Source organism: Ixodes scapularis, unplaced genomic scaffold, assembly GCF_016920785.2.
Source record: "Ixodes scapularis isolate PalLabHiFi unplaced genomic scaffold, ASM1692078v2 PGA_scaffold3__209_contigs__length_174095766, whole genome shotgun sequence".
NCBI classification, from domain to species: domain Eukaryota; kingdom Metazoa; phylum Arthropoda; class Arachnida; order Ixodida; family Ixodidae; genus Ixodes; species Ixodes scapularis.
Genome location: NW_024609868.1, coordinates 105,221,305 through 105,365,483, shown reverse-complemented (window position 1 = coordinate 105,365,483; position 144,179 = coordinate 105,221,305). Strand labels below are relative to the sequence as shown.

The 144,179-nt window shown below is 45.6% G+C and overlaps 1 protein-coding gene and 1 pseudogene across 1 annotated transcript; one reads left to right on the top strand and one right to left on the bottom strand.

Moving 5' to 3' along the window:
- Positions 1-42,084: 42,084 nt before the first annotated feature.
- Positions 42,085-126,763, top strand: LOC120846123. The gene is made up of 3 exons (XM_040217795.1): positions 42,085-42,163; positions 42,295-43,170; positions 126,708-126,763. Exons 1-3 carry the CDS (start codon positions 42,085-42,087, stop codon positions 126,761-126,763), a joined length of 1,011 nt encoding a protein of 336 aa, XP_040073729.1.
- A 6,318-nt stretch (positions 126,764-133,081) lies between these two features.
- On the bottom strand, positions 133,082-134,232 carry LOC115325380 (annotated as a pseudogene).
- Positions 134,233-144,179: the final 9,947 nt, after the last annotated feature.

Genomic DNA, 144,179 nt, shown 5'->3' with positions numbered 1-144,179 from the left:
TTTCCGCCACCCTTCTCCTTCCTTTTCTTTCTCCGCTGGCCGCGAGGCGAGGATTCTTGGTAATCTTGCGCGAACGCATCGGTGGGACACACACACACACACACACACACACAAACACACACACACATACACACACACACACACACACACACATGTGTCCGCACGCACAGCACCGAATGAGTCGGGAATACATTCCGTCGCACTCGCCCACATAAAAAAGAAATTTTCTCTTACACAAAATTCACGTGACAAAACTTAAAGGGATGTTCGTGTTCAGGTTCATAAAGACACTTAGATTTCAGACCGAAATGAACTCGCTATGGGATAACTATCGAAACATTGGGTAAAGTGCAAAGAATACACCATCACGTTGTCGCTAAGAACAGTGAACAGAACGGGACAACACACTGAACCCAGAACAATAAGCAACACACTAAGAATGTTCCCGCAGATCAGAGACCACCCGGTGGGCCCTGCAGGTTTCTCACACGTGCGTCCATTAAGGTCGATTAACTGGTCCGTATTTCTTCAAAGCATAGCGGTGTCTCCCCGCGGGTTGGCTTCAGAGCTGGCAGTAATGTAATTACTGTAATGAAATTACAGTAATTTAATTACTTGTTGCAGTAATTAGTAATGTAATTCATTACTTTTTATAGCAGGTAATTTAGTAATGTAATGAATTACTCCAGCGACGGTAATTGTAATTAAATTACCTAATTACTTTTTCGCCCCAGGCATATTTTTTGTGTCCACAATACACAAGAGCGCTTTTCTTTTTATTTTACTTTTTTTTTTTCCTCTACACCTTTCCAAAAAACGCTTTTTGGCCGCTGCTATGTTGCTGATGCTAATGCGGCTGGTGCGACTCTTGCGCCCGCTGTCAGCTAGACATTTTCTGCCACTCTCTTGAACTGTAAAAACCCGCTCAGCGCGATTCTCTACCTATGTTTTGCGGTTTTGCATTCGACGTTTTCTGGCCCCTCTTAAAAGTGTCCGCTTACTTTTCCTGATGCATGCTGCGTACCCTCTCTGTGTTATCGTCCACTGTGAGAAATAGGGCTGGTAAGTTTCTGCCATTCGAGCTTTTCTGCTCGACATTCTCGGGAAACGAAGGAGGTGAAGTAGGTCGAACTAAGGCCCCTGGTGGAACGGTCCTCGACGCGATTTTGCGAACAATGACAATAGTTTTCCCCCCTCCCAGAGATAATCCGCGTAGGGTCCTCAGTCATCTCCAAAAACAGTTGTCCGGGTTGGGGTGGGAAACGGATCAGTCGCGTGCGTTCCTCTGTCTATTGGTAAACATGTTATTTGTGAGCGTGAAAAATGCATGCCTTTCGGCTATCTTCTGTTGTTAATTAATTTCGACAGCTAAACGCTTTGTCGTTTGACACGCGGCTAATCGAACGGCGCCGTAAAAACTTACCGTAGAAAAAAAGACAAAAAAAACAACAACTAACATTCCAGTCGCATTCGTTCTGTCACGTGCGTACCCAACAAAAATAGTTTACTGCTTTTTTTTTCAAATGTAGTACAAGGCTTTCCAATGTCCTCGGGAAAATACATGCACCATGAAACACAAAATGCAGTGGGAAAACACGAGAATTTAGCCGCCAGCAGTGTTTGAAACTGCGCCTACATAGGCTGTGCCTGTGTAGGCGCAGCCTGTAAAAGTATACAAAAGTAATGCGAAAGTAATGTCATTACTCTTAAAAGTAATTTGTAATTGTAATTAATTACTTTCTGGCTGTGGTAATTTGTAATGTAATTTAATTACATTTCAGAAATTTTCAGCAAAGTAATTAGTAATGTAATTTAATTACAAAATATGAGTAATTTGGCCAGCTCTGGTTGGCTTGCTCTAGGAGGAGCAGCAGCCGAGGCGTGAGACAACTCCTCCAGGGGTGCCAGCGTGATGAAATCGTTTGATCTCTCCTTGTGAGAACCCACTATGTTCTCATCCGCTGGACACGGGCCGGGGGGCTTTGGAACGGCGGGCATGGCAGTAGGAGTCCCAACATCATTCGGCATTCCCAGCCCCCGAAGAGGCCCAGTGTCACCCCGGTCGCCGCCTCCGGCACCATATCGCCTAAGGCGAATAGCATGAACTATCTTTTGCTCCCCTGTTCGAGTGTCTTTTACTCGGAATGTGACCTCCGACAGTTTTTCTACGACCCGAAGCGGACAGCGCCATTTAGGCCGCAACTTTCTGGCGAGCCCACGGACGCCGGCCAAGTCGTAGACACACACGACGTCATCCACGGCGAAGCTCGAAATTGCGGCGTCCCTCTCGAATAGGTGCTTTCTTGTTTCGGCAGAGTCAGCCAGCATCAGGCATGCAGGCCCATGGGCTGAAGCAGTTCATCTCTGTAGTTATCTAGAGTGCCGTAACTTCCCGTCGGCGACTGGTAAAGGGCTGATGGCATCTCGGGATGGCGGCCATGAAGAAGGAAGAAGGAGCTTTGCTTAGTACTCTCGTGGGTTGCCGAGTTGTACGCGAAGGTGATGTAAGGCACCCATACGTCCCAATCCCGTTGGTCACGGGCCACATAGTGACCCAGCATTCAGCTGATAGTCTGATTGAGGCGCTCTACCGCTCCATTACACTGGGGGTGATAAGGCGTTGTAAGAATCTTCTGGATTCTCAGGAGATGACATACCTCTCGCAGGAGCTTTGACGTGAGGTTTGCACCACGATCCGTTAAAAGTTGCTGAGGCGTCCCGTGGCGCATTACAACGCGCTCGACGAAGAGGCGAGCCACGGTCTCCGACCGCTGGTCGGGTATGGGAATCACCTCGGCATACCGGGTGAGGTGTCCAACAAAAACAAGCAGATAGCGATATCCCTAAGTTGACAGGCGCAGGGGTTTAATGATGTCCATCGACGTCCGTTGGAAGCTCTTTGAGACCTCCTCAAATATTTGTGGAGGCGCAGGCTTGCGGCCCTTAGGAGTTTTCCGCAGAGAGCAGGAGCCAGCATTTTTTAGATCCACTCCTACAACATTCCCCAGTCCTGTGGTAAGGTGTGTGTTGGCCAAACGGGGAGGTGCATCAATGATAGGGTCAGAGAGCGTGCGTTGGTAATCAGGCAGTCCCCGTCTGGCGGCCTAGCGGTCCACTGTGACTGTTGCGAATGCGGGCCCCACTCTGGAAAGTGCAGCCCCATCAATGGTGAGACCTGTGTCATGGGCCATCACAAAACAAAAACGGCCAGAGAAATTCACGAAGCCTTCCTCATTAAGTCCCACCACGACAATTCTTGTGCAGGCCTTGTCTGATAAATATGTCTACTACTTGAAGAACTAATGACATGGGCATTTAAGGGGGGTGTGCTTTTGACCATATCTTTGTGCTCTGCCACGTGTGCCTGCTTTTATATCTTTAAAATTGTGTCATCGAAATAAACTATTCAGTTGAAAGTTACGCCGCGTCCTGTCACGTCCTCCCTTCGTTTTTGTCCTTTTTTGTGTGTGTGTGTGTGTGTTTATCTTTTTTTGTTTGTTTGTTTGTTTTTTGTTTTGTTTTTTGCGTATTACATCATGTTAATAACTGGGACAGTTCTGAGAATAAAGTGTTGAGGAGAAAAGTACGGTCGCCACTGGACTCCCTTCATGGATGCAGACCATGATTTTGAAACTTCTCTTTTTAGGGTTACACAAAGCTGGGGACTATTTTATGCCAGTCACCCTCCCAATCTGGCAGGACGTTAGGTTGGACGAACTTATGGCATTTCTACGAGTGCTATTTGATAGGACGCGGAAGAAACGACATTGCGTCAAACATTGATTCTGAGGTAAGTGACTGGCCAGGCCGCCATTCTTTTATATATTCACCCAGGCGTCTGGTATAAAAAAAAAATACCGCACTCAGCGGAAAAATCGCCAAAAGTTCAAGGATCGACTGGGAATATTCTTATATATGCATTTTTTTCTGAAATTAATTTATCATTTATATGAAACATTTAATGTTTTTTTTTTTTTAGATCCACTCCGTGATTGTTTTTTAGTCTAAAATAATTCGGACACCAAGGCCAACAAGGGGAAAAGTTACATAACATCATAACGTTTAAAGATATTTCTTCTCTGCGAGAGCTCATATAGAAAAGGCATTTCGCAGAACCACGTTGTCGAGCTTCCTTTGTCTTTTGAAGCGCTACATACATTTCGTGGAGCGAAGCATTAACAGAAGCTTTTGCCCGAACCCGGGCGCGAAAAAAAAAAAAATTCATCTAATAATATTTATTTTTTCATTGCGGTTTCTAACATTGCAATGATCACTTTCGTAATTTGATACAATCAAAATCTAAAACGTCCCAACAGCATACCCAAGAAAAAAAATCAGACTTAAATAGGATCCCATTGCAAATATCAATTTTGGGTAAACATAAAGAAAAACTCGTGCGTCTTTTTTTTTTTTCGCAATGCGCGTAATTTGTTTACAGCTGAGGTCAAATGCTCAACCCATGAAATATTAACTAACGTTTAGAATCCCAAAATTCTGTGTCTGCTAATATCCTAGGCCTGTTATGGATAAGAGCCTAATGTAAGAGTGCAGATCGCAGCTTCGTAAGTCAAAGGTTAATTTGAAGAAGGCATTTCGCAGAAATACTGCCGTTAACAGCAGCAAATGATTCTTCGCGACTCTTCGCTCAATTTTTTGGGCAATACACGCATAGATTACGTAGGGTGTCGGGAAAGTGCGACAATGTCACACATGCTTAGCAAGGGGCAAACTTAGCTATTCCTTGCTTAGCAAGTTACGCTAGTGATTATAGCAATTAGTTAAGATGCGAAGCGTGTTAACCTCTTACTACCTCGAACAAAGGGTTTGTCTATAGGCCATTTATTTACCATGTTCGCTTGTTTGTTTTTTCCCACGTTACCATCGGGAACGTTTTATGCTCGAGGTTGCAGTGAACACCCCGAAAGTCAACTTTGAACACGCGCTCCCGAAGAAGACACAAAGATACTCAAGACACAGTGCCATATCCCCAGTATGGTGCGAGCTTCTGTTCAGTAAGCCGTTAGGCTTGCGGGCTTCCTCTGCAGTGTCCCATATATTACCGCACAAGGGATTCGACTGTCACGTGATGTGAATATACCAAGTCTTCATTGCTCATACATCACACGGAAGACACTATACGTTCGCTGGATGACATCTGCGGACACGTCTCAAGTACCTTCAAAGTTTCATACGTGCATGTTTTGAACACGTCTGCAGACAGTGTTTGTGTGACCAATGTGATCCTTCCATACAAGGACGAACCACGCCTCAGACGGTTTCTGTAGAGTCGTTTGTATGATGCATATCAACAGGGGGTTTTCTCCTAGTTGGAAACATAATGAAGACCACGGGTCCAAGATCAAAGTCCTAAAACGTGGAAATAGGAAGCTTCTGGAGGTCACGTGACGCCACCAGAGGGTAAGTCAGAAGTCCTCAACGATGACCGAAATAGCTGTGATTTTGGTCATCGTTCGGAACATGTCCCTCCACACTTCTGGATTCAGCTCTGGTGGCGTCATGTCGCCTCCAGAAGCTTCTTACTTCCATGTCCTAAAGTGACTTCACCCGGCCGTTATTGGGTAGTGTGAAGGAAACTACTTCCAAAGCAGAACTCTGTATTTCCTCGTGGTTTATATCGGTCGAAAGAGAGGTTAGGCAATGATGTCCCCACTGCGCGAGTGCTAGAGAACCGCTGAAAGGCTCTTAGCGATGGTCGTTTCGTTTCTTCGAGGTCAACCTCGAAACAACGAAAAACCGTACCCACAATTTTCGCTGTTACAATAAGAGCAATTCGAAACACCAGCCTTAAAATTTTGTTGTCCGCGTTCTTACGTCACTTCATTTTTATCTCACCAACGTTGGAACTTTTTTTTTTTCAGATTTGGCTTTTTTTTATTCAAACCAGCAAAAGGGATCTGGTGTGCCCCTGCGAAACACTGAGAATTAATTTCGACCACTCACGTGCAGCCGAAATCACAGATATGCGGGCACCACGGCCGCGATTCGATCCCGCCACTTAAGGATCCGCAGGCCGTCGTTTTACCTCTGAGTCAGCAACATTGTGGATACTTATACGAAGATTACGTTCCGTTGCAGCCTTACGCTATTAACCTTTTCAAACAATTTTAGGAGGGATTAAAAAAAAAATCAAGCTTAACTTCTTTTTATTTTGATTTCAAGTCTTGTATTTCCCCCTCTTCGCCTGCAAGCCCGCCTGCCTCGTGCCGTTCGGCTAAATAATCCATCTCAACGGAGTCCTGCCCATAAAGATCCATCTGCTCTTCCCGGGTCGCGATTGGGCGAGGTCAACCCGAAAACCTTCAATGGAACGTGGCCGTAAAGAGCGCCACGTGACCGATAAGCAGTCAGACAGGCTCCGAATTCCGGGACAAGGAACCCCGTCGAGCGCTCCTCCGACAAGGGCTCGTCGACAGCAGGTGAGGAGGGAGACAGCTGTCTCCCAGCGAGGACTGGAACGGAATCCTTGGTCCGATTCAGGTCGACGAGCAGAACGTCGGTCGCCGCGCCGCGGTCGTGGTCCCGCCGAAACCAGTTGCTTATGTCGCTTCGGTGTGCCGGAGACGGCCTTGATAAAGTACGACGGTCCGCCGTATTAGTCGAACATCAAAGCTCGACAAACGCTCGCCAAAAGTTCGTAGGATCAGCGAATTAGCCAACCTCGGGGTTCGACAAAACGTTTGCCAAAGTTCGAAGTTTCAGCGAACCGGTCCAACTTCAGGGTGCGACGTCGAACCCCGAGTTTCGGCTCATTCGGCGAACCTTCGAACGTCTGGCGGGGGTCCCCTTATCTTCAGATCAAGCTCCTACCTAACGTCTGCAAAGAGCGGCAATCTTGGTGGTGTGGATGCACGTTGCCGAAGCACCGTGGAGCTGAAACTGCAGCCAATGCCACAACCACAAGAGCTCGAGGTCGCTGCTTTGAAGCGTTCTTCCGCACAACGAGAGCTCCCGCTAGAAATGCATGTCCCAAAGTAATACCCCATTCACACGACCGTAAAGGTACCTTTGGCACCTTTGGCTAAGGGACCTGTATTCTCTGCGGCCAATCAATCAACGATCTTCCGCGCTTGGCGTGTGCTCGCGACCCAAGAGCACAGGCTGATTCGCCGATAGCAAAGGGACCTATGTGAAGGCTCGTTCACACAGATTCATTTTCTTACGTTTCGTTACGAAGAGTCACTGGGAAATCTGTGCTTCGTATTAAGCGTGGCTACCAATTCAAGGAGATGATAGCCTGACATGCGACATTCGAGACACGAATGTTTCGGTGAACATAAGAAAATGGTGCTGTGTGAAAATTTGAACCGAGCTCAACTCCTTATATTATGTTACGACAGGCCTTGTGTCCTTGGTTGCCACCGTAACTCACCGTCCTAGCTCGCCGTCACCGAAGGATAAGAATAAAGGATAAAGCTTATTTTCAAGCAAAAACCGGCAAACAATCTAGCCCGCTTTAGCGTAGAACGCTTGTATGCGGGACATGGCAATAATTATATTTGTATTGTAGACCTAAATATAATTCACAATTAAATGACTCACAAGCACATACGGCACTTTACATCCTATATGATTAGGATAAAAAAAAGGAGAGAAAAGTATAAAAATAGTACAGGCAGCTACGAGAGTTCACGTGCTATTAACAAAATTCAACGCGAAATGCAACAACAGATGCAACAATGAAAAGCAATCAGTCAGTGGTAACGAACTAATAACAAGTCAATGCGATAAGTAACATCGAATGCAATAATAAACTCAGTCAGTGGTAACCGAAGAAACATCAAACAAACAATTCCACGAGTCAGTATCTACGTACATCTTTTATCGTTCACTACATCACTAGACAGAAAAGCACCACTCTTATCTTCTTGTTCACCTGCTTCTTCGATGGCACGTTAAGGAGTTATTTCAGTAAGTTTTTAAATATCTCAGGAGCATAATACTGTCTTTGTTTTTTTCCGTATTCGTATATAATTTTAGAATGGCATAGGTTTCTGAGTGTCGGAGTGTTTTTATTGTGTTTGGTATGTCTCTGAACTCACTGGAGAAATAGTGGCTGGTTAAAACAACAAATTTAAATACATTTTCAAAAGATAATATTCCGAGCGCATTCATTCTTTCTTCAATTTCAAGAGGCTCATATTTAGACCCATATACTATATTATTAACACATCTATTTATGATATTATCGATTTTGTGTTGTTTGTATTTAGCGCATGTTCCGTATATTGTAATACCGTAACGGAGTGCAGATTCCCCCAATGCAAGGTACACCTCGCTCCTCAAATTGATGCCACAGCCACTTTTCAGCTTATAAAGATATGCTGAGACAACACGAAGTTTTTGTGTAATATGTTTAATGTGATTACCCCATGTAACATGCTCGTCGAAATGCAGACCAAGATAGGGTGTTGTTTTAACATTTTCTATTCTTTGGCAGTTGCACGGATGACACTGTCGATCATGAAGAAATATAGGAACATCAAATGGAACATGTTTATGAGGGTTTCGAAAGCACACCAGTTTAGTCTTGTCGATATTGACAAAAATATAAATATTTTTAAACCAACTCATTAATTTCACTATATCACATTGAAAAATCGGAGCAGCGAGATTATATTGTTCGTGTGGTAGTATTAAGGCCGTGTCATCTGCGTGTTGGAATAGATTTGATTTAAGGCTAAGATTACCTATCCCATTAATATAAAGGTTAAAGGGTAAAGGACCCAGAGTTGATTCCTATGGAACACCGAATTTCATTTGAATTGGGTCACTTATTTGACCCTTAAGCTTCACCATTTGAAATCTGTTCTTGAAATAATTTTTCAAAAGTGTATAAAATGGCCCCTGAAACCCATTCTGTATAATTTAGGTAACATAATTGAATGGTCTATGGTATCGAATGCCCTAGATAGGTCAAGGAACAGTGCAAGAGCGATTTGATTATTGTCTAACGAGTGATAAATGATGTCTGAAAATTTTTCCATCAACAAAGTCGTGTTTTTTTGTTTGCGAAACCCGTATTGTGAGGAGTGTATTAAAGAGAATTTGTCACAGAATTATGTCATCACTTTCGCTAAATGCTTTTCTATGATATGAGTTAGAGCTAGAAGTATTGATATTGGCCTATAATTTTTCAGTTCTTTTTTTGATCCTTTTTTGTGTACTGGTCTGATGATAGACACTTTCATCCCATTTGGATGAAAGTGTCTATCTGGAAACATTCGTGTTTAGAATGTCGAGTGCCAGGCTATCCCCTTGAATTAGTAGCCACGCTTAACACGAAGCATAGATTCTCCGGTGACTTTTTGTAACTCGACGTAAGAAAACGGGTCTCTGTGAACGAGCCTTTAAAGTTACCTTTATGTTGACCGTGTGAATGGGGTATAGACGCTTTACACACGCCCCAGATTCAGCCGCCATAGCCGCCCTTTTCTTGTCTTACCGAGATTCCGAGCCACTGAAGCGGGCGTTGACTGGTCTTCACAAGGGCCTATGCTGGGCGCAAGAACACAGTAGCATCTAAAATGACAATAACCTGTCCTGCTGTGGTAATAATGAAGTGAAGCGAACGGAATAAGAGGGAACAAAAACTGAAGGTCAGTTATGGCGGCGCCCATGCACAGCTGCTGTAAAGCGTCTTGGTAGCTCGCACTTGTAGCTTTGGCTGCAGTCTCAGCTTATGGGGGAACGGAGTATTCGCGGTGACAAGCTCGCTAAGGGCGCTTCTGTTTTCCATAGTATGGGCATTGCACGCGCTACCCACGCGGTTATGTTTTAATTTCCATAGTGTATAGAAGCTTGGCATTGCACGTGCTTGCACCAGCAGAGGAGGTTCAAGTATCCTCACTTTGGATTGGGAAAAACTTCCACCAGGCCGCGATACCCAAATTTCTCGCCGAGAATAGTAAACGCGTTAGTGTTCTCCACCAAGTCACATTCAGGACTAAGTAAATTCAAGAGCGAGCCATACCGCCGCGAACTCGCGCTGTTTCTTAGGAACTTATGACGTGTCGACATGTCAACGGGGCTTCACAGACTGCCACCAGACGCAAATTTTACATCAGTTAATTCATTTTAAAATCAGTTTTGCTGACCTCTCTGCCTGCAGCCCAGAAACACTAGTCTAGATTAGTGTTTCTTGGATGCCGGAACAACAGAGAGCCTATCTTAGCAAATGAATAAGTGCCGCGCATTTCGTTTCCGTACCCCTATAAGGGTATGCTTCTAGGAACATTTCAACCGGGAATGCCGATAATTGATTAATTTGCTCGAAGTCCGAGAAACCAGAAAATAACAAGTCAAGTGTGTTTGGAGTAAAAAGTGCTAGGCGCGTTGGAGTTCCACGTACGTGCACGCGCTAGCTCAGTGACCCACAATAACCTGGTCTAAACATATGTTTAAACCAAAAAACGCAGCCTGAGTTGTGACATTAAGCAATGCAACCATGACGTTTTGCATTGCTTAATGTCACAACTCAGACTGCGTTTTTTTGGTCTAAACATAGTATGTTTCGGCCTCGTCCTTCTCTGAGCTGCCTCCGTCAGTTGCGGTGATTGGCTCTCCAAGTGTTCTGCGGGAAAGTAAACGCAGGGGCATTTCTTTTTTTTTTTCTTTTAGAGCGTAAGAGTAGACAGGCTGGGCGAAAACTTTATTTGGTATATGTTCACTGTATTATTTTTTTATGTAGTAGTATTGAATGTTTTAAAAATTGAATGTTTTGTATTAAAGGCCTTATTAGACTTCAGATTACGAAACTAAGATTCTTAGCTCCACTTCCCAACCGTGCCCGTTTTCGAGTTAGTCCAAGTCGTGCGACGTTAGCCATGGTCACGCATCAACGAATTCGTCTTATTTGGGTTTCGTTTCAGGGCGCAGAATGAAAACGACCCACTCTGCGGAAATCTGTCATACCGAAGAGTCGTACCATTTCTTAGAAGATCGCTTTGTTTGCCGAACGAGGGACAATTGCTTTGCGTTTATGCATCAACTTCGGAGTTATCCGCGAAGCGTCGGTCCGCCAAAACCGAGGTCGCACTCCTCCATCCTTCGCGACAGACGCCGCAAATGATGGTAAATTGTAGGAAACGAACAAAAGGACGCCTTTCCAGTCCATCCCCTTTTGACCTAACGACATCTTTGCTGCGAGCGAGGACGAGGTCGCAGCCTCCCGACCCCGGCTCAATGGAACCTGAGCCCCTTGGAAACCTATTAGGACCGTAAGGTCGGGCGGTCCTCCACTTTCGGGCTGACTCTTTATGACAAACGTCTTTGAAACGTGATGACATCCGTGACAATTAAAAGCAAGGACGTCACCTCTCTGCAAAACTGATGACTAAAGGTTCGGCATTTTCAAAGCTAAGCGTTGTGTACTTGAGCTCGTGCTGAGTCCCACTTACAAACTAAAGATGTGCTTCTTGTCAAACAATACGTTACTTCCGCGGTTTAACCCTAGCTTCCCATATTTTGTGGATGGTTTACTCGCCTGCACATCTGTCGTTGCAAAGGGTTTCTTCTTTCTTTTATTTAAATAAAACGATGTAATATCGCATTTGACCAACATAATTAATATTATTCACGAACCAAAGTTCCAGCTACATATTACTGTTGCTTGCCGATCACTGTGGTGTGACCATTCTGAAGTGCTATCCGCGAAGCGTTGGTTCGTCAAAACCGAGGTCGCAATCCTACATCCTTCGCCACAGACACCGCAATCGATGGTAAAAACCACTGTTCCAAGGCAAAGTATACGAAAGCTGCAAAATGAAACAAACGTTTTGAGAAGTCATTGTTTGGCAAAGTTTTGTTCAAAATTTTGAGATGAGCGTTTAACTCCTCTTGCTACAAAAGTAGCACGAGGTGCGTGGAATGTCTATTGGTAGGTTCGCAAAGTAAAGAACTCGTTTGTTTGTTTGTTTGTTTTTTGCCGAAGTAAGGATCACTGAACCACTGCCAAATTCAGTCGCATGATCTCAGCTCAGACCATTTGCCAACGAATGGCTGCACAGTGATTTTGTTTTAGATTCCCAAAAAGAAAGAATTCATTTAGAATTTGGTGACTGCTCAGAGTAATAAATATAAAATTACGTGTCACTAATGAGAAGCCACAAATAATCTTATTTGTGCATTAGGTTGCATATAATACTGATCTATACTTCTTACGAACACACGGAAGCCATCCTCAAAATCATATGCTCGAAAGATGGCGGTCGCGCCGTGATCCATTTCAATTCCAAAGAATAATATCATTGGCTAGCAGTTTCTTATACCTTTTCTAAAAAACTTTGCAGTATATTTACGGACTGCATATTTTCTTTAGCAATCTCAGAAGGACAATAGAACGCTGTTTGGAGTTCACATTGTTGTTACCCGCAAAAGGGAGTTTTGAGTGAAAATCAATCCAGAAATATTGAGGTTGGCTAGAAATCTTTATTCGCCTTAAATTTATTTAAACAATTAACATTGCTCCTATAATCAACACAGCTCGCAAAAAAGAAACAAAAAAACTCGCAGTTTTTTTTTCTGTTTTTCTTTTAGCATTAAACCTTCGAGAGAAACCAAATACGACGGAAAGAAAACGATATCGGCACTTCCTATCCAGCGCCCACTATCCCCCCTTAACTGCGCGGCACAAGGGGAGAGCAACGAACCAACAGAACCGACCAGACTCAACAAAACGCGCTCACCACGGGCAGAAGATTCCGCCCGTCGTAATTGGAGGGCGCCCAACAGCGGAGCATCTTCTCCATCCAACGTGCGTGCGACGCCCCTCGCAAGGTCAGTTGGCTGCCTCGGGTCCACTTCCGCCATTCGTCGCTCCGCTTACGATGGACCGCGGAGGATGCTGCGAGCCGGTACAAGCCAATCCAATACGGCGTGAGTGTCACATGACCTGCAGCGACACCTGATCTCCACTACAGGGAGCTGGATGGCGCATTGAGCAAACAGTTAGGAAGCCACCTGAAGTGAGCGGTTTGAAGGCTTTCCAACTCTTCAAAGCGTTGGCCCGAAAAGTGCCAAAAACGCTAAAATTCTGTTAAAAAAAAAAAAAGTAATTTTTTTTTTTTTTTTTTTTTTTTGTAAGGCATGATGATTAAAGCGTACAGTGCCCAAAGACAAGACAGAAGGTAGAGGACAGACAATCACAGGACCAGGATTATCGTGAATTCACCTATTTTTCCTCTCTGTCCTGTCTTCTTGTACGCTGTACGTTTTAATCAGCAGGCGCTCGATTTGTTTTTCTGTTTATTTAAGCGGAGAGCCTTCTTGGGGGGGGGGGGGGGGGGGGGGGGGGGGGGGGGGGTTGCGCAATACCAGCGTGCAGACTAGAGAAGTCTTATGTGAAGCTAGTTAACTTGTGAAAATTTCGAGATTCTGACAGCAGACGCCCGAACTCCGGGACGACAATCGAACTTCCGGTGGCTTGATGCAGCTAAGCTCCGTCCAACCCCTTATCAGCGGCGAGATGTTTGGTGCCTCCTTCATTAGGCCCAGTTTCTGACGTCGCGAACAGGATTATTAATTCTCAACAACAATTTCAATGGCGTCTGTAAAATGCAATGGGAACCCGTAGTCACCGCTTCTTTAAAGGCCGACGACCAGACGCGAGATTCTGCCAGGAAGAGTATCTTCCTCAACATAGGGGAGGATGAAACAGGCAACGGTAGACTGGGTAGAAGTGGGAAAAGGAAGAAGCGGGGGAAAAGTGGAGAGCGCGAACTGGTCGTCGATCTTTAAACCATCACCGTCAAATTAGAGAGGCCGGCATTCTTCTAATTTCATTATTGAAAGCATTAGAACTCATATCATACTCAAGATGTCATATCGAGCGTTTGGCCAGTCGTGGGAGGCCGATCACAGCGACGCTTTTGGCCGCGCACGTCGCCGATAGTAAAGATCAGCAGCTGCGACGTGCTGCTGGGTGCGCGTTCACGCGACACGTTTTGCACAGCGCCACTTTGGGCTGCAATGAGATGGCTCGGGTAGCGTCCGTTGCGGTCCACAGTTAAGGTGAAACGGAGTAACCCAGAGGGAGACCCCGCAGCGGCAGAATGCCGACCTCTCGGCGTGCGTGAACCGGCTGCTGGTGCGGGGCGCGCGGCAGGCACGCCGATCCTCGTGGGTCCGGGCATGCCGACATTCCGGTTTTGCCGGCATCCTTGGCAGACTCCGGGGCGGCGGCTCCCCTTCCTTCCTCGGCCCGATCGCCGCGCTCCGTCTTCGGGGTCTCCCGGCCAACGGGACTGCTGCTGCGTGCCTCTCGCGACTGGTGCCGTTAATCCCTCCGTGGCTTCGCCCCGCGGCCAATGCGGAGGGACCGATTTGCGTCAGCAGTGCGCAGCGCTCGTGTGGCCAAGGAGCGCTTCAGAGTGGGGCACGTGCACCATGCAGCGTAGTCTCGGAAAAACAAAGCAGAAAAACGAAGCAACGGGCCTGTGCTTCTTGGGGGCTTCGCTGTAGACTACACTATCGGCGACTATAAGGATTTCTATCTGTAACGTCACGACCAGGATTATCAATTGCCAGCGACAATGCCAAGGCTACATGTAAAAAGCACGGTGTCATTCAACTTATCTCTATTAAAAAAAAACGTCCACCGCATCATACTCAAGATGTCATAGTAAGCCTTTGGTCAATCGTGGAAAGGTCAGCCACAGTTTGCAAAAAGTCGAATTTGGGGATTTTTACAAGTGCCAAAACAACGAAGGGCGTCTGCACGCCCCGGTGGAGGATTGAGCTTTCGACCACCTGGATCTGTTGACGTGAAACTTTTTACCCGGCGCCTTGTCCGCTATGAGCCCCTGTCGGATGGCGAGATGGCGGACACCTTGGCCGGGATTTGAACCGCCAACTGGGCATCCCGGAGGCACTCATTTTTCCCAGTCGGAGACAGGCCCGAAAATAGTAACTCTCTCCAAATAAGGATTAAAAGATCAACTGTTTATTTTACTAAGTAAGCAGCAATATATAGACGCTGATCAAGTTGGGTTGATCGTTATTTTGGATATAAGTATGCTCACACCTTGTGTAACACCCCTTTTGGGTCTTCAAGGAAAATAAGTGATGATGATGTTGGTGGTGGTGGTGGTGGTGGTGGTGGTGGTGGTGATTATGATGATAATTATTTTAAAATTTTGTGTGTCCTAATCTTCCACTTGTTTCCGTCAAAGTTTTTGTTAGGTAATAAAAAAATCGATTTGTGCCCGTCACCAGTTTTTCAAGACGTCAATAGCTATCATACCTGACGCAGCAGTCGAATATATTTCTAAAGCGATTAATTTATCCCAAAGCCGAACTATTATTTGCCTTCTCTCTCTCTACTCCCTCTCTTTTTCTTTCTGTCTGTCTATGTGCCTGTGTATCTGTCTGCCTGTATCTTTCGTCTACAGTAATTTGAATGGAATGCAGAGATGCGAATGCTAATAAGGGCTTGTGTTACACGAGCGAAGCGTGCAAGTGACTCATGCAACAGCTAGAAACCTAAACCTAGTTTGAACATAAAAATATTACAAACGCGGCCGAGCCAAAAAGAAATATAGAGTGGGGGATAGAGAGACAACCGGTTTAAAAAATTTGTAACGCGGCAGAAGTGCCAGAGAAGATTGCATTCCCATAAAAGGCTTCGAAGAAAACCTCAGAATAGCCTCATTAAAACAGTATGTTTGGTGCTGTTTTTTCATTAATTAAAACATAAATAAAATATGTTAAAATAAAAACTTCTGAACGCCCTTCGGCCTCGACATTCGCCGAGCTTCAATCGTATATCACATTCAAATTCACTCTCCTGGTGTTGTATTTTTTTTTTCTAGAAAATTAGGCGCACGTGCATACTATAAAATTCAAGCATAAACTCCCAATAACATTTTAAAGAGTAGCATTTCACTGGTTTGACTATATTTCGGTGGCTTACGTCCAATTCAGGCACGTAGCCAGGAAAGGGGGGGGGGGGGGGGGGCGAGAATTACGCGACTGTTCTAAGTGGGGACTAAAACCGTAACCCGGACCCGAACCGAAAACTCTTTAGGTCAAAATGTTTTCGGTAACCGTGACCGGAACAAAACCGATAATTTAATTCGATGTTAACCATAACCGTAACCGTAATGTCTTAACGCTTAACCGGTATATAATATCAGTTCACTTGTTAACAATAACGAGTGCCGCGTCTCTCTCTCCTTCATAAAATTTTTATCACAATAGCCACCCCAGAGAATCGTTACTATCCCCTCCCCCACCGTATTTTTCCTCGTTTAGCTCGCCCATGTAAATTACGTCCCATTCAATCATCAAATGTTTCTCGCCTGACTTCCACACTCCCTTTGGCCTGCAGTAATGTTTGGAGGTGGGCTAGTCGGTGATGCATTGTAAACATAGAAATGTTTTATTTTTCATTTCTTGTTTTCTTATGTTGATATGTTTTAAAAAGATGAGAAAGAAAGTCGTGAGTCAGCGCTGTGTCTGTGTCCCTTCTTCTACTTGTCCTTGTGTTCGTTTGCGCTGTTTTATTTCTATGTTTACAATTCCTTTGGCCATTGAGGAGTGGAACTCACAATGTCTCAACCAGGCACGTAGCTCGTGGGAGGCATAGGACCCGCCCCCCCCCCCTCCCCCCCCCCCCAAAAAAAAAGAAAAAAAATCTTCCATTTTGTTGGGGCCTTCTCTTCCCCCCCCCCCCCCCCCCCCCTCCGAAACAAAATTCTGACTACGTACCTGGTCCAATTCATAAATAGATTAATCGAGTTATTGAAAGCGTTATATAGAAAGGTATATTCATATTGCGTAGAGTCTAGATTCTTAAAATTAGCGCCGTCTTCAGGCCAGGGTAGGACTGCGAGCTATTAAAAAAATTGGGTTGTGTGTATGTTTATACAACCTAGAACTTGGTCTGCATCAAGGGGCGACGAGTCTCCCAGCTGTAGATGAGCAATTTAGCCAGTGCAGTACAACCACTAGCCTGGGGTCTTTAGCGTGCACCACGCAGTAGTGATACACGAACGCATCCAGATCGAAACGGGCAGGGGCGGGTATTGAACCCAGCCTCCCTGGGTTCTGCAGCTCGAGCTTTCGCTTCACGTGATCCGAGCTGGTGTGCTCTAGCCCACTAGGCCCACCGAACTTTTTTTAATTATTATTACATGGAAGACCCCCTGCGAGTTATTACGTAAACGAATGTTGCGTCAAATTCCCTGTAACTCGCACTTCTGCCTCTATGTAAATCCTTACGGCAGCGCAAACAGGCGTAGTTTGTTATTCTGTGAAAGGACCTTAAATAATTAAAGCTTGTAAAAAATTTATTTCCACAATTATTAGCGCTATGAGTTGTGGAAATCTTCTTCTTGACCCACTAAAAAGGCATTGTTTATCAACGAAGATTATGCCTAGGTTCGCATCATTTTCCATTTAAACACAAGTTAAACGGAATTCGATTCGGCACTCAACTGACCAGTCGGTTGAGTTTTATCGCTCCTTCTTTAAGCTTTCTAGTCGATCTTTGCTTAGCCCGACTCGTATTACCCCATACCCGCAGCTGTCGCATTCGCGCTGGAGCACAAGGCTACGAGCCACTGCGCTGAGGGGCGGCTTCTCTTCTTCGGGTCCTTGGGGGCGCCGTTTCCTGCGCCAAGTCGTTGAGTCGATGATCGCGCACCGCCCTCGGCGACGTTGTCGTTCGACGGCCGAGATGAGTGTCGGCGACCGGGCACGGGGAGGATACGCAGCCTCCGGGAATATCTCCTGCGCGCCAAGAAGGAAGGGAGGAAGCGATCCTCGAGACAACCGGAAACAGAGGAGACGACGCAAAGAGGCCGGTGCCTTTGGTCTTGGGCGTCGTTTGGAGTCGGCTTGCCGAGTCATCCGGGCCAGGAGGCGGGTGCAGGGCACACACTCGGGTGAAACCGCGTAGCTCGCATACTTGTCTCGTACGAAACATTTTGTGTTTGAGTGGGACTCACTGTGTGGTACGACTCTTTGCGATCCACTACGACGCGTTGCACTGACCTCCGTCGCCGTAGCAAACTTCTTTTCATAAGCAGTTACAGGGGGTTCCTATCTAGGGGTGTCGCGAACTTTTGTCGAACCAGATTTTTTGGTCGAACTTTCGGGGTTCGACTGGGTCGAACCGGTTCGACGAACCTACGAACTTTTCACCAGATTCGACCGGTTCGACTTTGTGGACAGTGTGGCTAGACCTTGATACAAGCATCTCTAGGTTTGGAGAATTTCTTTTCTTATGCAAAGGGTTATTTTATTTTGTGAACTGCTGCAATTGAAAGAAACTAATTCTATTCACTGAAGAAGTTAATAACTTAAATTTTAGTACTGTATTGACTGAAATAGCCGATCAGCGCTGCACTTAATTCATCTCTTAGCCATAACCATCCAATCCGAAGCCAACTGGCCAGCCTGTCGCGCATGCGCACACGAGTCGAACCTCAATACAAGGTTCGACGAACTTTCCACTAAAAGTTCGAAAAAGTCGAACCTGGTCGAACTCGAACCGCGGCCGGTTCGCGACACCCCTAGTCCTATCGCGGTCTGTCGAGGCTAAACGCAAATGTCTGAGCCGGAATTTTAGCTTCATAAAAGCCAGTTCACATCTCCACCATGGTGTTGAGATAACACAAATGTCAGCGCTACATCAGTGCTAGCGTCAGTGGTAAGTGTGTGTGTGTGTAAACGGGAAAAGGTCGTACCACGTGCAGCAGCGGAGTATTAATACTGCGCTGAAGTAGCGCATATCAGCGTTGTGGCTAGGGCAATGAATTATACCACCGCGCGGTATATTGAACGACAAAAACCTGGGACTGGGAAACACGTGGGAAAACTCTTCATGTTTTTTTATGCGTGTTCCCCAGTCTTGGGCGAAACTATGAATTGAAAAACACCCAAGAAAGTCATTAGCCTTGATTTTTTTAAAGTATTATTAGAATTTCCATTCTGTGAAGCTTGCTACCTTTGTTGAAGTAATAACTGCGCTCATTTTCTTTGAAACATCAGCAAATAACGTAGTTTCTTTACTTTTTGATCGAGTAAAGAATCCTTTATTTAGTTAGCTATTGTTTTCAAGCTCACGGGTACCCCACCAACCTTGAAAGTAATTCGATTTGTCATCCGATTCAATCGCGAATGACGTTTTAGCATAACCAAACTTATTCCTTGACACGTCAGTCTGACAATAATAATAGTAATAATAATAATAATAAATATTAAATAATAATAATAATAAATGTTTATTTCGTCTTCAAGAACAGCCAATGGCCTTTTTGCTGAAACACGAGGAAAACACTCAAGATAGGGAAATCAAGGTGTAAAAAGGCATAAAATGCGACAGGAAGACAATGGCACAAAATAGTAAAAGACAAACATTAATGCATATGAATAAACATCCAAGCAATCCACAGAAGTACATTCACCAATTAGCCCCCAAAACAACCGTGGCAAACAAAACAAAAAAGAAAAAACGAGAACACCATCAACTGCGTCACAATAATGGCCTTAATGACGCGCGAAGACCTGAAATGCTGTCGTTCAATGTGTCTGGTTTTTCGCCAAAGTCATTGTATTTCAGCTGCATGCGGGTGACTGTGGTGAACATATTTGCCGCAGGGGGATAAAATGCGCCACTAGACACAGTGCTGTAGTGTGGCACATGCAACGAATTGGATGATAAAATTATAAAATACGAATAGTAATGTTGCGTGTATGCTTATATAGCCTGAGGTTACACTCAATGGGCGTCTGGTGTCTCAGCTGTAGATAAGAAATTTAACCAGTGCAGTTCAACCGCTAGCCAGGGGTCTTTTAAGTGCATCACGCAATGGCGATACACGACCACATTCCGGTATACGACGCTTATTCAGACCGAAATTGGCAGGGGTGGTGATTAAACCCAGGATCCCTCGGTTCTGCAGTTCGAGCTTTCAAGGGATCGGTGGCCGTGTCTGCTAGCGCACAACAGCTCAGAGCACTACAGTTCGGCACGCGGAACTTCTGCCCAGCAAGTTCAGAAAGCGTTCATCGTGGCAAAAGGTGCGTTCAAACAAAACTAGAAATAGATATTGCCTATGGCAATTTCGGGGCGCAATCATTTCTTGAAGGTAGCTACTTTTAACGCAAATATCGAAAGAGCGCAGCAGCTACGTAGTCACTGTTACAAGGTCAGTAACACGTTACTTTTGAGGTTAACCTACACATATATTTACTGCAACAAAGAACAAAGATTATGTGCCAACAAAGTGAGGAAGAGGAGGAAACGACAGCGCTCGGGGACGTCAATGCGCGGAGCTCCTATGGGAATGATTAGTGCGTAGACATAAAGCTAATGCGGAGCGCAAGTTCGTCTGCTTCTTTTTGCGGGGTGTTGTCGAGACGTCAGACCGCTGAGCTCTGACTGGCTCTGATTGAGGGATAGTGGGTACACCTCAAAGCAAGCTGTCTTGAGGTCTACCCATTATCCTTCCAATCGGAGCCAATCAGAGCTCGACGTTCTGACTTCACCGCAACCCCTGCAAAAGAAGCAGACGAACTTGCACTCCGCGTAGCCTTCGTCTCCAAGAGCCAAACGCCAGACGTAGGCGTTCCTCGTTCTAACGCGTTCGATGAGTGCAGCCATAGCCTCATCTATACTCACAAGGCCTGACAGTTGGACGACGGAGCCATGGAATGCCCTGTCGCAGATTTGGAGCGCGAGGATCTGGTAGAACAGAGCATCAAAGAGCCATTTCTCGGGGAACCTGGACGTCAGCGCAAAGTTTTTGCAGCGGCGAGGACCCAAAGCACACTTGTTCGCTCGGGAGAAGCGTGTTTCGGCGTCTCGCCGCAGCGGGGCGCCAGTCACGTGCTTCTCCTCCCATCCATTGTCTGCCTCTCTACCTTTTCCATTTCAGCGGCCGCTTCTCGTGGCGATCTGCCAGGCTTTGTGAGTATAGAGGAGGCTATGGTCTCGAGAACGCAAGGCCTCCAGCACGCGCTCCGTGCCTTCCGCCGTGCTTTGGCAACACGCACGCGTTCGAGGCGCAGGAGACGTCGAAAGGGTGGGGGAGGTATTGTAGCTCGCTCTGGCGGAGGGACAACCGAAGCTTCTCCTAGCCATTTTCACCTTGTCAGCGACGCTATATCTATTGCTAAGGTTTTGTGGTAAAGGTTGCCTGTTTGGTAACAAGAGATTCTGGCAGTGTGAACTAGCTGTCGGAGCAAACTTTTACTACTTTTGTGGTCGCTCGCGGGTCGTAACGTACTTTTCCTCTTTTCTACCTATTTTTTTTTCGACGTCACTTTAAATGATTTTTCAACCTATATTTTCGTACTGCGTCCATTCGGTTTTTTATTTGTAACCTTCCAAAAAAGATTAATTACAGTCACCAAGAGAGGCCCCATTTATTTCCAGTCTCTCGGCCTTTCCTGAAATTAATGGGGCCTGCTCGTAAACGAAAATGTCGGCCACAATAAAACACACGACGGCGTCTGGAAGAAACGTGCTGTCTACGCGGTTCTTCATCGTCGTCGTCGTCTCTATCTCTCTCCCTCTCTCTCTCTCTCTCTCTCTCTCGGTCGTTCTTTCTGTCTGAAGCATTGCCTATATCCATCAAATGTTTTATTGTAACAACTTTTTATTTTATTTTGTATCAATCATGCGATGCACGGCTTGACAGAGTGGCGAGGTTAAAATAACTTTTCAATCTCGGTTTCTTCCACGAAGTAACTTGAAGTGATTTATAATCACACTAAAAAAATATCGACCAACACAAATTAAGTTTTTTCTTGTTCAGTTATTTGGTTAAAGGTTTTCCTTCGAGTATACGACTTTCGTAAACGTCATACATTTTTGAAAACTAAAAGAAAAGGAAGCGCAGCTCAATATATGAGTTCTAAAAAACAGCGAGGAACATAAACAAGCAATCAGCCAGATGAACGACTAAGCTTTAACCTTGTCAGTATTTTTTATGGTCATGTGGGAAATCGACACCGGAAGTACAAAGTTGCCAGTTACCCTGCCAAGAATATAATGCAAAACTTTTGAAGAAAATATTTTTAAATTTCTATCGTTTCTAAAATAACTTACCAACAAAAACTTCTAATCGTGTTTTTTTTTTCTTTTACGAATGATTTTATTGATTTATGGTTAGTGTGCACAGACTTCTGAGTGATTCCAACTGCTCGATCAGGGACACGTGTTTTGCAGACAGCGTTAGCAACAAGAGCTGCGAGGAAGTGCCCAAAGCGTCGATGGCGTGCAAGCGACTCCAACCTTTTGCGCAGCCTCTACGCCCGCCCTCCTCTTCCCTGCGCGCCAACTCAAACACACGCACTCGCGACCAATCTGCGGACGAGGCGTCCGTAATTAAATTGCAGAAGCTCTCCACGATTTGAGTTGCTCCCTCTCTTAAATCTAGGCTCTCTTATTATGAAGGATTTGCGGTATCGCCATCTAACGGGCGTTAGATGGACTCGGTGATGCATTCGCCCCTCCTCGTTGAACAATGCGCTCTATTAAATCGCCAATAATTTTTTTCATGCCCGAAGTCAGCACGCATCGATTCATCATCGTAACACCAAAACATTTATAACTTTCTATAAGTTTTCCATTACTTGTCGCGAGAATAATCGGGAAATTATGACTTCACGGAGGGAGAGGATTTAAAATCATAATCCCGAATCTTCTTAAATTCACGGGAAGTCGCTCAAGAACAAACTTGGTGGACTCGAGGTGAGACGCAGACAACGTGCCCACCTAGTCTCACCGGCCGTCGCTGACAGCCCAAATGGGCGCGCCTCGTGTTTCGCTCCGTTCTGTTTTATCTCGTTCTTTGAAAAGTGACGACTAGACAGCGGCCTCGTTCCCTTGGTCGCCCTCGCGTGCGAAGAGACCAACCTGCTTCCGAGCGCTCGTTTGATAATTCGCACCCACTGACCTTGCGTTCCTGTCCGTAGACGCTGCCTGTAACCGGATTTTATTAATTTTTGTTTACATTTTTATTCTTGACGCTCTGAGACCATCTAGATGTGTACCGCTAATATTAGTCCACGGTCTGCATGGCTTTTTGAAGTGCAGCAAGTAATGAGGACAGTAGCGTAAATAGGGGCAAGATAAGTTCAAAACTGAAGAATGATCATATAAAGAAGTAGGCAACGATCGCACCAAATATTAAAATATGTTGTATAGATAAATGCTCGTACGAATAAGGTCTGTTTTCCGTATTAAGGTGGTCACCGTTTACATTTATTTGATTTCATCGAATATCGAAGAAAACAATGATACGAAACTGAACAAAATGATTCCACAGTAAAGATAAGAACCACAGAGGTAATAATGCATGCCAGAGGTTCCAACTGGCGCTAGTGTGCGGTTTCGGATTGAAGCAGACGGCCACCAGTCTTAAATTGTTTTCCGGTAATTAATTCTTACGAGAAAAGGTAGATGCATCTTCTGTGCATGTGGACGATCAAAAGTAAAGTGAAACCCAAGTCTTGAGTGCGATTTGCAATTAATAGCATTCGTTTTATTCAATCTATTCCTGTATGAGAGTAAAGATAAGATTGTTCTAGCGTTAAAAATACCCTCGTTCAAAAGGTTTGAAAACGGGGGAAAGCCTGAAACCTGTTATTGACCGATGAGAGCTGCACAATAGTAAAAAAGAATCAGCTTTCATATTCCGCGTATTATTACTCGACATCTTGTAATCCCTGAGATGAAGAATGATAAAAAAAAAAACGGACGAACACAACAAAATCTCAAGTTAGGTTATTGAGATTTTCTTGTATTCGTCCGTTTTTTTATCGTTCCCCATCTCAGGGTTTACAAGATGTCGATTAATCACCAGCTCGCCTGCACTCTATCACTACTTACTATTACTGTTTTACGCATTTTGACCGCTCGTAAGTCGGGGTCTCTTTAGATGCATATAAATTTGTTAGATTATCAATATTACAAAGGACAAGAGCGCAAAAGACAGGGACAAGTAGAAGAACAGGACAGGACAGGACAAAGCGCTACTATCAACTGGCGTTTTTAATGTGGAAAAGGAAAACGAACCTGGAGACTTTTTAGTGAAAGAAAGGGAAGAAGAAGGTTGCTGTCAAAGCAAAAAAACTAAGAAACGCACACACACACACACACACACATACACACACACACACACACATATATATATATATGTATATGTGTGTGTGTGTGCATTTATATATATATATATATATATATATATATATATATATATTATGAGAAGCTAGAAAGAAACACAGGACGGGAAATGAGACTAGAGAAAGAAAATAAGGAAAAACAATTAGGATAAAATTAGAGAAAAATAAAGAAGTTTAAAGAAAAATCTAGAAGAGAAAGAAAAACTGAAAAATTGTAGCGTTTAAGAAAACAAATTGAGGTATTGGAGTTCTCTGTCAGATAAAGCTACTGACGGTGCGCTAATGCAAGCGCCCCCTCTGGCTTTGATGATTTGAGCCTCATAGATCTCCCTGGCTCTCGGGTTGTGGTGTTGCTTGAGGATTCTGGTTTTAGCAAACCCATTGGTGCATTTGCAGTCTCGGATATGTAGGGCGAGGTGTCCTGCCGGAGATCATTTTAGTGAAAGAACGTGTTCACGTAGTCTTGTGTTGACACGCCGGTCAGTTTGTCGTCTATATTGCTTTACCAACTAGCCCAGCAGTTAATTCTGATATCAATATTAGCGTCATCGGGATGTTGGCGCATACAGAACGAGCACTACATTCTTTTCGACAGTTATTCTTGCTTGCATTCGTCGACACACCTGCTGTGGAGCATCAGCATAGGATTCGGCCTGGAATGCTTAAAGCTTAGCATCGTTCACTGATAGGAAAAATACCATTTCTAAAGCAGTTACGCCTGTAAAATGTTAATAAGGTTACCTACTATTCGTTTCGACCTGAGTAACGAACGTAATTCCTGTTATTCTACGGCGAAGCGCCAAAATTCACGCGCGTTGTCCCATATAACTGTACGAGAACACCGCATTAGTAGATGCTCTCTGCTTCAGTTTGAAAGCGGAAGTCCCTTAGACACTAGTGCCAACTGAACCTCTAGCGTACATTATAAAAACTATAAGTAAATAAAAAATGAAAGAATCAACACGGTGCATTTCGTCGTACCTCTGACGTCGGACCCGCAGAAAGATATTATTTCTTATTTATTTATATATAATAAATAAATAATACAATAAAACGAAGCAGAAGAGAAAATTGCCCAAATAAAATACTACTTTAGATTTTAAAAAAAAGTATGAATAAAAGAGCGTTACCCGTCTTTGGTAAAACAACACATTTCCGCACGAATAACAATAAATTAACAAAAATTTAAAAAAAAATTGTGTCAGAAGGTGGTCCCGGTAGAAGTTGCCTTTATGCGCGAGAAGACTGCGCGGAGCTCAACGTGAAGACTCGTTTTCCGCATCACGTGTCAATCATCCAACCCAAACAAGGAACACCACTCGTGCACGCGCTCACATACGCACAAAAGCGCAGACAGGAAAAAAATTCACCCACCCTTCCAGTTACTTATTCTACGCTTTTCGGTCGTGACAATTTAGAGTACCACCGCTACTTAAAATTCGCCCGAGCACTTTGCCAGTGTTCACGCGAGCCTCGGAAACCGTCAGACGTTGGGATCTAACTGTCAGCTAAGTATAAAATTTACGAAAAATTGCTAGGCAATGGCGTTGCGTACCTGAAACGTTCAGGCATCACAAACGTTTAGCGATATTCTGAGTTCCCAAACGCCAGACGCTTACTTTCACGGCGCTTTTCATCCCATAGTTTGACGCGTACCTCGCATGCATTTGTTAGTTGTTCCTAGAATGAAGCGTTACTACCGCTAACCCGGCTGATAAACCTGGCGATCTCTTAGAGACCTTCCATACTCGCGAGCTCGTCCCCCTCAGTGCGCACAAGTGGTCGAGCTCTTCCTCGCCTACCTTACTCTTCACCGCTTAGCCCTCTGGTCACATGACCTCCCCGTTAGCCAATCAGCGACGAGCACCTCAATTGCTCTCCCACCCGTCAACCAATCTGCGTCGAGCTTTGCGGTCACGCTTTTATCTCGGCTTCACGAAATTCCGAACGCCTTGTGAAAGAACGTTTCCCGCTAGAAAAATGAAATACTCCCCCCGGTTATTTCATCGTCCTCCCCAACGGCTGTGAAAACCCCGTGTGCGTAAGTCAACAAAAGAACAAAAACTTTATACACCCGGATAGAGGCTGCTTGATGGCACATTTCCCAGGATAGTGACCCTCAAAGAAAGAAAAAAACACTTTAGCTTCGAAGAACGTTATGGGGCTCACTGCCCCTACAAAATATACACAAAAAATAATGCAGAGAAGAATTGGCGTTGTAGGAGCCAAGTTGCAGTTTGTGATGCCGGTAGCAAATTGGCCCCTGTGAAAGCCTGTTTTAAGAAGCCGTCATTAACACAAGCGTGGGCTCTATTTCACGCGCTCCGGGTGCTAATTTATCGCACTTTAAGATCTCTTCATCGCCTGGCTCGGGGACAGGCGTTCTATAATAAGCGTTTGTACCGTTTGTTAAAGAAAACGATTAAAGCGAACAGAATCTTTTGAGGCCGATCGAATAAACGGGGCGGTATTTTTTCTCCCCTTGAAGTCCCAAGGCTAATCATGCCAGCAGTCACTCCCCGCGACTTCCAAGATGGACTTTCAATGGTCCTAGAAAAAGGCACCTCGAGTTATCGACCTACTTCGATAGAAAAGGTAGCATTCAGGTACGCTCTTTTTCTGTGTGAGTTATTATTATTTTTTTTTTACTATGTCAATTTGTACGGACGCCTCGAGAGGTTCGAGCATACGCATTAACGTAGCGAGCATCTTCTTCCATTGTTTCGTCTAGACTATCGCCAGCCGGAGGTACAGATGTTATCGGAACTGGTCGTCTTTCCGAAAGGGGCAGGACTCTTCCAGCGATTACTCATTCGAGCACCTATTAAAACCTCACAGTTGTCCTATTTCGGCATGGCACCCGGACGAAACAACTTCTTTTACTCACTTTTTTTTTTTTTTTTTCTAGAGTGGATGTAATTGTTTTGTACACGGGCACTTAGAAGGCCCTCAACTTCTTAATATAATCGACAATCGTTTACGCCAATGGGCACGCTCAGAGTCAAGACTGCGTGCTTATTCGCAATTTTTTTTTAAAGTAGTTCGTTCTAAAGGCGCTTTAATACCGCTGTCTTACGGACACGTTAAAGGCCTTCAGAGTGTACCTGTTCCATAAATCGGCAAATCAACTCGTGAATTTAAAGAAGTTTGCTCTGAAGGAATTTGACGCTCCTGTAAGGAAGGAGTTAGTGCCCGTAAAACAGAGGTATTCTATTAGTCTTTTCATAGTACTGGCCATGTCAATGCGAAGCGCAAGTTCGTCCGCTTCTTTGGCAGGGGTTCCGGTGATGTCAGAAAGCCGAGCCCTAATTGGCTCTGACTGAAGGATAGTGGGTAGACCTCAAAGCAAGCTGACTCGAGGTCGACCCACTCTCCTTCTATCAGAGCCAATCGGAGCTCGGTGTTCTTGTGTCCCCACAACCCCTCCAAAAGAAGCAGACGAACTTGCGCTCCGTGTAGCGACTTTTCGCGGATTGTACACCGCGGATTGCGGGACCCGCCGGCGCGTACACAATTTGCACTCAAATTGACGGCACGAGCTCAAACTAGCAACGTAAATCTCCTGCGCAAAAACCTACGAAAAGTCCCCAATATGTACACCGTACTGGGCGCATCGCTTACGTAGTGATATCTTACTCTCGCTTAGAATTTATGGCCTGAAAAAGCTAGGAAGAAGACGTCACGTGATCAGACGTCACGCGTCGTCGTCCCGCGGTGTGACATCACGATATCAAGTGGTTGCGTCATGTCATGCCCTAACATTAGGTGACGGCACATCCGCCGCTAAATTTAGAGGGGGGGGGGGGGGGGGGGGAATGCGCGGACGGGCGGACGGACGGACAGGTTTCTGGAATTAGGCGGTTCGAAGCGATCCACGCTTTTAAAAAGCCAGCGATTGGAAATCAAGCCTGACCTGGTTAGGTATATAAGCCCTGTCTACTAGATAATGACTTAAGGCTCGTGGGCAGTATTATACATTCAAGACTGAAGACTGAGACACAAAAAGAACCTCTCAATCGCGCCTATGCACTGCACACGGAGGTAACGTATATCGACCGACAGGGCTCCAACGCCGAATGAGGATTGACGTCAAGGTAGCTCGTAGGAGGCGAGTATACCTACTCAAGAATCGGCTGTTTAGCATTCGATAGCGTGTGGAAAACAAGAATGCTGAGTCACTTTTTGCGGAATGTTCGACTGTGGAAACGCCCTCTACACTTTATTTCACTTAACCTCCAACTGCAGCCGACGCTGGTCCGACGGGGCATTGTGACGGCGCTCGTTATCTTTGTGGGTTTGCTGTCACCACGGCTAAGCCAATCAAACACACACACACACAAAAAAAGAAAAAGAAATAAAGATGCAGGATCGCGACTCATTTACGGCGCGTGATTGTTTTAGACGGCGATAGCAAAACGGACAAAGGCGACGAGCGTCATGACGACGCATTTTTGGCGCCGATCGATTAGTTCCATCGGACATCATAGAGAGTTTTAGTAGATCGTTCCGATACTTCAGATACCCCCGGTAACGATATCTCCGATCACGATATACGGTGCATGCGCAAAGGCGGCGGCGGAGCACCGATCGGGTATCGTTATTGGAGTCGTCGGAACGATCTACTAAAACTCTCCCGTGTGAAATGGAGTATATAGGCAAACGGCGACTCGGCTGACGTCACGCCACTACGGTGGCGCTGCAGTCGCTACTGCGCATGCGCGAACGCTTCACTCCTTCCAAGTTTGGCTTGTGCGCACGCGCAGTGCCCACACCTGGTGTGGCTAAAGCGGGCTTTTTTGGAAACACTGGGCTGGTGTATAAAGCTCTGTGGATGCCACGTCATGCGCTGCGCCTTTATAAGACCCGTCGGAGTGTCGTCAAACGTAATTTAAGTCTCGCTAACGCAAAACAAATGTGTCGAATACTTAGCCGATGAAACCTTATTGAAAACTGGATGGAATCCGAATTGTGCAAAGGTTGAAATTATCAGTTCCAAGATGCGTAAGTTATGCGTTCCCGAACATGTACCTTAATATGTTTTAGGAAATGGGTAAATTAAGTAACCGAGTAAACAAATGTAATAGAATTGGAGGCACGCGTAATACGTAGTTCAGTATTATTATTTGCATTCCTCGTAAAACAGTTCCCTCACAAACAAAAAACGGATGTCTTCCGAGAACGTCCATATCAAGATATAAATTTGGCACGTTTAGAGACTTGATTATGGTCACCATCATTATCTCGCATTCGTGCTCGTATACGCTGGCCTGCGTATGTAATATCATACACATCATGTGGATTGCGCAAAGGAGTCAACGATCTTCGACTAAGAAATATTATATTATTTTTGTTATATTTCTAAACTCATTGATATGTCTGAACGAAGAGATCACATTCATAAAATGCGAGAGCTCCGTAGTTACAAAACAGGTTAAGAATTCTTTTTTGTTGTTTTATCTCAGACCATCAATAAATGGAGTGCATTGTTTTTTACGTTGGTCCGCCCCCCTCCGATAAAGCCTGACGGCGCTGCAGTTTCAAATTAATAAAACAAATAATACAGAAAAGGAGGTATAGAGGAATCAAGTTTAAAAAAGCCAATGGAGTCATTTCTGCTGTTGCAACTGCCCACCGTGTCCTCTCATTATCCGTATTATTAATTCATAGAAGTAGCACCTACTATTACTTACCTAACACAAAAGGGTACGTCACTGACGTGCCCTCCAATCTGCCTAATCCGTCTCTTTTATTCAGACACGGCTTCTTGATCGGCGGAAAGTAAAGAGAACCCGAATCTATTTCAGGACGGGATCCACACGGGCGCTCTCCTTCATTCGACGGCCAGCCCTAAAACGTGCTTCGCATCGGCAATGCAGTGCGCGCAGAATCAGCTATAGGTCACTCGGAAATGTCAATGTTACGGGATCCTCTTACTGCACCATTCCTTCGCTTAACGAAAAAGATAGAAACATAAAGAAAAAAAAGCAAAGACCCGTTATGTAGATCGTAGGTAGAGATGTCTGCCGGCCAGCCCCAAGCAGCTATACTCCGTCTCACCTCACACCATGGGCCGCAGCGGATGATACCAGCCATCGGAGCCAGTCACGTGGCCTTTTGGAAAGTCGCAGCGACTCGAGAGGCACTTAGTCACGTGATGCATTCGCAGCTCCTGATTGGTTGGAACTGCTCGTAGCGTACGTTGCAGTCCAACGCTAGGTGATCAAACGGAGTTCAGCCGGAGAGTGCCGCGCGCCGCACAAGTTCCTTGGCTGTCTCGGTCTCGTCCGTCTGTGGCACTGTTGCAGGACCATCGATGAAGTGATATTCGAGTCACGATGTTCTGCCCCGTACCGGGGCGCAGTTATCGTCGGGAAAGACTGCGCCAGATAGGAGCCAGTGCGAGGCACACTGGCAGTGCGTGCCGACGACGGGGAATGGTCTTGCTCGACTGTGGCGCGCCTTGGAAGAATCGACGCGGTATAGGGCAGTGAAGTCGGGGAGATTTTGTTTTTACTGTTGTTCCATCCTTATCGCGATGTCCGCGTGCCATTGTCTCTGCGGCCGGCGCCTTGCTTTCGTATTACATGCAACGCCTATTGCGCGCTGTTGTTTTTTTTCGTTTTTTTTTTTTTTTTGTGCCCGTTGTATCAATCGTGAAAATTGAAGTTACGTTCTCCTGGAAGAAAATATTTTACTCGATCGCTTGCAACACAGTCGAGGCAGGCGTGCAAGCTGATTCGATTGTTGAGATAATCGTATTTCCCACATTTCTTGGGTTCTTTGTTCATGAGCTTAATTTTTTTTATTATATCTTTGTTTGTCTGTTTGTTCTAAAGAAGACGGGCCATCTTGTCCCCTGTTTATGTATACTTCTGAGCGGAAAAAAATGCTTGCAGGTTTTTATTGCCTTCTTGATTTGAGTATTGTGAAAGCTAGATCACTGACAGTGTTTAAATAGAAAAACTGCCCCTAGAGTGAAATGGTGCCTTCGCAAAGTTTAGACGCCATAAAATTCTGGCGTCTTAAAAGGTCGAGTCAGTTTTGTTATCAAATATATTTGGCAAAAATATATTCCACATGTTCGTGAAATATCTACGAGCGAGCAACAATTAAATGGGACAGTCTGAGAAAAATGTATATATCATTATGCATGTGTGCTTTCCTGCAGATGAGGTAAATATATGATTTTATTACTTATTCGTACAGTTTGTTTCGTTTCGAAGCGCAATAATTTCAGCATCTAATCCTCTAATTCGACGATTTTATTAGGGACGTCACTATCGTTTAAAGAAAGACAGGGCGACCGGCTCCAGCGAAACAGCTTGATTAAACCTCACGTGTTTGCCCAAGCTCGCGCAACCTATCCATCTGGCCTCTTCTAGGTGGCAAACCACGGTCCCCTGCTGCCTCTATTCGGCAGGAAGGGCTGAACAGTGTTCGTCCTTTTGGGGCTTTTACAGGAGTGTAAAGATATACATTAAGAAGAAACAAAAAACCAATACACTTTCCAACACGCCGCACGACGGGGTATAGCGCACGTTTCATATTGAGGGGCAAATTAACCTAATAAATGTTTACCTTCTTTCTCCGCCTGGCATCAACTGCACTTCACTTATTCGTAGTGAAAATAAGCTAAAACGGAGGTTCGGGCGAGTTGGTTGTTCATGACTCACAAGGAAACAGCGCACCCTCAAAACAAGCACTCTAAGCTTTCATGCACACAAAAGAAAGAACCACTTACACAGCGCTGACTGACAACTCTATGTTATATTTACAATTTTCGTTCTCGTCTTTCTTTGGGATTAGGGTTTCTATGGCAAAAAATTGCCCTTTTCTTCTTCCTTCTTTTTCCTGTGTTTTTGTAATAGGAAGCTAAACCATAAAATTATCGTATGGCTAATTACTCTAGTTCTTTGTTGGACAACATTATGGACAACATTTAGCAATTTGCCTGGCAACAACAAGAAAATAAGTTAATGTTCAGCGAGCCATGACCAAAAGATGATCCCGATGATTCCCTGAATCAGACTTCATACTTCCGCAGTCACAGGCAGCATCGAGACACCTAGCAGCTTAAACACCCTGCAGGACGTTACGCGGTTTGATCGTCTGCGTTTAACCTGCGCTCGCCAGGCATTGCAGCCTCCTCCGCCTTCCGGTATTTGCACAGACAGTCCTGCGCTATCTTTAGACAGGGTCGTTGCCGAACAGACCTGCTTTTCGAACTCTAGAATCGGGTCAACGTGGTATGACGCAGCCACCACGCAAGAACATATCCCAACGCTCATTTCAATCTTCGTTCTTTTGTTCTGGAGAAACAAAGGGCAGAGAACGCCTCACCTCCATCGTGCCCTCCGTCCTAAATAACTCGAGCCTCGTACATTATTTATGTTTGTTAGATCAGCATAAATATCGTAACATGTAGAATGCGTGGACAATTTGCGGTAAAAAATAGCCAACGTACACACACAGGGCACCGTTCTTCAAGTAGTATACTGGGCACCCCCCAATTTGTCTTTTCCTTTTTCTGATAGCACTCAGTTCGTTATGTTGCAGACGGACTACAAATAACAAAGTTCTCACATTGACTGTACCGTTAGTGGTCTTTTCGGAGTGCCTTTGAGGTGATAAAACTGAACTGAAATGAATTTACGCCGGGAGATTGGCGTAAATTTCCCGCACATTATGTATCATCGCGCGTGTTGATTGGCATTACTCGTAAAACACAAAGCCACATCTACACTATCAATAAACTCAAAAGAGAAAGAAATGAGCTTGTTCACTGACTCAATACTGTTGCCCTCCTTAGGAAATGTTGTTTGGGTACTGTGACTGCATTTATTATTATTAATATTATCAGTGTCATTATCCTTGATAATAGCAGGTTCTCTATAAAATGTTTCAATTGGCCCTGGTGTGTGAAGCTGTAAAAATGCATCCATGGACTGTTAAATATATTTTTTTTATACATGTATATATACCCATACACTGGGAGGTATAACCTCTCAACGAGCTACGCCATTAAGCAGGGGGCATTCCCCAACTAGAAAGTTTAAAACAGACGTGCGCTTTATTGCGTGGTCAAAGACAAACACATATATCAAACTTCTAGATTAGGAAGGAAATTTAGTGAACGAAATAATAGCCACTGACTGAAGAACAGTTGTCATACGAACTGTCCTACGCTTTCTCTGGTAGCCTCTGACCCCTGACAGTTATTTTCCTTGTGCCGGCCCTGCTCCTGCGACCGTGCTGTGAGCTAGCAGTTCAAAAATGTTATGATAGATGGGCAATTAAAAAATACTGAACATAATCTTCTCCCGCAAAAAAGGGTTCCGCACACTCAGATCAGAGCTATTAGCCCTCAGTTAACGCTATTTTAACAAATCAAGGCAGTTTGAAGAAAATTCCTAGAGTAGCGCGAACGACATTATAACATGCGAACGACGAACGACACAAAAAAATCGATGCAGAATGTTTATGCTCTACTTTCTCATCTAAATTGCGCATTTTGTTTTTATGTCGCCGCGCTCTACTTTTCGTTTTTATTCTTGCTCCATGAAAGTCCCTTCTCTTACTTTGTTTTAAAATTCTCGACAACATTTTTGTTTTCACAATTTTCAAGTTACCACTACAGCGCAAAAAGTGCTTCTAATTATACAACTTCCCATTTATCATCAATCCAATCAGGCCAGGAATGCCATGTCTTGGGCCACTCCTGTTCGGAAGCCAACGCTTCTTTATTTCAAAAGCGTTGCCAATTACAGATTACTGGATGCCAATTCATATTTTTGCTATTTTTTTATTGAGCTGAAGCATTCCGAGTTTCTCTATACCACGAAATAAAATAAAAGAATCACCTCCCGCCTACATTAGCCAAAGCTGACTTGCTCTGCTGGGCACTCTATTTATAGACTCTAACGGTACTCGGCCTTCTCACAGAATAAATTATCGTGCTCTTTCCTCTTCAAGTTCACGTCCACCTTTCGGGAACCAACTCCGAGGTGCAAGAAAAGATGTCAAGTTTGGACAGAATCCAGATCATAGCGGATGTTGGAAGGATATTTCGGTGCATGTATTTATTAAATATTTTCTTTCGATTTTTTTTTAATAAAAATTATTTAGAACCGCTGGTAACGAACTTATATTGGAACGCTTTATTACACACGTTTTTTATACATTTTATTGTTAGTGTTAATGTTGTGAGCGAATATATGAATACGCGTCGTATTTAGAAATTCGCTCGCAGCATTCGAACTCGCAAAAAAAAAATGTATAAAAAGCGCAGCACCTTCATCTGGATGACGGGAAAATTTTTAAACGAAGTTATTTTTGGAGTTAGAAAACCTTGCAGGACGTATTGCAGAAACTTTTATCACATGAATTTATCCGCTAAATTTAGCAGCGAAGTTTTTAACGTCGTGTGACATGACGTCAGGTGACGACACTATGACGCCACAATCTAACGGCATGGTGATACACCTCTTCAATTTGCGCGAAACGTCTTTTGATAATTTACCGAGCTACATGAGGCACACAAAATCCGCTGGGAGACTACGTCACTAATAATTATCGTCGTAAAAAAAAAAAAAAAAAACATCGTGAAGGCTTTTTTTTTTGTGTGTGAAAGATTGTATAATTTTTTGGTATCAGCCTCATCTCGACCTCAGCAATTTTTGCACTAGTCACTGCATTCGCTACAATCCTATAACTCAAAAATAATCCTTCGTGTTAATAATTTAAAAAGCGAGACTTGGCTTTTTTTCTTTACGCACTAGGAGCCGTAGAGAACAAAATTGGAGACTAAGCGGCGTTCACCACCTCAACTCGTATCAACAAAACAACGGCCACGTGATACGGTCAATATCATATATGTCGCCATGCTCACCATATTCACACGCTGGAGTTAGCAATGCACAAACGACGTGTTATGCTGTGGTCGTTGCTAGACTTGGGCTATCCCTGAAAGACGGCGATTACAGACAGGCGACCAAGCGAATGACCGCCAAGGCAATATTTGAAGCCGAGTTCCAGCTGAGGGTTCACGTAGTGCTCGAATATAATTCATGCATGAACCCCATTCGACCATCGTCACCCTGTGGTGATCCTTGCCACTACGTCGTACAACAGCACTGTGATCCCCATCACTACCCCAGGAAATTTTGCGAAGAAGCGACTGAAAAAATCAGTCCTCTTGTCTTATTGAAATTTCCCCACGATAAATAGTAAGTAGCTCAGTGGCGTTACGTACGAGCATAGAAGAGGAACAGTTGTGTCAGCGTACGTGTGTAAATAGTATAACATTCAAACCCAATACCGTTCCAGGGCTTCTTTGACTGTATTTACATGGGAAACCACCAAAATAGCAGTAATACAAAGTTTTTTGTTGTTTCTTTTATTGTGTGGTTACATTACGCATATCTCTGCATTGATTTGTGCATGACAAGTTTCAATAGGCTATATCGCTGTCGTGAACCTAAAAGGCTTATTTATTTCTTATGAACTAGATTTGATAAGCTGCAGGTCTTCAAAACGCTGTTGCTGATTGTTTTTTTTTTTTTTTTTTTTTTTTTTAGCGTTGGAACGTTGTGCAGTGGTTTGAGAGTTAAGCCTTTGCATCTTTGCACCCACTGCAATTCAGACATCAATATAGAAGTTGCCGACAAGACACAGCACGTGCCCTGGAGGAAACAATCGCTTGTTCGCGTTACGACAGACAGCAATCTTGCCCGAGTCGCTGGACTGTCGAGAGTCGAGACAAGGTCTTCCATGGGGCGTGACCCGAGCAAGGTTGACTCCACTATAGGAGCACGACCAGGCTCAAGGACAGTCCGGTTCTGAACATCCGTCGTTTAAAAGCGGCCGCTGCAGAACGGCTGCAGTGGATAAAGCAGTAGAGAATAGGCGAGCACTTGAATCGTAAAACAGCTAGAAACCGGGTACTAGAGACAGAAACAAAATCCATTAAAAAAAAATAGTTTACAAGAGCGGTATCGTATTCTTGCGTGCTTAACCTGCGTAGCGTGGTATTCGAGGAAATGTTTTTTTGAACTGAAAAATACTTTCCTTTAATATTTTGACAGCGCATGTTAAAATAAAGCAAATAGATGATATGAGGAACGACAAGTCATCGACTATATGAAAATGTATAAGAAAATATTATATAAACAAACAATCAACTACATGTGACATCTCGTGTTCGCTGTCTGGAGGAAATATACGAGCCTTAAATTCAAGATGCAATTTACGTCTAACGCGAAAAATACTGAGCAGTTGAGTTCATGCATAACTGTAACATGGAAATGTTTCCGCCTGACTCTTGTCCGCCAACAATGGCGCCACATTCGATCGAACCGTTTGTATAGTGCAAAGTGAATTTCAACGCCTGATAATGGTCTCGCCTTCTCGACCACGACAATGAAGTGACCATAGAAACAATTTTTACAAATGCACAAACGAGGATGTAATAAACCCTGGAGAGTTCGGGAGAGTATGGATAACCAGAAACACGAGTTTTCTATTTCCCAATATTTTTATTTGTTATTGTTTGTGGTAGCATGTTTTATTTCTCGCTCGAGGATGAACGTTTCTATATTAAGGCAGCTTACAAGCCTCCTTGACTTAGCAAGAAAGAAAGAAGAAACGAAAAAAAAACGCCATCCACGACAACAGATGACAAAGCCTACGGAAAGCGTGAATGCAGCGCCCGCTTCAAAAACAAGTTTTGTCTTCCTTGTGGTAATCAAGCCGAAAAAAAACCCAAGAGAGAAAATGTGACACGGAAAAACGCAGGACAAAAAAAAAATTGACGAATGCAAGACATATCAAGTATATGTTTTTTTTTTTTTGTTTGTTTTCTCTTCTAAATGCTGCATTCATCTCATTATAGCTGTCCAACTTCAACCTCGGAAGCGAATACAAGATCTGTCAGAATTGACTAAATAGAGCTAGGCATGCCATCGGACGCCAAAACACGATGCAAGTTATGGCTACTGCAGCATGCATTGTAACCTTTTCTCTATAGCCTATACATAACACTGCATGGTGCATCTCCGAAGATATTCGCTGAATATGTCCATGGAACTGACAGCCCAGCGGTGGTATCACAAAACCAAGAAAAAACCTGATAGTATTGTCGCGAATGAAAGTGACAAGCGGATGAATAGTGAACTGAAAATAAAGGTATAATCGGCGAACTTGTGCCAAAAAAAATAAAGAACAAGCGTCGAGGCTGCAGAAAAGCGGGCGGCGATTTGGCGGCGTAACGGCAAGCGAGCGCGAGACTGACCCGACATGGTCTCGCGCATCTCCTTATCTAGAGTGCCTAACTGTCTCCAAAAAATTCGGCAAAGAAGCTTCGAGCGTCGCGCGCTCGGGGCGAGAATGAACAGGCATTTTGGAGAACAAGAAAGCAGGACTGGTTGATAAAAGTAACGTCCGGAGCAAGAATAAACGCGAACCTACTGAAGCCCGTGACCGAACGTTGCTTTCTCGGCCCTGCGGGCGGCAATGTTGCGCACACAGATATGTCCTTTACCCTGCTGAACACGGCGGCCAAGGTCATGCTTCATAAGTGGGTGACATGTTGATTCTAAGTTACGCCTGGACAAACAAGCCACGAACACTTCCATGGCAGAAAATCCGCACGATAACGGAAGTAGAAACGCTCCAGCGTGCGGAATCAGGTGCTCAGGGCAAGATTTGAAAGCGCCAGGGATTTGTTCAATGAAGTGTAACTCGCAGTACCTCAAGGTGGGGGATTAGTGCCTACGTAAGCGTTCAATATTTCCGCCTGTCCAAGGAGTGAGTCCGTGGTTAACCTTCCGTGAACGGCCTTTTTTATTTTTAGATCTATTTCACTTCACCTGGTTGTCTTCCGGTCTCCGGGTGTCTTTCAAAATAGCACCATGCTGCAATGTGCGGTTCTCGTTGTTTTAGACTCGTGTGTCTTAGAGCGTGTTTCCTCCACCAATTCCGAGAGCTCTGTTTACTTTCTCCTTGAGTAATCGGCCACTTTTGTCCCAAACTTCGAGGTTGTTATGCCTATTCTGGTTCAATTTCCGATTTATCGGAATGTTTTCGGGGTGGATGTGACCATGTCGGACCGACTTCCGCCAAGGCGAAGTGCACGCGTGACAAGGGCGCTGAGAAAATGGACGAATGTTGTGTTTCTCCGCGCTCGAGTGTTTCGGTGTTCTAAACTTGATTCGCCCTTGTCAAAGGCGAGTCGGAAGTTGTACTTGTTGTTGTCACTCTTAGGAGACAATGTTGATTGTTGTATCCAGGTGTTTGGCCCTCGAGGCCATCGTGGCCTCGCAGGTTTGTCACGTATTTGCCACAACCTCTCGGAGTCGAAGCTATAATTACACTTTTTAATGCAAGGTTGCGAAATATTCACTTTACTGAGAACAGCAATATTAAGAAACTACTTAAAATGATCACACACGGTTTTCGATTGACTTGCAGCTTTCACACGAAAGCGAAGGAAGGACTTTATTAGACCACACATGAGACACATTTCCTTTTTGCGACCTCGTTTTCATATTGAGGTCATCAGCATGCTTATTCATTCAGATGATTTTTTTCCTGTCACAGTTATGTTCCTTTTAATGTAAAGCAAAAAAGGGCAGGCAAAGGCACTGCTTAAAAATCCTCAGATTGCGCACAATTTTTTTTTTCAATCATTTATTACGACTACGAACTTTATGTATGCCTCGCCATAATGCACCGTTGGTGCAAAACGTGTGTCAGATTTCATGAAGTGCCTAGACCTTTATAACTAATAGACCTTGTGTAAATGTTTGTGCTTATCTTGGCATTGTACACATATGGTGTTCGGTGTGGTCAGTGTGTCTGCTATTTGTGATTTTTTTTTGTGCGCACTCCTGTCATAGACCTATCTAAAAAAAGGACTAATAGTATTTTGAAATAAATTTTAAAAAAAATCTAGATTGGCGTAAATTTCGATATATTTCAGAAGATATAATTGTTAATATGTACAATTTATTAGTCAAAGTAATATATATATATATATATATATATATATATATATATATATATATATATATATATATATATATATATAATGAATCGCACCAAGCAATAGTGGGATTACTTGAAGTCCTAGGTAGCGAGAATTCATCAAATCTGATTGTTTAAATTGTGTGTGTGTGTGTGTGTGTGTTTGTTTTGTTTGTTTGTTTTTTGCACATAAGAAAAAATATCTCGGTTTTTCGAATTCCAACGTTTTAGTATGAGTCGATCATTAGGTTTCTCTTTCTTGTAAAAAGTTTTTTTTTTTTTTAAATTATGCGCATTTTTATTTTGGGTGAATTATTTAATACAACAAGGTCCTACATAAAACTAAAATGAAAAAATCATCAAATAAAATAGCCAGGACGACGTTTCCCACGATCCACTATGCCAAATCCTCTCCGCCTTCCCAAATAAACGTACAAAAAAGTATCATCCCACGGTTGCCACGGTCGTTAGGTGAACTCCTCCGAATGTTTCCTCTTCGAGCCGTCGTCCGAATCGACGCCGCAGCAGAAATTACAATACCCGGACGGCCCGGGAAGGAAGGACAAGGTCCATCTTCCGTCTCGAGCTCGCCGTGTGGGAAAACGAAAACACGAGAGTGGACCAATGTATGCGTGCGCCGTGAAAGGAAAGGGGCGTCCTCACAGCGACATGCCCAGTAGACGGTCCCGACTCGAGCACACTATACCCCGTTTCACTTTGCGACGTACCGGTGGGAACGCAACGAGCCATCGGAGAGGCAATCCAACGCAATGTGAATGTCACGTGACCCTCTAAAGAGACGCAACAACAACGCGTGAGGTATGTAGTCACGTGACAGGTTCAGAGCACCGGATTAGATGAGGGGGGTCGTGGCGACCGCTGCGGTCTATCGCAACGTGAGACAGAATACGGGAGCTCATCTGCAACTCTTCAATGGCGACGCGAACGGCGCTCGGTTTCAGCGTCCAGCTGAGCGGAACAAAGCACGGAGAAGGGACGTTTGGCGAACGAGAAAGGAACCATTGGCGTTGATCGCTTCTTGGCCGGACGCGTTCCCGTCCGTTTCCCCGTCCGACCGACCGTGGAGGCGTGGACGCGACGAGGGACATCTCACACCTCGTTGGGATTGTCACCTGAAATCGGACAACGACTCGCCGATCGAACACCTCAGATACCCGGAGTGTATGCGGAGAGCAAGTCGTCTGCTTGTTGCGGGTGGCGGTGACGTCAGAACGATGCCGAGCTCTGATTCGTTTTGATTGAAAAGATAGGGGGTATACCTGAATGCTAGATTCCTAAAGGTCTACTCACAATATTTTTTTTTTCAGTCAGCCAATAAGAACTTTTGGTTCTGTCATCATTCCAATCCCTGTGCAAGGAGCAGACGAACTTGTGGTCCGTAGTGCTCAGTAGCCAATGAGATTGCGGCGTTAGCTGGTAAGAACGCCGAGCAACCAATCACGAAGCAGAAAGCGTGAGCATAACAAACCGCGCCCAGTAGTCCTTCGGCTGTCAGTGACTATGCACTCTGAGAAATCTAGAGCGTCTGGTTTCCCACAAAGAACTTTCAGTGGGTCAGTCGCCGCAATCTACGGAAAGCAGCTCGGCGAACGACGAGCCTGATCATATTTTCAGACCTAATAGAAGAGTCTGCGCAGTGGCACTGAGAAATGTGCAACGTCATGCTCTGTGACACAACAATTTTAAAAATGTTTAGCATATTTTTAGCCGGTTCCCAACATTCTTCCTCCCTTGTCTTTGCGTTAATTTTATTAAGATAATTTGAGAGCAACTCTTGTTCAATGGCTGCCGATGGGACTGAGAGCGAGTCAAGCTTTATGCTGAAGCATTTTTTCCCTTTTGCTCCACCATATTTTTTAATGGAAATAAAGATTATTATTATTACTATTATTATTATTATTATTATTAATCTACAATGAATTTTGAAAGCTGTAGCATACGGTATCAACATCCCATCTGACAATCTCTTCTCTTTTTTACATCTCCCTTTGTTTTGCAGCACCCTCCGAGAGATCTGTAATAGAAAAGCCTTACTGGAACGGCCCTTTAAAATTTCACGTACAACTCAGCGTTCACTAAGGGACAGCGAACATTTTGCGATCCCCAGAGTATACGCTAAATATGGAAAAAGAAAGCGGTCATTTTATGTTCCTGATATATTTAACAATTTGACAGTACCACTTTGTGATATAAACTCAAAACGACAGTTAAAAAAATTTCTAAGTACAAAGTGTTAGACATCGTCACTGTGCTACCTCATTTTATTGTATTGGCTCTTTTCTGCTGCGTTGTATGTATTAGAAATGTTTACGTGTTTTTTTTTCGTGCATTCGTTGTGCGTTGTAGTTTTTGTTGTTATTGTAGTGATGTATGTTTATATTCCGAATTCCTATGTTGTTTTTCTTTTACGCCGTTGCCAGGCCATGTCCCACAAGCCATTACAGGCTTTGACGGACCCGCTACCGCTGATTTTTATCTCAAGACTGTCAATAAAATTATTATTATTGTTATTATTAACATTATAAACATTATTATTATAAACATTATAAACATTATAAACATTATAAACATAAAGAAGAAGAAGTCCAACAGGGCGGTCGTTCGCTTCAAGAGCTCTTCATATTTTCCCCTGTAATTAATACTTCTAAAGCATCCTTACGACGGGCAAGCTATTCATGCTGCTTATCAAGCACCGTGTCACTCCGGGGTCAGTTATTTTCCACGCCAAGGCCCCTATCGTCTTGATCTGACCATCGACTTCACAGGCAAGCTTCCACCACATCCCTTGGCGTCACGCTCTACGGCAGTTCTCTCCGACTGGAGCTCTTCTTGTTGAAGCTTCACGCCCGAGCACCGTGAACCCGAGTTCGACCTGAGTGACAAGAATATATGGCGGTGAGAAGTACGGCAACAACCGTTCTGATTACGGCTGGCAGGATCTATGAAGACCGCAAGCCCGTTCCTTCAGGTATCACCTATTGATTCTCTGTGTCGTGCAGTTTCACGGGTGAGCAACTGCGCTCGAGCTCAGCACAAAACTGCCACGTGGAGTGTTCGTATACAACCTTGACTCATCTCGTTCTACACTTGTTCGAGAAGTGCGTATTGACTGGTGTCTGTGTTGCCTTACCGCTGTGTACTCGCCTTCCCTAATAATGGATTGTGCCAAATGTGCTCGCGCTCTGCCGGCAGATGGCAGATCCCTGACGTGTGCATCTTGCCGAAGGGGTTACCATCTTGGTAAGTCCTGTTCTGGCGTCTGGCGTTCTGGCGCGGGGATGGGCGCTGTCAGGCGAGAAACTTGGAAGTGTTCCACTTGCCGTACCGGCGCCACCCTCAGACCATCCGATCTTAGCGGTGACATTTCAGTAGATGAATCCTCCCGTACCGACGGCAGCAGGGAGGAGATTGTAGATTATGCACCCTTCACCAGTCAGCTGGCATCAATCAATGCCACTCTTAACCAGCTCCTTTCATTGAGGACAAGTGTGGAGACGCTGTTGCCTCTTCCATCTATGGTTGATCAGTTGTTGGCCTTAAAACCAGCTGTCGAAGAGCTTCGCAACACGGTCCAAGGATTACAAACGACCGTTGACTCTTTTAGCTTGAAGTACGATTCCGTGCTCGCTCTGGCTATGACAAATGAAGAGGCAGTTAAAGAACTTCAAAAGGAGGTTAACACGGTTAAGGCAACAATGAGAGAGCAGTCGGAGACCATTAAGAGACTGAAAGACGAGCTTAATGACATGCAACAATACAGCCGTCGTTCCAACATGGAACTGCATGGTTTTCCGCTCTCTCATGGTGAGGATCTAATGAAGGTCATAAGTGATCTCGCTAGGCTCCTTAACCTTCCAACACCTCAGTCGTCAGATATCCTGGCAATTCACCGTCTGACCAAAAAGCCGGACTCAGTTCCGGTTATTTTGATTTGCTTCGCCTCTGTCACCCTAAAAGACGCTTGGATGGCGGCACGTAATAGACTTCACAGGCTGTGCCAATCGGAAAACCAACCAAAGCTATTCTTCAACGACAACCTTACATCTGCGAATAAGGAGCTTTTTTGGCTGACGAGGACGGGGGCTAAAGAAAAAGGATACCGTTTTGTGTGGACCAAAAACTCTAAGATTTTTGCTAGGAAAGCCGAAGGCGCACCAGCCATTCGAATCAACACAAAAAACGACCTTCTGCTACTGGTGTAAAACATGACAACTTGTTTTTTCTGTTCCAGACATTAGTTCATTTATTCAGCTTTTGGGCCCTCTTTCTAATAACTCTTTAACACTTATTCATGTAAATATTCGAAGTTTGCGTAAACACTGGGATGAGTTTCGTGCAGTAATTAATACCTTTACCGCGTCGATAGATGTTTTCGTTCTAACTGAAATTGGTGTGTCATCTTTGCAATGCAATCAATTTATTCTCGATGGATATAAGGAGTCATTTTACACCCGTGATCATGGTAGAGGTGGTGGGATTGCTATATACGTTAAAGATAAATGGTTACTATCGCCTCTGAGCATATCTCTTGTCTATGCAGAAACACTGGCTGTTGATATTTCTTTGGCAGGTTTTTCTTTATTTTTGTTAGCGGTTTTCAGGCCTCCCTCAGAAAATGTTTCGCTCTTTCTGGCTGAACTAGATGCTGTGCTTAACCAGTTTCGTACGGAAGGACAATTTTGCGTCATTGGCGATTTAAATATCGATACTCTTAAACCTAATAAATCAATAGTTTTTGATTATCTGACTTTGCTCTCAAAATATGGCATTGAAAATATTATCACCTTACCCACAAGAGAAGAACTTTTGGTTCAAAAATTAGTAGTTTCCTGTATTGACCATATCAATATTCGTGCTCCGGATATGTCTGTAAAATCCGCCGTAATTACTCAGAAACTATCCGATCATTACTTTGTTGGATGTCGTTTAGACGCTCAGGTACCCGAAGAGCAAGGAACCAGGCGCGATTGTTCGTGGATTTCAATAACGGATACGGTACAATTCGATGCTTTGGTCGCTGCCTTTGACTGGAACGAACTCCTGGTGTCCATAGAACCTTGCAATGTTCATAAAGCTTTCGTCGAGGTATTTCAATCCTTTTATTGTGCCGCCAAGGAAAAGGTTAATTTCAAACGACGGTCTTATAAGCCATGGTTTAATTATGATATTATGACTGCAATCAAAGAAAAAGATACGTTGTGGTCACGTTCCCGTCGTTCACCAAACAATTTGCAGCTAAAAGCAGAGTATCGAAGCGCTCGGAACAAAGCTAATGCAATTATACGGTCTGCCAAACGATGCTACTTTCAGCGAAGATTCTTTGAGGCAAGATCGAATCCACGTGAAACATGTAAGTTGATTAATTCTTTTACAGGGCGCGGAGAAAAGGCTTCGCTTCTTGACTCCCTTCAAAAACACTTCGGCACAGATCAGCAATCAGTAGTAAACGACTTTAACAAACTTTTTGCATCGTCATCGGGCTTTGCGCGAGACAGCGATTTCAAACCGCTTGCCTCGAGCGCAAGTATTAGTTTATCAGACTCGGCGTTTCTTCCTCTTCTCACAATAGAAGAATTACACTCAATTTTGTTTTCTTTAAAACGCAATAAATCTCCTGGTGTTGATACAATTCGTATTAATGATCTCTGCCGAAACTTTGGACATGTTCAGCACGTACTTCTCACCATGATAAATCAGTTCTTGGTCTCTGGCGTCATTCCAATTGAACTCAAAACCGCACTTGTGAAGCCTGTTTTCAAGAGAGGATCGCCTAACAAGCCTGAGTGCTATCGCCCTATTTCTATATTACCTTGCATTGGAGAAATTTTGGAAAAGCATTTGTATCTTGTAATGTCCAGCTTCATTGAAACTCACAACATCCTGTCGCCTAACCAGTATGCTTTTGTTGCTGGAAAGGGCACTCAACCACTGCTGGAAGATTTTTCTGACCTACTACACAGTGCTTTTGATCGAAACTTATGTTCATGTGCAATTTTTCTTGATGTCGCCAAGGCCTTTAACACGGTCAGTCATAAGATGCTTCTTTTTAAACTGCAGAATTACGGTTTTCGTGGACCATTTATTGCATTGCTTAAAAATTTCTTTCTTGACCGCTCCCAAATCGTATGCATAGGAAATTTCAAAAGTGCTCGGCTGATGCTAAAAGCCGGTGTGCCCCAGGGATCGGTTTTGTCTCCATTGTTATTTAATCTTTTTGTTAATGATATCTCAACAAGGCTCACTAGTTGCAAAGTTTTTCAGTATGCGGATGATACTTTACTTGTCTCTAGTCACATTAATTACCGCCAAGCTGTGCAGTTACTGCAACATGATTCTGCACGTCTAATGGACTGGTTTTATGACAATTATATTACTATTAACACGTCCAAAACCAGACTTGTTTGCTTCAGGAATCCGCTGAAGAGTGTAGAATTGGACTCATCATTTATGTTACCCAGATCCAGCTGCCTTGGTTGTACATGTAGCTCCCTGAAATATGTTGACACTGTTAAGTACTAAGGCATATTCTTTGATTCAGATTTGTCGTGGTCAACGCATTTAACCCATGTTTCTGGCAAGCTTCGGAGTGTGTGCTGCTTACTTTACAATAATAGGGTGTTTATGCCATTTGCCGTTAGAAAATCAATTACTACTGCTCTTGCTTATAGTATACTAAGGTATGGCATCACATTATTTGGTAACTGTGCAGAAATATGGCAAACTAAAATTGACCGCATCCTTAGGAATTTGTTAAGAACTGTTGGTTATCATTATGATCTTGCACCAGAAGCTGACATTTTTGAGGCTCTACAACTACCTAACTTCCATTCACTTTTTTTGCAATGTGTTGTTCTTTCTCATTTCTGGTGTAGCGAATTTAAACATCCCTTTGTGCCCCGCAGAGATTTGCGTACCTGTGATCGCTTCATAATCCCCCGGTGTTTCACAAGATATGGTAAGCGAGAGCGCTCTTATTATGTGCCATACATTTTTAACCGACTCCCCGACCACTTCTTTGAAGCTACAAATAGGAGAAAATTGAAAAATCTATTGAACAGTTTTACGCTTTAATTCATTGTACAATTTCAATAATGTATGATTGTGTTATATGTTGTATCTAATATGTTTGCTGGGATATTGTGAGTGATTATTTTCTGTTTCTCACATAGTGCGATACATGTTTTAAATGTGTGCTCTACGGACTTCTTCTGTGCTATCTGTGACATTCCATTTGCTGGGTTCTGTCCTTCAAGCCTCTACTGGCTTCGACCGACACGTCACCTTATAGTGTTATGAAGGTATCTAAATAAATGAAATGAAAATGAAAAAAAATGAAATGAAAATTATACCCATCTGCGGAGATTTGTAAAATGTTTTTTGTTATCCACCAGTGTACCAGCACCAAGACCTCAGGGTTGTTCCTGGGCACTGTATAATAAACATTGATTGATTGATTGATTGATTATTATACGTAAGGGCTCGCATGACGAGGACAAGCTTATTCAGAGTCCGCTTACATCTTTTAAAGATTAAAAGGCCGATAAAACTGAATATATTGTTCAGGTGTCCAATTTAACAATATTTTATGGTCATAAAAGTCGGCCATGAAAATCATTTCTGACGATCATCCTGCGCTCGAACTGCAAATTAAGGAAACCTAAAACGAGCCTTGGACATTCAATTTTGTAGTTCAGACTCTCTTGACAATTTCAGTAAACAGTATTTTCCTACTAGCTGGTTTCGTCTTCAAAAGTTATTCTCTTTTTATTGATGATTTTTTGTCGCAAATCTGATGTCATTATTAAACCGTTTCCTACATCATGAAACCGCGTACATCAAACGTGTCGTCACTATGCACGGCGTCCCCACTCCAATCATACTCCGTAACTTCACCATCACTACCACGCACCCAACCTAACCTCCGTAACCCCTCACCCCACCCCCCTCACCTCCCCGTAAAAAACGACAAGCAGCTTCCGTCTTTTCCTCCGTTGTTCTGTCGTTCACTTGACTGTCCTTTATTTTTATATTTGTACGCTTCTTCGCGTATCCACCGAGTGCACTCACACAGAGCGCGCACTCTGAACTGCGGAAGTGCACGTTCACAATAACACTCCGCGAAGAAAGGAAACAAACACGTAAAAACAAAAACAGCAACAAAAACTAGCAAAACATAGGCACACACACAGAAGCAACAGAGATCCGACTCTCTTCGTGCTTCCCGAGTACCGGTTTTGCAGTTTTCCCTCGATTTCGTTCTGAGTCCAAGGGTTGAACCCTCGGCGGAAGGCGGGCAACGAAACGCGCGACCTCTGCGCTGATTCGCGTGCGTCGTACACGCTGCCCGGATCGAACTGAGAGGATTTTCTGTCGGCATCAAGAGCGGTCGTCGGTCAGCCCTCGCTCACGCAGTGGTCGAACAACACGGAAGTCTGGTTCCCCGAGGCTAGCCGATGATTGACGACCTCGACGCGTTTCTCGCTGCTCCCCAGAGAACCACGCGGGCAGGAAAACTCCGCAATCTCTGACGTAACGAACGGCGCTTTTGGTTGTGCGTGTGTCTGTGTGCGCACGCAGTCGGTAGGGAGGTCGGTGGGGACTGCACGCTCCTAAGAACACGTGCCGCTCTGTTCCTCGAATACAACTGCGGCCACTGGAAGCCCAAGAAACCAATAAGAACGACAAAGAACTGATTGAAAAAACAAGGAAGCGTAAATATAATGAACCCTTCCCCGTGTTTCTTAAGTGGTCGGTGAATGCTTTCAATATGCCAGACGAGCAGCCATAGTTGAGGAGTGTGATCTCAGTAAAGTCAAACACCTACCGTGATCGGTAGTATAGGCACGAGAAAATTACTGCGTTCCTCAATATCGTAATGCGTAAATACGTTATCTAGCGTCATCTGTAAGGTGTCCGAGTTTAGCTGGGGTTAGTTCCTTGAGTCAACTAACTTTTCTCCGTTTAAATATTATCGGTTCCACCAAATCGGTTCGTATTATATAACACACAATAGCATCTCGAAAGAAAGGTAGATAAGATAAAGTTAAAGTTATATCACCTTCACAACATTTACGAGACCATCAAAAATAAGAAGCAGCTTCTTAAGAAACTCCAAAAGACCTTTGCCGCTCTAGTTACAAGAGAGGGTCGTTACATGAGAGTCAAGCACCAGGCAACGCAGGAACAAAATTCGTTCCAATTTAATTCTAACACGAGACGCCAACTCGTTTGAGCGCTGATTTTACTGACTGCAATGCTGAGCGATCCTCGTTACTTAATCTGGTGTCTTCATCTAACACAGGCCAAGGCCACGAGGATAGTTGAGTTCCTTCGCCGCAGATCTGCCCTTCGATGGCGCAAATATCGGTTTCCTGGGCACGCAACTCGATCCTGAGATAGTGGGTTTTCTGGCTCACGGGCAATTCTGCATCCGCGACATTCTTAGTTTGATCCTTGTGTGTGATTAGGTGCTGTCGTCGTAGATACGGTAGGTTTTTTTAATATTTTTATGACTTAGGAAATTGTTCTTGGGGCACTTATTGATAGCAAGGATACGGTGATTCATTAAATTTATCTACTTATTCATTTTTCAAACTTAAATTCTCTCGTATATTTTTGTATTATCTTCAATCGGTACCTTATTCGTAATCTTCCCGTCTTTTCGGTTGCTTTGTGCACCGTTATATGAGGCACGGGAGCGAGCGCGAGGGCATTCCTAAGAAAGAGCTAGTGCAAGCATGTTGCTAAGAAGCGAACTATTACACCTGTGCCTTTCATAGCACTTCCCCAAAACTTAAAACAGATAAAGAATTAAATCTTAGAAAAGGTTTCAGACATATATTTTTTGAATAACTGTAGATTAAAGAACCCTCACATTATCTTATTAATGTGTCGCACATAACCATTTCAGATCTTCATATAAAAGACTGCAAACATGTGCCTCTTCGCTAATTATATTTCTGTGAGAAAACAGCTGAAAGATCGTTTGCCACTTACATGATCTAGAGTACAACTTTCTGTTTTGTAGAAACCGACGAACTTAAGAATAAACACGAAGGCGTCGTCCCGTCTTGTCGTCGCGCCTGTTATTTTTTTTTTACTCTTTCTATTTGTTTTTACTTTGTAACTTTTGTAGTAAATTATTACTTCGCTACAAAAAACGCAAATATGGTTGAAGGTTCATTAGCCTGTGATTACTCAGGGCGATCGGTGACGCTCACACGTTTATCTATAGTTCTTAATGTAAATGACAAAGAAGCAAGAATACATGGCACGTATACTACAAGGAGTTTTGGGAGGTTTGGCTTTTCTATCTAAGATGTACTTCAGTCAATGGGACATCATGATTTGTTTAGGTTAGCATGCTTATAAGTGCTCCATAAGGAACGCGTCTGTCTGCGTTAATATATATATATATATATATATATATATATATATATATATATATATATATATATATATATACCTTACTGTGCGTCTACAAATGTTATAACGTATTAAATATGTGTTTGTAATCTCATATTCATATATATTCATATACGCATTGATTCTCATTAATTTTGATATATGAAGCTGAATGTGTGTATTCTTTGCAGGACAAAAATGGGAAACAATACTGATCCCGTTAAGTTTCAATTAACACTTCACTTAACCGTTCAGCTCAAACCTGCTTCACTTTCACAGCCCGTATAAACAAGCAACAAGACGTTGATATACATATTGGATATTATACCCCATGCTCAATAACTGGTAATTAACTATAGTAAAAGTAAACTAAAGTGCTGCTTTATCAGATATGACAGGAATAAAGTAACTACCTTTTTAAGTATTTACCTATTGTTTCTTCCCAGATTAGCTAACCACGTTCCCTGGCTCAAATTTATCTGAAGTGTACTCTGACCGAATATCAAACCTCTCGGATATGACTAATGTTACCACAGTAAAATTGTAAACCTCGCATCAACTCTAAACTGAAGCCTCTTATGTCGGTAATATTTATTATCGCCGACATCGCTTCAGCCCATAGACTGCTCAGGAGTCACTAATTCAGGTGCCACGCATACCGACTGCCAACGACTCAAGGCAGTTTACGGAAACGCGAATTTAAATCGACCACGCTCGGTTAAAACCTGCACTGATGGTCTGAAAACCGGTTGCGACGGGTCTTAAAAAAAAATTACTTTAAACCGCCGCTTTATCGCGCATAATACAATTCGGCGGCAGAGGCACAATGAAAACCATATCGGTCTCGTCTCGGCTTTACCACCGACGCGGCGTGTCAGTCGCGTTCCGTGCGAACCAAGCAGACCGCCTAGCACGAAATCGCGTCTAATTCAAACATAGTCGCGAGTACTGCAAAACAAAATTGCTTGTACCTTCGGCAGAAAACACGTCCGTGCTGCACGCGGAGACCGGCTTAAACCCATAAAATGCGAACGTCGCAAAGTCCCGTGGGCCGTTACGAAAGCCCTTGGCTCAGCCTCTTTCTTGCAAAGGAGAACGCGCAATTCAGCTAACCGGCGCAGCGTAGTACACTACACGCCGCGAGCCATACCCAGACGTTAAGAAATAAGGTACCAGAAAACATAATTCGTTTTCCGAACGTCGACCTATCCCGTTTACGCCAGTGACCGTGTTTGCTCGGCAACCTGCATTCCTAAAACACCAATACGTGTTGTTGTTGTCGCTTTTTATGTTGTTTCATGTTGCATTCGTCGCAGTCGGACATTTGATTCGACGTTGGAAACCGTTTACTTCGTAACGGTCCCGGTCCAGTTGTCGTTTATTCCTATGTAAACTCTTCATACGTTTGTTGATACGATGGCTGTATTCCGGTTCCGCTTACCATGGACTTCAGCGGACGCTAATAGCCATCCCAGCCAATCCCGTGCGGCGAACGCATCATGTGACCGCGCGTAGCAGCGCCCTTTCCAAAGACCACATGGCATTCACTTGCCATTGGATTGGATCTGTTGACTCGTAGTGTCCTCTGCGGTCCGTCCTAGGTTGAAATGGAGGGCCTAAGTGGGCTAAGTCATTTGTAAAAGCAAGAACAACAAAAACAAGGACCGAATTTGGATCACATGCGCGGTCGTAATGCGCGTATGCGCCAGCAAACCTGAGACACCCGTGAGCCGTTTGTACTCTCTCCCTCATCGCTGCACTCTTTAATAAAGAAGCATCATAAAACGGCGATAAAAGTGGACGCCTGGGGGCAAACCAATCGCTCGCTGTCTAAAGGGGTCGCTATGTCGATATATTTTTTTATCTTTTGGTGTATTTTTTGTTTTTTGTTTTTTTTGTTGCGTCATTATCCGACGCAGTCCGGCTCTTCTTTGTTTCTTTTTTTTTTTTCTTTTAATACTCTGTTTGGCTCGTCCCTTCTTTGCTGCGCGTCAAAGGGAACCAGTTTTGAGTTTTCCTCGACCGTCCGATATGCCATCTTTCTTTTTTCCGCCTTCATAACCAAAATTATATGTAAACTGTGCGATCACTAAAAAAAATAATAATAATAATAATAGTAATCAAAAGCAAATAGCATTTTACGAAGAGGGACTCGATGGGCGTGATGAGTTCGTTGTAGTTTCGAATTGCCTGCTCTTCTCGTTTTCGTCTTGAGCCGCCGCTTCTCCAGATTGGGACACTAGAGTTACTTAAAACTTAAAAAATGCAAAGTAAAACAAAATCCCGAGCTTTTTTTTTCTTTTTTTTTTTTTTATTCTCTGCCGTTAATGAGGTTGCGTGATCAGTCGATGAGGACGCCAACGAACCAATCACGAGCAAGAGGCGTGAACGTTGGAAGCCACGCCCGTGTTCCTTAAAATGCCAGTGACTATTTCTACTTTATCCCTTTGCGTGAAAGTAGACGGTCCAGTTTTCTTGGAGCGTACAATTACTCGAGGAATCGATTTTGAAGTACGTTCTCTTTGTTTATTTCGTGTTCAACCGACACCTTCGAACAATCTATACGCTCTGCCTCGTGTTATGTCAGGTGGAATAGTGGTGTGTCCAGTTCTGTCCTGATCCTACAGAAAACCACGTGGACGCTGGCGTCTTTCCGAGTTGGCAGCTCGGTCTATAGTCCGGCGCGTCAAAGACATTTCTGCTTCTCCAGACGACGGCCCCTGCCGCGGTGTGCACGGCTGCGGTCGGCTTTCGCTCCATAGGACTGTCAAATAGCGCGCGTTTCTGACGCGTTGAGTGTTGTCCGCATCGCGGAACTCGGCGGCGATTGCGTGTGAGTAGCGGGTGTAATGGCGGCCCGGATTCGGAGAATGGCGAGACCACGACCGGATCCGACTATACGCCGTTCACAAGCTGACAGTGCGCTGGAATGTATACTAGCTCGCCGGACCAATGAACTGCCTCCCTTTCGTCAGCTGAGCCCGCTTTCTCGGCTGGAGCGTGATCACGTAGCAAAAGATGGACGTCTGACTGGTCCAAAACAACACGTAGCTTTCACCGCACCGTCAGCTTAAGGGTGAACGGAGTCTGAGCCTCCGTGTGTGTCGCCTACGGGACGAGATCCGATACAAGTCTTATTGTCCGTGGTGCTCACTCCGCCCAAATATATAGAGTAAAGAGTGCTTTCTATAAAGCTCTCGCGCGCCTTTCCCACGAAGCACACGAGCCAACCTCTGAGAACCACGGCCCTTACTGTAGCCATGCGAAGAAAGTTTCGTGACGAATGACGACGAAACACGTTTCGACGTAAAACGTAAGTGTGCGTTTTGACACCGAACATGTGAAACACCATGCTTAGCACCACGTCTGAGGTGTGAAACGCCTCGCTAAGGCTGGACTCCGTGAAGCGAATGTGCGGCGAGCAACGGAAATACTTCGCCCGCCTACATCTTCTCTCTGTGAGGGGAGCAACCGCCACTACTCTGCCACCGCACGCAGAGTAAACGCCGCCTGTCGAAGTTCATTTTCTTTTTTGCCGTATATTCGCTTCATGTAGTCAAACCTTTAGAATTTTTAGATTAACGTCGTAAACACTTGTTCTTTGATTTTTTTTTTTTTTGATTTTTATAGCTTTGACATTTATCGGAGTCCCTAAGTAGGTCGGAGAGATTACACACTTTTTGGATTGCTGGTAAGCATCTCGGACGTGTCGACTATCGCCGTATTTTGAGGTAGATTCGCATTATTTGATGCCCTTCCGATACCCTCTGTCATGTCGGCTACCCAAAGCACCTTAGTTTCGTTTTGTTTTGGTGTGGCCGGTATGCAGCATTGGGAGAGCGTCCGTTCCGGGTTTGCAGCAGGGTTTTTGCTATATTTTTTACTTTTATTTATTTATTTGTTTATTTAATTATTTGAACATACTATCAGTCCCTTACGAGACCAAAATAGGGGTGGAATAAAATGAACAGCCCAGCAATCACAGTCTGCGCTGTCCTGCACCGACACAATCACAAGAGAAACAGTAGCACAATAGAAGCAACGATAATAAAATAATAGGAACACAACAAACAGCCTGAGGCGCGACCGAGCGTTAAGAAGTAAGTGATGCGAGCTCCAACCGGCCGCGTGCATCAACAACACTTTCTGGCAACTGGTTCCAATCCCGCGCTGTCTGCAAGAAAAACGAGTATTTAAAACATTCCTTATTAAACCTTCTTTCTTTCACACGCCGTCCATGCTTATTCCTGGTTACTCGTGACGTGTCTTGATCTATATACCGGTGCTTGTTAACAAGAACCAAATTATTGATAATACTGTAAAAAAGCTTTAACTTTTTTTTTCTGCGGAGTTGAAGCAGTGGTAAACTGGCTCTGTCATAAAGAAGGGAAACCGAATCCTGTCTTCCGTAACTGCAGTAAATAAAACGCAATGCTGTACACTTTCCAGTTTTAACTGCAGTTTTTTCACATACAGGTCACAGACTTATGCATATTCTAGCATGGGGCGAACTAACATCTTGTATGCAATCAGCTTAGTCTCTTGGGAGGCAAGTTTGGGGGTGCGCCGGATAAATCCTAACCTTTTATTAGCTTTACCGATAACATTATCAATGTGGTCTGTCCATCTTAGGTATGCAGTTATTGTGACGCCAAGATACTTATATTCAGTCACATTAGTCAAAATAAACACCCTGGAGTGTGTAGCTAAACTCTAAACGCTGACGTTTATTAGTTATGGGCATACATACGGTTTTTGTGTATTTAGCGACATTTGCCATTTTGCACACCAGTCGTTTATTTTAGACAAATAGTCGTTTAGCCTCACTTGATCGGTGACAGACTTCACTTCAGTGTAGATAATACAATCGTCTGCAAACAATCTGGTTTGGATAGAGGAATCAACTATAAGGTTGTTAATATACAAAAGAAACAACAAGGGCCCAAGCACCGAGCCCTGAGGCACACCCGACTCGACATCACATATGTCAGACCTGTGTTCGTCAATATTTAAAAATTGTTTGCGATTTGTGAGAAATGCCACTATCGAGTAAACAACATTACTATTTCCTTAGACACATTTCAATTTAATTAGTAGATTTTTTTTTTATGACTGACCTTATCGAATGCTTTTCTGAAGTCTAAATAAATTTTATCTACTTGTTCTTTTCTATCAAGAACTTCACTTAGTTAATGCACCATCTCTACAAGCTGGGTCACTCTCGATAGGCCTTCACAAAACCCGTGTTGGCATTCGCTCAGAAACTTATTACAAGAAAGAAATTGTCCGACATGCATCGATACTATATGCTCTAGAATTTTGCATGCCGTTGACGTTAAGGCAATGGGTTTATAGTTAGAAACAGATGTAGCATCACCCCCCTTCGGTATAGGAATTATTTTACTCATCTTCCAGTCCTTTGTAAGAGTTCCCGCTGACAGAGATTTCTCAAAGATTACAAAAACGTACCTGGTCATCTATTCCGCGTATCTCTTTAGAATGGCATTGGGAATTTCGTCAGGGCCCATCGACTTGGACGTTTTTAGGTTCAGTAAGAAAGCCAGAACTCCTTCCACTAGGAGTGTCAAGTCATCTTCATCTGGAAAGTTACTCGGTAACTCAAACGCTACTGGTTCCTCATCATCTTTCGCAAAAACACTCAAAAAAAAAGTATTGAACTTGTTAGTAACATCGTAATTGTCATTTGGAACGCCCTCCTCTGCACTTATCTCGGAAACACAGTTTTTTGTTTTCTGTCAAATGTCTCCAAAATTTCTGGGGTGATTGTCTGAGAAACTGTAGCATTGTGACATTATAATATTTGTGTTTTGATGCTTTTATCTAACTTTTGAAGGCAGTGCTCCAATGCTGCTATTTCATTTACTAAAACCTTCACAACGATCCCGACGGAGTCTTCCTCTGCGCCGCTTCACTTTCCTTTTTAGCTGAATAACTTTCCTTGTAATCTAGGGATCGTGTACTCTTTTTCGCTTCACCTTCAAAGATAAATGCTGTGTAATGCATTTGTGCACTAATGCTTTAAACCTCAGACACAAGTCGTTGGCGCTTACTGACGGTTGGCAACCGAGCGCCTCAAACGGTCTGAAGCAAATATCTGACTCGTCTAGAATAGTTGTATATTCAGCCATATTATAATCTCTGTATGATGAGCGTACCTTAGATGCTTTCCGAATCGGGTTCAAGGTCAGAGAAACGCTAACAATGGAATGATCCGAACTACCAGGCAGTATCTTGATACCAAGGAATCACTTAAAAAAACAAGATCCGAGACTGATTCACTGCTATGCTGTTTACGAGTAAAGTCCCTCAGTATCTGACGAAGGCCATGACTAAAGTACATGTCTACGATTGCAGCAGCAGATACCTGCTCCCGTTCACCCGGTAACATTTGATCCCATATCACACCCGGAACATTTAGGTCTCCCGCAACGACCACATTTTTGTGCTGTATCCGCAATTCAAACGTAAAGTCATTCAGCTTATCGACGGACAACAGCTACTTCAGCCCCAAACGGCCGATAAACCGCGCCAATAATGACTTCTTGAGCTTCTACATAAACCTTACACCACACGAATTTTGTGCTAGGGGGATGTTGTATAACAGTGCACCTTAATCAGCCTCCTCATTCGACCGAATCCTCTCCTTTAAATTGCACCGATTGGCTTTCCCAAGCTTCTGGAGAGAAAAGAGACGCTCCAAATTTCATACAGTGCGTGCGGAGTGCAAGTCGTCTGCTTCTTACGCAGGAGTTGCAGTTACGTGAGAACAACGCCAGCTCTGATTGGTCTCATTTGAAAGAAAAGTGAGTAGACTTGATGTCTACCCACTACTTTTTTTCTCAGTTAGCCAATAAGAGCTCGGCACTGTGACATCATCGCAACCCCTGTGCAAAAAGCAGACGAACTTGCGCCCCGCGTACACTTTTCTGTTTACCCTGGCCGAGTGGTTCAAAACGGTTCCCACATCCGGTTATGAACGACGAAAAAAAACGAGATAATAAAACCTGGATCAAGTAAAATAATATAGGAGAGGCAAAAAAAATTGACAGTAGCGATAAAATCGCGAACACCTTCTATTTGCGTGGCGAGGACAAAACGATGTTTTCCCCCATACCGGAAGTTTCACAATTCAACACGGCGACGACTTCGCTGAAAAGTAATCTTGTTTTGAAGGGGCGATGCAACAATATTCGTTATTTCAGCAAATATCGCTTCGAATTATATCTTGACATACCTAACCTATTAAACGACGCTTCCTGGTCAATGGCGTTACGTTAGAGGATTCTTGGATCCCACCATGTGCCAGTAAGCTTGTCCATCGTGGAAACAGCGCGAAAACACGAGGACGTAGAAGAAACACACGGAACGAGCACGGGTCAGCGCTCGTCCCGTATGTTCCCTCTACGTCCTTGCGTTTTCTCACTGTTTTCACGACAAATACCCATCAGCTCGCCCAACTATCTATTATTTTAAGTAAGTTTCCGTAAAGGGAGAAACATTCCTACCCAATGTGGTTGCACGCTGGGCTGGCACAACATCAAACGCCCTGGACAAACTACGGCCTCGCTTCCCCCCCCCCCTCTCCCTTTTCATACGCCCATGTCTACTATATGCGTTTTCACCTCCTCAAGAAAAAAAGTAAGTTTTGCGCATTGTTCATACGCGGTGAGAAGTAGTTCTTACGAGATAAGGTTGTCGGAGGAAAATCCGATGCTTTTGGCGTTTGAAACGCGTACAATAATATAACGTATATATAAGCTAAAATGATCCTACACATATATCTTTATTATCAACATAAAGGAGGAAATGAGTAATGCTCCGCGAAATGCCGGACTTTTTTTACTGCGGTTCTTGGAGTTAAAACGGGTATAGGTTAGGTACAACATCGCGTTGTATAGTGAACATGTGAATAGTGTTCCAACACGAGCGTTTCGCCACCCGAGAATCGCACTCAAAAAACGAACGGCGATCGAGCAGATGTACGTCGTGTCACGCGCTGTGTTCAAATAAATTAAAAGATCTAAAAACAATTTCATAGGGGGTGCGGCGGCACGTCCCCTATTAATGGAGCCCGTGCGACCGCCCAGGTGGACCGCCCCTAAGGCCGATACTGGAGTTGCAAGGCTCCATTTAATTTTAAAAGAAACGCCACTTCGCCCGTGAATTCGTCGTCGCCTTATTTTAGACCTTGATCATTCCTACAAACGAGGCGATCGCGTGCAGCACCTGTATACGCTCCCAGCGTCCTACCTGGAGCTTGCGACGCTTGCTAATGATCTGTTGACTTTTACGCATCCCATCTGCAAACTACGAGCTGAGTTTGAATTCCTAGCTTGGGGAGCTGGAATGTATTTCGATTATGCAGTTCAATATTTCTACAGCGTCTTAATTTCTGAGAGCATAACTAAAGATTATGTAAACCTTCAAGACATAAATAATAATAAAACAACAATATCAGCCGTGACCGGAGTGGGCCGTCAAAACTCTGATTAGGTCTGTTATTCACTCAGCCTCTTGGTTTTTGTACTAACGGTATTGGTGAGGAGCGTGCTTTTTGTAACGACGACGTGACGTACTATCTGATGCATTTTTTGTTGCTGCTATATTCGGCTCTTAAGTCTCGCTTATGTCCATATGAGAGATTTGGCTAGAACCATCCTTAAGGTAAATAATAATAAAAAGGTTATTGCTGCTTGTTATAATTATAGCCTTATATTTTTGGTTCCGTATTTCTTTCCACAAAATAAATCTGAAGATCCTCACAACAGCGGCCAAAGTTTCGCTAGAACAATTGACATATCTTTCGTAGAAATAATGACCTCTATTTTGTCGCTTCACGAGGTATTTCTTCTCGACTTCTCCGCATTGATAGTCCGTAGAAAAGAGTCATATTAAAGCGCGTATAGCTGCAACTGCTCGCACAGTCTTCAATAAGTGTTCACCTTTTAAAAAGGACCCCAAAATCAAAGTATCAGTATCCTTCGATGAGCACGTACAAACGATATTACCTGACCCCGCCCGTGTGTCTGGGGGCACGGATTGTTGGAAACCGGCTGCCATAGACCACACTGAAGCGGGCAGTTAGCTTGTACGCAAGTCGACCTCGTTACACTTAATCCATTGTCACGCCGCCCCCGAGAGCACGGTAGATAGATCGCCTTACAATGGGTGTGTGCAACGGGCCCTTGTGAGTGAGAAGCGGTTTAACCTGTCTCTGTAATGCAACAAGCTCGTTATCCATAAACGCCTACATCTGCCTTGCACGAAGGACAGCTTCGAGCTCAGTGCTGAACGCAGTAAAACCGCAAATATTTTTCGTCGGGTAAAAATGTTCTATCCGTTACCTCCTCATTCGCTGACCGCCTTCTGCAAATTGCAATCATCGACATTTTGAACTCAATTTTATGTATTTTTGTATGAATGAATATATTTAGGATCTTCTAACGCAGCAGCATTTTCTTTTTCTTTTTTTTTTTTAGAGGGGACGACTGCGTGCTATGCTTGAGGTACTTTGCCCGCTAAATTTAGCGGCGAAAATGACGTCCCGTGACACCTGTACACGAAGTCAATCTACCCGCTAAATTTAGCGTGAAACTTGACATGTGAGTTTCAGCGGGTCTTTCAATTATGCCTGCAGCTAATCGCTTAATTAGACAACGACATTGTTGGTTCTGCCCAGGGCTTGGCAGAAATACCCCCAAAAATATTCGGGAGTACAAATACTAAATTGCGTGTGTTTTAAGGACCAAAATAAATATACTGAGATATATTTGTCTTTTATGCTACAGGATATCCCTGAGATAGTCGTGCAAAAAAAAGCGTAAAACTATTGCGGAATACAGATACAGATACTTATAGAAATACATCTTTCTCCGAACGGTGCTACGGGGGGAGGGTGTAGTTCGTGGCGAATGCGAATGGTAATTCATGCTTGTGCTCCGTTTCCCCTTTTTTGCGCTATTTTATGCCGTTCCCCTTAGCGGGAACTCTTTATGTATCATTAATGCCGCAAACGAAACCACGTAACCCTCGTTGAACCAGATAGTTACAGAGCGGTAACTAGTGCGTGCCATGCTTGATAAGAGGAGTCTGCCCGAAATAAACCCTGTTTGGCCCCGAGGGCGAATCTGAAACTGTCGTATTATATGCCTTGGAGTCACCTATATAGCGTCGGGAGAATGGACAATAAGGCCGTATATTTCCTTCCCCCAGCTCCTTTACAGCGCTCTCTCTGCTAAATTGGAAAGAGTAAAGGGCTTTGTAAAAGGAGCTGATTTTGTTATGCTTTCAAGTAACCTTCTTTAAACCACAGGTGTTTTTGTCTTGTTTTTTATGCCGGTGACTGAGATGGGTCGTGTTATAGGGCGTGTTCATATTATAAATTACAAAGCAACTTGCACCAAGCAGATGTTTTTTTTTATCTTTTAAATGTATCTTAAAAGAGGACAACAAATGTAACGGAATATCTAAGTCTGGCAAAGTATCGCGATACCAAAGATGCATCGTAAACGTACTTCACTGCTGAGATACAAATACATTTTTAGAGGTATCTCGCTACAGAGATACAGATACTCGAAAGTATCCCTAATATACTATCGCGATACATTTATATCGCGATACTGCCCAGCCGTGGTTCAGCCCAATTAATTTTCTTGGTGTCGCTCTTTCCGCACGATGTGCGAAAAACTAAACGCGTGTCGGGGTCATTTCATTTTTCAGTTAATATGGCACGAATATTGGCCTTCCTCGATTCCGGTTGGCTCGACACATCTTATGTGATCAGTCACCTGGCGCACCGTTGTATATGATCTCTAACGAAACCCACGAGGGCACGCGTTAAAGCGGAGCAAATCAGTTTAAACTCTGAACCGCAATTGGCCAGTGGGAGGGGAAACTTCCCGTTTCCCAGTGGCTGACAACGAGTAATATTAAACACAAAAATTTAAGCTTGCAAAAAGCGCCAGTGATGTCGATCCCTCCACTGTCCGCGGGCTTAAAGGCCGACCTGCTGAATCGTCTTCTACAAGGCAGAATGCCGGTTCCCCTTTACCTTCTCTCCATTACCTCTCGCACTCTTCTCTCCTCCTCTCCCCGCAGTAGTGGACCTCTGAGCTATCCCCGCAGAGAGGAGGATGAGGGTTTCTCTCTCGAGTAGAAAGGTGAGTTCGTGGGAGTGTTTTCTCCATTCTGGATTCTCGCCGGCCTTTAAGCCTGTCCCGATCATAATGTTCTCGCCCATTAAAAATTATCTTCTCCCTCGAGGCTTCTATAAATTTAATTAGTTTCCTTCCGTCTTTTAACAAATTAAAACCTACTTTAGATGCTCGCGCTCTCTTCCCAACTGATAAGGATACGCCGCGACGGCTCTAAGTGTAGTTTGCGGAAATGAGAGGCGTAGGACTTTTTTAGGCAGTGTAGTCTTCAAATATTTAAACAAATAGGGCCTCCGTAATATTTATGGCATAACCTTCTAGGTACCGAGGAACCCGTCGTTCAAAATATCCGGAAACTTCTAATGCTCTGCGAAATACTTTTTTTTTTACTAAGGTTTGGTCGTTCCACCAAAAACAGACGCATAAAAACAAAACAAAAATTATAATAATTTTTTGGCGTGCACTTATGGCTTCAGTGGTCCCTTCCGGTTAATATCGCATCCGCCCAAAGTAAATATATATATATATATATATATATATATATATATCATTGCGTAATAGAGGGGGGGTATAATCTATTCCCGCTGCTATATTTATACTGGGTAGTACGAAACTGGACGTTGATGGCTGCCTGAGATCTCGTTAAAGTAAAGAAAGGATCCAAAACGTCGTCTGCCGGTAACGCCTGCCTATGCACTTCCTCGACGTGGCAGCTTGCGTAAGAGGTCTCTATTTATAAGTTCGGAAAAAGGTCAGCGACGGCGGATGAGTCTCTGCGATGTCTAGTAAAGCGCGCTTAGAAGTAAGCGAGGAGGGTGGGGATATACTCAATAAATTCTGCAGCGTCTAGTTGGCCGCAAAGCGCTTAGGAGAGTCAGTCTCCGTAACCTACAGAGAAATCTCGACAAATGATGAGACTGATAATATGCTAAAAAAGCAGCCTGATCTGTGACACGACGGCGCGTGACGTTTCAATGTGCTCAGTGTAGCTGCGCAGACTATTTCTAGGTCTGAACTACTATCAGCCTTATCATTCGCCAAGCTCCCTCCGAAGAGTGCAGACACTGGCTCTTCCAGGAACTCTGCGGGAAAGTAGACGCACCAGATGACTTAAAGTGTATTTTTACATTTATGGGTGGCATAAATACGCGGACATCGTACGGACATGTCCGTTGGTTGATCGACGTGTTATCTCTTAATAAACCTATGAATGTTGACGTAGTTGGCTTTGCACTAATCTTGTTAGTTGTCTGTTTCATGGACCATCTTCATCACCACGGTACAGGAAGAAGACCGATCCTTGATCGGGCATGAGAAGTAAAGACCTGAAGTTCCTTTACTCTCATTGCAATTAGGGCTGGGCAATCGATCGATTACCCTACTGATTAATCGATGAATGCTTTAATCGCGATTAATTATTTTAACCGGTTAATCGGTAAAATGTTAACGAACCAAAAGAAAGTTTTAAAAAAATATCACACGCTTTCCCCACGTTGAAGTGGACGAAGGCACCTGCGCAAAGAGAAAACTTTAGGTCAAAATTTAGCCTTAAGTAAACTGTAAGTGCGAGACATGTAACTCCAGACAAGCGCCCAGAATGTTACATTTTCACTTCAACACCATGCGAGTGCCCGTTTAGCGCAGCAGAAGAGACTATTGTGAACAATCAAAGGAGGCCGCTCTTGACAGAGAATACCCACGGACCTCATTGCATCGCGCAACTGATTTAATTAGCTGTGAGTGTGAGTGTCTTCGAACTGTTCTCAACTACGTATCGAAGTTGATTTACAATCGAAATTTTATATTGAGCCGTTTATCATATAATCAACAAAGGCACAAAAAAAAGTATAAAATTTTGAATTAAAAAAAAAAAGTTATTATGCATGTAAAATGAACGAGACCGATTAATCGATTAATTAAGCGATTAAATGGTGGCGATTCATCGGGTTAAACTTTTAATCCTCGCCCATCCCTAATTCCAACCAATTAAAACATATCATATATCTGTTGTGTGTACGTTTAGACAGCCGGAATTTAGCCTCTGTGGGCGTCTGGTGTCTCAACTGTAGATGAGAGATTTAGCCAGTAATACACGACACCGCGCCAGTGCGACGCTCATTAAGATCAAAAAGGGGCAGGGGTGGGGATCGAACCCAGGACCCCTGGGCTCTGCGGTGCAAACTCCAAGCTGCGGTACATGAACACCGGCCACCGATACCCCGTTTCGTCACATTGCACAAATGCTAAAAGTTATAACTAAATGCAAGAAATGTGCACTGCGCGACATTGTTTTGCGTTAAACAAGACATCGGTGATTTTTTTTTTTTTTTTTTGCAGTTTATTCAAAATTTTTGTTGACGATCATGAAATTTTACAGCCTAGATTAGGGCCAGAAATGAGCACTAATTGTAGAGTATTGCTCGAACACAATATTGTAAATTATTGCTCAAACACAAAACTGTAGAGTATTGCTCAACTTATAAAGTGTCGATACATGTCTAGAACTTTGCCTCATAATCTTCGGTCAATAATATTATGTCTATTTTTTTTTCGCAGATTGGATATTAGGATTATTTCCAGGTATGCCACACATCGAATATAGTGGCAGAATGAAAGAATAAGTCGTTTTCCGTGATATTCGCGTAATCTCAAATCAGGTTTTTCGTTTTGTTTTTTTACGTCTCGGAGTCGTTACGATAATAATTTGTTGAAGCAATCTACTTATTTTCAACAAACAATTTCAATTAACATATTGAGTTTGGAACTGGGTACGAAATTTTTCTATTGTCGTTTGGGTCATAAACAAGCTAGATCATTTACATGACGTGACCGATACGGTTATCCACGAGACGTCTCGAAATGCAAACTGAGGCAATTTACCCTTTGGATATTTTCCAATATTTAAATGTTGCGCATTTCGGGCATGAAGAGGTATCGCCCAATTTCACAGCAGCTTCATTCTATCATGTTTACGAAACTGAGCAACCGCTGCTAAAGACCTGTTCGTTCATACGTCACTACGAAAATACGCGTTTCTTCGTAGAAATAAGGGTTGCACATACGTAGGCGCTGGTGAGGAATTTGAGATGGCTAAGGTCACAAACTAAAACATGCAAACACCAACACTACACAAAATAAGTGAGGAGCAATGGCCGGACACTCCAAATAAACTTTTATTTTCTTATTTTTCTGTTACTTGCTTTATGCGACATTCCACGCCAGATCACACACATATATATAATATAAATACACACCGCGTAAGCAGCTTTCCAGCAGCAGGTACCCTCCCCTCCTCCCCCAAATCCGTTATTTTTTTATATTCTTTTTAGCTAAAGAGCCGTGTAGTTTTAATACAACAAACAAACGCTTTGAACGCCCGTGTATCGCAACTCCAACCGCCGCAGCGAAGGAACAAAATATACCCTGTTAGAAGAACAACGCGAAACCGAATCACAACCTGCTTCGAGTTGCTCAAGCGTGCACCCGCAAGCTAGGCACCACGGGAGAGGCTGCTGTCGTGGCCCGTGCGGTCATGGCCTCGCGCAAGAACAGAAAAAGAACAACAACGTGTCCGAGTTGCGTAAAACGAACTCGTGGTCAGGCGTGTTGCGGCGGTCGCGCGGGGAGCCCTCTAATTGAAATCCGCGCACGGCCGCCTGCTCTCCCCTGCTGTTACAAGATGCGGGGAGGTCCGGCTTTACCATGGGCTTTCTCCGGTCGCCGGCTTGTCCCGGCGGCCGGTCGACTCCGCGGCTTTTTATAGGCACGCGAGGCAAGGGGGTCGCGATTAACAACGCCTTGTTTTTTTGGGTCGCCTTTTTGCGCGATTCTGGAAAGCAAACACGCGTGCGGGAACTTCGTTGCGGTTGCGTGAGGATCGAGGAGGCCACGGACATCTACCGAGCTAGGGGTCATGCATTCCCTGCCTTAAAGGGGCCCTGCAATCATATTTAAGCGTCTACCTTTTTCGCGGTCTCCACGTCCCTCAGGGTTCGGGTAAGCCAGCGGGCACGGAGAGAGTAATTAATCATCAGTGCGTCATATTTTAGCCGGACGACGCGGAAGCCTCTTCCTCCTATGGGGGCGACCCGCGGTGCTGAAAGCGCGCAATATGTGACGTCTTTGGTCCTGGGCTTACTACTGGTCAGAGCCGCTAAAAACTTCTTTTTTGTCGAAATACAAAATATAAGTGGCGCGAACCGTTTCGAATATTTATAAAACTAGTATTTGTTTCCTATTTTAGATCAGAAAAGAAACAAATGCAGTTTAGAAAGTACGGAAACGAGAAATGACCCGTCGACATACCCGCCACCAAGCGGTGGAAAAGGCGGCGCATACTGGAATGGTGTAGTGGTCAGGCCCCAACGAGTGGCGACCGTAGAAAGGTCCCGGATGTACGCGGCGGCGCTGCGGTCGTATGGACTGGAGGATCCGACCGGTTCCGAGCGTTCCCAAGGCCTTCAGCGAGCAGCTTTGACTTGCGGTTTGGCCTTTTCGCGGTATGGCAGCGCGAAGTGGCTCCCGCTCTGAACTGATCTTTACCTCCAGTTTGCTGTCGTTTGTGGCCAATGAAGTGTCATGCCAAATCAGTGTTTAATCGCGCAGCAAATGCAGTGCGAGCCGCCCTGGCTGCCTGCTTCATACAGCCTAGCCAGAACATGCTTTAGAGGCGCCCTCTCGAGCCGACACGTATGCGGCAGCCGTGACCGCTCGCTGAGCTCACTACCCCTCCTCTAGTTCACGGCCACTCAAGCAACCAAGGACGTCATGAGGGAAATTATTTTTTGCTTGTTTTTGTAATTTTAATTTGCCTATAACTTTTTAAAATAAGCTAAATTCGAGTAAAGTTTCATTAAGTTACTACGTTCAGTGCGCTCAAGTTTGGTGCAAATTAGAAACCACTAAAAAAGTCCTTGCAGGGTCCTTTAACGCGTTACGAAAAAAAAGCGGCGTTCTCTCTGAAATGTTGTGTGTGGATTAGTTGAGGGCATGCGTTGTTGCGATATATAAAAGCCCCATGAGAGACGGAGCCTAAAAAACTAGAGTTTTTAACAACTCTAAATTTGGCACGATGTAGCCAGATGTGAAGACAGATCATGGTGTGTTCTGTAACTTGTTGCTAATAATAATGTGGTGTGTATGCGTTTGTAGTTAATAAAAAAAGACCCTCGAGTAAAAAGTGTAACATTAAAATGACCGTACTAGTAGTCTTTCCCTATAAAGGTAAATACGGATTATAACTAAAAAAACGTCGGTGTTGGACAGGTAACACACAATGTCGCTGCCAGAAACGCGACATCACTGAAAACCCCACGCATAGGTTTGCGTATTTTTTTTTATTCGGAGTGAAAAATTGCTTAAAAAGAACTTTTGCTATAGCATATAGTCTATCAACGTAAGTTGTAAAGGTTAAAAAAAAATCAAAAATATTTGTGTGTTGACGAACTGCAGTTAGGGCCTTCGAGACGTCACTGTCCTTGAGCGATTTCAAGGACATGCGATCTCGAAAAGAACAAATATTCCTAACTGCGCGCCCACAATGTGCATCTACACCATTAATATTTTTAGAGTCCAACGTTTATTTCTTGTACCTCCTCCAATTTTATTTTTTATCCAATCGGAAAATCAGGTAGAGCACACAAGCAGGGAAGCATTAATTATATCAGAATGTCGTACGGCGGATTATTGTCCTCGGCAATCGTTCGAAGAAAACAAAACATACTGGAATCAATCTCGGTAGTAGGACATGAAATCCTTCGAGACACTTATAACAGCGGCCGGTGTTGCGCTTTAGAGACTTTGGTTGTGGCCAAAGGAACAAATAGAAAGACGAAAAAGACCCCAGCAAGGCACAAAACTCAACAGATTTGACTACTTGATCAGAGCAGCGCAGTACATCGCTCACAGCGTATATGATGTTTAATGGTGCAAAAGCGCATCGTGACGGCGATCGTTGTCCTTTTGGGTTTGCTATTATCGACTAAACTTATCACTCACATTTAAAAAAAAAAAATATGAAAGAAGTGTAGGATCATGGCGCATTTACAGTACGCGATTCGTTTAGCCGGTGATATCCGCACAAAAGAGCGTTTTAGGAAACCGTATTCGCAGATCCGATACCCTCCGGTACAAACCCATCGTACCGCAACGGATGTGAAAAAAAAAACGGTTTCCTAAACCTCTTTACTAACCGCCTTCTTTCTCTCGTACCGACCGTTCCGTCACGCGGATTGATGCCTCCCGTTCGTTGCCAAGGTGGCTTCAATCGAACACGAGGTCGCATCGGGATCGGATATGCGTGCCACGGGAGCCAAGTGGAGCTATAGCTGTTGGGCGCCGCTCTCTTCGGTGCACTATACCAATGGCAGCCAAGTGGTGCTCGTCTGGGAAAAGTTGGAGAGCCACGCAGAGAACGTCACTTATCCAAGGTGTACGCATCGCAACGGGCAGAACATTGGGCGCGAATCAGACTGAAAAGTCCCCTAGACGACGGTAAACACGGGGCACCATCACGCCGAAAGTATGGGGCAGAGTTTCCGAATCACAGTCTTTGAGACACCGCTTGCTTCCACTTTTTTTCGTCCAAATATACGGCAAGCGGTTTGCTCCAGACTGGCGTTTATTCCAGACTGGGGCTCGTTTCCTCTTTTCTTTTAAATCTTTTATAGCTACGTGTGTTTGTTTGTTGTTGTTTTTTTTTTTTTTACGTTGAACCCTGTGCGTGATTAAAACATATGAGATAAATTAGTCAATGAGTGTGATCATAAAACGTCAGTGGTTTTGATATACGAAATTTAGGGAAGCTGTATCATTGTCAGGAGTTATTTTAGTTTTTGCTGATTGGACAAATATTGTCCTGGGGCTCTAGATTGATGTGATTCTTATTTCATAATAATTCGTAATGCATCCGGCTTATTTGGTATAGATGCAATAGCATATCTTACTCATCATTTGATTTCCGCAAATGGGCGCGTTCGATCTTCGGCCTCGCATGGTTATACGATGATTTATCGTCTTATCAATGCTTGGAATTTTAAGGAGATATTGTTTTCTAACAATACGGTTTCGGACAGAAGCTTGCATTCACACAACGAAGCATGCTGTGAGCCAGAGTCGGGCAGTTAAATCGAGCACTATAGGCATTCGAAGCAAACCCTTTTTGCCGGCCAATACCATTTGTTAAAACTTCCTAAATACGATCTAATTTCAGAGTCGACAATGATATCTTGCTTCTATTAAACACGAAAATAACCGAGCTAAATATGCGCTTTAAATAAAAAGCATTCGACGATAAAGTTGGGAAAGTAATAGCGAGGTATGGTAAGCTTGGCGGATGAGTATTCAAATTAACCTTAAAACGGAGAGGTTCTTCTGTTGTGTACAATGAAAGTGAAGATATCGTGCCTGACGCACACCCAAAACAGAAACAATTTGTGACGTTTTTTGCAGATTTTTCAGTGGCTCTGACTTATGAACAAATTGTACTCTTATCCTGTAGAACTTCAAGGAAGTAACAATGCTAGCATCGCCATCAGTGTATATTTTTTAAAACAAAAGTACAGTATGTACACCCTCGTTTTGCTGCATATCAGCAAAGTACACTTGTGAATACGTATAATAAGCCACGACTTGCCAAGCTGCATCATTGAAAACTGCCCCAGACAGAAACCCCAGTTTTCCCATTTACTCGCCGTAGGTACGGATCTGTCTTTCCTATCTCTGTTGTTTCTGCACTACATTACACGATGCAAGATAGACAGCCTTACCGAAAACTACCTAGTGAAGTACTGTACTGTACGTTCTGCTCAAGAATCTGCCTTAACTTTGGAGAAAACTAGCATGGATATTCGTGGGCCTACCAGATTCGTTAATTTACCAAAGAAATCATTAAATTTCTATACAAATGCATCTTCCATGGTAGGTACCTATTGACAATCAAAATTCTTAAAAAGAAAAAAAAAGGTGACGAGCTTGCGCAGTTATAATTTATAAACCGCTAATCGCAATGTTATTTGTTCATAAAAAAAAAAAGAGAAAAATGCAAGCCCGTGGTACCTGACAGAGTAATAACTATGGAAAAATATCCTTCGTTCAGAGTTGTGTCTGGAGAGATACAGACGATCCTGGAAAATCTGTCACACACTCTCGTGGTCCATAGACTAGTCAACACAACGACACGCACCGGACTTGTCCTTATTCGGTATACCCCAGGTTAGCCCAGTTCGGCAAAGTTCTGCGCTATTACCTCCCAAGAAGAAACAAGCGCGCGGGTGCTATCAACAAATCAAGAAACAAAGCAACGAACGGCCCAGATCAGTGCCACTGTCCATCAACTCACCGGTGAGCGACACTCCCCCTCCGATGTATCGAATGCCTCGCACCGCGCGCACGTATCCTTTCTCGCTTTTTTCCAAGCACTCCAGTTCCGGCGTCGAACGTTGTCACAACCGAGGAGCACCAGGCATCCGAGCACAACTAGCGGGACCGGCACATAACACAACAACGACAATAAAAAAAAAAAAAAGCGACAGCACCTTCAAGAGAAAGCGATTCGGCGAGGCACAGCAGGGGTAGTAAACACCTGGCCTACGTCCGAAACTCCTTGACCAACCCACGATGATACACAAGATTAAAAACGAGACCAGATCACGGTGAGGCGACGGGACCTCCGCTGTGAGCTCGAGCGCGCACTGCCTGACCGGTCGGCACCGCTAGCACGGCGCAAGTAACAAAGCTGGGAGAGTCCCACAGTTCCACACACACACATAGAGAGAAGAGCGAGACTGCTGCGGCGCTTCCGACCCTTTTTCACCTTCTCGCCCTCTTCTCTCAACTTTGTTTTGCACCCTCTCGCGATCTCCCCTTGCCCACCTTCCTTGTCCTCGGATGGTGTCCATGATTTCGGCTGGTCTTCCAATCGGGAAAAGCAGACCCAGAACCGGTTTGGTGCCGCTGTGCCGACCGCTGCTGCTTGCGTTTCTGTCGGCCGGTCGGCCTTTTTCGAATGTGAGCAAAAGAGCGCCGCGCTCTTCCCCTGCCTCCTCCTCTCTGCCGCTTCCCTGGGCGAGTATTTCGGTTACTCAGGTAGTACGGGCACCGGCAGTCACCTGGTTTGCTTCCGAGTCCCGACCGTGGTACGACCGGCCAGGTCGCGTCGCTGGCCGCGTCCTTCTGTACGGCGGCCCGAAGAAGACGCAAGGTTGACGGATGGGACCTATGGATTGTTGCAATAATGGCCTTCTGCACGCCGCCACCTTTGTCTACTGAGCTGCTGAATCCGTTCTGGGCACTCGTAGTAGTTCTGCGAAAGTTCAGACGCCGCGCATGCGTGTACAGCCCTCGGCATTTTTCGTCTGGGTGATTAACGCTGGAAGGGTGTAAGGAAGAGGATGTCAATGTGAAGATGTGTCGCGTAACTGTGTTTCGTCTTTGCCGCGCTCTTTCTCACGTTGGGTTCCCAGGAACTTTTGTGACGACCTTGCACTTCCAACTCTAACGACCATGAGTTCAACGAAGACAAGACAATATTTCTCCTTTTTTTTTGTCTTTACGCTTGCCATTGTCTTTGCCGTTGTCCCTGTCTAGCCCTGTCACCGGGAATGACGCTGTCGAGTTGCAGGGCAACAACCGGCGCAAGACGTACTATGTAACTGCGTTCGGTACTCCTTTGATAATGGCATGCTCGATGTTATCTTTTAACTCAACCATTCTTTGTACATGGGAATAGCTATAGCCGCACATTTTAAGTTCCCCGCTTCCTACTTATTTCAACTACGGGTTGGGATGAGCAAATTTCTAACAGAACTTCGATGAGGGTGCGTGTTTAAGTAGATAGTAGGAACTGAAGAAGACTATAAGAATTTAAGCAATTTTGTGGCCACCGAACATATCGACTTACCACTTATCGTACTTTTTCTGACTACGGAGCGTTCTGCTGCCCCTGTCTCTAACTCAACAAGTGAAGCTCGGGAAGGTTATTTACCGTTATGCTAGACATGGTCGGTGGATTAACGATATAGCGACTCACATTCTGTCAGGTCAGAGTTTGAGGAGAGAACCACCATTAATAATGGGTAAGTTCGGCAACCAGGGGCCCTGAACTCGTCAACCACAAAGTTGCAGCCGAAAGTTCGCAGAGCGCGCTGATTGGACGTTGGCTAAAAAAGCTCGAAGTCATCGTCGTGATAGACCAATCGGAGCGCTCCGTCAACTTCGGCCCCAGATTTGTGTTTGGCGAGTTTAGGGGCCCAGGTCACTGCTTGCTGACCACTACCAGTTAATGAGGAGTATAGTATGATCATGCCATCGAGGCATATTACAGCGAAGCTGTGTATGACTCGTTGGTCGGATTCTTTCGTTTCCGTCGACCGAACAGTAGTTGACGAAAAACCCTCGCACGCGCCTTGTCTATAATCATGTGGTTTTGACGCTTGCTTTAATAATAAAACGCCAAAACCAGTGTCAAAATGACATGGTAGATGATAAGCACATGGCGCTCTCTGCATGCGTTTCTCGGTACAGGTCCCGGTTACATAAGCTGCCGCGGCAACGGCAGTGTACGAAGTCGTTTACATATAAAAAAAGTTTTGGTACAGCGCATTTACTTTTCTTTTGTCAATCATTTGGTATAGACACATTTGCTCTTTACAAACATGAACTGCCGCTTTCGTCCCAAGCGACTTCCGGTCGCACCGTCTTTGCAAACATGTTTAGCTGGCTCATGTCACCAGTGCTGGAAAGCATAAATATTCCACAGACAACGAAGTTGCAGATTTAACGAGGGCCTTTGGCTGTACAATTTTATATTACATCTTGGAGGGGGCAAGTTGGTTTACAAAAATACTCGAAAAATTTTAACATAACTTGCACTTCTTTCTCCTTTTGGCGTTCACCTGGAGAATTGGTGGTTAAACTTTTCATCTACATTTCAAGCAGCAATATTTAGGTGACCTTTGTTCATTCCTTTTATTAACCGGAAGTTCTCCGGGACGTCAAAAGCTAAAGCACCACCTGGTGGCGCTTGCAAAAAAAAAAAAAAAAAAAAGTTTTATAGTGCAGTGGGCAATCGTTGCAGGTAATACCACAGCTTCGCTGTCCAACCACCATCACACCCATACAAGAATGGTCTATGGTCGCCTATGGAAAATTACATGGCAGGTTATCACCCTCTATGGTCGGCCGTAGAAATTTATAAATACTGCTACAGCCAGCTATAGAAGAATCTATGGCCCTGCGTCTAAAGACTGGGAACCCACATGCAAAAAATTTTATGGCCCCGGGTCTAAAGGCTCAGAACCAATAAATTGTCTTTACCCATCTATAAAAAATTGTATGTCCCCGAGTCTAAAAACTAGGAACCAATATTTTTTTACACGCTTATAGAAAATTACTACTGGCGCTTACTTTTTTAAAGAAAAAAACGCTCCAGGTTAAAAAATGAAAGCAATACTAAATTTCTGTAATACCGGTGAAAAAGCGTGACCCAAGATATGTTCTCTGCTGTCGCAACGAGTCGTGAAAACCACTAATATTGTTTGTTTGAAAAATTCATTGAAAAACTTGTGGAACAATTAAAATTATTACCCCCAAAAGTTGAAAATAGATTACACTGGCACCGAGCACCGCAATCAAGCAGCAGCTTGATTGCAATCTTCAGCACCAGTGTACTACATTTAATCACTGCATTTTCAACATGATTCATCCAACTTATTAAAAATATAAATTTTAAATTTTAGTAATTAGCCTAATCATTTACATTTGCTTTTTTAGAGTGTTGAATTAAGAGATGGGGGCCATTCCAAGACACAATTAAAATATTGTGATAAGTACGAGTAATATTTGCTCCACCTCTTCGTGTGTCAACACATGACGGCAGTCACCGGCCAAGTCGGATTCAAAAATAAGACTGCCATATATAGAGGTAGTGCGAACTTAGCGTACGTAGAGATGGGTGGGGGCCTGGTGTCGCTGCGTTGTTAAGGGTGTGTGGGGGGTTGTTCTGCTTGTGTCTGTGTATTTTGTGTGTTCAGTGATGTATGTGCATCTAGCCTCTGGCGTTCAAGAGTCGGGGGAACTTGAAAATAATTTTTTTTTAGAGTGCGCTGGCTAAAGAAAACTATAGGAAAACGCATACAGCTTTTTTAGCAGACCATATAAATGGCTAAAACACCAAGCGAAAAGCCATAGGTAGCTATAATAGCATGGTGGCTATAGAAAGCCAGCCATTAGAAAAGCTAAAGCGCTTTGGCTGGACGGTGATAGGGCCATAGACAATGCTAAAGAGGCCTATAAAGACGATCATAAAAAATGCTAACGACGGCCATAGAAAATTATTTCGCTAATTGAGCCAAACAGCCGACCATACAAAGAATTTTCTATAGCCGACCATAGTGCATTTTCGTATCGGCAGTGTGGATTGCAGCCTTCATTTTGTTTAGACATACATTCCTTTTACACAATTATTTACGCTTATTGCCTCACTGACTTCGCGCCGCTCTCTAGTGTCGCTTGGTAAGGTAATCCGATGCGACGCTTAAGTGTACTCCTGCATTAACACTTTTTTAATTCTTTGTTCAGGGGCACTCCTCTGCAAAGTTAGAAAAAAGAAGTTTGTCGGACATTTCGAAAGATACATCAGTGACAGGACGGACTAACGGCATAAATGGTTTTCATAAAATTTGGGCTGGATGTTATAAAAAAGCAGGTCTTTTGAATATATTTACAGAAAAGGTGCTGTCAAAAACATATTGCGAAAAACGGTTCATATTCAAAATTGCTAATGAAGTACTACGTATTTAGTAAAGACAATTTCACATGTGCCATGTCATTCTACCTCATACATATGGAGTATAGAATAAACTCAGGCAACCCATGAACTCAAACGTTGATGACATGCCTTGTGCGTAACGAATGCCTACTACAAACTAAAAGTGAAGATGGTCATCACAGGTAGGAACGAAAATGACAGCCTATACATCGTTCGTGCTGTAGTTGGCCTCTTGTCTTTCCTTGGACATCAAGATTATGAGGAGAGCAAGTCGTCTGCTCCTTGCGCAGGAGTTGCGGTGACGTCAGAAAGACGCCGAGCTCTGATTGGCTGATTGAAGGATAGTGGGTAGACATCAAAGCAAGCTGCCTTGAGGTCTACCCACTATCCTTCATTCAGAACCAATCAGAGCTCGTCGTTTTGACGTCACCACAACCCCTCCTAAAGAAGCAGACGAACTTGCGCTCAGAGTTTAAGTCCACCTCTCTTTAAAAGTGTTCAACTGCCTAATGAAACATATACAAATCTGGCAAACTATCGAAAGACCGATAAACCGATAACTCTGTGGCAGAGACTATTTGAGCAAATTATTATCGCAGGTGGAACGTGGCAGACGGGAAAGTAAATCCCCACGAGTGCAGCAATGACGGTTATTGGGGTACATAACTTAGTCGGCTGCCAACGATTGCTGCGCATCCTATCCTCACGTCATTACGCCAAGAAATCTGCAGGGGTATTTTAGCGCAATTTTGATGGTAGAGTTTTCAAAGATTACAGTGATTGAGAGAAGATATGTCAGTCCTTTGCGGCTGAAATACGCCATCATATTTCATTTTACCGAACACACTTTTCTATGCTGTGTCAGTGGCACAGACGAAGGAATATTTGATTGTTGAAACGAAAATACCAGGATTCAGATATTTATCGGCTTTTATTTTTTTGCAATCAAAACAAAGTGTCGGGAAACAATATTGTAGCATTAAATATTTAAACAGTGAACTCGGTCAGTTTTCAAGGCGAGGCAACTTGTTTTTCGCTTTACAGATAAGCTATTTGGCCAGTGCCGCACAACCGTCCAGTCTGAGATGTTAAACGCGCATGATGCAGTAGTGTATAACTCGGGTTCTGTGTTTTCGGTTTTTATTTCTTCGAAATTCGGCATACCTCTTTCGGTGCTTATTTTAAAATTCAAGTTTCGGTTTTTTTCGGTGTATATTTATTCCCAAAAACGTTTCCCGTTTTTTTTTTTTCGGTGAATAAGAATTAGATGATCCTTGTAGCTGTGATATTTGTGATCACTCAGAATAACGGCACAGATACATGCGTGGTCTTCGCTACAACTTCACACCTCAAAATTGCGGAATTCGAGGGCATAATTTTCAGCGCGCTTCTTTTTCCTTCCCATTCTGACGACGTGATCGTCTGAGGTGATGACCGTACAAGCCCCAACGGAAAGGGAAAAAAATTATTGTATTTATGTTTTTAATTACAGGGAATTTTGAGAGAGGGTGTTAAGAAAGGTATATTAATGGCTTTCCTCGATGTCCTCTGAAGTGCACGAAGTGAAAAACTTTATACTAGCCCACATCCGAACTTTTTTTTAAGACCGGGAACTTGACACGACAACACGGACACAGATGTCCCGTGAAGGCCAATCCAAGACATTTGGTTGCATGCTGAACCTTGGAAGGGAGCAATCACGAAGACGTCACACAATGTCGAACTTTGCAAAGCCCCTGTCCCTCTGTTCCCCTCCCCTCCCCTTTCCACCTGATGCGGCCCTAAAAGACTGACCCTTTTCGGTTAAAACCGAATTTTAGAAAACGGATTAGAGAAGCTTTTATCGGTTTTTATCGGTTTAAACTGAAAACGCCAAACCTACAGACTGACCTTTTGCGGTTAAAACCGAATTTCCAAAAATTAATTCGGTGTACTTTTATCGTTTTTTTATCGGTTTAAACCGAAAACTCCGAGCCCTATGTATAACGCAGGTTGTGACACTTTTACGCAATGTGTGCTTTTTCTTCCGCGGTCCAAAGGAAAACAAAACTGGCATTCTCTCCCTCTGGGATATTTGTGTGTGTAAAATAGTGGACATATACCACCACCAAATCTCAGCAACCCCTTCCCCCCCCCCCCCCCCTCCCAAAAAGAAACAGAAAAAATCTGTACATCGTTGTCATATAATCAGTAATTCCTTAAAGAGGAAGTTGGGCTCCATCGTTTGGACCGAATTTATAACATCCTGAAGACTCATATTAATTATATGATTAAATATTATTGGGCCTCAAGCAAGTGTAACTTGTACACCTCCGCTGCCCAGGGAAGTAAGTTGGCACTCTAATACGAACACTAACCGTGTAACCGAGCAGTATTGATTACAACAATAAACGCCAAACACGAGGCAGTTTCAGTGAACGCACAAGAACGCTCGTGAGAGGAGACAGAAGGCACCTTGGTAAAAGGAACTACATCAGTTGCCACGGCAACCGTGTAATATGCCGTGGACGGTCGACTGGAGGCCCGGTGGTGCACCAACCAAGCAGACCTCGGATCTGCCACCGACACCGAACCCTTTCTCCGAGAACCAATCACCGACATCCCTTGCCTCTCCGATGCACCATCGCCAACAGTGGGATTACTTGTGTGCGAAACCTTCCTGACCAAACTTCATTACTCACTATATAGCGTGGCCTTTCTTTATCGTTCATTAATACCTCTGTGTAATAGATACGACTTTTTCACTTCCTACCACTATCCCGGAATTCCTACTCCCTTTCTTATTCTTACCATCACACCGGCACAGTGCCCTTTCCATTTGAGACAGCAAATGGAGGGAAATCAACTAGAAATACGCCACTGCTAGCTTGGGATTATGTTGTGCATTACATTCGCTACGAACAATCTCGGGCTTCTGTTTTGCGTGCTTATGCCAATTACCTCATATCTGTACTAAATTGTTCATACCTGAGGTGTTTTGAATCGACGAATAAATAAATCAATATTCCCTCAGCATGCAGCTCAAGCGTTTGTAACCTGATACGGGTTTACCGAGCGTCGACGTCTTAACAGATTCAGCCATTAAGTCCCCTAGCTTGTCTCAGAAAGCGTTTGTACTGCGTCGCTTACTGCAGGTTATCGTGACTACTTTTTGGGGAACGCGCTAATGATCCTCTTAATTACACCAGTCCGGAGGTTTCTTTCAACCGGTGGAAGATCGGAGCATCAGAGCTTTTGGAGAACTTCTCTAAGTAAAACTTTTCTTCATGCCATTGCCCCCCCCCCCCCCCCCCCCCCCGCTTCTTTCCAATGCTTTCCCTGAACTATATCACTGATATAAGCTCATTATTTAAATTTGTTTTGAAGTAATTTTTTTGTGACCTTTATTACTCCCAAAAGTCATCTAGAAGGTGGAGGTTGCTATCATTATTGTACATATTGGTGTGTTTTCTAGTAAAAGCGTGTCTATTGGTCGCACACAGAGATCTGCCTGCATGCCACAGAATATTTAAGTAACTTTAATGTATTTCCCCACTTGCGCAACTCTCAACATTGAAGATGACTGGCGGGATCATGTACAGTTCTCGCTAACTTTCTTTAAGGGCTTACCACGTACGTATTAAAATATTTGGCCTTTTTAAAGGTGTAAATCAGCTTGTCCCGGGGTTAATATCCTAAGGGATATTAACCCCGGGACATAACACTCTTTAGACACTGCATGGTGAACGAACTAAAAATAAATGTTGACGACCTAAGCAGCATTCTAGGAATATTATTTTAAGAGCAACACGCAAGCAGTTCATGCATGAGCAGAAGCAGCGAATACCGACGCAGTGATTACCAACATATACATAAATCGACAATTCAAGCACATATATTTGCAGGTGAGCGTCTTCGCAATTCCGAAAGTTACACGTATCTTGCTTTGTTGTAAATAGAGAGTTTTAGTAGATTGTTCCGATACCTCCGATAGCCCCGATAACGATACTATGCATCCGCAAGGGAGGCGGTGGCGGAGTATCGGGTATCGTTATCGGAGTCATGGGAACGATCTACTAAAACTCTATATTATCTAACGCAGAGAATATCTAAGTTCAATGAACTATCTCCAAGTAAAAAGCATTGTAACAGGCAATAATTATTCAACAAAGTCACTACAACGAGCGGTTTCAAGCGGGTGTAAATAAGGCAAACACACTTCAAAATGAAGGGTATTCTAATTTTATCGCAGCAACCTTATCCACGTCCTTTTTACACCCTTGAAAATGAAGGGTGTTTAATGCCAACACCATCCTATTTGATTCTTAAAAAGGGTGTATTAGCAAAAAATGAATGTGCTGAGGGCGTGCAGCCATGGGTGTAAGTCTCTGGAACACCCATCGTACACCTTTAAGTACACACTTTCTAAGTGTATAAGGGGCAGAAATAAAGGTTAGAGTCCGACAGAGGGGTCATTCTGGTTTGTTACCTATCTGAATCAGAAATACCATTATTTACAGTCTATAGGTCGCACCTCTTATAAGTCACACCTCCATGCATAAATGGCTGTTTTCAGAAAAAAATGATATAGAATTCACATCTTTGTATAAAGTCGATTTTATACATTTGTACGGTCGGCGCTACGAAACTGCGTTGTAAAACCCGTATATGTGCATTATGATTGCAATAAACGCGTAAAGCGAGCGTAAGTTTTAATATCCTCGTCAGCGAATCAAGCGAGAAATATAAACCCCGTGAAAAAAAAAAAATTTGCTGTTAAGGTTCATTTTTGTAGGGAAACAAATGCATATAAGTCGGCCCTTTTATAATACGCACCGACGTAAATTAAGAAGAAAAAAAAAACTGCCCCATATAGCGGGAAGTACAATAGCTTTAGAAAAAGTCACTATATTTTAAGAACTTGTTTTACTGAAAGGTTCCATTAACCGTTTGCTCAACCGGAAATCCGTCGCTTCTGCTCAAACGAAGGAAATACTGCCTCATAGCAGAACGAAACTTAAAGGGGCACTCAAGTGCTTTTTGGAGAAGCTTGTTTTTGGAAGAATATTGTTTGTTGGGCTTCAGTCAATAAAAATGACCAGTTCTAAATGGCAAGGCGCCCTAGTAAACTCACAGCAATAGAAATACACAGGCATTATATCCTCTTGCGGGGTCCATCCCGTGTCTCCACCTCCTCCATAGAATTCGACCAATAGAAATAGCGAACTGCGAAAAGATTGCTAAAGTTATTATTATTGCTCTTTTTAGGCACATGCACATTATATTTTGAAAACAACGTCAAATCTTTGGCTGTAGGTGACGCAATACAGCTATTATTGTTTGAAAAAGAGCGAACTACGTTTTCTCCTCGCCTTGTTACGCGGGAGTGATGTGCCCACGCGGCGACGCGGCTCCGTCGTGGAAAGCGCGTGGCTCGCAGCTTATCTCGCCGCGAGAACGATAAGGAAGAGGATCTTCTTCCCGAGGCTCCTTTGTGTGTTAGCAAAATATCCAATTTTAGCTGAAAAGAATGTCAAGTAAAGATGCCTTTTTACTGGGTAACTTGTATGTTCATTGCAGGAATAAGAGCAAGAATTCCTAATTAGCGTTCGAGTCTTCCTAGCCAATTTGGCTCCGAGAACACAGCACTTGGCTAGGCTTTACATGAAAACAATCTGTCCATGCTCGTGTTCTCCAGTCTTTCCCTTCGTCGGTATCTAGTGGCGTTGTTCCAAAAATAATGTGTTATTCACAAAATCCGTCAAGTCGGTAAAAAAATTATCTTGAAAAAACGTGCTTTTTCTCAAAGGTTATGGGAAACTCTCAAAGTGCCTTGGATTCGCCTCAATGGCTCGTAGCATCCACACCAGTCGCTTGTTAGGTGACACGGAGTATAGCAGTAAGTGCTCAAAGGCGCCAAGAAGAGGGCAGCCAATGAAAACTCCCAATGTTCTCGCTGAAACATGAAAATCGATAATGACATTGAACTGGAAAAAAATAAGTTGTCATCTGGTTCTAACGCCTAACATTACATTTGGGCGAAGAACGACTGCTGGGCAATGCATTGTTTAGCGCTTTTATTTTTTTAAAGGGAGGGGTACCGAAACCCGGAGTAGGTGTCGCTGGCAAAGTGACCTCTAATTGCCTTGACCATGCAGGAGGGCAGTGGTCGCCTGTTCTTCTGTCCAAGTCTCCGCCACAGCCAAAGCACACACTGCCTATAGGCAGTGAACCGGAAGCAACTGAAACAATGTCCACATTTATTGAATGTAAGGAACACCCACCAGCCATACACCTGAGGCAATGACCAGACTAATCAGATGTAATAAGCAATATTCGCTACTCTGAAATCTACACCTCTCTTGTGATTGTTTCCCCGGAAAAACCATCACATATTATGGTTCTCTTTTATGTTTCCTTTTGCTGTGCATGTGATGTATTTGCAAACAAACAAATGATCGGCACAACTAACTATACACCAACTCATGTTTATAAACAAACTGGAGCGCCCCTAGCAGACGCCACCCGCGCCGCGCATGCGCAATGGAGTGTGGGCAAGAAGCTCGCCTTTGCCCATAAACAAACCATTGAAATGCGATGTTGCCGGCGTCTGTGTGGACTCCCCTTGTATTTTTTTTGCGTTTGAATAGTTGACCACGTTTTCCTTGCAATGTCTGACTACTTGAGCAGCCTCCAGAACCGACGAGAGACAGTAGTCCAACTCTGACTCCATGTCCGTCTATAAAGCCACGTAACATCTATTCTCCCGGCAGCCAGAAGAATAATTTCCCCGAAATTCAACCGGCAGTTGACTCCCATTGGACCATTGACTGTCGCCAAGGGAAAGCGGAGGCGAAGAGGGGAGGTTTAACACTGGCCCGAGGGATACACGCGCGATGAAGTGTCCCTACAGCGTGCAATTCGCGTAACGAGTGTCGATGAAACGTCAGCGTCGACAATACGTGTCCAGGAAAAGTTGTCCATGAAACGTGTTTCCATGAGATGTTGGAAGAACAAGAAAATCAGCATTCTACCGGCAGTTGTATGATTTCAGACAACCAATGGGAGGCGATCGTCGGTAGAATTTCAAAAAATTATTCTCCCAGGTGCCGGGAGAATAGACGCTGTCATAAAGCTACCCGTCCTTATCCTTGGCCCGCGGCTTGGGAGGCATGGGCATGGAACCAAAAACGCACGGCAAACAAGAAAAAAGCAGACACGCAAAGCGAAAAACATTCAAAAGCAGTTGAACGCTAATGATGATTTCTATTCAAAGCTATCACGCCGCTTCAATGCGTACGCAAGAAAAACGGGGGCCGAGGCAGAACAGCAAGTTTCGCGACCGGTAACACGAAGTTGTACTCACTCGTTTGAGGTTGCCCCCATGTTTCTTTCACCATAGTGGCGCATGTTCAACAAGGCCAGCTGTTGCACACCCGGATCGAGGCACAGCCCCTCGAAATCCGGGTGGCTTGTCACGCAGCTCTGCCGGCCCTGCTGCTTGCGAACGGCGGCCGGGTAGTCACGGCAGCAGACACACTCTGCGACGGTTTCCATCGGCACGCAGCAACTGCATTGGCACCTTAAAACAGAAAACCAGCATCAGCTATACATATGAGAGGTACAATAAACAGCTCATCACCTACCAGTTGGTGTTCCCAAGCCGCTGGGTTGCGTCGTCGGTTTCGTCGTCTTTCTCCGGTGTCGACATTGAGCATCGCGAACTGTCGTCCGAGTCCGTCGCGTTCGAGGCATCGGCGTCGCGCGTAGGAGTGGCGTCGTAGGAGATTGAGCTGATATCTGCCGTCCGCCGAAGAATTTCCACCTCCAACGGTGTTAGATTTGGCAGGTCCATCTCCGCACGACGCAAGACCCGAAGTAAACAAAATGAGTCCCAACGAGAATCCATCAAATACGCGCACATTCGGAAGATCACTCCGCCGGTTCGAAGGATCAATCCGCCGAGAAGCCGTCACTCGTGATTGGATGGCGCACGCCCTTCCCTGCTGCCTTCCCGTCCGACAGCGCCCCTGACGGCGTGCGCCTAGGCGCAGAACAGCGATCTTTGATTGGATTTTTAATAGGGAAATCGGCCGCCCTTGAATGTAATTATGGGATTTCTAGGATGCTTAGAGCCCGCAGAATGAGTTATGACAATAAATAGACGATCTCAGAATCCACTTGAGTGCCCCTTTAACATATAAGTGCTCACCTAAACTGCGAAATCGGGTGGGTGTTAATGACACGTTCTACCTTATATACCTACTTGCTTTTAATGTTTAAAAAAAAATCTATATCGAGCATCAAGCGCCGGATAAAAGTAAACCCAAAAATGCGCGTCGTAACAATACGCAGCAAAAAGAAAAAAAAGTTGTGATCAAAGAGATTAAAACTAGCGAGGCTGTTTTCCATCATCTCCAGATCCACTGTCTTGACCAAGTACGGTAAAATCTCATATAAAACAGCGGCATAAGAAATATCCCCAAAAGGCTCGATTAAGCGGGAGAATTTTCCAGGATTGGATATTCATCGTTCGCTCGGAGGCTTTGCCGAATACAAACGTCAGACGCGACGCTAACGACATGACGTTAAGGCCTCATCTAACGCATTGTGTTTTTATGTATTTACTTTTATAAAATACACTCGACTTTTCTTTTCTTTTTTTGTATGTGTGCTTGGCGACAATCACTCCTGGACGTTTGCGCACTCGGATGTTTGCGTATACACGCCAGCACATTTTCCCGATATGTGGCAGTGACACACTTGTCGCGCGTTCTTCTTGTCGATGGGCTACTGCAAAGCGGGGGAGGTTAATAGGGCGACGGGTCTATTAACCTCCGAGCCCGTCTGTTGCTACACCGAGTTCGACAATGGGAAGTGACAGCGGAGCTGCGAAGATGATCTCCGCAATCGCGTCACGGCATACAGCAGTCATGGATCCGTCTTGTGTATACACTGGAGAACAATGGGTTCTTCAGCAGCGGACATGTTGGAGGCGTTGTCGTAAGAATGGCGAGAGGAACGCGGGACACTTTCGTCCGCTCCAGCGTTCACGCACAGCATAAGAGTATGCCACTTATGGCTCTTAAAATGACCATGAAATATATTTTTGGCTGGGACAAATTATTTTACAAATCGCACATTGTTTAAAGGAAAAACAAATCTAGCTCGCGAGGGTAGAAAGTCAAAAGCCTGCTTTTCGGTGCGAAAATTAGAAAATATGGCAATTTGTTTCTAATCTTCTTTTCTTCGAAATCTCTTCGCCATTTTATGGCAATATTTTTGTGGTGTGCATGTTTATGCAGCCTCGAATTTAGTCTGCCTCAAAGAGCGTCTTGTCTCCCAGCTGTAGACGGAAAATTTAGACTGCGCAGCACAACCGCTAGCCTGGGATCTTTAACGTGCATCACGCAGTATATACACGACTGCCCGTCGGTACGACGCTCATCCAGATTGAAACGGGCAGGGGTGGGGATTGAACCCAGGATCAATGGGCAGCGCGAGCTTTCGCTTCACGTGCTCCGAGCTGGTGAGCGCTAGCCCACTGTGCCACCGATTCCCGTTTCTTGCGATGCATCCTCGGTACCCAAGCATGTCAGCCGAACTCAGGTCATGCATTGGACAAGAGCACTGCGTCACTCGGACGTATGAGCTCGTTAACAATCAACCCCTTCGAGGAATATATGGATTCGCGTTCGTGACAATGAGTGCCGTGACTCGCATCATCACTTGCAAATGACAACTTCCATGGTGTGCTTAAAAAGCACGATGGAAGCTTGGAGTCACATCATCCGGTGAAATACTACATCACGACCACGGGACTTCCCATTTCGTTTTTGAGTTGAGGATTAAAGGAGGACGAAGTTGGAAAAATCATTTTATTGTCCCTTTAATATGCGTTTCTCCAACTTAAGCTGCTAAAAGTGTATACAGTGGCTAGAAGTTCGAACCGGATAGCGCTGGATCACTGATAGATTTCATCTGATTTACTAGATTACTTTCAGTTGTGGAACTCCCGCGTTGGGGGGTACCCCCTCACTCTCTGCAGTCCGCCTCCCGTCGTTTGCAGCGCCATATCGATTTTTGTTTCAAAACTGTGTGTTCCTTAGAGTACGCTGAAACGCCATCTGCTAGACGCTGTGTTTCAAAACAAAGGTATTCCATAGAATACACATTAGTTACCATAGCAACCGACTCCCAAAAATGGTGGCGCGTCAAACGATGGGAGACGAGCCGTGAGGCAAGAGAAGGGGGTATGCTCAGACATGGTAAGTAATTTATTACAAGTAACGGATTACTTGTAATCCGTTACTTTTTAGGCAATCTTGTAATTGCCATGTTACTTTTTTAGAGTAATTTGCAATATAATTTCGTTACAAAATATTGCTAATGGATTGCTTTATTTACTCGTTACTTTTTTGAAAAATATGAGCATAATAAAGTAACTAGAGCAGTACGAGCAGAACATTCAGCAGCGTAAAGAGAACAAGCTCAACAAAATGGAAAACATCTTGAAGGGGAGAATAGCCGAAAAGAAAACACGATTTTTAGTATGACCGGTTACTATAACCCCTAGAAAAACGGGCAAGGCATGTACAAATATACGAAGGACAAACATCAAGTAAGACAACGCCGAGTAGGCTCCCCGTCGCCTTCCATCGTGTTTTTCTGTTTCTTCCGGACAGGAGAAAGCTCTTCGTGTTTATTTGTTTTTGTCTCTTACACCATTTAACCCTTTCCAACTACTTCGACGTCTCCCGCCACCTGCCCAGACATATACGCTGGTCCGTACCCGCTCGATTCGCGGGTTCACAACTCGCGTAACAGACGATGGAGCCTCGCGCGAGGGGGTCGAACTCTCTTTGTTTTTGATGTGTGCTACTTTATTCACGCTCTAGAGGCACGGCTGAAAAGCTCCCGGCCCGTGGCTAAGAGCATCGTCTTCGAGTGTACGGACGATAGTTCGTTTGGTTTACTTGTCTGGGCCATGGTGGTCAGTCCACTCCTCACTTTACAGTCAACTGTCAACATAAAGGGGAAAAGGGGGGGGGGGGGGGGGGGGGGGGTAGGCCATCTAAGGAGTGTTGACAGAGAGAGAAAGAGGACGCGTCAAAGTGGTGTAGTCCTCTATTGTCTTGTGAAACCGAAGGCCACCGCGTCTCTCGCTCTTTATGCCCTCCCCTGCCCTGGTCTCCATGGATATTGGTATAAAAGTGAGAACCGATGAATGATCGATAACCCGTATCCGCCACTTTCTCTCTGACTGGTTGAGTTTTCGGTCATGGAGAGTCCGTCGTCTCCATTGCCATCTCTTAATGAGATGTTCAAAATGTTTACGTGCACACTTTGCTTGCCAAAAAAAACAAAAAAAAACACATATAGTCATCAGCAAGAACAACAAACTCTGATCTACGGAATCACATCGAGGTAAGCTAGGACACCTGCATTCTGCATTGGCTTTACATTATAACGTTAGAACCAAGTTTGTTTTTTTCCTGTGAATAACAGGCGAAACACCCGGGTGAAAAAGGAGCTTTCGCAGATCGCTTCTTTAGCTCCGAATCTCGTTGCGGAGGTAGACGCTGTTACTGAGCATGCGCACTGCTAGCTTTGTCCGCACAATTCCAGTGATTATTTCCGGAGGCCGTAAGTTAGCGGGATGGCGGGTGTGGTTGCAACTTACAGGTGAATGGAGTGCACCTACACTCTTTCTCTTAAATATAATATTTTATTTTTACAGGGACTACCATAATGCAGGCGTACGAGAAATGAAAAGTAGTGTTGCAGAACACTTTTGAAAGATATCAAAATTGTTTCTATTGTTTTCTGGATAAGGTATACGGAAAAGATAACGTGAAAGTAATTTGTAACGAATAAAGTAACCCGTTACTTTTCAGCGAAAGTAATTTCTAACGGTAATCCTTGACATTTGAGGCTCTGTAATTTGTAATTTTAATCCATTACATTTTTCAAGTACCGAGCACAACTCTGGGTATGCTCGTGCAAGCAGCGTCTTTGTGCAGTTCTGTAACTACACATTTCCTTAGACTGTTGAAGCTACGATCACTGCCAGCTCAAGAAACGTAATATGTAAACGCCTCTAGCTTTGTGACTAATTGTTCCGTGCTCTTAACGACCAATTCCACATTCTTATTGGCTTAGGAGTCACAATAAGATGCAAGAAAAATAATATAAGCACGCCGAAGGACGAATAGCGTAGCTAGAAGATATTACGCCGCGTCCTGTCAGCGACAGGAGCTGTCAGCGACATACGTTTTGTTGGTTACGCAGTCTTGTGGAATAAGCGGTGCACCCACACTGTTCATTGTTCCTTTCAGCTATAGACCGTTGGAATATCACTGCGCAGCGAAGTACTGCTTCGAAACAAAAGGGCAAATTCACGGCTCTAGGGTGGCCTTCGCGTAAATGGGACGTACGTCAGCTATTTGGACAGCCGCCTTATGCTCGGCAAAATTGATCGGTTTCGGTTTCGCGGTTTAGTAAAAGTACAGTGACGCCCCGTGACGCTTCTCGGTAACCCCAAAAACCTTCAGTGACCTACGAACTTTTTTGTTATTTTTTTCTTCGGCTGTTTCTTTCTAGCTTCTTGTTCTTAGAATACAAGTTTGGTTACAGGTGCAAAGATGTCAAGCTGTATATACGAGGGTCGATTAAAAATTATAGGTAAAATAGTCTGGCTTTGATAAAGCATTCAAGTTAAAGAACATTGTGCATCTCCTATCAAGGATAAAAACAAAAATCAAAGGACGTATTTTTTATCTAGAGAAACGAGAGGCGCGACGAAAATCAAATCAAGGTTGGAGGCTGTTTTGTAGAAATCAGGAACATCAGTTCCCACTGTAATTTCCTGGATTTCGGAATTCAAGCGTGACCGCACGGACGCATGTTATTAACTACGTTCGGCTACCACACCAGAACGGCAGAACGGAAACGGCTACCACACCAGAAATTAAGGACAAAAATTATGACACGGTATTATCATATCGCCGAATAAAGGTGCGTGCAATGCACGAAGCTGCGAAAATATCTTCGGAAGAGGTAGCTCGCATTTTACACAATGAACCAGGCTTGAAAAAAAACATTTTTTCTGCAAGATGGGTGCCGCATTCGCTCAATCCCGAGCAAAAATGCATTTACGCCCCAAACCTCAGTCAATAATTGGCAAGTGTTCAAGATTCGACTCAATTTCAAGAGACGATTTGTGACCATAGAGAAGACCTGGATTAACCACAACACCCCAGAGACTAAAATACAATCGAAACAGTGAATTGTACGCAGTGAATCGGTTTCGAAGAGGGCAAATGTCATTCAATAGACCTATTGCTGTATTACCCAAGCATCAAGGAACATGCAGGGATTGGTGTTCCACGCGCCACACGCGCACGCCTTTTTCGTATAAAAGATTCGAAGTAAATAACCAAAATAAAGCGTTGACAAACGCGCGTGCAAGATGCCAGTTGTTTTAGGTATTTGCTTAAGAAAAGTTACTAGTGCTTACGTCAGCACCTGCGGCGCGTGGAACATCAATTCTTACATTCTCCTTGATGCTTGGGTAATATAGCAATAGACATTTTGCTATATTACCCAAGCATCAGGGGTTGGTGTTCCACGCGCGTTCGTCAACGCTTTATATTGGTTATTTACTTCGGATCTTTTATACGGGGAAGGCGTGCGCGTGTGGCACGTGGAGCACGAATTCCTGCATTCTCCTTGATGCTTGGGTAATATAGCAAATGGTCTGGTTTATTGGCTGGGACGATGATGGCATCAGTTTTCCGGAAAGCCAAGGGAACTTTGCTACTAGAGCTGAGAGAAGCAATCCAGAACAAACGCCCGGGAATGGTAAAAAGAAATGTTTCACCGCGACACTGCACACGCCCATTCAAGTCCAATTTCTCAACAAAAAAATTGACAGAATTGAAGTTCGGAATCCTTCCACACCCACCCTATTCACCCGATTTGGCTCCCTCAGACTTCTATCTGTTCCCGAAATTCAAAATGTTTTCAGCTAAAAAGGGATTTAAGTCAAACGGAGAAGTCATTGGTGCTGTCAACGGCTCTTTTGGAGACCTTGAGGAAGCTCACTTCCTGGAGGCTATCGGCAAACTTCTGAAACGCTATCTCAATGGCGCTTCTAGGGGATTATGTCGAAAAATAAAATGTAACTTGAATCAGATTTATTTCGCTTTCATTGTCATTCCGGAAGCTTTTTTTATATAGATGTGTGCCGGGTGTTTCAGCGAAGACTTTATAAACATTCGTACAATTAGGGTGGTTGAGGAAACAAAAAAGAACCTCTTTTAGTGAACAAACTGCTTGTCACAGGGATTGTCAGTGATTGCAAGAAACATACTGATTAGATAAATAATTAGTTAACATTTAATAATTCCCTTTCAATTTATGAAAGGTAACTTTCTGAGCGTCATTGAAAACCCCCAAGTCAGTCAATTATATAGAGAGGCTCGAAGCACGCATGAAGCGCGGGAGCGCGCTTCATGCGTGCTCTCGCGTGCAGCAGGCACTCGTGTAGCAGGCACAAGACTGGCGATGGAAAAACACGGATGGTGATATCATCCGCGTTTTTGCATCCCCGGCACCATGCCTGCTGCGCGAGTGGTAACTAAATCAGTCTTCTTAAAATTGGCTGATTTAGCAGTTTTCGACGACGCTCGTCAACTTTCTAATTAGAACCATATGTTTATCTTCATTTATTAAAAAAGATAATTATTACATTTTTGGTCATTATTTTGCGGATTTGTACGCTTCTCTTAATCCCGGACGTCCGCCATGGCTGGCAATATATTCCCGTAAAAAGTATCGTTTTTTTTTTCCTTTCTCATCCATCGTATCTTTAGGGACTACTGAAACTCTTCGCTGAAACACGCGACATACTGAGCCAATCAGTATGCTAATTTTGTCATTCCAATAATTACAGTACAGGCGCCGCGCCGGTTGCTCTCTATTAGCGCCGAGATGTCTCGGTGGCGCCCCCTTATGATATCCGTTCGTGACGTCACGACCAGGATTTGCCTCCCAGTGATTGGTAGGATTTGCCTAGCCCCGAACCGGCGATTGGGGCAAAGCTATATGCCTGCCCCATATTAAAGGGGCACTCAAGTGGATTCTGAGATGGTCTATTTATTGTCATAACTCAATCTGCGGGCTCTAACCGCCGAATTCAGAAACCTCACTCAAACTACACTCAAACTGAAGGGCCCCTCCACTTCCTCGAGGAAGGCGCGAGGGCCGGCGCTGGCCAATCGCGACGGCGGATCCGTCCTCGCGATTGGCCAGCGCCGGCCCTCGCACCTTCCTCGAGCAAGTGGAGGGGCCCTTCAGTTCGAGTGTAGTTTGAGTGAGGTTTCTGAATTCGGCGGTAAGCATCCTAGAAATCCCAAAATTACATTCAAGGGCGGCCGATTTCTCTATTAAAAATCCAATCAAAGATCGCTGTTCTGCGCCTAGGCGCACGCCGTCAGGGGCGCTGTCGGACGGGAAGGCAGCAGAGAAGGGCGTGCGCCATCCAATCACGAGTGACGGCTTCCCGGCGGATTGATCCTTCGAACCGGCGGAGTGATCTTCCGAATGTGCGCGTATTTGATGGATTCTCGTTGGGACTTATTTTGTTTACTTCGGGTCTTGCGTCGTGCGGAGATGGACCTGCCAAATCTAACACCGTTGGAGGTGAAAATTCTTCGGCGGACGGCAGATATCAGCTCAATCTCCTACGACGCCACTCCTACGCGCGACGCCTCGAACGCGACGGACTCGGACGACAGTTCGCGATGCTCAATGTCGACACCGGAGGAAGACGACGAAACCGACGACGCAACCCAGCGGCTTGGGAACACCAGCTGGTAGGTGATGAGCTGTTTATTATACCTCTCATATGTATAGCTGATGCTGGTTTTCTGTTTTAAAGGGGCACTCAAGTGGATTCTGAGATCCTCTATTTATTGTCATAACTCAATCTGCGGGCTCTAAGCATCCTAGAAATCCCAAAATTACATTCAAGAGCGGCCGATTTCCCTATTAAAAATCCAATCAAAGATCGCTGTTCTGCGCCTAGGCGCACGCCGTCAGGGGCGCTGCCGGACGGGAAGGCAGCAGGGAAGGGCGTGCGCCATCCAATCACGAGTGACGGGCCGCTTCCCGGCGGATTGATCCTTCGAACCGGCGGAGTGATCTTCCGAATGTGCGCGTATTTGATGGATTCTCGTTGGGACTCATTTTGTTTACTTCGGGTCTTGCGTCGTGCGGAGATGGACCTGCCAAATCTAACACCGTTGGAGGTGGAAATTCTTCGGCGGACGGCAGATATCAGCTCAATCTCCTACGACGCCACTCCTACGCGCGACGCCGATGCCTCGAACGCGACGGACGACAGTTCGCGATGCTCAATGTCGACACCGGAGGAAGACGACGAAACCGACGACGCAACCCAGCGGCTTGGGAACACCAACTGGTAGGTGATGAGCTGTTTATTATACCTCTCATATGTATAGCTGATGCTGGTTTTCTGTTTTAAGGTGCCAATGCAGTTGCTGCGTGCCGATGGAAACCGTCGCAGAGTGTGTCTGCTGCCGTGACTACCCGGCCGCCGTTCGCAAGCAGCAGGGCCGGCAGAGCTGCCTGACAAGCCACCCGGATTTCGAGGGGCTGTGCCTCGATCCAAGTGTGCTACAGCTGGCCTTGTTGAACATGCGCCACTATGGTGAAAGAAACATGGGGGCAACCTCGAACGAGGGAGTACAACTTCGTGTTACCGGTCGCGAAACTTGCTGTTCTGCCTCGGCCCCCGTTTTTCTTGCGTATACGCATTGAAGCGGCGTGATAGCTTTGAATAGAAATCATCACTAGCGTTCAACTGCTTTTGAATGTTTTTCGCTTTGCGTGTCTGCTTTTTTCTTGTTTGCCGTGCGTTTTTGGTTCCATGCCCATGCCTCCCAAGCCGCGGCCAAGGATAAGGACGGGTAGCTTTATGACAGCGTCTATTCTCCCGGCAGCTGGGAGAATAATTTCTCGAAATTCTACCGACGATCGCCTCCAATTGGTTGTCTGAAATCATACAAGTGCCGGTAGAATGCTGATTTTCTTGTTCTTCCAACATCTCATGGAAACACGTTTCATGGACAACTTTTCCTGGACACGTATTGTCGACGCTGACGTTTCATCGACACTCGTTACGCGAATTGCACGCTGTAGGGACACTTTATCGCGCGTGTATCCCTCGGGCCAGTGTTAACCCCCCGCTCTTCGCCTCCGCTTTCCCTTGGCGACAGTCAATGGTCCAATGGGAGTCAACTGCCGGTTGAATTTCGGGGAAATTATTCTTCTGGCTGCCGGGAGAATAGATGTTACGTGGCTTTATAGACTGACATGGAGTCAGAGTTGGACTACTGTCTCTCGTCGGTTCTTGAGGCTGCTCAAGAAGTCAGACATTGCAAGGAAAACGTAGTCAACTATTCAAACGCAAAAAAAAAAAAAATACAAGGGGAGTCACACAGACGCCGTCAACATCGCATTTCAATGGTTTGTTTATGGGCAAAGGCGAGCTTCTTGCCCACATTCCATTGCGCATGCGCGGCGCCGGTGGCGTCTGCTAGGGGCGCTCCAGTTTGTTTATAAACATGAGTTGGTGTATAGTTAGTTGTGCCGATCATTTGTTTGTTTGCAAATACATCACATGCACAGCGAAAGGAAACATAAAAGAGAACCATAATATATGATGGTTTTTCCGGGGAAACAATCACAAGGGAGGTGTAGATTTCAGAGTAGCGAATATTGCTTATTACATCTGATTAGTCTGGTCATTGCCTCAGGTGTATGGCTGGTGGGTGTTCCTTACATTCAATAAATGTGGACATTGTTTCAGGCGCTTCCGGTTCGCTGCCTATAGGCAGTGTGTGCTTTGGCTGTGGCGGAGACTTGGACAGAAGAACAGGCGACCACTGCCCTCCTGCATGGTCAAGGCAATTAGAGGTCACTTTGCCAGCGACGCCTACTCCGGGTTTCGGTACCCCTCCCTTTAAAAAAATAAAAGCGCTAAACAATGCATTGCCCAACAGTCGTTCTTCACCCAAATGTAATGTTAGGCGTTAGAACCAGATGACAACTTATTTTTGTCCAGTTCAATGTCATTATCGATTTTCATGTTTCAGCGAGAACATTGGGAGTTTTCATTGGCTGCCATCTTCTTGGCGCCTTTGAGCACTTACTACTATACTCCGTGTCACCTAACAACCGACTGCTGTGGATGCTACGAGCCATTGAGGCGAATCCAAGGCACAGTGAGAGTTTCCCATAACCTTTGAGAAAAATCACGTTTTTTCAAGATCCTCTTCCTTATCGTTCTCGCGGCAAGATAAGCTGCGAGCCACGCGCTTTCCACGACGGAGCCGCGTCGCCGCGTGGGCACATCACTCCCGCGTTACAAGGCGAGGAGAAAACGTAGTTCGCTCTTTTTCAAACAATAATAGCTGTATTACGTCACCTACAGCCAAAGATTTGACGTTGTTGTCAAAATATAATGTGCATGTGTCTAAAAAGAGCAATAATAATAACTTTAGCAATCTTTTCGCAGTTCGCTATTTCTATTGGTCGAATTCTATGGAGGTGGTGGAGACACGGGATGGACCCCGCAAGAGGATATAGTGCCTGTGTATTTCTATTGCTGTGAGTTTACTAGGGCGCCTTGCCATTTAGAACTGGTCATTTTTATTGACTGAAGCCCAACAAACAATATGCTTCCAAAAACAAGCTTCTCCAAAAAGCACTTGAGTGCCCCTTTAAGGGGCCAATGCAGTTGCTGCGTGCCGATGGAAACCGTCGCAGAGTGTGTCTGCTGCCGTGACTACCCGGCCGCCGTTCGCAAGCAGCAGGGCCGGCAGAGCCACCCGGATTTCGAGGGGCTGTGCCTCGATCCGGGTGTGCTGCAGCTGGCCTCGCTGAACATGCGCCACTATGGTGAAAGAAACATGGGGGCAACCTCGAACGAGTGAGTACAACTTCGTGTTACCGGTCGCAAAACTTGCTGTTCTGCCTCGGTCCCCGTCCTTCTTGCGTACGCATTGAAGCGGCGTGATAGCTTTGAATAGAAATCATCATTAGCGTTCAACTGCTTTTAAATGTTTTTCGCTTTGCGTGTCTGCTTTTTTCTTGTTTGCCGTGCGTTTTTGGTTCCATGCCCATGCCTCCCAAGCCGCGGGCCAAGGATAAGGACGGGTAGCTTTATGACAGCGTCTATTCTCCCGGCAGCTGGGAGAATAATTTTTCGAAATTCTACCGACGATCGCCTCCCATTGGTTGTCTGAAATCATGCAACTGCCGGTAGAATGCTGATTTTCTTGTTCTTCCAACATCTGATGGAAACACGTTTCATGGACAACTTTACCTGGACACGTATTGTCGACGCTGACGTTTCATCGACACTCGTTACGCGAATTGCACGCTGTAGGGACACTTCATCGCGCGTGTATCCCTCGGGCCAGTGTTAAACCCCCCCTCTTCGCCTCCGCTTTCCCTTGGCGACAGTCAATGGTCCAATGGGAGTCAACTGCCGGTTGAATTTCGGGGAAATTATTCTTCTGGCTGCCGGGAGAATAGATGTTACGTGGCTTTATAGACTGACATGGAGTCAGAGTTGGACTACTGTCTCTCGTCGGTTCTTGAGGCTGCTGAAGTAGTCAGACGTTGCAAGGAAAACGTAGTCAACTATTCAAACGCAAAAAAATACAAGGGGAGTCACACAGACGCCGGAAACATCGCATTTCAATGGTTTGTTTATGGGCAAAGGCGAGCTTCTTGCCCACACTCCGTTGCGCATGCGCGGCGCCGGTGGCGCCTGCTAGGGGCGCTCCAGTTTGTTTATAAACATGAGTTGGTGTATAGTTAGTTGTGCCGATCATTTGTTTGTTTGCAAATACATCACATGCACAGCGAAAGGAAACATAAAAAAGAACCCCATAATATATGATGGTTTTTCCGGGGAAACAATCACAAGAGAGGTGTAGATTTGAGAGTAGCGAATATAGCTTATTACATCTGATTAGTGTGGTCATTGCCTCAGGTGTATGGCTGGTGGGTGTTCCTTACATTCAATAAATGTGGACATTGTTTCAGGCGCTTCCGGTTCGCTGCCTATAGGCAGTGTGTGTTTTGGCTGTGGCGGAGACTTGGACAGAAGAACAGGCGACCACTGCCCTCCTGCAAGGTCAAGGCAATTAGAGGTCACTTTGCCAGCGACACCTACTCCGGGTTTCGGTACCCCTCCCTTTAAAAAAATAAAAGCGCTAAACAATGCATTGCCCAGCAATCGTTCTTCGCCCAAATGTAATGTTAGGCGTTAGAACCAGATGACAACTTATTTTTGTCCAGTTCAATGTCATTATCGATTTTCATGTTTCAGCGAAAACATTGGGAGTTTTCATTGGCTGCCATTTGGCGCCTTTGAGCACTTACTGCTATACTCCGTGTCACCTAACAACCGACTGCTGTGGATTCTACGAGCCATTGAGGCGAATCCAAGGCACTTTGAGAGTTTCCCATAACCTTTGAGAAAAAGCACGTTTTTTTCAAGATAATTTTTTTTGCCGACTTGACGGATTTTGTGAATAACACATTATTTTTGGAACAACGCCACTAGATAGAGACGAAGGGAAAGACTGGAGAACACGAGCATGGACAGATTGTTTTCATGTAAAGCCTAGCCAAGTGCTGTGTTCTCGGAGCCAAATTGGCTAGGAAGACTCGAACACTAATTAGGAATTCTTGCTCTTATTCCTGCAATGCACATACAAGTTACCCAGTAAAAAGGCATCTTTACTTGACGTTCTTTTCAGCTAAAATTGGATCTTTTGCTAACACACAAAGGGGAGAGGTGGGGATGTAGCCAAGTGTTGAGTGTGCATGTGTTGGCGTTTGCAACTGTTGCAGATGCCACTGTGTGTAACTGCACTTTCAGCATGCTCCTTGGAGCTTGGATAATCATGCAAAAGGTCGTGATAAAACAAGCCAGAGCATCAATTAGCAAGGTTTGTCAATATAATAGGTTGCTTTATGAACAAGTCAATGATTGAAAGGAGATCCTCTTCCTTATCATTCTGCAGGCGAGATAAGCTGCGAGCCACGCGCGTTCCACGACGGAGCCGCGTCGCCGCGTGGGCACATCACTCCCGCGTAACAAGGCGAGGAGAAAACGTAGTTCGCTCTTTTTCAAACAATAATAGCTGTATTACGTCACCTACAGCCAAAGATTTGACGTTGTTGTCAAAATATAATGTGCATGTGCCTAAAAAGAGCAATAATAATAACTTTAGCAATCTTTTCGCAGTTCGCTATTTCTATTGGTCGAATTCTATGGAGGTGGTGGAGACACGGGATGGACCCTGCAAGAGGATATAGTGCCTGTGTATTTCTATTGCTGTGAGTTTACTAGGGCGCCTTGCCATTTAGAACTGGTCATTTTTATTGACTGAAGCCCAACAAACAATATGCTTCCAAGAACAAGCTTCTCCAAAAAGCACTTGAGTGCCCCTTTAAGGGTGCACACGTGCATATAGTTCACGTCAGCAAGAAGATTAGAACGGAAGAGACGACTAGATAGAGGGACATGGAGCAACGGCTCCATTCACTCGGAAGCAGGGGCTTTCATTTCGGCTGAATATAGTCAGACTCGCGGTATAAATAACCCTCCTGACGGCAGTTGCGTAAGAGCTGTCGCCCGAGGACGACGGGAGTGCTCACGCAATCGTATGACCTTATTATGCGCTTCGAGATCGCTCCTGCAAAGTGCGCACCACTTAATCAGACACATACACAAAAGAACGCGTGTGCCGAATCTGCCATCGAGACCTCAAAATAGGCGCCGTACCGCTCGGACGCTGAGTGGGGAACCGGTGCCGACTTCCTCGATCGGTGACAGCCACCGAAGGATGTATTTAGTGCAGCGTACGCCTTAGCCGCTTGTTTCTGCGCATCTCGCGATGAAGGGAGACACGACCAAACTTTAAGACGTCATCTTTTTACGAGGCTCGTCTCCCAAACTTGGGAGAGCGGTGGTTGTTCTACTTGGTCATCTCTCGAGCTGTCTGTTTTTATCACCAAAAAGCTATTACGATATCTACCTAGAAAAAAAACAAAACAATGTTGGCTTTTTTTAAAGGGCGATGGTCAGTACGGATTTAAAACATACGTTTAGTGAATCGATAAAAATGTAAAGCACCAGAAACTTTCTTTCCGGGTATTTGAAATACTCGTAAACTTTTTGTAGCGCTCGGTGCGCTATGTTCTGCCAGCTATAAAATCAAAAATGGCGCACCGCGTACAATAAAAAAAAAAAAATCCGGTTCGTTTTTTTTTTTTTTTTTTTTTTTTTTTTTTGGTGGCGGCGTTTACAAATTTTTTTATCTTTCGATGTGTCGAAGAGTTTAAAGAATGTGACTTTCTGTTCTGTCCCTGACTTTGAACCAAACACTTTCAAAAACCGGCAGATAGGCCGAAAAAGAACGAAGGACTGTTACAATTAACTAAAACAATCGATTCATTTTTTTTTTTTTATGTTGCGTAATGTACTGTCGCGGGCAATATGAACTCATATTGTCCGCGACAGCACATTACACAAAATCAAGGATGGCCTCGAGGTTTATTGACACTTAAATGTCCACGAACCTATTCGCGACTCCAGCGAAATCGACGCCACCAAGCGGCGAAACGCGGAAGCTGTGAAAGTAGGTTCTATCGCTGCCGTCCTACCCACAGAGGCAGCGTCTTTGTTTCTTTTCAGTTGGGCAGCGTTTTTCTCGAGACTTGGGGGATTCAGTGCGATATTGATGGCACCTCGAGCGAAACAAGACAAGCTCAAGGCATCTAAACAGTTTTGTTTTGTCCCTGGTTGCGTATCAGCGATATGGAAAGATGTGACATCCTACCACAAATTCCCTGACCATGGAATGCCACGACAGAGCGTGTGGATTCACAAATTACGGATCGGCAAGAAAGTGACTTGTCCTATGGTGGTGTGTTCAAAACACTTCATAGATGATTACTTCTTTTTCCCGGATAAGCGCTCTTTGTTTCTGTGTCCGCGCTGAAGCACGCGATCGCCGCGCGTTGCCCCGCGCTCCACTGTATCCCCGAGTGATTAAGAAATGGATCTGCCCGCAAGCAATGAAGGCAAGTGGCCCATAAAAGTACAACACGAAAAAGTTCGGGGACAAGACGTTAACGAAGCAAAAAAGCGTAGGCGAGCGATACGCAAGCGCTACCGCGTCGTAAAATGGATACATAAGATCAGCGGATGGACGGATGAGAAAACAAGTTTCCATGAATGCATCCCAAATTTCATGATTTCCAAACCAAATGCTAGAAAACTAGAACTGTTTCTTTTCTATTCTACAACTGAGCAAGGGGAACAAGCCATTAAGTTTATACCCCTGCTAAGTTCTGCATATAAAAGATCTCTAGCACGTTGCAAAACGTTCACATCAAATTTTAGTATGGATGCATCATAAATATAGGTGTCGGAAGCTTCACCTACGTCCATTTAAAGGCTGCTTTATGCTATTAATTTTCGGATAAGTGAGTGCACTTTTTAATCTAAACAGCAATATTATTATATTGTTCATTTCAAGTGAACTTCATGTGTGCGTCTGTGATTCAGGCTAATCATTTTTCTACAGGCGTGGAATGCAAAACACGGCGGTTAAAGTAGGGGGCAGTCCCAAGCGTGAACCTGCTGAATTCGTCCGCCTTTGATGCACGTAAGGCTGCCCGCCTGGAGAAGCTGAACCAGTCCAGGTGGTCTAGGCTTGCTCAACGGTCTCTTCGTTTGAGCTCGGTGACTGTTGTGTAGAGTGGTTGACGTCATCTTCCACAGCTGGTAAAACCATCTCAGAATGATTGAGATACGAGTTTGCTTCTTGAACCATTCACAAATAGAAACATGCATTGTTGCAAGTTAGTGTCACGACAAGAAACATAAGGGCCAAAATGCACATCGCTATGTGTCTGTTTTGTTCCTTCATTTTGTTTTTCTAGTCTAGGTTCAGCTAGTCTTACCAAATTTTGTGTGCCTGAAATGTTGGTAGCCTGAAGTACCAGTCCTCTCAATCAGGCAGACCTCTGTATTCTGTATGAATGAGTTTTGTAATGTGCACAACCTTCTCTTTGATTCGTTTAAGGAAACAACGAACCAAGGTGATTTCATTGAAGACGAGCAAGCTGACCCACTCTTGTGTCATCACACAGATGTAAGCTACAATTTTATGTGCTGTTTGTTAGGTTCATCACATTAATTATGTGTACATTTTTTCTTCGCAAAAGGCATCACTTAAACTAAGTGACCCAGCCTCGCAGTTGTTTTTATCAACCCCCTCTAGTTCAAAGCTTGCAGTAATTGGGTGGGTATCCCCCTAGGCTCTCTTCGTGTTCACCTCCTATCAGTATTGCTGCATTCAGTATGTAGTAACTTTCTCTTGATTCATTGCTCTCTCTCTCTCAGCGAATTCAGGCGATTGGTTGGCTTTTGTCATCTCACTTGAGGACCGTATGCTATCTTCTGGATCACAGCTCAGCAAAAGCACCTGCGTATCACAAGCGTTGAATGCAAAACGGTTGCGCGACAGAAGTGTCGGATGTTTGACTACACAGGAAAAATGGCAGCGCTGTGTGGCTAGAAAAGACACTTCCGGACACACACTTTCGACTGTGCAACGGGCATCTTGTGGCACATTGTTCCCTCTAGCTCTACCCGTTTCGCTATCACAGCGGGAGGCCACTCGTCCAACTGAACTTCAAATCTAAGAAAGTAACGGGGAAAATACGAAGAAGATGACAGTTCTCCAAACAAAATTGCGAAACCCAGGCCCATATTCAGGGAGGCGGCGTGTCCTTCGGTGGCTTTGCTGCACTGCATGGATGCCCCCTCTTCCTTTCTCCGAATTGTTGCAGTTTTCTTCCTAACCTGAAATGGAATGTGGGTGCAGGAAAAGGGGGGGGGGGGGGGGATGTGCGTCTTGAGGTGAAGAGGACGTGGTATGAGGAACTGTCGCTACCTGGCAAACCATATCTAGGGGCCTTAGGTAAAGCTATCTCATAGACATAATGTGGTAACGTGCTTGCTACCAATTCACATATCATTCACGTATCTCCGCGCTTCAAGTGCTCGAGATTGCTGGAAATATGCAGTTTGGTACTAACTGCAGCTTCAGTTTGGAACTTGCAACCGAGTGCAACCTCTAATTATTGAGACCGGATGGTGGGAGCAGCATAGGTAAAAACAGCAAACTAGTCGCTTTGTGCCGTTCAATGAGATGTTTATTATGTTTTTGTCTCCTTAGGAAAACAGTGACCCTTGCGAGGAGCTCATTCTGGATGAAGAAGATGGCCTTTTTTCTGCCAATGAAAGAGAAATGTCAGAGGTGCTTGCTGGCATGTATGCACGCACAGCTGGAGTTGAGCCTATCAGCAATCAAAACAGAGGGACACAAGTTTCGAGCGGCGACTTCGGAGGAAGCTTTTCATCCTTCTTCACAAAAGACAATATGAATTCGTTTACAGGGCTCCCATCCCTTCAAGTGCTTAATGCACTTGCATCTTGTTATAGCAAGATTGTCAGGTTAACGAACAACCATCAGTTGTCTGCAAGAGAACGAGTGGTTCTCAATATGATCAAGTTAAAACACAATGTTTCAACAATATTCCTGAAGAACTTGTTCAGGTGTCCTCTGTCGACATGCATCAGAATAATCGTTGAAACGACAAGAGTTCCGTCGCAGATCTTGTGCCCAGTTGTTTGCATTCCCTCAAAAGAGGTAACTTTACAGAGCATGCCAGTGCACTTCCGGCCTTTCCAGAATGTCCGGCTTGTGCTAGACTGCACAGAAATGGCAATAGCGCAACCCAAGTGCTTTAGGTGTGCGCTGCTCACCTACTCCTTTTACAAAAAAATAATGTATGTGCAAATACATTATCAGTGCTACACCAGGGGCGATCAACATGCCACGCCCCAAGGCGCTCCAGCGGCGGACAGGCGGCCGCAAAAAAATGAACAAAACGAAACACTCCGCGGTGTCACCCAACCTTACAGGAGTGATCTTGAGGCCGCACGCTCCTGAGGCTTCGTTAGTTTTGCCCACCATTCTACCTAGGGACATGCATGCAGCCCATTCTTAAACACAGGTCACACCTTAACATGTTGGAGTAGCCCATTGAAGATATGTATCTCGTCGACCTCGTTAATTGTTTTCTTAAATTCTTCAAAATTCACGGCATCAAAGACAAGGTGACGCAGACAAAACGTATTCTTATCAACATAGACAAAGAACTTGGTGCTGTAAATTCCGGACACTGCCATCTGCATATTCACCTGTGTCACATAGTCAATTTTCACCTGCCTCTTAATAAAGTTAGAGAAAGCATTTTCCAGTTTGCCAGGGCACTTGACCTCCAGCGGTACCTTCCTGCCCTTGCAGCAGTGGCAACTAAATAAAACAATACCGTCTGGCGACCACCCTACAATTGGGAAGTCCTTCAGGAGGAGCAGGCCAACCTCCTCGATCGAGGCCTTATGTCCTGCAGCCCTCCACTTTTCGATGTATGACTCCTTTGCAGGTTCTTCCTTTTTACACCTGCCCTCATCGGTGGTGTGGAAACCGGGCTCGACCGCAAAATCAAGCTGAGCAGCGGCGCCACATTCACATCAGTCTTTGCTCGCAATATCGTCCTTGCTTCAGTGAAGCATGTGTGACCTATGCTGGCTGTCACCAAACCCTCCCTGTATGTATACCAAGCAGGTGAAGTTGCCTGGCTCCTTGTGGCAGCCTCAACTTGACTGACCGCCATATCTGTTCCGTAGACCTGGCAGAGCCGTAGCAGGACTTCCCCGAAGCACTTGCCATCCAGTGAAGTGGCTTCCCGATGGAGGAATGTCATAAGTTGCACAGGGGCAGCCAAAACTGCAGAAAAGATCAAACCAACAGGGTTTAGTTGACAATGTCCTGAATGATAAAGTGGGTTGGCGTAAGTCAAAAGAAATGCAATTACAATAGGCAATCTTTCATTTCAAAAGTAGGGCACATTGGTAGGTTAGCCCCAAGTTATGGGGCAAAAAGAAAAACTTTTAGTGTAAGGTGCTGGGGAAACCCAGCCCTTAGCGTTAAGACCTTACTTTGAACTCTTTGTGCATACTTTGCCCAATGAAGTGCATTGCGAAAGAACCTGAGCATGCACCTGATCTAGCCTCACCATTGTGTCCTTCCGCACAATGAAGTTCGACTGCAATGATCACAGTCACCGTGACAATTAATCATCAGCTGAATGGGTGCGCACATGAATACAGCGTCCGAAGCCAGCAAGAACCAACGCCATCTGTTCCAGTGTCGACTTCTAAAATCCGGTGGCCAAATCTAGTTGGTGGTTTGCATCGCTGAGGGGACATGGCAGCTGTGGGTCAGGGCAAGCTAGGACTGCAAGCAGGCCACTGTTCGTGAGGTCACAACTCGCTTCTCTGTACACCGCTTAGGGAAAATGAATTATAATCTCAGGCTTGAGCTTGTAACAAGCCTCACTGGAGCCATCAAGGGTTTGGCAAGCTAGGCTTTTATATGAGTGTCAGCAATGGCCGGGTGCCGACGTTTCGTTATTTAGTAATGCCACATTGATTCGCGAAGAAAAAAAATAGTGTTTATTTAACTAGATTAACTTCGATTATATGATTAGGCGTTTTGCGACTGTTACGTGGCGTGTGTCGAATCAATCTGATGACGAGACAATTTTGTGTTCCCGGGGTAGGTGCTCTGGGCAAAGTTCAGCTCAGTCCTGTGAATCACGAACGTGCACTTTTCGACGAACCGTGAAGGGGGTTGAAGCCCAACTTGATACTCACGGGCTTGGAAAGCATCATGCGTTCTGGATATACGTTACACATCCTATGTGAGTTCGCCACTTAGGCTGAAGCTTGACAAAACAAGCGGGGCTAGCTAACACGCCCCGGTTTAAAACTGATTTGTCTTCAAATCTCACCTACGCGTAATCTGCAAGCTGGGCCGTAGGTTTGCGCGTCCTTGACTGCTGCTGACCTGCGGTGTCATACTCGACGTTGATGAGTGCTGCATAACTTTCTTTATCAACCGTGGGGGCATCGGACGCGTTTCTGAGGCCACCAGTAGTTTCCCTTGATTTGCTCCGTTGTTCGCTTGACGTCCATGTGTCCAGTCGAGTCATGGCAGAGATTCATAACAGTGTCCCGAAGCGTGGCTGTTGCCACGCTTCGGAAGCGTGATTTGTTAATTTTCATTAAGATCTCATTCGAACATCCGTGGCCATTTCCGCGCTGTGATCCTAGTCGGTAACACAGCTGGTCGAGCTGCTGCTGTTTCCGTAGGCGGCTGTTCGTACTCACTTGCGCACTTAAGCACATGATAGAGGGGTCTGCCACTCCGGCGAAGATGAGAACAGTCTAGGAGTCTTCCAGGTCTTGGTGACGTGAGAGGGCATCCGCTTTGTTTCCTTTACTCCGATCGGTGTACAATTTCAAACTCGTAGTCTGAGAGGTCGAGGATTCATTGCGCAAGTCTTCAGACAGTCAGGCCGTTCTTTATGAAATATGTGAGGCACATGCTGTCCGTGATGACAGTGAATTGTGGTCCTCTGTGCAAGTATATTGCAAACTTTTCCGTGATTGCCCAATGTAGTACCATTCACTTCAGAAGGTTGATGTGCAGGGTGCTGTCGTGTGCATTCAAAGATCCGCTTGCGCATTCGGTTATCTTGTCGCACAAGTCAAGTATCTGCATCAGAATCGCTCCAAAGCCTGTTTGGTACGCGTCCACGTGAACTAAGCTGTTTAACTCAATGCGAAAGGTGGCCAGAACTGGCGGATTCTTCAGACGATGCTTCAGGTCGTCTCCTTTGATGTTCGTCAGACCAATCGAAATGCGTGCCATTCAGCAGTAGGTTACGCAACGGCAATGATCGTGTTGCCAAGCCCGGGATGAACTTTCGAAAGTGATTTAGGAATTGTAGGAATGAGTGAAGGTGTTTTGAATATTTCTCCAGCTGAAACTTGTAAACAGAAGTGCCCGCTCTGAGGGTCGGGTATTCTTCCTTTTACCATGATCACATTCCCGAGAAATTGAATCCCCGTTTGAATTAACTGGCACTTCATGCTGTCCATGCGAAGTTCGTTAACAAAGACACGTTCTAGGGCTTCGTCCAAAACGTTTGGGAGCCTCAACTATGGTTGTCGCACCTTGGCCAATGTCATCCATGCATGTTGCCGTTCGGGAAAGTCCTTCGCACGACTATTTACATTGTTCAGGGTGCTTTACAGAACAAAGGCAATGCGGAGATGTTCGTACTTTGCATCTGGAGTAACACAGGCTGTTTTGTGGACATTTTCAGGCTTCGCTCGGATGGTTAGGAAGGCGGCCTTGACGTCCATAACAGTGAAGTAGCGTTACCTGTCTCTCATTACGTCGTTTAGTGCATCGTCCATTCGAGGCATTGGATACAGTGCGTTGATTGTTTTGGCGTTCAATAAGCAGTAGTCGTAAACCATCTTTCTGGGAGTCGAGGAATGATTAGGCTGGTTGACCACAAGCGTCGGTACAGCCTACTCGATTTTTCTTTCGCGAACAGCTCCACGTCCCAAGTAGTCTTCGCCCCGTCGTTTGATGAATTCCCGGTCAGCTGGGGAACATCGATTGGGCTGCGACGCCACGGGTATTTCGTCATGTAGCTCGATGGAATGGTAGGCGTGTGGGCAGATGCTCAGTTGTTTCTCCTTTGTCGGGTACGCGGCGTGGTCTTTTGTAAGTAGTGCGAAGAGCTTTTTCCGTTCTTCCGATTAAGCGTCTTGGGTAATGCTGTCCACAGCTGCGTGGATTCGCTGCATTAGGGCTATTTCGATGTCGTTCCATGCTAGCTTCAATTTCACTAACATGGCCATATTTTTGGCTTGGGACAGCTCCTCGTGAAAGGTTGACAATAGTGCTTCTCCGGAGATTGTCGTTTTCGAAACCTCTGCGGGCAAATTGTGCCGTTGTCGTAGTTGAGCAATGGTTATGCTGTTCGAAACCTGAAACATGACTTCTACGTTAGCGAGTTTGCGTAATCCGATCCGAGAAGTAGGTAAATTGACGTGGGGGACGAAAGAATGAGTATTTCCGGTACGTTGACCGTCGTTGATCCCACGCTGATCGTCAGAGATGTGCACTTGTCAGGCATCACCTTGTCCAAAACGTTGAAAGATTCTTCTATGGATCACGGCGACACACAATCGTCCTGGGGTAGTGCCCTAGGATCGATGTTTCGAAAGGTTGGCCCCACTGTCGATGCACGCCTTTAGAGGATGATTCCTCTCCGTGAAGGCGGTGACGATAGGTACGCACAACAGGAACCTCCTGTCGTGCTTAAGAAGCAGTCGATATTATTCTCGCTTGAACTTGTGCCCTTTTGCACGCGTTTCTCCACTTCGTTGATAGTCGCTGTAGTTTCCGGTTCTGGATAGTCCCTGGAGAGTTGACTGAGCTAGTCGCAATTAAAACACTTGCTTTGCCTTGTGCGTTTGAAGGGACTCGGTGATGGGGCGCTCGTTGGAGTGCTTGTTGTTTGCTGCGCTGATGTCGTAGGTTAGTGCGTACCTTGTTTGCATGGTTACGTCTTTTCTCTGGGTGGTCCAGAGTCGTCGCGCAGTCAATAAGCTTGAGGACTCACTTACAGCCTTGGGCTGCCAGGGGATTGGCCCACTTTTCTTCGGTGATTCCGAGTAGGATCAGGGAGATCCGTTCGCTGGCTCCTAGCTCACAGCGAGCTCGGTCGAGCATGTCATTTTTCGCGTAGATGTACTGCATAATGCTCTTGTTGTGGCGAAGCTGTTGACATTGCTGGTACCCCAAAAATTGTTGAAGTCCAGTTTTCGTTGGAATCGTTCCTTGATGGCGTCCTTTCATACTTTCCAGTTGTCGATCGGGGAACCATAGGACCTGTGCTAGTCTCGTGCAGCATCATGAAGTCGGGTGACGGCATTGAGCAGGGTGAGGCATTATGTCTAATTTGCGAAGAGAGCCACCCGTTCAATCTCTTGGAGCCATTCAGCGACGTTTTCATATGACTCCCCCTCGAATGTATGAATCGCGTGTGAAGTGTCACTCGTGGAGTGGACGTGGAGAGGTCTTGGGGACTGCCGTAGGGTCTCGGCCAGTTTGTTGCGTTGGGGCGGTGACTGACAGCAAATCGACTGTTGTTGCGTTGCCACTCACCTGCGTTGTCGCGCCCAGTGCAGCAACATTCGTAGAAGTTACTTGTCATTTTGGTTCATTTCCGTACGTCACGTTGATGCCATTTTCAGGTTGCCGTGTAGGAGGTGCGTTGTTGAAGGCCAGAATTAACTTCTGGAGTTGAATTCCGATATCTTGTATTTCCTTACCCATCGTATCCTGATTGGTAACATTTGTTTTTCGTTGTTGGAGTCCATGATCAGGGCGTGGCCACCAGTTTCGTTTAATTTTGCAAATCCTGTTGACTGCGCCATGTCAGCAATGACCGGGCGCTGACGTTTCATTAATTAGTAATGCGACATTGATTTGTGAAGAAAATTAATTAATGTTTAGATAACTAGAATAACTTCGATTACATGATCAGGCTTTTTGCGTCCGTTAGGTGGCGTGTGTCGAAACGGTCTGATGACAAGATTGTCTCTTGTTCTCCGGTCAGGTAAAGTTCAGTTCAGTCCTGCGAATCGCGAACGTGCACTCTCCCATAGACCATGAAGGGGTTGATGTCGAACTGGATGCTCGAGAGCTCGAACAGCGCCATGTGTTGTGGATATACATTACACATTCTGTGTGAGATCGCCGCGTAGGCTAAAGCTGGAAGAAACAAGTGGGGCTAGCTAGCATGAGCGGAATACTCAAATAAAATGCCGGCAACCGAGGCGACTGCTTCCAGCTCGAAGTGTCGACCTTTACTCCGGTTTCGGCAGACGGTGTTCGGGGAAATCGCGTTAGCGGTTGCAGGATTCAGACGCTGGGTTCCAGCGACCGAAACCAGTCCGCCCTTACTTTTGCTGCGCATACCGGAGAACTGCTTGGTGCAACCCAAGGTGCAGCATCAGGGTCGCCGCGCCGGATGGCCGGATGCGCGAGCCGAAACACACGAGCGCGGGGACACACACACAAACACCACAACATGTCTGCAAGAAGAGCCCATGGAAAGTACACCCACGCTTCTGAAAACTGATGCTCCTCTGGCATTAGCAAGTACCGTTTGCCAGAAAGTACTCGGAGAATGCGGGGAACACTTTTGCATTGTACGAATACATGAAAAATCACTTGCAAGGGGTGACATCCAGAGCAGAGTTCGGGACCCTTGGTTTTCGTTTTTGTTTCCTGAAAGAAACAGACGAATTTTTTAAATGAAACAAACAGAAATATACAGATATGAAATAATGTATCGATTCGATTTTCCTGAACTGACTGAACTAGATTATGCACTACAGAAACCGGTGCATTCAATTCCACCGGTAGTTGCACGGCCGCTGGACTGGCGCGTTCGATTCATCCCAGTGATGCACGAGTTCAGCCACAGTTCTGTAACACCTTGCACCGGCTCCCAGGTTAGTTCAGTATTCACGCGCTAGCAGACACACTCTTCGCCTCCCTCTGCTTGCGGTGGGATTTCTCAAATTTGGTGTGCAATGCTTATTCTGCACAATAACAGAGAGCTTGAGGTTTTTTCTGTTCTTAATGACGACAGGGTACTTGCGGTGTACAGAAGCTAAATGGTGTACCTAATTGAGGGTACGAATTAGCTCGAACATAGCATCTTTAAACCGTTTGATGCACCTGGCTCGTGTGCTTACGTTTAGGTCAATTGTTTCGTCATGGGACTGTGTGCGTATTTACTATGTGGATCTTCTCTTTAAAGGGGCTGTGCAACAATTTTCAGACTCTGGCCAATTAACTGCGGAAATTTATCTGCGTCACCTATAAAACGAAAAGCAGAAAGCCGTTTTTTTCTTGCGAGCGCTGGTTCCTATTTAAAAAAAAATGAAACAAATCAGAGGTCAAAGTGCCTCTCAACTCTCCACATCGACTTTCGAGCACGAGTGACCAGTGACGTATTTTGGGGGTTCACGTAGTTTCCCCTTTGGTCCTCTCTCCAGAGACCCCAGCCGCTTCCTCCGCGATTGTCGACTTTTAAAGGATTAGCATCGTCGAAGGTCGCGGCGAGCGATCGACACAAAGGACGGTTCGCCACGGTGCTGACGGCGGGTGTAGCAGCGAAAAGGGACAGGTTTTGTTGACTTCCTCGTATCCCCCAGATACGCTGTCATTTTAATTCCCGTAACCCCGACAGGCGGGTGCAGATCGGCAAATACTTCGATTTTTGCTTTGCGATTACGTAGCAGAATAGCAGTTTTTCGGGGAAAATTGACGCGTTTTTGGTCACTTGGGTTTGCATAAACAATATAAAAAAATAAAAACTGCCAATTATTTCAACATTACAATCATTGCACTGCCCCCTTAAACGTGAAGAACGAAATACACTCAGTTTAGCCTCCTCCTCGGGGGTCAATACAAGCTAAAGCCATTTGAGGTTCAACACTGTTTGAATGCAGGGCTGATCTGATGACTCCGCTAAGCGGTCTGCGATCTGACACATTGCTGCTCTCGTGTCCAGGTAGCCGAGCAGAAAACCATGGTTTGTCTGCTGATATCCGTTGCCATCCAACAATTGGTTTGCCAGATAGATTGGGGAAAAAACGTCTCGATTGTTCAATCTCCCCAGTTACAGAGAGACAGAAAGAATTACAGAAAGGGTAATGCGCCTCTGTTCATGCAAGCTCTTCAGATAAAAAAAAAAACCGTCTCACCTCTGTTGTGCGATTGACGATTGTGGTGCTGCCCGTAGCAGCAGCTCTACCATGACGCCCTGCTCATGAGCGGTTATCACGACTGGGGGTTCCATGCTCACATGGCAAAACTCCGACAGTGCCACCGCCTCATACATATGCTGCACACCTTTCTTCTTGGCGGACCATTCACACTCAATGTCGGTGTAGCTCAGATCTTCCAGTGATGCAAGGCTGGCCTGGGAGTACAATGTTGGTATCTTTTGATAAAGGGGTAATGGAGCTGCATGTTAGCGCTCAAAATAGTTTAATGAAAGGAAAGCAGGTATTTTGCAAGATGAGACACAAGACTAAGGTATTCTTTGAGTTTCCCTCAAGGTTTTCTTGTTATGAGAATTGATAAAAATATTTCTTTGTGTACAAATGAAATGTTAAAGGTCCATTCACACAGGCACGGGGCGTCTCAGGTGGCATGCTCGCCAAAATGTAGGCCGTTCTTCGTTGCAAACACATCAAAAGATCATTCACAGAGTACCATTTGACTAGGTCACGACGAGTTAGGGACGCGAATCACCAGGACATGCTTACGTGGTATGCTGCCTGCCACTCTACTCTAGAATTGGTTGCTGTACCATATGCTAGCGGGAGGATCACTGCGTGCACGCGAAGAGACAAAAGGAGCGCGCGCTTAAAAATAAAGAAGTTGTTCTTGCTGCTGGCACTGATCGTGAACGCACTATCTTTACATGGTGTCAGAAGTCCAAAGGTAAAAGCTCACGGCATCATGACAGATCTTCGACCTCCGGAACCGCTGCAACTTGGCGACAACGCGGCGGAGTCGTGGCTAAGGTTCAAGCAGCGCATTGAGCTTTACCTCCTAGCAATGGAACCCATGAAGCCTCGCAGTAAGCAACAGAAGGCCGCCATATTTCTACATATCGCGGGCCAGGAAGCTATAGACGTGTTTAACACACTGAATTTGACATCAGAGGAGCAAGCCGACTATGACGTACTAGTCAAGACTTTTGAAGACTACTGCCTGCCCAAATGTAACGAAACGTACGAGCGCTACGTGTTTCGCACGCGTCGGCAAGCTCAAGGAGAACCGTTTGAACAATTTTTTAGAGACCTGCAACTGAAAGCAAGGACGTGCAACTTTGCAGGTTTGAAAGAATCTCTCCTCCGAGATCAGATTGTTTACGGGATTTCAAGCACGATGTTGCGAGAAAAGCTGCTTCGAAAAAAAAAACCTAACCCTGGAAGTAGCAGTAGAGTGCTGCAAGGCTGAGGAGCGTGTCGAAGCACAGAACAAAGCGTGGGATGGCGAAACTGTGAAAATTGACCCCGTTCAACAAGGACAAGCCAAACAGCGTGAGCAGAGAAGAGGCACTTATTGTAACTTATCTCATCTGCCGAGGAAGTGCCCAGCGTATGGAAAGACATGTGCCGAGTGCACCAAACGGAATCACTTCGCAGCCTGCTGCAGGAGTAAAAGGGCAGTGGTACACGACGTGGCCGAAGGGGACGAAAGCGATGGTGACTCCGACGTTCTTGAAATTTTGGCAACCGGGAACGAGCGCTCTTCCTCCAATCGCGACTGGATTGTCACCACACGCATCGAGGGAACCGTGGTGAAAATCAAGGTCGACACGGGAGCGCAGGCAAACTTATTGCCCAGAGCGTTGTTTGAGAAGCTCAGGACGAAGCAGAAACCCCGTCCAACCAGAAGCATTCTTCGCCACTACGGGGGCGGCGAAATTCAACACAGCTGAAAGGTTCGTCTGTCGGTGCAGCTCGACAAGCGACCAGTGCAGCTCGATTTTTTTGTGGTGAAAAGGAACCAAGCTATCCTAGGTCTTCGTGCATGCGAGCAACTGGGCCTCGTGAACCGAGTAAGTTCAGTGGAGAACAAGGCCTCCAACCCCAGCATAGAGTCGGAATTCCCGGGGCTGTTCTCCGGTATTGGCAAGACACGACGGGAGTACAAGATGGTACTCCGAGATGACGCCGTACCAGTGGTCCAGCCCGCCAGACGAGTGCCGCACGCACTTAGGGAACCCCTCAAGAAAGAACTGGAACGCATGGAGGCCGCAGGCATTATTGCAAAGGTTAAGAAACCCTCCGACTGGGTGAGTCCCTTAGTCATCGTACGGAAAAAAAATGGCAAATTAAGAATCTGCGTGGACCCTCGAAACGTGAATCGGGCACTGAAAAGAGAACATTTTCAGCTCCCACGGCGCGAGGAAATCGAGAGCGAGCTAGCGCGTGCCAAGTATTTCAGTCGCCTTGACGCCAACAGTGGATTTCATCAGACTCCGCTTGATGAACAGACCTCGGAGATCTGCACGTTCAGCAGTCCGTTTGGTCGTTACATATATCTAAGGCTACCCTTCGGAATCGCTTCAGCTCCGGAAGTATTCCAAAGCACAATGAGCCAGATATTCGACGATCTCCCTGGTGTGCGTGTGTACATAGATGATGTACTGGTGTGGGGCGCCACACGAGAAGAACATGACAAAAGGCTTCGCCAGGCGTTGGCAACAGCACAAGCTGAGGGACTGACGCTGAATGCGGACAAATGCACCTTTGGCCAAAAAGAAATAAACTTTCTTGGCGACAGAATCAGTTCCAACGGAATTGAACCGCACCCGGACTTGATAAGCTGCGTTGTACGGCACTCTACTCCAACGACAAAAAAGGAAGTTCAACGCCTCCTTGGTGCAGTGAACTACTTCGGGAAATATTTACCACACCTGTCGTCTCAAACGGAGGCCCTACGCAGTCTAGTTACGAACGACACCATTTTTTAATGGTCCAGCGTACATGATCGTCAGTGGGAGCACCTAAAAGAAATGCTGTCGCAAACTCCAGTTCTAGCAATCTATGATCCCGAGTTGCCCAGGAAGTTGTCAACTGATGCGTCCGCATTTGCTCTAGGGGCTGCGTTGCTTCAGCAGCATGGAATGGACTTGCGTGCGGTAGGCTACGCGTCTCGGGTGCTCACCGATACTGAACGCCGGTATGCTCAGATTGAAAAAGAGGCCTTGGGCATAGCCTTCGGTTGCGAAAAGTTTAACGATTACGTACTGGGAAAACATATCGCCATCGAAACAGACCATCATCCGCTGTTGGCCATTTCAAAAAAAGAAATAGGAGACATGCCTCCTCGTCTCCAACGACTATTTTTACGACTACTGAAGTATGATTTCGAGTTGCAGTCTGTCCCAGGTAATAAGTTGGTGGTTGCCGACACTTTATCGAGGATTCCATCAGATCCATCTCAGGGAGAGGCCACGACGGATGTAGAAGTGCATGCGGTGGGCGCCCTCTCTGAGGTAGTGGGCCAAGGCACACTAGCTCGCCTACAGGAGGCGACAGTCAGCGATCTCGCTCTCCAGCGAGTCATCACCTGCCTCCAATCATCGAAACCTGTGGAAGGTGAGCTGAAGCGGTTTACACCAGAACTTTCGGTGGTTAGCGGAGTACTGCTAAAAGGAAAGAAAGCAGTCATTCCGACAGCTATGCGAAGAGAGATACTGAAACGACTACATCAAGGCCATCTGGGGCTGGGTAAATGCCTGTCCAAGGCCCGAAGATTGATGTATTGGCCAGCAATGACCGCCGATATTACCGCTTTCATCGACAGATGTGAAACTTGCAAGAAGTTTGCCTACAGACAGCCAGACGAGCCTCTCTCGATCCGCACCGTTCCCAACCATCCCTGGTCCAGGGTAGCTGCGGATCTCTTCCAACACTCCGGTAAACACTACTTGGCTGTATACGACGCCTATTCAAATTTTCCAGAAGTGGAACACCTTCGAGAAACCACAGCAAGGGTGGTCATTGACAAGTTAGCTCAAATATTTGCCCGCTATGGTTTACCTCTTGAAGTTGCACGGATGGGGGCCCACAATTTTCCTCGAAAGAATTTAAGGATTTTGCTGCGCGTTATGATTTTCGGCATACTGTTTCAAGTCCAATATTTCCAAGGTCCAACGGTCTGGCTGAAAAAGGTGTACAAGTTGTAAAGCGTATACTACGAAAAACGGAGAGTGCCAAAGAAGACTTTTGGTTGGGCCTCCTCAACTACCGGGCAGCTCCCCTTGAAGCTGGCCGCTCACCCGCAGAACTACTGATGGGTCGAGAACTACGAACCCTACTTCCCGACTTCACCGCGTCTCCCGCATCTCCGGTCAAAAAGCACGTCCAGAACGTGACGAAAGGAAGACAGCTAGCTCCTCTTCAGCAGGTAGACATCGTGCGAATCCTTAACAACGGGCGATGGGAGCGTAAAGCACAAGTGCAAGGCTTGGTGGCCCCAAGGTCATACACGGTGCTTACCGAGGACGGCCGGATCCTCCGCCGTAACCGACAGCATCTTCGAAAGACACCGGAAGGTTTCTTCATCTCCATCAACGACAGCGACTCAGAGGACGACAACGGCGATTGCTTGCCACCATCAAGAGATGGATCACAGCCTCCCTCACCACCAGAGCCTCCTCGAAACCAGGTGTCGCCTCACCCACCGACCTTACCCGCTCTTGAGCAGGCGTCATCAGGAGCAGGACCTCAGTCCAAGAGACCTAGAAGGCTACCACAACGCCTGGGCTACATAAAAGGCTTCCAACAGGCAGAACTAATCTAAACGAGTACAGTCCGCTTCACGCGCTGCTTGTGGTTGTTGTGTACATCTTTGTTCCCTCAAAGAAAGGAGGATGTACCATATGCTAGCGGGAGGATCACTGCGTGCACGCGAAGAGACAAAAGGAGCGCGCGCTTAAAAATAAAGAAGTTGTTCTAGCTTGTGAATGGGGCCAGCTGAACATGGAAAACACACAGAGAAAAAATATAACATTCGCACCACTGGACTAGCAACATTTAATGATTCCTCTTTTTCCTTTTCTGCTAATCCTTGATTCCGGTTTTCTTTTTCTTTACACTTAGATTTTTTAATTCTTTACACTTCATTTACGCTTTCTTTTTCTTTACGCTTAATTCGGAATTTCTCTTCCTTAAACGCATTGTCCTTTCTGCCTTCGGAATGTTCTCATCCCTTTTCTTCTGTCTCCCTTAAACGGTCTTCCTCTTCTACTTTTGCCTGGTCCTCATGTCACTCCGCAGGAAAATCTTCTCGGAGTTGTGTAGTGCGACGGAAGGGGCACTAACACAGTCCTCGCCTTTTTCTTCGATGGCTAGGGCTTCCAGGAGTTCACGGGCGAGTTGATTTTTATGTCGCCCCACGATGCTTACGTTGCACAAGGTTGCCCCGCATTGGCATGCGCGACAATGGGCTGCAAGGTGTCCTGCTGCTGTCACGTTTCGTAGAGATTTGGCATGTTCTCTGGTTCTATCGTTGATACAGCGCCCTGTCTGCCCAATATAACACCTTCCACATGTTAATGGAATGTTATAAATGACCTCTTTTTGACATTGGGCGTACTTTGTTTTGTGTGCGATGTTACATTCCTCTTGGTGCCTACGTTGGTCTTCGTTTACCCTGCCGCACATTGAATACCCTTTGTTTGGCGCGGAGCTTATCACTTGGACCCCTTGCCGGCCTGCGATCTTTTTTAGTCGGTGAGTGATGCCATGGAGATATGGTGCTACCACTATGGGACTTGCATTCTTTTTCTTTGTTGTTTGCTCGGTGCCTTCCTGTCCGCGCTTCAACTTCTGGGAGATCTTTTCACATATTGATACCAGTAGCGTTTCCGGATACCCAGCATCAAGTAGCCTGGATATCTGAGTGTCGAAACTCTTCTGGATCTGGTGTTCGCAAGACTTCTTTAAGGCAGATGTTAGTGCCGTGGTGGCGACCCCACGTTTCACGTTCTTTGAGTGTCCGGATTCGAATGGAAGGAACGCTTTGCAGGATCGAGCTTGGTATCGCCAGCAGACGTGGTCTTCTTTAAAGTCTAAGGCTAGATCGAGGAATCTGATAGATTTGTTTACGGGTAGTTCATGAGTGAACTCAAGTCCTGAGCAGCTCTGTTCAAAGCACCTCATGACATGCTCGCGGCAACCGTTGTTTTGTTCTTCTACCTCCGTGTTACAAAGTATTAAAAAATCATCAACGTAGCGGAAGATGACTTCAACCCGGGGATCTTTCATGCTTCGTTGGATAGCAAGTCCACATGATGCGAGAAACACATCGCTGAGGTAGGGAGCCACGCGAGACCCGATGCAAACGCCCCTTTTCTGCACATACTGCTGATTTTGATAGGACACCACCGTCGCCTTCAGGTAAGTACTAAGCAATTCCAAAAAGCTGTCGAGGGACATGCCAGCCGCACTTTGGAATGATGCGAGACCTTGCTGTTCAATTGTTTCTCGAAGTATGTTTAGGAGGCCTGCATGGGGGATGGAGTAATACATATCTTTTATGTCAAGGGAAAATCCAGAGGCGATGTTAGACCCATTTTCTTGCAGAAAGGAAATCACACTTTCTGAGTTTGGAACCTTGAAAGGGTCTTGTACCTGCACTTGGGACAGTTGTTTGGCCAGAAATGTTGACACTTGTGCTTGCCATGTATTTCTCTCTGATATAATTGCCCGGAACGGAATCCCCTCTTTATGTGTCTTGGCTGAGAAAAAAACCGACAGTTGGTTATTCTTCGATCCTTTAACTTTTGTGACGAGACTGCCTAGCTGGTTATTTTCTAGTATCTTCAGGATGGCTTTTTTTGTTGATGTAGTTCTTTTTTGATCTACTGGAATGAAATTCTCTGTAATGGCTTGATCAGCTCTTTCTCCGTATTTTCCTTTATCGAGGACGACGAACCCTCCCTCCTTGTCTGATACGCATAGTTTTAGATCTTTGGTCCGCAATTCCTGCACTGTAGAGTCAAAACTCATTTTCTGATGTTGAGGGCTCCGTAGGCTTGCAAGGCAAGCAATCCCTTCATTTATTATCTGCGATGCTTTTTCTTCTGGAGCTTTGACCGCGATGCGTCTTACTAGTGCAACCTTGTCTACGGCCTTAAGCTTTGGCGGTACTGCAAACTTTGGACCCTGTTCCAGTACCTTCTTGGCTTTTTCTGTAAGGTTGACGTCACCAATGACGCGAAGCGAAGGCCTTTTAGTGTTTGCTGTGGTTCTTCTTGCTAGGTGCTGTTTCCATGCTGGGAGGAAATGTTGCGTCCACATCCATTCGGTTGTGTTCCTCGTCATTTTCAGTTGATCTAGGAAGATGTTGCGGCTGAGGCATTTTACTCTCAGGAAATCTGTGAGTAAGCGGACTTGGCGCCAAGTTTCGGATCGAAGAATTTTTGAAACCCGCTGGGAATGTCCCTCAAATGGCTCACATAAGCCAAAGAAATTCCGCACGTCATCCAGGATTATTCTCTTTTTGATACTACGTGAGAGCATTCTTCCTCGGCAGACTTGCGTTGCGATTAAGAGACAGAGGTCATGCGGTTCAAGGAGGTTAAAAGAGATAAAAGGCGTGCTCAGTGAACTAGAAAGGTACCTTGTTATTGGCTGAAGCTGAGCATGTTGGTTCATTGCTTGTGAATGGGGCCAGCTGAACATGGAAAACACACAGAGAAAAAATATAACATTCGCACCACTGGACTAGCAACATTTAATGATTCCTCTTTTTCCTTTTCTGCTAATCCTTGATTCCGGTTTTCTTTTTCTTTACACTTAGATTTTTTAATTCTTTACACTTCATTTACGCTTTCTTTTTCTTTACGCTTAATTCGGAATTTCTCTTCCTTAAACGCATTGTCCTTTCTGCCTTCGGAATGTTCTCATCCCTTTTCTTCTGTCTCCCTTAAACGGTCTTCCTCTTCTACTTTTGCCTGGTCCTCATGTCACTCCGCAGGAAAATCTTCTCGGAGTTGTGTAGTGCAACGGAAGGGGCACTAACACAGTCCTCGCCTTTTTCTTCGATGGCTAGGGCTTCCAGGAGTTCACGGGCGAGTTGATTTTTATGTCGCCCCACGATGCTTACGTTGCACAAGGTTGCCCCGCATTGGCATGCGCGACAATGGGCTGCAAGGTGTCCTGCTGCTGTCACGTTTCGTAGAGATGTGGCATGTTCTCTGGTTCTATCGTTGATACAGCGCCCTGTCTGCCCAATATAACACCTTCCACATGTTAATGGAATGTTATAAATGACCTCTTTTTGACATTGGGCGTACTTTGTTTTGTGTGCGATGTTACATTCCTCTTGGTGCCTACGTTGGTCTTCGTTTACCCTGCCGCACATTGAATACCCTTTGTTTGGCGCGGAGCTTATCACTTGGACCCCTTGCCGGCCTGCGATATTTTTTAGTCGGTGAGTGATGCCATGGAGATATGGTGCTACCACTATGGGACTTGCATTCTTTTTCTTTGTTGTTTGCTCGGTGCCTTCCTGTCCGCGCTTCAACTTCTGGGAGATCTTTTCACATATTGATACCAGTAGCGTTTCCGGATACCCAGCATCAAGCTGCTGGCACTGATCGTGAACGCACTGTCTTTACAGTTGCCACGCTTCATATGAGGCACAAATGTCCCGTTGACTCGCCTTCGCAACCCTACATAATTTTTCTCAACGCAGCCAAGTGTGGTCAAACGCTACTCTGTGAATGAGCTTTTGATGTGTGTGCAACGAAGAACGGCCTACATTTTGGCGAGCATGCCAGTTGAGACGCCCCAGGATATTGGTACAGGCCGACTTGTCCACGGGTAAAATGCCTCAGAAGCGTTCGACACTGACATTCTTTCTCTCTCGCTCGCCACACTTTTTAGTAATAACTATTTAACATTACACTAGTATTAGATAATGATAGCTTAAACGAAGGCACCGTTGTGGGAGCGCGACTAATTAACCGCATGTAAGCAATTTGGCAAGGCTGGGTCAATCGCGCGACGAGGTGAGCCGCTTGAAAGTGAGGGTCGAACGATTTAGCGAGTGACGAGACAAGCGACGGTGACAGCGACAAGAGTCAGCGACGAGCGACGGGGTTTTTCACTGCCATTCGTCGCGTCGCTCGGTCTTTGGATTTCCAGAAAACACCGCTCATCGCCTTGGTCACTTGCTCCCGTAACTTTCATGTAATTTGCCTCGAAGCGCGAGTGACCGTGCGACAGCGAAGCGGATCGCCGTCGCTTGTCTCGCCGCTTGCCAAATCGCTTACATGCGAGTGACCAAGGTGATTGGCGACGTTTTCTAGAAATCCAAAAACCAAGCAACGCGACGGGCGACAGTGAGAAATCTTCGTCGTTCGTCGCTGACTCTCGTCGTTCGCCCGCGAATTAAGGAAACCGTTTCTGCGCACTTATGTTTAATATCAGCTTTGTAGACAAACAGCTTAAAGAACTCAGCAAAGTTCAGGTCTACAATGAGTTGCACCATGTTTTATTTAACGATACGCAAGGAAAGAGGAACATGAAAAGGCAGAACTATGTTACAGACTGACAAGCGGCACACTTGCTGCAGACTGCGCGACAAAGTGTGCCAGGTTCTGGGCACTCGCCTGTAGCAGTGGATTACCGTAGCGGACGAGTGCTTGCACTTCTCCCATTTTCCTGCCTTGCAAGTATACTCGCTCTCGACTATCTGAATGTCGCCGTGTACGTTCGCAAACTGTGTCGAAATGACGTGCGGATGGGCTTGGAGTGCCGATGTTTGCAGGCAAAGGCTCACAATTTTCAGATCGCTGCCCTTGCGCTCCTTGATCCCGACGAGAAGGTGTTTGGCATCTGATAAACGTTCTGCTTCCACGTAGCAACGTGATTCGACCGTGCAATCCAAGAAATCGAAGATTTTTTTCTTACTCAGCGAGGAATACGACTTATTCCCGTCAGCCATGTTGAACGACGGCGGCGCCCCCTTTAGTTCGTGAAAATCGCTAATTGGAAGTGTACTTTGTCCACTGGTCTGGCTTCGTATTTTGTCGGAGGAGTCAAAATGCTCCATGCAAAATCCTTGAAAAAAAAAATCACAGTTGGCTCATGAAGAGTCCGCTGATCGATTGTCTCAACTGGACTGATGACGGAAATTTAACAGCCGCTTCTATGTTACACGTGCTCTAAGAGCGCTCGGTCACGGCTCAGATTCCCACTGTTAGACAGGGCTGCAGGCCGGCAAGGTCTGACCTTCTAGTCACTGACTGAGGGAAAGCGCAAGAGCGTGTCTTTGGAACACCCGGCCTCCAGCACGCGGCCCATGCCTTCCGCCGCGCAGTGACTAGAGCAAGTCGTCGAGCTCTGATTGGTTTTGATTGAAAGGATAGTCGGTAGACCACAACGAGAGAGCTTGAGGTTGCGGGCATCTTCCAGCTCCGATTCCCACAAACCCTGTTCCCGGATGAATATGACACTGCAATACTGCGCTCTCGGCAAAAGGGTTTATTCACTCACTCATTGCCTTGGGGGGTTTCGGGATCGGGGGACGGTCATCAGCGAGGCCCGGGAGAGATTCCGCTGCCCGAGCAGCTTCTCCGAGTCCCAGCGGTGGTCGTCCACACCGCGTCATGGGGACGTCGTTGTCCAGGGTCGCTGTCCGGTCCGCTTGTCGAGTCCGCCACTCGGCGTAGTGCCCGCACTCCCTGCGCCAGCGTCCGGCGCCGTCCGAGCTCGCCTCCGTGACCGGTCCCTTGTGAAGTCGGCAGCCCAAGCCCTCCTCCTTTGTCTCCGTGCCCCTCTTAAAGGGACACTGACAGGGTATTTATGCTCACCGAGGTTTTTAGTTGTACGTGACATATGAGAGCTCAACTACCCAGAACAGAATTTGCGGCTCGAAATTCGGTTTCTTTCCGCCCGAAAACCGCCGATCAAGAACTGGCCGGTTCGAGTCTCGCTCACTCTCTTTTCCGCGGTCACGGGCCGTTTTCTAATGGCGAATTCGCGTGGTTCTTTCAGCGCGCTCTCGAGCGCTCTTTCCAGAGCGCGCGAAATCGGGTGGTTGAAAGAGAGTGCTGTGGCCTGATCGGGTGGTTCATTCCGAGGGCGCCTCTCCCTCTCAGAGCGCTCTCTGGCACTCCGTCTGTAGCCGTCGGAGTGCGGAGCGGCGCAGGCGTCACGTGGTAGCTGGACGGTGATCACGTGGTTTTGTTGACGATGGCCGGCGGTGGTCTGTGGTGGTGTGCGGGGCCGGCATGACGGTGATTGATGTGGTTCTACAAAGTGCTTGTGCATTCGACGGTGCGAGGATTACAACGGACGGGACGACATTCGTTTGCGACCGTAAGGAAAAGCCGACGTGTGAAGTGTTCCCAGTGCTATCACAAGATCGTTCATCTCACGGCGGTCAATCCGCTAAGCCTAACCGACGACGAAACAGCTCGCAGAGCTCGCCGCTGTTTTACCGGATTTTGTAGTCGCTTCAAGAAATTTTTGAGGTTTGGTGAAAGTGCGTTCAAAGGTTTGTGTTGTAAAATAAAGGGAGAGCCGAATATAATGCACTGTGATTTGTGTCACATTGCGATGCTTGCACGATATTTCGCCGTGAGAAAACTGCTGTATATTAACCATTTTATATTCGCCTGCTCAGTGTACGCATGACCGCTATCGCAGCGCGTTCACTGTCGAAAACGCGATGAGTTGACAACTGTTTCCAAGCGTTGGATTTCGTTCCGTTCCGCAAAAATCAATTCGCATACTGTTGTTTTCTTTTTTTACATGCCGATGAGTAAAACAATTTACGTCAAAACCGTTATTTCATCACGTTGCGAGCGTAAATTTTGCTCAATCATCCACCGTACGCTGTAGAATCGTGTTTTTAATGCATTATTAATGTCCAGAAATTTTAATTCTGTGACTGGTCTGAGAATCTCGGAGCGCTCTGAAGCCAGCAGTTGTAATCGGTTGAAAAAGATCCCGAGTAGCTCTGGCGGCGAGGAGGGGGCGCTCTGCTGAATCGAGGTCAGAGGAGAGAGGCGACCACCCGAATTCACCATAAGTTATCGATGCGACCACCAAATTTAATCAAAGTCGTGGGTCACTGAAGGCACACACTCGATATTAAAAATAGAAAAAAATATGAAACCCATTTTTTGTGGCTTCTCAAAAGCTGCAAATACGTTGATTGAAAAAAAAGTTCCACAGACAACCGGAAGCAATCTGTGCGTGCGTCGTTTCGCGTATCGTGGGTCTCGCAGGGACGGCGATGGCAGCGGACGACGGGCGTGGGACCTCTATTTCAGAACTGTCGTTCGCGGTACCGGCGAATTTTGTCTGTCTTTAAAAGAGAAATTTGGGACTGATCAAAAGAACTGGTATTCACCCCGTACGACACGCCCGATAACCAAGCCGATTTGCACGAAGACGTCGCCGAGCCGTCGCTCCCTTCTCGTGGCTGAAGACATCGCTCGCGCAAACGTCAAGCACGACGTGTCTACTTCGAGTTGAGTATGCACGCGTACGATTTCTTTACTACGTGAGAATGTCGCCAATGCGCGGTGCATCCCGACTTCGACCCGGGAGTGCTTTTGCTAGAGGAAAATTGGCAGCAAACTTTCCAACTTAGTTTATCGGCTGAATTATTACTAAGGAGAGAGATTTCCCCGATTCGGTGTGCCCCAGTAGCTCAGTGGGAAAGACGTCCGCTTCACACGCGGTAGGACAGGGTTCGATCCCCCATTAAACATTTTTTTTTCTTTTTTTAAAATATTTTTGATGTCCACATTTCTTTTTCTTTTTAAACAGTTATCACTGAAGAAACAAAAAATAAGAAACAAATGTTGTGGACGACACGTCGCTGAATTAAATGGTACGGGATTTCCTTTTTGACACCTGCGAACTCAATGTAATCACTTTCCACAAAATGCAAGGAGCATATAAATCAGGTAGCGTCCGCTTTTCAAGGTGCCCGTAAATGGTCTACAGGAATTGCAGCCAGCCATTGGTCCCGATCCCTTTGATCTCTCGGAAACTCTGTCGCACAATGCCACTTCTGTTTCGGACGCAGGGCATGTGAGCCAGCTCTTCACGCAACATCTTGGGTGTATTCTTTTCGGAGACGATCAAAATTCACCACGGGCACTCACTACTCATCTCCAACTCCTCAATGTACGAAACAACTCATCTTGGAGTACAGAACAACGAGCGGAACATACATAACTGCAAAAGAATCGCTCGGTGAACAGTTCCGGTACGCCGCATGTCGTCTGCTACGGGAAGGAGAAAAAAAAAAAAAAACCGCACGGTTGGGTGTAGCCACGTGACTTCCGCCACTCACTCTCTTCTCTCCACTTCTCCGACCTCCGTCGGGTTTCGGTTTCGGTTTCGAACAGTTGCGTCTTTTGGCTTTATTAAATAAATACGCTACTCTGTTGCAAAATATTAATTGGGTAGTCCTCCGACACCATAATGAAGCGCCTGGCAAAAAATTAAAAAAATATTTTGGGGGGTGTCAGTGTCCCTTTAAGACCTTCCCAAGTCCTTGTCCCGCCGACCGTCCAATCGGGAACCTTGCTGCAAGCCGACCCTCCGACGTCAGCGCTGGGTGAGGGGGCGCTTGCCCCGTTCCTCCCGGAGAGCTCGGACTTTCCGCGACAGGACGGCGACTGGAAACGGGAAGGTCACAGGGAACGAAGGAGCGCCCGACAATACGGCGGCGGGGACCGGCAAGGTCACGGAGAGCGGAGGAGCCAGGGAGAGGGTCCCCACACCTCCCCTCCCTCAAGGCTCGGACCCCGGGGGGCTTGAGGTTGCGTGGTCCCCAGGACCCTGGGCAGGGAGCTCGTTCAGCTGAGTGTCGCCGATGACGACGAGCACCCTCGATGATGATGATGGTATCAAACCAAGCAGGTCAGCGGTGAACGTCCATTCACTGGGAAGCTCGTGACCGACGGAGCACGGTCCACGAACTGGTCCGGAGCACCACAGCTCACAACACGGACGGGCACTCAGGCACACACAACACGCCGGCACTTAAAGTTCGCTTCCGTCCCTAACGTAACAGACAGCGAATCGCGCAAAAACGAATAGCGGCACGCTATATCAGACAGCGAGACGAAACCAAAATCTTTCGATCGTTGGACATGCCACGAAATAAAAACAAAACTTTTCATTTCAATACTAACGGGCAGGCAATCATCAAGAACGTCAAGCTACACGTTCAAGAGGTACATAAGAGGAAAACCATTCCTTAACTAAAACGCGTGAGCACTCATTGTATACTCAAATCGTACATACGCCCACTATACAGCATTTGCTCCTATCAAACTCAACCGCATTCTTTTAAAACAGTAAGCAATCTACCACAGCGTCAGAACCGCACACCTCTGACAACAATATTAATCTCCAACACATTCGCAAAGAACGTACAAAACCTCAAAAACTAAGAATAACCTCCCGTAAAACAGAAACGGTCACAAATCCAGTCCCGTTCGCGAGGTGCGACTCGGAAGGAACACGCTGCCAACAACCCATGACGGGCACTCATGCACTCGGCGTTCACGCTACCCGAGCTACAAACACGCTACAGCCAAGCTACGCAGCACGCCTTCATCAGAAGGGGTAATCACCTTACTGAGAGGCCGTTGTTCCGTGGTACCGGTCACTTACACCAGTACAAAGGGAACAGTACCTGGATCGTGCGAACAGCAGATCTCGTTGGACAGCCTATTTACACGGCTATGTCCGTAACGTCTGGGCATGTACCAGACGTTACCGCTTCACCGCTCGGAGGTGACCACCCAACAGGAGCGACGAGCGCGTAACGGCGGTCCGCACCGAACCCCGCACGGGCTCGATAACCGCGACAAGCGCATCGACGCACGTTAGAGCTCTCCCTCGGCCAAACCCCGACACCGCATAACTAAAAAGTCTTCCAGCTGATGAAAAGGCCGGCCGGGATCGAGCAATAAAGGTACGCCGTCAACGCGTCTCGCGACTCTTCAAAGTTCTCGAATCGAGCAACGTGTCCACATACAAACGCAGTAGGTTACGCACAAAGCTCGCCCCCAGCCAAGTCAACACGCCGCATGACTGAAAAGTCTTCTTGCGACTGTGAGGACAGGCAGGATTCGAACAATGTAAGTACCCAACACGCGCACCTCTCAACTTCCGCGCAACGAGCGCGATACCGAAATGCCAAATAATCTAACCGGCCGGTCTTGGAAATGGACGAGCTAATAAACTATGTTTGTTCTGCATAAACAGTTTCCGCAGCGTCGAAGTGTCTACAGCATTTACCGCCGCATTCCAACACCCGCTACCCATTCATGCAAAGGCTGCAGTTAGTACAGCGACGGGCTGACCCAACGCACAACAGTTATAGGCCGCCGACGGCCATGCCGCTGCCATAATTTCTAGGCTTCCCGGGCACGTACCCGCCGACGTGAACCGTACGTTTTCCCGGGCCAACCGCGCATCTGTACAGGATAAAACTATGAACAACTCGTCACATCATCGCAAGACCGCCACTCCCCTCGTGCAGGTTTTCACAGCACGAGCCCAGCTCTTTTCTCACCCAGCTGTCTTTTCTCCCCTAAATTTATAATTTCACTCTAGTCCAGGTCTCTGCATGACCAATTACGCTCTCTACGCCCTCGCGTCCCAACGCGAACCTAACCGCGGCCGAGAGCCGTATCCGGCGGCAGCGCAAAGCGCGCGCTGGCCGCCGCTCCTCCGGAAACGGAGAAAACGAAATAAAAGAGTAACTCCCGCCGCGAGGCTCAACCATCGATATGGCGGTGTGAGGATCCGGAACCAACTGTGCGCACAATCAAACGGGATCAACCTCACGACTCTACAACCAGATACGCACGGATCATGCCCATCGCGTCAGACTGGACTTTACGGAGCATTACACACGCACAGCCACTGATAAAGTGAAAACGGAAACTCTGTGGTTTTCGGGATTCCGATGCCCACGCACCGGACATCGCGTACCCGGCACGATTTAGTGGGCTTAGCCCCTAAATGTAGCCTCTGGCCACAAGGTACTCGTTCAAAGCGATCTTGGTCGGAACCACAAGAGCGCATCCGTACCTTGAGACGCTGTCAACTAACGAAGCTCAAAACCGCGCTGACAGCTCAAGCAAGGCCAACTGGGAGCTAGCATGCGGTCAAACCGAGGCGCTAGTCTCCTCACGGACAAAATGCAATGCGGGAATAATTTCCAAACACAGTCCATGCAACCGCCATCCGCAATGGGAGCGTTGTCCACCCAGAGCGATGCCTCTCTAACGCGTTCGATCCGTAACAAGCGTTCCAAACCATTACCTCGATACGCGAACAAAGGCGGTTAAGCGCATCACATCCCCCAAACCGTGAGCCGGCATCTTTCCCAGCGGACGCGGACGGCCGGAGGCGTAGGTGGGGGGACGCCCGACGCTACAGGCCTCGAGGGGTGCGGTAATTTCGACGCACAGAGCGCTCTTGCTCAGCAGGATCAACCTGCCAGCATCCAACGGTGCGCTGAACAGCAAATACTCATGGCGCCTCTCGTAACGGGGATAAGCAAATTCCTAACTGGCTGGGACAAAGGGTTAATCCCTAAAGACAACGGTCAAGGTCCGCGCCTCGCCGTCGGGCAGGCGATCATGCCAGAACCTTCGTGCGGCGTGCCCGCAACGAAACTTCGTGCGGCGCTCCCGCGACAAAGATGACCCCCAAAAAGAGCGCGAAACAGTGCCCCAATTCAACCGGAAACAGGTTAGGAATCGGAATGCCTGCCTGATCAAAAATCAGGCCCCACGTTGCGGCGCCAGTTTATGCGGGCATCTTCTAACTCCGATTCCCCCAGACCCTGTTCCCGGATGAATATGACACTGCAATACTGCGCTCTCGGCAAAAGGGTTTATTCACTCACTCATTGCCTTGGGGGGTTTCGGGATCGGGGGACGGTCATCAGCGAGGCCCGGGAGAGATTCCGCTGCCCGAGCAGCTTCTCCGAGTCCCAGCGGTGGTCGTCCACACCGCGTCATGGGGACGTCGTTGTCCAGGGTCGCTGTCCGGTCCGCTTGTCGAGTCCGCCACTCGGCGTAGTGCCCGCACTCCCTGCGCCAGCGTCCGGCGCCGTCCGAGCTCGCCTCCGTGACCGGTCCCTTGTGAAGTCGGCAGCCCAAGCCCTCCTCCTTTGTCTCCGTGCCCCTCTTAAGACCTTCCCAAGTCCTTGTCCCGCCGACCGTCCAATCGGGAACCTTGCTGCAAGCCGACCCTCCGACGTCAGCGCTGGGTGAGGGGGCGCTTGCCCCGTTCCTCCCGGAGAGCTCGGACTTTCCGCGACAGGACGGCGACTGGAAACGGGAAGGTCACAGGGAACGAAGGAGCGCCCGACAGTACGGCGGCGGGGACCGGCAAGGTCACGGAGAGCGGAGGAGCCAGGGAGAGGGTCCCCACAAGGTCTACCTCCGATTTTTTTCAATGAGCCAATAAGAACCCGGCGTTCTTACATCATCGCAACCCTTGTGCAAGAAGCAGACGAACTTGCGCCCCGCATAGTACTATAGACCAACTAAACTCTCTGACGTCACGCCACTGCGGTGGCGCTGCTGTCGGTATACTATGCACGTGCAAACACTTCGCTCCTCTCGAATTCTCGAATTCGGTTTCTGCGCACGCGCAGTGCCTACACCTGGAGGTGTGGGCTGAGCGGGCTTGTTTGTATAAACACTGTGTTGGTGTATCGTGTCATCCTTTACACTGGCAGTTACCGTGTCCCGAGTGACTATATTCTCCGTTTCACACCAAGTCCCCACGCGGTGCAATATGGGACGTTTCCCATTAAACGTCACACGTGACGTCACGTGTGAAGTCATGAGACTCACCAGTGACGTCACTTGTGGCGTCACCGCGCGTTGCAGTATTCGTAAAATTCCCCGCTAATGTTAGCGGGATATTTTCCCCTGTATGGGAGGCAAGCATGAGAGGAGGTGGGGAGGATAAGGATTAGGAGGAAGCGCATACCTTCCTCTCCGTACCTTCCCCTCCTCCTCTTCAAGAGCTGTGCTCTAAAGGCCCGTTCACACTCTTGCGATCGAGTTAGACGGAGAGAGACCAGACCGGTTTTCAAGCCTCTTGCGACTTCTTAGGACCAGCTCCGCTGCATCACATCCGGTCCTAAGAAGTCGCAAAAGGCTTAAAAACCGGTCTGGTCTCTCTCGGTCGAAGTCGGTCGCATGAGTGTGAACGGGTCTTAATTTGCGTTACAGGGGATTGTAAACGTCTTTCACTTTTCGTCTATCTCTTCGAATCTTCCCCGCTAGTGCGTGCCGTCGGCGTCAGTTACTACAGCCACTGAGAAAATGAGAAAGGCAGGCAGCTCTTTTACTTGACCCCTTTGTACAGTGCCATCATCCTAAATTCGATAACATTTCGGCGTCTCGTCATGATCTTTGACAGTGCACGCGCAGTCAACGCACGTCGAAAGGCAACGAGCGCGTGCTGGGGGCTGGGCTTCGAAAGACACGCCCTGCCGTTCTCGTCCCGTCTATGACTATACAAAAAGCGGCAGCACTCTAAACACAAGCAGGTTGAGGCACCTTACCACGACCTCACGTAGAAAAAGCGTCACTGTGCCGCGTTCACTCCTCAACGCATTTCCGGCAGGCCGCTTACAACTGCCGACCGCGGCCGATCGTCGTCGAGCCTCATGCTGCCCCCATCTCGAGAGTTACTTTACACTACGAGCAGCCTGTCATTGCGGAGCAATTTCCGAGCGCCATCCCTGTCAAGGTAACGCGTGATCGGGTCTGTGTACCAGGCCGCGGCGTCGCTCCTAAGCGATGACTTTGCGCAGCGCGGCCGTGGCCTGTTCCGAGGCTGCACATCGCGGGGCAGCAGCCGGTTTCGTGCGGAAGGATCACGCGTTCACCTTCGCGTGAACCCCACGACGGAGCAGAGCGTCTCGTGGCTTCTCGCGCAGACAACAAGCGAAACGAGACAGTGCAGAGCGCAAGTTCATCTACTTCTTGCTAAAGGGTCGCAATGATGTCAGAACGACGAACTCTTATTGGCTGATTGAAAACAAATAGTGGGTAGACCTCAAGGCACCTATCATTGGGGTCTTCTCACTATCCTTTTAATCAAAGTCAATCAGAACTTGGTGTCGTTTCGACGTCACCGCAGCCCCCGCAAAAGAAGCAGACGGACTTGCGCTCCGCTCCGCTCCGCATAGAAGACAAGGCGTGTGCCTTTGCCTCCCACAAGCGTGATCGCTAGAGGATGCACGCAGCAACGCCGATAGTTTGCGTCAGCATTGCCTCCAGCGCGTCTCGCATTGTCTCACTACGAGAGCGAGGCCGTATCACGCGGCGACGCCAGGACGCACGTCTGTCGCTTTGCGGCTTCTCTGGTAGAGCTTCGGCGTGTTTGCCGCTTGGGGCGGGTCGGGGATCCACTAGCGATGACGTCATGAGCAGGCCTCCTCTTCTAGGTGCTATTGAACGAACGCGCTGCTACAAAGTTCGGGTTCTCGAACGCGAGAACTAAAGGCGGATAAGCTGAAACATTCGAACATGACTATGTTAGAGTAAAAAAGGCAGGCAAAAGCTGATTAATGATCTTTGCGCTTGAACCCGAGACTGGGTATAGTCCACAGTGTAAGATATACTCTTCAGGTGAGGACTGTGCCTGATGCGGAGCGACTAGATAGAGCCCGCTCACGAGCGCATGCGCGCGCCCAACAGCCCGCGGCGAACTAGCGTCGCTCGCTGGCGAAACGACACAACTGTGAAAAAACATCAACGAGGTAGAGGGGCTTAGAGCGATAAACTGGTATCCCGTTCACCAGGCAAAAATGACCCCCACTTGGCCGCCGCCATGTTATACAATTATGACCACGTGACCGTACCAAATCCTGAAGCTTTTACGCAAAACTGACCCGTGATTTTTATTGCAATCGCAGAAAAAAACATAACAGGCTATTTTTTCAATACTGTTAACCCCAAAGATCAGTGTCTAGCTTCCATAAAAAATCCTAATGCAGCACCGCGGCTGACGGCATCTAGCGGAGGCATTGCGAAACTGATAGGCTTTTTTGTCGTAAAAGCACATTTTGGACTTAAAACAATCGAAACATAACTTATCTCGTTGGTACTGTTGTTAGAGATCAATAATCAATTATTTGTGCGCGGTACTTCGTTAAAATCTAGACGTAAAACTATAAGGTCACGTGTCTAGTGGTCAAAAATGTTCTACATGGCGGCGGCCGATTGGGGGTCACTTTCAGCTGCCAGTTTATCGCTCTAAGGCCCTCTACCGCGTTGAAAAATATGAATAAAATCTATATGCCATAGCATCAGACGAGCACGAGCTCCTTGCCCAAGGATGTGCGACAGCTGCATGAGAAATGCCATGGCATCGAGATATTTTATTCGTGTTATTTCACAGTTCCTTGCGCCAGAGCCCTCACTAATAGAGCAAATATCTTACACCGTGGTATTGTCGGAAAAAGTGGAGTTTGAGGAGGTGTTGGCTAACGCCAAGGAAGTTTTGACGGTTATACGGTGAGAAACTGAAGGAGAGGAAGAGATGAGACGCGCGGGGAGGTCAGTGGGTCGAGTTCTGATTGAAAGGGTTGGAGGGTAGACGAAAAGGCCAGCTGCCTTCGTTTCTACCCCACCTCCAATCAGAGCGAAACAGAGCGTTGTCTGCTTCGTCTGTGGTGTCTCGCGCTCGGAAACCAGTCAGAACTCGGCGCTCTGACGTCTTCCTCTCTCTCACTCCCTCGCCATAACAAACTGACACGTGTTATGTTGCCGGTCCGTACAGCAAAGTTCATCGCAGCCTCGGCGCTCGGGTCGGTTGTCGCTGCTCAGGACTTCAACTCCAAGAGATCTAGAGTGCCTACTTTACCCGCGACGAGGCTGGTAATATGTTTATACCTATAAAGAATCCTCTGCAGTGTTACATTGAGTGGGGTGAAACGTCACGTGCAAAATCACAGCGCAATTTTTTTTTTTTTTTATGTTTAGACATATTTGAAGTTACCTCATTCGCCGAACTTCCTTGGGATGATTGCAGCAGTTGGCTTACCCAAGTGCTTTGTAGGGAAAGTCGATGCTTCAGTCTTGCTGTGGTCCCGAGAGTGTCAGAATCCGGTAACAGGCGTTCCCGCATTGGATATAGTCGTAAAAGCAAACCCAAACGCAAGCGAATCAATAACGCCCGTGTCCAATCCTTAACTCTTATTGGCTGTCGCGTTTTCTGACCGGAAACGCGTCCGTTTAGGACGGCGATCACATCACAATAAAGCTACAAAAAGCGTAAAATGTTTTAAGCGCTCGGTATTTTGAATGGTAGAAGTCAAGCTTCTGGCTCATTTTCCTTGCGTTTGATTACGTAATGAGGACTTAAAAATGCCAAAAACATAACGCATACTCAAACGTATACACAATCGCTGCTGTTGTGAGAATGGGCCATTTCGTGAGCTTCTGTCACACTGTACCCTATTCAATTATTAAACCTAGATTGGAAAACATTGTATCACTTTTTTTTTTCCTGCCATCTGGACGTCGCAGTTTGCCGCTTGGCTTGCTGAAGAATTCCTAAATTCGCTCTGGCGCTTCACGTAAATGACTCTGAGGATGGGAATTGCAGTTCAGGCAAGAGTAACTTTTTTTTTTTTTTTTTGCCCGCTGATGCAAGGATGCGTCAACGTATGAAAAAACCAGTGACCAATTCATAGGTGCTTATACAGATATTCAAGATAAACTGAACTGTCTTGTGCTGTACCCGTACACTTGCTTTGTAGGTATTGATATTGACTGCAGGGGAGGCGAAACTTCTAATGAACTTGTTTTGCTTGTTATGTAAACTCGGCATACTTATTTTTGAGTTGCTTTTGCCTTGTTTGTTTGCTTGTTTGTGTGTTCGGGTAGTTATTGCGTCGAGGCTTGAACAGCGAGATGCCTCCGGCTAAAATGGGCAATTTGGTCAGTGCAATACGACGTCTGCCCTAGGCACTTAACGTGCCTCATGCAGTAGTTATAACACGAACGGACGCCGGTACGCGCCGTTTAGGCCGTAACTGTCCCGCCCACGAGGGCCCAGGGGCGTTGCGTTTCACCGTGGTCTCGTTGGAAGCAGCAAGAGAAAAGTGAAGAGAAGTGCGAGAAAAAATTTTAAGAAACATATAATGAGGCTTTTGAAAGTTCACAACATCCAAAGGGACTTTCTCCTTTTAAGGTCATTAGTCGAAGTGACGGCCCAAATTATACCTTCTTTTTTTTCCCGTAACTCTTATTGGAACGCGCCATCCCTTAACGTTCACGAAGATGGGAATTAATGTATCACTTTATACGGCATTAACTTTTGTAGCCACTGTGGCCTGGTGTAAGGACTCCGGTTAGCGGGGCTTGTTACCTGGGACGAGCTACACGAAGGAGCATCAGCCACCAAAACTCACGTTTGTTTCATAAAGGAAACTCGCCTGGACTCCTACTTGTTGATGATACACCTCGGTGTTTGTGAACAGTGCTGTGCAGTGTCTCGTTTATAGTGTTCAAAACGTGTAAATTTTGCACCTTTTATTGTCTCTTTCCTCTCCTCTTTAAACCTCTCCTCTCGCCTCCCCATCCCTCTCCCCAACACAAAGTAGCCAACCGTGACAATCCCACAGGTTAATCACACTGCCTTCTTGCTCCGTCCTTCCTTTCTACACAACTGATACGATGAATTTGACCTTCAAAATTATCAGTGCTCAGTGTTACCCTGAAGGAGCCATAAATCTCTTATTGACTGATTAAAAAAAAATAGTGGGTAGTCCTCCAGGCATCTGGTATTGAGGTCTACCCACCATCCTTTCATTTATTTATTTCGTGATACTATCAGTCCCCCAGCGGAGACTATGATATGAGTGAGTACAAAAAACAATAGACAACGTAATAGATGTGCAGGACACAATTACAAAATGAAGGACTATACGGCACCTAATACTCATATCAAATAGCACAAAAGTAGAACAAAAATTATAACATGAGGTATATTGGTTACATGGGAGACACTTTACAAAATCCAAAACCGTTTTGAATTGAACAACGCTTTCAGGCGGTTTATTCACTCCCTTATCGTCCGAGGGAGATACGAAATCTTGAAACATTCTTTGGTGAATTTGTACTCTTCGAATGTCCTGGTATGCTTATTACGATTCTAGATAGATAGTTTTTGATGAATTTGTGTTTATCAATTTGCAGTGTACCATCTAAAATCATGAAAAGCATTTTTAAACGCTTATTTTTTCTCCTCTCTCTAATAAGGAGAGACTTGCCTTAAAATATATATCAGTTGGTGAATCCAGTCTTCTGTACTTCGAAAAAATGAAACGTAGTGCCATTCTTTGAATGTTTTTCCAATTTCAGTATTAAACCTTTTGTGTGAGGATCCCAAACTTCACTAGCATACTCCAATCTAGATCTTTTTAGCATTTTATAAGCTAGAAATTTATTTTCAGTGGTTGACATTTTTAATGATCTTAGTGACCAGAGTTCAGCTGTGGCTTTCTTGATTATATTATTAACATGTTTGATCAAACTTAAATCACTGGTTATTGTTACTCCTAAATACTTAAATTTATCTACCCTAGACAATGGTTCACTCCTCAAGTAGTAGTTGTACACTGAAGGAACTTTCCTATGTGTTATTTACATGCAAACTGTGTTTTTTGTGTTTTTTGTATTTAAAGACATTTGCCAGATCTCGCACCATGTGCTAATCTTCTGCAAATAATTGTTTAGTTCAACATAGTCGGAATCATCGTTTATACAGGTATACAGTATACGATCAACAGCAAAAAGTCGTTTCTTTACTGTAATATCGCAAAGACTAGCATTAATAAAAAAAAAAAAAACAGGGACCCAAGTGCAGAACCCTGAGGGACTCCCGTCGACCCCACGAGCCATGGAAGCGTGTCCATCAATACTCACGAATTGCCATCCACAAAACAACAACATTTCTATCCATAGCAGAACTTTTGCGTTTTTTGTTAAATGCCTAAGCCTTAAAAGTATTTTATTATGGTTTACCTTATCAAAATATTGTAGAAAGTCTAAAGAAATTACATCAATTTGTCCTCTTTTGTGAAGGGTCGAAGAAAAATCGCGAATTAATTCTGTTAGTTGGGTTCTGGCAGACAGGCCTTTTCGAAATCCATGCGGTTTTTTTATCAAGTACACAGTAGGTGTCCAAAGACATTCTTATATGCATCGAAACAACATGGTCAAGTATTTTACAAGTTGATATTAATGATAAGGTTCTATAATTAGTGACCTTACTTGCATTTTTAGTCTTGAGAATATGTATTATTTTGGCAAGCTTCCAGTCATTGGGAACGAACCCATCTGAAAGCGATTTATTAAAATGATAGTAAGATATTTTGAACATCATTCGCTATAACGCCTCAAGAATTGACTGTGAATGTCATCCGGTCCGGTGGCTTTCTTTAGATCGTTAAAAAGTAGCCTGAGGCCTCCACGTCTTCAATTGGGGGCACATTATGAAACAAAAAATGTTGGTAAAATATTTGCTATCAGCGGGAAAAACACTGACAAGATATTGGTTAAAGCAAATTGCAATTTCAGTCTTGTCCTCAATCACTTATTCTTTTACTATCACTTTTGTAATTACTTTTTTACTTTGTTTCAATTGTCGCCAAAACTTCTGCGGGGAATATCTCAAAACGTGTTGCATTTTTACATTAAATAAAATCGTTTTCGAAGTTTTTATATTTGCTTTGAGCCCTCTGCTCAATGACTGTATTTTTGCCTGCTGAAACCCGTCGTGTTTTTTGCGTGCTCTTGCTCTACACCTTGATAATCGTATTATATGGTGGAACATGTCCTTTGCAATCCAAGGACTGTTCAAGATTTTCTTTCTTATTTCCACTGGGACAAACTACGAGTGCATTCAAATATAATTTCCTTAAAATTCAGTCATAGGTCATCCACTTCTATCAACGGGTTGCCAGGTAGGTGCTTGAAGTTATCATAGTTCAGGTTAAGTTGAACAATAACTGACTCTTCATTGGCTTTTTCAAAGTTTTTAAACGAAGAAATTTAAATTCTTTTGAGCATAGCCTTTAAAGAAAACGTAAAATGTACTTTGATGTCGCCTGAAATTCCCGGGTTAATCTTGAAATCATATGCGTGGTTTATAACATTCTCATTTATAAATATTAAATACAAAAGAGATTCTGACTGTCCTTGTATTCTGGTATATGCCTTAGCAATTCGAGTTAAATTATGTGACTATATCTATACTTCGTGGTACCCAGATCCTAACGTTACCCAGTCAATTCCACTGAGATTGAAATCACCCATTAAATCAACCTTCTTGCAACTTGCTGTGAGTTTCAAAGGGAACTCACTTGGTTCTTGCAAAAATCCACAGGGGATTTGCGGGAGGCGATACAGGAATCCTGCAATTAACTCACTTTTTTTTTCATTTTGATGTCACACCCTACAATTTCTATTCAGGGGGCTCTTTCGATTTCTGAAGAATTTAAACAAGATTTAACTACTAGAACAACACTCCCTCCTCTATTTTCTCCGTCCCTTCGATAGAGCACGTAACCGGGAGGTACTGTTGTATTATCTGTCACAGACGAGTCTAACTAGGTTTCAGTGATAGCCACAACATCGGGGTCATGCTCTATTCAATAATGTTCTAGCTCGAGGGTTTTATTTACAATACTTCTCGCATTAAGGTTAATAAATAGGACACTTTTTGCCTGTGGTAAACCAGGAGGCTGTCAATAACCATGTCCGGGCTTAAGGTACTTTTCTGGCTGAGTAAATTTCAACTCTCCTGGTGTGTGTCTACTTCCCATGTGTTCGACCCTCCATTAATCTTCAGTTTATCAAACGTTAATTATACCTTCTCTCCCCTTTCCCTGTTTTCTTTCGCGCTCTCCCACAGCTTTTTTCTTATCGTTCTGACATTTTTCGAAAAGTCTTCGTTAATAAAGAGACGTTTTACTTTTAACTTTTTAGCATTTCTAAGAACATTATGTCTTTCATTGTAGTTTTCAAAGCGCAAGATTATTGGTCTTGGGTTACCCCTAGCCACCCTTCCGAGACGGTGAATTCTGTCGACAGATTTAGCTGCAACGCTCATTTTTGTTTTAGAAAAGCCTTCCACCACTTTTTCCACCAAATGCTGCTTTGTTTCTGCGTCAGATTCCCCTACTCCGTAGATTACCAAGTTGTTTCTCGTACTTCTCTTTTCCAAGTCCTCAATCTTTGCCTGAAGATATACTGCGGTCGCTTCTAAGTGCACTAGTTTTCCTTGTGTGACATTTAGCTCCCTACTGAGATCCTTTAACTTAAAAGTAGATGTTTCAATAGCCTCCAATTTTTTTTCAAAGCTTTTCTGACCCTGTACGAATGTCGATATGTTAGACGCCATATCTTTCTAGCTTTCCAGTATTTCCCGCATTGTATCTATATTGGGGCCAGGATTTTCTTCAACATCTCCTCCCCTTAATAGCGCGAGGGCTCTCCAACAACTATCAATAATGGCAACGAAGAGCAGCCTCACACGCATTGGGCAAGGCAACAGCAATAGACAATGGTCATCTGAGCGGCACGAGTAATCACCAAATTTGCCACACTGCGTACAAGGAAATAACTATTTATCCGATATGTCAGGTTTGCTATCGCCTTGCCCACTGACCGGTGACCCGCGCAGCTGCGCTTTTATAGCACCGAAAGCCGACGTGTAAGTGCCTCCCAGGATTTTGAATTGCCGATCAAACATGTGACTGCAGTCCTTGTCATTGTGCACTTGGTGACGAGGTGATGCCTTAATCTGGGTGACGAGCATTTTAGTTGCCGCGTAGTCAGGTAGGCTGACGGTCCCTGCTGGATTGTGTCCGCGCGTGTCCTCCGTTGCCGATGGACTGTGGTGCGACAGCAGTAGCAGCAGCCAAACCTGTGGACAAGAAAAAAACATTTATGCGACATATCAGGTTTGCTGTCGCCTTGTCCTTCCAATCAAAGCCAATTAGAACTCGGCGTCGTTCTTACGTCACCGTAACTCCTGCGGAAGAAGCAGACGACTTGCACTCTGCGTACGTTTGCTGGTTACTTTACAGTTTGAAAGAGATATTAGTGGTATCCTCCTAGAGCATCTGACACATATAAATGCATCTGACGTAAACGACACAGCGCCATAAATCGATAGATCCAAGCTATAGGCATCCTGCGTTGCCCAGGAGGCGCTGCGAAAAATGAGTCGTTAGAATTTGTTTTGGGTAGTACAAACTTGAGCGACTCAAACTGCCACACATATAGAAGCGTGCCTGCCCTGGCGCGAAACACGATAACGAGGAAAATAAAAAAAAAAAAAAAACGAAAAATGCCCACGCCATCGAAGCACAGGCCAAAGCTAGGACGATAAGAGCGTGAACCAAGAAATGCCGCATCACGCGTCCCAAAGAAACGTAAAGGAGAAGAAAAAACAAACACGTCGAGACGCCAGATGTTCTAACGTCACCACTTAGAGATACGAGACGCGTACTCCAGCAGTGGTGACGTGTATAGGGAACTTACGATTGTCTTGCGGCGTTGAATGTAGCCGATTTCAGACGTCCAAAGGTGTTTTTTCCGTTCTTCTGCACTACACAGAAGGAAAAAAAATCACGGCGAAGGCGCCACAATAGTGGAAGTCCCAGCCAGGTGAGCTTGTACTACCCAAAACGAGGGCGCCACAGTTTGTTCAAAGCTTCAGCGCAGGAGGCCCATAGCGGAATCAGTGGCAACGTTCCCCATTACCAAAACAAAGCGTCTGGAAGTTGCCATCACAAGAAATTTGCAACGAGAAGATCAAGAAAATAACAGCTCGGGCAAAATCATGTCGAATGCACGAGCTGAAACCTCCAGCTCCGAGAAGTGCTGTTGGTTAGTCTTCGCCCAACGACAAGTTATCACCACCCAACATGGGCGTCCGGAGGGGCGTACAAGAGAGGGCCCTTGCCCGCCCTTGCACGCCCTCTGCGCGCACACCCCGAGATTGGAGATTCCGGCGGGGGAATAAAGGACGATATGTTTTGGTGGTGTACTCTTGGGGCAGCGGACACACTGATAATCCATCGTAAAAAAAAAAACAAAAAAACAAGGCTGCAGACATCATCTGAGGCGGGCTTTTCATAGGGATTTTTAGGGAACCGTTTTTGCACATCCGATACGGTACGAACTGCGCATGTGCGATTTTTCTGCGGTAGAAAATGCTCAGTTCGTACCGAAGGGCTCGTCGTACCGTATCAGACGTGCAAAAATGGTTCCCTAAAACTCCCTAATCGTACGACGCTCCTCTCATGTTGGTCTTACGTAAAAACTGACTGCAGGCACCTTCCAAGCATACATACATATAAAACAAATGTGCTTCGAACGGGGCGTGACAGCAGATGCTTCTGTCATCGTGTCTTCAGCAAACACCGTGTCTTTAGTATCATGTATCGAGCAGTATGACTTCGGTTTTATGCTTCCAACTCACGACGACATGCACTAGGATTATCAAATGTGAACGACAAGGTCGATGGTAATTGAAACAAGCACGGTGCAAGCTGGAAGCCACCGTCTCCACAAGACCAACGCCGTCAAGTATGACTGACGTTACTCCTACCCGTCGATGAAAGCAGAATAATACGACGACTCCGATCCTATTAAGACATTATAGTGCCCGTTTGCCCAATCGTGACCTGCCACAGCGACGCTTTTTTGTCCCCTAATTCCACGGTTGATCCCATCTAAAATATAAATCCCCCTCCCCGGAAAAATAGGGTCCCCCCCCCCCCCCCTCCTTGAAATAAGTACTGCAAACGCCCATGCCACCCAGTGTTTTGGGAGATAGTGATCGAGGGTGATATAATCATTGCGAGTTTCTCGTGTCATGGGCGCCACACGTAAGTTATTTAAGAGAACCTAAATGTATTAGAAGATGTCCTAGCTGCTGCATACCATCAAAATTATTTTTTTAAGATTAAAGCTCGAATAATTTATAATAAAGGTTAGCACCAAATAAAAGAAAATAATGAAGGTATTAGACGTGACCTCTAGAAACATCTGGAAAACATTATCCGCCTTTATCATTTAAAAAGTGTGAAAGAACGTGCTAGACGTCCAACATATTTCCACAGTTGTCACAAAATTCCTCCCTGCAGAGCAAGTACACGTGATTCAATCGGAAATTTTCACTTACTGAACGGCACAGGAGAACCTCAGAGTGACTGTCTCTGTGGGATAAGTTCTTTTCCTTACGGCATGCGAGTTCGTCCACTCCACGCGCACCTCGTGCGCTTGTTTACGCCCAACTTCAACCAATGACGGTGCGCACTGGGCTGCCTCATCATCACGCGTTCCCTGCCACTTATCTTTCTTGTCCCTTGATTGGGGTGCTCCTCCTCCCGTTCCGCGATGCTCCAAAGATGCATGTTAGAACACTTGCTCGGCGTATACACCCGAGAGGTGCCTAATATCATAAAGTTTTTTTGTTTTTTTTTTCTTGTTGTTGTTGTTAGCGTCATCTCCAAAATTACGAAACATTTTCTCTTAGATTCATTGCAAGGTCCATCGTGATGCCTAATGCCTAACGGTGTTAAAAAAGGCACCATACCATCAAAGAAATAATCATGATTGTTTGTAAAGTTTGCTTGGCTTCATTTTGTTTGTGTACATGGGAAAGGTGACTTTACAGTGGTTCAGCAGTGATCAGTAAGAAAAATTCAAAGAAGAATAATGTGTATTTAATAAAATAGTTAACTTTTAATTTTTGCGTGAGTGCTATGAGTCTCGCGATATTACAATTCCAGAGAATATTACGTTTCTTTTTTATTTACCATATTCCCAAAGTTGTCCATATGACCTAAAATGTAAACAAATATGTCGGGCCTAGGAATGCGAAAGTATACAGTCAGTGTTTAATTAGGATTAACTAATATGGTATTATTGCGGTCTGTGATTACTCCGCTGAACAATATCATTTACGCTGTTGTTCGGCTGAATTACAATGTTTACACAGTTTTGCAAAGACCTTAAAAGAGGGCGCCAGGAGCGAATGTCCCAGAACGTTGAGAATTCGACCCCGGCCAATATAACCTTCATCAATTTTTTGCGCAAATTTAACTTCCATAACCACATAGTTCAGCTATATAAACAAATACCTTTAAATGGCGGGGTGGGATGGATTATTTATAAGATCCGTGGCAAATACAGCAAGGTGATCCGCTTTTTTTATTTATGGATCCTCCCGCGTACGTGGCTTGGCACTCATCGCAATTTTATTACTACGTATCTCAGGTGGAGAGCCTAATTTATTAATGCGCACCCTTGTCATTCAAGAATGTTTTTAGATTCCGCCGATGATCATTTGGCCACAGAGCATGCCGAAAATGCACAAGGGTTGTTCAGAAAATAATACCCCACTTTTTTTTTTTGTCGTATAACAAGGATAACATAAGACTTTACAGAATACAACCTTCCGGTTTTCTGGATACAAGTGTGTAATTTCAAGGTTGTGACATAAAAGGCGCTGCGCTAGGAGTTCATTAAAAGGGCGTCTGCGCGTCTGATACGGGTTTCACACAACGACCTGTAAAAGATTCTCTAGTTGAACAACCCCTAGTATGCTGCATATGGAAGTTCTGCAGTTGATAGGAGCGCCGTCGGACTCTGGGTTAAAAAAGTGGAAGCCGTTTACAAATCCCTGTAACGCCGAATTGGAGCGTAGCTCTTGAGGAGGAGGAGTGAAGGGTACTGAGGGGAGGGAGACCCCTCCTCCTTCTCCTCCTCCTCCCCTCATTCTTTAATATGCTCCGGGGGGGTCACGTGACCTCGGGGGGGGGGGTGTCACGTGACTTCGGGGAGGGGGGTTACGTGACCTCGGGGAGGCGTGACCTGGGGGTCACGTGACCTTGGGTGTCACATGGGGGTCACCTCAAGGTCACGTGACCCCCAAGGTGACCCCCACGTGACCTCAGGGGGTCACGTGACCTGGAGGGGTCACGTGACCTCGGGGGGTCACGTAACCTCAGAAGGGTCACGTAACCTCAGAGGGGTCAGTGACCTCAGAGGGGTCACGTGACCTTGAGATGACCTCGGGAGGGGTCACGTGACCTTGGGGGTCATGTGACCTCGGGGGTCAAGTGACCTTGGGGAGGAAACCACGTGACCTCGGGGGTCACGTGACCTCAGAGGGGTCACGTGACTTGGGGTCACGTGACCTTCAAAGGGACGTGGGGTCATCTTGGGGTCACGTGACCTTGAGATGACCTTGGGAGGGGTCACATGACCTCGAGGGGTCACGTGACCTTGGGGGTCACGTGACCTTGAGATGACCTTGGGAGGGGTCACGTGACCTGGAGGGGTCACGTGACCTTGGGATGACCTTGGTTACGCCGACGCCGACGCCGCTCAAGCCGGGAACGGGCCCCTAAGAGCTGCGCTCTAAAAAAATTAAGACACAAGGAAGTTGATAAACAGAGCTGCTTGATTGGCCGAGGTTAGGGGGTCCTCCTACCGCCACTGGCCCCGACATGTTACAGCGCGGTGACATTACTCCTGCGGATCGGCGCATCACAAGCCGAGAGTTGGCCCCGGAACTTTCCGTCAGCACAGGAAGTGCAATTGCGATTATCGATGCTCTGGAATATTCAAAGCTATGCGCAACATGGGTGCCTCGTAGCTTCAGAGTCGAGCACTGCCAGCAGAAAAAGTCTATCTCTTAATTCTGAACTGCTGGAGTGTTTCGACGCTGAAAAGAAGCTCCTTTTTGTCCCGAATTGTCACGGGGGACAAAACCTGGGCTCATCATTTGGAGCCAGAGACAAAGATGCAGTCGGTGGAGTGGCATCATCATCTTCAACCCCAAGCACAAAGAAGTGAAAGCCGGCTCCTTCCGGCCGGAAAAGTGATGATCGACGTCTTTTGGGACATTGATGGAGTGATTCTTGTGGACGTGATACCCAAGGGTGAGACAATCAATTTGAACGCGTACAGCTAAACCCTTCAAACGCTCAAACGGCGTTATCGTCGTGTGCGACCTGAAAAGAATCCAGTAAACACTTTGAGGGAGCACGACAATGCCCATCCTCGCACGACTCTCAAAACTCAGGAGGCTATCGCCAAATTTGGCTGGCTGTACTCCGCCGTCCCCCCTGTAGTCCTAATTTGGAGCCGTCAGATTTTCATATTTTCGGGCCACTGAAGGGTGCACTGCGCGGGAACACTATTTGAAAACGATGAGAGTATGATTCGTGGAAGGAAGAACTGGATTTGTGAACAGGAAACGAGCTGCCACAGAGAATGCATGCGTACCCTTGTTTCGTGCTGGCGCAAAGCCGTAGAATTAGGCGGAGATTACATCGAAGAAAAAAGGTGTCTAAAGGAAGCATGCGCTAATACTTTGTGTAAATTTCATACCTTTTGAGTAAATAGTTTCCGAGGAAACACATGCGAAGCATTACTTTCTGTGCAACCTTCGTACATAGAAACTTGTTTTCATAGCATTATTGTATAATACATATTATACAACTGTTAATAGACCGTACAACTCGGAAGTAAAAAAGCTTGCTAACCAGTTGAGTTGTTCGGTTTTCAGAAACCGCCCAATTAAGCTGCGCAACCTAGAAATGTTAATGTGTTTGCTTCATCCGTAAAAAAAAAAAAAAAAAAATATGTTTTGATATTTTTACTTTAAATCAGCGAACTCTGGTTGGAGAAAAAGCGGAAAGACCACCTTCTTGCGGCATTTAAACAATGTCCAGTCCAAAAAAAAGTAAACAATAAAAAACAACTTAGAAGCGAGGCTGTTTTTAAAACATAATGAAGATGCCAGCTTTTTGGGGGAAAGGTAAAATCCTTAGATCATACTTTGAATTCGAAAGCTCAAGGATCGGTCAACAGCAGGCTTGTTTTCAAAAAGCCTAGAGTATCTAGAGGCTTGAAGGGCTTGAAAATAGCAGTACTTTCAAAGCATAAAATGTTGTCCCCAAGAAACATAATTGTGGCGCGCTCGGCCAAAAACAAAAATGTACACAAGTTTTTAAGAATGAACTGACAGGCGCGTACAATTTTAGCGAGGGCATGAACCACGCTGTCGGAAGCGATAGAGCATAAATTTTGTACTCTTCTTTGCCTCCGTCCTTTTCTTCTTTTTTGGCGGTTCGAAACTCACTACAGCAGCGGAGGTCTTGACAGACAGAAGATGTCAGTGGCTGCGTCCTGGAGCCTACGTCATGAGCATCTTCTAGGGACGCAATTCGGCTATTCCCCGACAAATATCGATCCAAAACGGACCGGAAGCGGAGAAAAACCTACTCGACCCACTTCTGCACTGCAAATGCAGTGCACAGTGCGATTTTATCCAGTGAGGACTTAACAAAGGCTAAGACGCTGCGTCTTTCAAGCCTGATTTGATACGCGTCAGCATGCAGGTGATGTGCGAAATGCACCCGTGGTAAGTCGGACCCCGAGATGACAAATTTTGTCGTCACATCTTCCGGGCGACTCTCGCTTCAGGAGCTGCAGCAGCTCAGCAAGGTCTCAGAACCTGATAGCTTGTCTGTCGGAAGGGGTAGTAATGTAGCCATTGAATCGGCCTGATGCGTATTTGCCCGCCGGCCACGTAACCGAAAGAAATAACCTCGAAAATAAGATATGTGACTTTCATAGTGGCTCTAGCAAAAGCAAAATAAAAGGTTTCTCTTGCAGCGGACGGCCCTGTTGAGAGTGAGCCCAGCGAGACGACTACATTCCGTTTGACCGTTCGCCCAAACGCAGCAGACACTACGAGTCATCCTAGCCAATACCGCTCTGCGATCGTAGCACGTGATAATAGGGAGTTTTCGTGGGTCGTTTTCGCCGTCCCGCAACGCTCTCCGCAGCGCGCTACGATACCCGGAACTCTACAGCCAAGGCCAAGGGCGCGCAGGCGCAGTAGCGGCTTCTTCATTGCAAAGGGCTTAGCGGAGGGGGAAACGCGGTCTACGAAAACTCCGGGAGTTTTCGTAGACCGCGTTTTCACGACCTCCCAAGGTCCTCCCGAGGTCCTCGGGAGGGGGGCTCGCGGTTACGCCGACGCCGACGCCGATGCCGTTCAAGCCGGAAACAGGCGCCTAAGAGCAGCGCTCTAAAAAATGAAAGCCGTTTACAACTCCCTGTAATGCCAAATTAGAGTGCAGCTCTTGAGGAGGAGGAGAGAAGGGTACTGAGGTGTGGGCATAGCCCTCCTCCTTCTTCCTCACCTCCTCACCATGATGCTCCTCCCTCCGAGCGGCGTCAGCGTAACCGTGAGGTCACGTGACGCTCGTGACGTCACGTGACCTTTGTGACCTCACGGGGGTCATGTGACCCCGTCAGGGAGGTCATGGACGCCCCCTCAAGGGGCCATGTGACCCCCCTGACACCTCCTCCCCCCCCCCCCCGGAGGGGTGTCACGTGACTTTCCGACCCCCCTTGAGTGGGGCACGTGGCCCCGCGCAGACGTTTCGGCGCGACGCCGAAACGTCACCGTGCCGAAACGTCGCCGCGGTTACACCGACGGCGACGCCGACTGCGACGGCGACGCCGCTCAAGCCGGAAACGGGCGCTTAAGAGCTACGTTCTAAACTTCTTTGAACCAGTTCACACTTGGTGCAACCGGTAACCAAACAAATAGTTCACACGCTTGGCTTAAAGGGGTACTCCGGCGATTTTCGAGCTACCTCAACTAACGATATTTTCTGACTCCCCGGCCTTTACCCTTTCTGGTATGCTACTTAGTATCGTGAAATTCATAACAGTTATTGCGAAATCGGCAAATGAAAATGATGCAAAAACCAACATTCAAATATACCCGCCCTTTTCAGTGCTGTGACGTCAGTGGAAGGCAGGCTTGCCAGTCGGGCGAGCAGTCTAAAAAATAGAATATGCCAATCATTTGTTCCGTGCTGGAGCGCGGGGACTGGAGCGAGCTTCCGAAGCATTCATTTGACACCATGAAACTGCTTCTGCTTCGAATCAGTTGGGAACAAATTCTACAGTCCAAAAAGTGAACCCCTGCACTTTCACTGACGTCACTTTTTCATTGTTGCCAGTAGAGACTTGCAGTTTGAAAAACACGGTGGGAACCAAAATTGTAAATTCAATAACTTCGTGAAAAAAAAATATTTTGACGTAATATTTAGGATACTATTTTGGCGATGTTGTTTGGCGAGTTTAGCAAAATTTCAAGCAAATCGGGGACCATGAAGAAATCGGCGGAGCACCCCTTTAACCGGAACCGAACCAGAATAAAATGCAAGTAATCCGAACCGAACCGGTGTTATAACCGATTCGACATGCTGATTATAAAAATAAACTACGACGAGGGTGAGTCAAATAAAATGTTAAAACTCCAACATCATTTCGAGTTATGGTGTCTCTCTTATACGTTGGCAACCTTCTTTCCAATAACTAAAGGAGTGTCCAACAGTTATCAGCGCAGTGCATACAGAAACCATTACACCACAGTAGCAACGTGAACATGAACTCCCCAACTGAGTTATGCACGAAAGAAGAATAGCACTCAATCATCTGTTGTTCTTTTTTTAGATTGGGAAGGAGTGAGAACTATTGAAATTTATCATCGAATAATGTTTCAGTATGGTGATGCCTGTCTGCCATTCCAGCAAGTATACGAAACGACAAGGAGATTCCAAGATGGCGCGAGTTCTCTGACATAATCTCATCGATTGATCAGGCACACCCAGTGGTGACAAATGAGTCGATTAAAACAGTTAAAGGCATCGTAATAACCAGACTTGTGCCTATCTCAAATATACTACTCAAGATGCTTTATTTCAAATACCTTTTGACGTGTCTTGGTATCTTGCAAATACTTTTGACTGAGTATTTGACACTATATTTTAATTTTATTTCTGAGTATCTTGTACTCATTATCTCAAATACATATTTGACACTTTGCCATTTGCCAAGTTTTTCGGTATGAAGTGGCGTAGCAAGCGTGAACATTCTTTCGAGCAACCAAGTAAGGTTGCTAGCTCCGATAAGCTACGGTGACTTAGATTGAGCCCGTGAAAACATCGCTTTTGTGCCAATTGTGACTCATATTTCACCCCGAAGTTCGTACAATATAGGTCTTCCCTCGCTTTCCCAAAGGCGCCTTTTGTTTCCTAGAGTTTCCCCAAAAAAACCTCAAATAAAAGGGGTGGTTTTACGGAACTAAAGATTGTCACACTGATGCGCAACGCCGAACGGGAAACGACCCACCACAACAATGCAGACCTCAGTGTCAAGAAAATAACAAATAAAAGAAAATGAGAGGTAAATACAAAAAAGACCGTTTTTATTATTTTTCGCTTGTTGTATATTTGACTTTGCTACGGCAAAACGTCGAGGCTTTTGTTTGTTTCTTTTCGTTTTGTCATCAGTCCGGCATTCATTGTTCTCGCGGACACAATCTATAAGCGAACGTTGATAAGCAGAGAATAGGACAGGAAACGAACTACGAGCAGGATGACTTCTCAAAATGCCAAGAAGGTGTCCCCCAAACTTGACTGCCTTTCTGAACGCAACCTACATGAAGGTGCGATCAGTGCCGTGGCGATTATGTGGGCTTTCGTTGTTATCCATTCACTCATTTCATTATGCCAAGTACGTTTATAGCACTTTATAGTGAATATAGATAGTAGTTTAAAAATGCGTCTCACTAAAACCGTGCAGTGCAGCCAAAGCTACAGGGGAGAGAGTGTATCCCAACCTGTTCAAGAGGAGGGAAAAGAGAAACGGGGAATCCCAGCCCTTCTCTCCCGTTCCTCCTTTCCCTCCTCTTGAATAGGTTGGCATACGCTCTTTCCCTGTAGCTTTGGCTGTACTGTACGGCTTTAGGGAGACGGAGTATAGGATGCGCCGTAGGACGTGATATTCTACAATGT

Bases quoted from the DNA above. Each gene is read 5' to 3' on its own strand.
- LOC120846123 (XM_040217795.1), top strand. From the start codon at position 42,085: ATGGCGGTGAGAAGTACGGCAACAACCGTTCTGATTACGGCTGGCAGG. The intron at 42,164-42,294 runs GTATCACCTATT...TTGTTCGAGAAG, and splicing joins CCGCAAGCCCGTTCCTTCAG to TGCGTATTGACTGGTGTCTG. The intron at 43,171-126,707 runs GTAATAGACTTC...CTCCTCTTCTAG, and splicing joins AGACGCTTGGATGGCGGCAC to GTGCTATTGAACGAACGCGC.